Genomic DNA, 144,179 nt, shown 5'->3' with positions numbered 1-144,179 from the left:
CTCTGGGTCCACTTGAGCTGCATGCTTATCAGGAGGGGGGGGTGCCACGCTTAGACAAAACCTTCATGCCCGACAACATTTCAGCGTCAGGCATTCAATCCTCGTCCCACGGGGGGGGGAGACGGAGAAGAGGAGATCCATCATTTGCCGTCTTTGTGTTGACATGCATTGACGTGTTATTGCAAAAACTGCGAGCTTCAACACACGCCGCAGAGTGTTTTGTCTGTCGTGTGCAGAGGGTAAACCCCGACGGACTCAGCCACTCCCGTGCGATGGCATACGACGATTGTGTATGTCGGAAGGGGAGGGACGCCGCCTTTATTGCATCGTGCTCAGTCTCGCCAAGTGGAGCGTGGGTCACGGTCAAAGCCTTCATCATTCAACAGCTTTTTCTCTCTCTTTCTCCGTCAAAGAAGATGATGTGTTGAGTGGTGATTCATTCAAAAACCGGCTGTGTTCTCTTTTTGGAGTCTTCTCAGGGTTCATTGTTAGTGCTTAGAAAGAAAAAAAAAGACATGTGAACCAGACACAAACGCGAATAGACCTGAGTGCATACCCAACCCTCACCGTGACCTCACACACGCAAACACACGTCTGCAGAATCCTTTTCCGGCTGTTCTACCCGTCCAGTCACATTCTCAGGGCTTTGTGTCTTCCTGTTGAGGACTTAAATGGGGAGGGCAAGGCACTGATTATAGTGTTACAGTGCTAATGTGTCCGTGTCCTACTGTCAGGAGGAACTGACTGTCAGAGAAGACTTAATTATTTTCTTTTGGCTTCGGGGCATGAACAGCTTAGACGGCGTGTATCATAATAAGGCAACATCAAGAAAAAACTTTTAAATGACGAAAGCAGCTACTGAATATTAAAAACATGCACAGGACAGGGGAGGAGGACACTTTAACCACTTCCCCTTCATCTGTTCATCTGCAAGGATGAAGCCTCTGAGATGTATTTGAGTAGATTTAAAGAAAATGTGGGTCGTGTATTACAGGCCAAACCAAAAAAAAAATTAAAAATAATCCAGCGCTCTATCTTGGGTCCTGCTCTCTCTGCCCTCGCTCTTTCCCCTCATCTGCTCTCTTTCTAATTAGCTTCTGCAGCGAGCGCAGACTGGACATGGGCCTATAATGGAGCCAGATGTTCGAGGAGATTTCACCCCGCAGGGGGATGTTTTGTTTACTACAAGATGAAAACAACTCTCTTGCCCTCGCTTTCCTTTTGGGGTTGTATATGTGCAAATCAACATCAGCCCCCTCCTGCTCCGGCTGAGTTTCAGATGCCGAGTTAGAATAGACATTTTTATTCAGTTTATGACTTGGTTGTTATTTAGTTTGTTCAGAGACCTGTCCAACTAAAGTGGCATTTTTTAGTTTGATCTGAAATTTGCTGGCCGTATTCTTTTGCCCAATCCATACTGTTGAGATCCATATTGGTTGCATCAGCAGAAAAGTCGTCCCCGCACCTTCTCTGTTTTCCCCTCGTTCAACATTGCGTGACAACCGTTATCCAGCTCAACACTTATCGCCACCGAAAATTGACACGTAACCTATTTCTGGGATGATTCATTCAGCTTTGGTGTGGCCAGGCCCGAGGATCCGTCTTAATCAGCAGAGGGAGAGAGGGGGAGTCCGGGTCTGTGCATCAGCCACTGCAGGAAAAAAAAAAAGCAAAACAAATGAAGACACTTGGAATCAACTTCATCCACATCGCCGACTGATTCTTGGAGCAGGATTAGGAGGCCGGGTCGATGGGTTCGATGTGGAGTGTCAGTGCCGGTATGTGATTGGACAATAATACCCCTCACACTCGTCAGCATCTTGAGATCCACTGGGGTTGTAATTGGGTAGTGCTCAAGACTCCCAACAACTGATAAGGTTGATTAGTCCAATGACATCGGAGGGCAGTGGAGGGCTTGACGGGAATCGGGTGGAGATGAGATGAACTTCGTGAGGGGATCCGAAGTTGATCAGGTCGTGACACCGAGTAACTCAGTACGAGAGTCACTTTGAGTCAGCGAGCAAGGACAAGGAGATCCAATTAATTCAGCTTGTTTGTTAAACAACGTTCATATAATGGAATTATAATTTAAACAGCATATAGGCTTTTTAAGATGAAGAAAGAGAAAGTTGGTCTGTAGTTTATGATGCAACACTTTTTTTTTGAAAAGGGTTTTAAAGACACCCATGATGAAAACCGTGGAACATGAAAGGCCGGCCAGTTCTTTGAAAAGTAAGTTGAGCACATCTGTCCTCTCTCTCTCTCGAGAAAGAAAAAAAAATCACTCCTTTAAACTCTTCTCAACACAAACCACATGCTCGCTCTCTTTCAATTATCACCCACCTCATTCTGGTCTCTGAGCGTCAAGAGAGAAAAAAGCACAATCACATTAGCTTGAAGTCAAATCTGCCTTTTGTGAAATGCCAATCCAATTAGCTCGTTCTCGTTTAGCTCCCTCTTCCTCAATGGAGGTGTTTGCATCTTTTACAAAGAGGATGTGCAGTAAAAGGCGCGTTTAGTAAACAATGCGGCCCTCGGGCTTCCCTCTGGGACTATTCAAGCTAGGTGGCTAATGTAACCGGTCCATAAAAAACAGCAGGGTGCCGAGAGGGAGGCCATGTGGAACACAAGCAGTGGGATCTCCTGGGAGGGGGAGGATGATCCTTGTCAGTGGGGAGAGGTGGTGATATTGATCGTGGATAATTTCCCATATGATCAGTCTTGACTTGGAAAAACCCCAGATCAACAAACGCTTCTTACTAAAAAGTAAAACACTTTTTGGAACTTGTCTCAAGGTGGATCTGTATGGACTTTGCATGTTCCCCCTCATGTCTGGGTTTACTTCAGGTTCTCTGGCTTCCTCCCATAATCCAAAAAACATGCATGTTGGAGTTCGGTTAATCTGAGACTAAATTGACACCCCTGTGATATGTTGGTGACCTGTGGGTGCCTATCGCCCAATGTACGCTGGGATTAGCTCCAGCACCCCCTGCAATCCTTTAAGGAAAGGCAGTTTAGATAATGGGTTGTTGGAATCGTTACCATTTGTACCTGGTGTTATTTAAAACCTGTTTTGATCATATGACCATTCTTGTTTCTCGTCAGCTTGGTCCAAAATCAAATCATTTGGGGAGCTGCCCCAAATTATTGCATTGCCTTCTGCAGCGGATAAGGTTGAAGTCTGCTAAATTTCTTGGCCCTCGAATGGGTCAAGCTCTGAAAAACCTTGGACATCTTCCACAATCTGAACCTAATAGCAATTTTTCAGCAACTTCCTTTCCAGGCGGTTAAAAGTCCAAGTTTTTAAACTCCTTCAGCTTCAGACCCGGGCTTTTCGTTAATAATGTTTACTTACCAAGGCCGAGCAGGAGAGAGCCCGGACATCACTGGGACATCACCAAGGTTACGTTTTCAGACTTGATGAATCTCTTTCCCCGATTACCCAACTGTCATACCTCTGAGAAGTACTCCACGTAACAAGTACCTTGACCTGCATGGGTGTAATTAGATGAAGTGCCCCTTTAACTTGGCGAGCACGGTCTAATTATTGCTAAAAATGATGATGAGCAACTTGTGATAAACCAGAATTATCTTTTGATGAATGGGAGTTGAATCAAATAACCGGTAATAGTATTAAACTCTAACACATTTTTAATCTGACGGGAGTTTACGTGGTTTTGTTTGGTGCAAACCCCCCCTCCCACTAATGAGAAGCTTTACCATGTCCGACTAAAAGCTCCTGGTCATTCATGCTGAACTTTAAGATTTTCTTTTTTTTGCCATTAAGTTTCTGGAGTGTATATGACTGGGAGGAAACCCAGCAGACCTCAAATTATTCTCCTCCTTTTTCTGGGTCTTTTCATCATTTCAGCTCGCTTGCAAGACCGCTCCTTTACTCTCGGACATTTTACCCACAGTTATATCTGTTCTCGCTCGCACATTATTTTCTTGCTTTCTTCTTCCCCTCCTCTCTCTCCGCTCCCTGCTTTCTGCCAATTTCATGCCAGGCCAGTCCTTGGAGAATCACCAAGGGCACTGGAAACAATCAGACGGCTCTTCCCTCCTCCCCCCCAAAAAAACAGACTCGAGTTCTTCATAATCAACCATTTACATTTTTTTGGTCCCTGTCGCAATTAAAACACTAGATACAAATTATTTTTAGACATGGCACTCGTTTCCTATTTCGCATTTCACAGTTTAAGATTATTTATCTAAACACAGCGCTGTGCGAGTGTGCGTTCTGTGGCCCGGAGCTATTTTCCACATGGGCAACCGTGAAGTCATATTGACACTAAACATATGGTCGGGCCTGTTTTGAGATACACTCGCAGACTCCCAACGTTTCACTTGTCTTAATGAATAATACCATGGTGGATTCCAGCGTCTGGAATCAGTGGAATTTCTCTACAGCACCAACAATGCCTTCATGCATGAATTAACACTCTGCATTTCCATTTTTACATGGTGCCGGGGAACACAAGGGTTTGTAATTTCATTTGCAATATTGTGAGGGCGGGCCCTAAAAAGAGAACCCCATCCTGCTTGTAATAAGTGGCCCATTTTATGTTGATTTCCATTCCAGTTCAGCCAAGTACATCCCAGCACAGTGAAGAAATTGAAGCGTTTGAGCAAAATCAATGATATTTTACGGTACTAAACCGCCAATCCTTAGTGATACATCCCTTTGTTATTGAAATGCCTCCCTTTCAGAGAACCCTGGCTTTGTATCAAGAGCTATTTCTGTGCGCACGGAATGGAAGAAACCTAATACTAAGTGACAGGATAGGAAACGAAAATAATGAGATCTCATAAATATAGTTTGGAAGACAAACTGTCTACCGCTGCTCCGGCAAAAGGAGATATTTCTGTCCGCAGGCCTAATTTCCGTGACCTCTGAGATGCAGGGGTAGCGAGGGAACGAAGGGCGAGACGATTTGTGTATTCGTGCACGAGCATGAAAGGCAAAACTGTGTCTGCTTTCTTGCTTATGTTTGTGAAGGTCATGTTCAGGAGCAGAGTGACGCGGTTACATCCACCTCAAGCTGTGGGGGGTTTTCAAACACCCCAAACAGCCGAATGGGAGATTTGTTTAAAAGATGAGATGAGCTCAGGAATCGAGAGTTGTTTTGTTTTTAATGAGGAACCATCCACAACATTGGACCGAGCAGGCAAACAAGACTAATGGCACCAATACACTCTGTTGGAGCTGTTTGTTTGCAGAGTTGAACATCTGGGGAACCACCGAAGATGAACTTAAGTGGTGGACTGAGTGACGTCACGTGAACTAGTGTTTCTGTGTGTAATACTGCTCGTTGTCGAGTCGATTTAACACTGAACAGGTTTGTTGTGTTGATCATTTCACCTGATTTAATACAAAATAAATGTTTGCAATCTAGTGAGAGGTATATTGACATTTTTTGTGTTGGTTTTGAATCTACTTCATCCTTTTTCCTTGTTTAGACACCCAAAGAAAACATGATTGCTTCAAAAAATATTTTCAACTTAACAACTAATTTAGTGCTGGCAGTCCAGGGTAATATTCTGCTCATATTCAGCTTTATAATTTAATTTGGGTTATTCCTTGATAATGTTTACATGCTTTAATGTTCAGAAAACATCTCTTTCCTCATTCTATCCATTGCTACAGCTCCTCTTTTCAGCCTCTGTCTGAAACTCTTGGTCAAGCCCAGTCTCCCAGTCCTCTAATTGACCAGCCTGGCCCACTGTGTTGTGATTGGTCAAAGCAACCTCTGCTTTTATTGTACCTGGCCCTCTTAGGGGGCGTGTCAGACTAGCCGCTTGACGTCCATTATCCAAATGTGGGGTATTGATGTGTTTATTGTGGGGGAGAGGAGCTTTTTAACTTTGCAGATGGTTTAAATACATAAAAAATGTCTCCTCCTATGTTTTTTCACCATATTTCTAATTGTCAGCTTAAATGATTCAATGGCAGTTTTGAAGAAGTTCCGTGTTTAATGTTCTCAAAGTTTCTCTTCGCCAGCTCAGCCAGTGAAACTTGATGATGTCAGTGGACTGTTTTTTCCCTTGATCTTGACGACTCATAACTCCGAAACCGTATTAAGGTTGATTAGCAGTTTGTTGAGCTCATGCTTCTGTGTGCATTTCTGTCATGCATAAATCTTGACAAATGGCCTCCTGGCTCGCCGCAGTGTGCACGATGTTGTACACACACATTTCACAGCTCTGCGGCCACGGAGCCTGCTGGGTTTAACTTTGATAAACTTCACTGATTAGATCACAAGACTGTAGAAAACTAAAAAACCGAAGGCACAACTTGTAGCACCTGCCGATTAACTGTAAAAGCAAGTGCGATTACATTACTTATACGAGCTGTTTGACAAAATCCACACACATCCATCCGTATTGCTTCTGTGTTTGCAGAATCCAATCACAAAAACCAATCGGTTATGAATACCTCACAACCCCAACTCCCACAACACGACAACTGCAAACATTGCAAAAGTCAAGGCATGCAGCTGACATTTCCAGTTTAATATCACCCCACAAGTTAAATTTTCAGTGGGAGGGAAATTGTTATGCGGACAGGTTTTGAAATTAAAATGAGATTTACTGTATACAATGGTTGTGATCGTAGACGTAGTGCCCGCCCCGGCAATCCTGCCACAACTGAGGAAATAAAACATTTGCAGTTCGCATAATCAAGTTGAAATTCATGTTCATTTGTTAAGCCCCCCCCCCGAGATCCAATCATCGCTAAAGCGTGTCTCATGCGAGCCCATAAAAACAAGTGGAATGGTTGAGGTTGACATTTAAGATGCATTGATTCGAGTCAAATCATCAACTGGTGCAACACAAGGAAACATTCAACCTTAAAACTGATGGTAGCTCCTTGTTATTATTAACTCGTAAAGATCATAGACTGGACATAAAGGTGGACGTAATTTCTCCCCAAAAGTGATGCCGTCTATTGGCTGGCTGCAGTATAGGTCATTAATCCTGCCTCCTCCATGTTGTAGGATGGGACATAGGCCAAACTAAAAACTGTGACTGATGATTTCTGTAGTTTGAGGTTGTTCTTATCACACTGATGTTTGTTTAAGGCTGTAATTAGTAATTTTCACATTTTCGCAGCCCAGCAGATGTTATAAGTTTGACGTCTGCCTGCACTGCAACTTATCCTCTGATTGGATGTTTACAATTAGCATAAAAATAAAACAATTAAACCACAAAATACTACTGTGGTCAATTACAATCCATTAATCTATATAAACTTGCCACAGTGAGGAACAGATGTTCAGATAACAAGCCACAACCTGGTCCTGTGCATTAATGCATTCATGCACGTGCATCAAGGCTGCACCACATAAATATAAATACCACAACACCTCAGGATATAACACAATGTGTACATTAATATACAATTGGTTTGACACAGGCAAACAATAACACATGTTTCGATGCATTTATTAATGGAAGAAATTTCCCATTTGACTCGAGACTCTGAAACGAGAATCAGCTCAGCTCGCCCTCTGTGAGTCGACATCCCAGAGACTTTAGATCGGTGTCAGCCCTGCTCACCATATGCTTCTCGAAAACTTCCCAGTCAGTCGCAGCTGACTCGATAACCCCAGTGCCGACCGTACCTCCATCCAGAGATTCTTCCTCTGCTAATTAAGAAAGGGCGACAGAGCTGGTACAGTAACGGTTTGAGGGACAAGGAGCGAACATGAGGGTGCAGGTTACGTGACGGGCCAGATGGCCTGAGGTTTCCACCAAAGTCACTTTACCTGGTTGCACTCTCTTCACCTTCCTCTGGCCATACTGTACTCCAGGTGCTGTGTAGGCAAATACCCCAAGTGGTGAGGAGCAAAAACTGGATTATACAAGTTTTATGTTCACTTTTAGTTTGAAATGGTGTGAAAACAATATTGTAGGGATTGTGAATGCTTCATTTTATATTATAACATGATAGTCAGAGCATTGTGTCTTTATTAGGGTATAGGCCACATTAGTAGAGATGCAGGCTGGATTGTTTACTTGAGTAAAAGTACCAGTCTTAAATAAAAAAATACAAACGTTTTTCATTTAAAACCTACATCATTTAAAGTACGAACGAATAATCAACATAATCTACTTGGAATATCAAAGTAAAAGATACTCTTACTGTGGGAAATGTCTTCTGTTACTGATATATTACTATATATGATATTTCTACATATTGTGAGCAGTATCTCCTGCTGGTCAAGCTGTATATATTTTACTTCTTAAATTTTAAGTTTAGTCAAGTCGTTCCCAACCTAGAGGTCGATCCACTCCGCAGGCTCCCAAGATAAATCCGAGCGGCTGTGAGATGATGAATGGGGTCGGAAAGCAGGAAAAACAAAGATATACAAATATGTGCTTTTCTGTAATCTTTTTGTTTTTCCTGAAACATACACGTCTTTTTTTCTTTGGGGCCCAAAACAGTAACTTAAGTAAAAGCATTAAAGCGAAATCCCCCTTTGGTGGAACCGCTGATAACCCCCACACATTTGAAAAGTACTATAACAAAGGGGCCCCAACAAAATACTTTAAAGTTATTTTTGCATTATCAGAAAAATAATTGTTCAAATTCAATGCATCTGGGACATTTGCAAGACATTGGATTCATTTTTTCCACAATATTAAAAGTTAATTTCCTCTGAGCTGTTGTGAAGTAGAAGAAATTGTCCTCATTAGAAACAACTGACCCTCACAACCTGCCTCATTATCGCAGCGCCTCATATGACGAGACTTTAAATGAGTGTCTGCACAATCTGCCAGTTTAACGTGATTCCGATACCATTTTTCTAGCATATCCATTCAATTTGTTAACATTTATCTGATTTCCTGAGTTTCAGACACAAACATTAAGCTAATGACCGGAGCCGAAACCCCCCCCCGCAGCTTTCGCCACTGAATCCGAGCTCCGAGCATCATAACACCGTCCTGGGATATTTTCCGATTTACTCACGTTGCTTTCTCTCCTCTGATATGTTTTGATTGATGGCTTGGAATACTTTTCTTACCAGACAAAAATAATCAAATGCATTCCACCAAATCTAAACTTGCTAAAGTTACTGGAAGTTTCAGGCTTTTTATAGTGCGGCATATTGTTTTTTTTTACTGCTGAGAAATTAAATGGCTGGAAGACAGAGCTGTCTGGCTGCAGGGGAAATAATACACACACCCACAGGTTCCGACGGTCTAGACGAGTTGCGAGAACACACAATCACGTCGGCAAGGTCCGTGGGATGCAGCAAACGGGAGGGCAGTGTCTCTAAAGCAAGCGGTCACGGCAGGAAGCTCCCGGTGCATATCAGCGCCGAACACTCTCACCCTCTCGCACTCTCCCGCGGGCAAAGGGCGCTTTATTGGCCGAGTTTGCTTTAAAGATGAAAGCATTGGGTTGTTTCTGTGCAGAGCAAAGCACTTCACTATCTCTGCCTGGTCAGAGTGATGCATTCGACAAATTCACACGCACGCACACACACACATAAACACTCTTCTGCATATAGGCCCGAGGACAGATGGATATTGATGACAGTGCAATACCAATTGGTGTAATTAATGCCCAGGTTATATTGGAAGGACATGGACAGTGATGTGGGCCATTTATCACCGGTGGGCTTGCTCATTCTCGCCCCATTGAGCCATTGGACTAGGCCGGCTGAGCAGAATCTTAATTGCGGGCTCAACCCCTCAACCCCTTACTCCCCCCCCCCCCAATGCACGAAGACAGGGGGACAAGACAGGAAAGCCAAATAGATAGCCAACCCTCCCTCCTCCTCCTTCTCCTCCTCCTCTCTTTCAGTCCTCATCACTTCTGCACAGCATGCAACGGGGGAGAGGAGGAGAAATACATGTGTGACGGTGAGAAAGGCAACATACGCACACACACACCAACCTTCTGGATAAGTGAGTGAGACGGGTGGGGGGTCCGTCACACACACGGCAGGACTTCGGAGTAGATTACGGAGCTCCTGAGGAAATATTTCTTCGGCCCCCAAACCGACAGTGGAAGAGGATTGACCTCTGCCATGCCCCCCCGAAATAAACATTGACACTTCCACAATACACAACACGGTGTAAAGAGATGGAAACGCAGAGCAAATCAAACCAAAACCGCCAAAGAGAAGAAAAAAATATCACATTCTGCCAAATGGAAAATCGACAGGGAGCTCGCGGTCTGCGTTTACCCCAATTGGTGCGAATGTCAAAGTCATTTTGAGGAAGATGTGCCATTTAAAATGTGTTTCTGCAGGAGAAATCCACACGGGTGCCGCTGCCAATATCACCTGGCTGTCTCTCACAACATTTTGGGGAAATTCCCCCGGGGGGTTTTCGAGTTAATGCATTTTTTTCTTCTGCTTCATTTTCTTTCATTTTTTTTTTCTTATGTAGAGGTTTAGTCGGAGAGGTTGCGAGAGCAAAACAAAACATGTAGGCGAGGTAGAGGAGCAGGCACACTGGGAATTCTGAGGATCATCCAACAACGTGTTTTCAAAGGGCGAAGGCGCGAGGACCTGTGAGGGAGGCAAGGAGGCAAGGAGGCAGAGGAAAGAGTCGACAGGCAGAAGGGAGAGACTGAAGGGAATGAAAATATTATGATTGCAGGGAGGGAGCGTCTGGGAAATGGCAAGAGGCGATACGCAGTTGACAGGTGGGCGCTGAGGGACGTGTGGAGACAGACACCGTGTTTGCACAAACGGCCGCGGCTTGTTTCCAGAACGTCGTCCGCTAATGTGCACGGGGAGATTTTAGCCAAATGCATTTGGAGCCACAGAGACAAACACGCTCCTCTCTTCATTGTTCCTGCACGTCGTCACATCTCCGTCGTGTTGTTTCCTCATCGCTCCGCACCCCCAGTGACTAACTGTCCGAGTGAAAAATGCAAATATTTCAACTGCACTCCATTACGAGATGCATCGCAAACAAGGCGCCGTGCCTCCCCCCCTCCTCCCCGGCCCTCCCTCGCCAAACCACTTGTGTCAATACAGGCGAAGGGGGAGAGATATAATATTATAAGATAGACTGCTGACCTTTCTCCCTGATCAGAGGCGTCGGTGGGGGGGATGACAAATAACCCGTTAAGTCAGGCACAGGATGCTGACGGTGAGCAATACTGACGCCCCACACTTTCCACTCTTGCCTCAATCACTCTTAAACACTGAGAGAAGTTCAGTCTGTACTTCTATGCACAAACAGAGAGAGAGAGAGGAGGAGGAGAAGCAGCCAGCTCAGACAAACTCCCTGGCTTTGTCTGAAAGCTTATTTCCAACTAAAATACTTCATATATTTAAACACAATTTCTGCAAACTCTGCGAGAAAATAATATGGGAATGAACCTTTTTTCCCAGTTTGACACAAGAATACTCGTTTCTGCTTCATTTGTCTTCTTCAGGACCTCATGCAATTTAAAATAATGACTGATACTATGTTGATATCAGTAGATAAACTGCTTTCTGTAAGTATGCATCAAAGATTTGGAACTAACTATTTAGAAATGCATCTTCAAACCGGAAAGAATTGGCCTCTGTCTTTTTTTAAGTGCAGTGCAAAACGTGTCAATGATGCACAAATAACTTATAGAGTGTTAATACATATTAAGTTCATGTTTCTTTATTTCAGAATGTTCTGGATCAACATGTTTTTGTATTTTTGTAAAAAATTTAAATTCCTGACAGGGTGTGTACAAAAAAAAACCCCAAAACCGATACCAAGCTCGACTTCTCTCACACCACAGCAGATGGAGAGAGGAGACATCTGCAGTGTGAGTAACGAGTGCACGATCCATCTCTAACTTTCTCCCGCTCAACTCCCCCCCTCCCAGTGCGTCTGTCCCTTCAACCCCGCGGCTAAACACACTCCATTGTATTCCTCGTGTTGACTCTCAAGAAAAACTGTCACCAGCGCTCCCGTCCTGTGCCATCGTCTGGCTCCTCGGGTGGGGGGGGAGTGGTGGCTCCGTGGGCCAGCGTGTTGTTTATACATGTGTGTTTGTGGGTGGGCTGCCCCCCTGTCTCTGTTGAGGTGATTGGCGTGGCAGCAGCGATGGCTGACGCTAATCTCATGTGCAGGCTGCTATCACTTCAACAGAAGTAATGCTGCTGCAGTAAGTCAGGTAACCCGATAAATGACACAGGTGCTGAGGGGCTGCCACTTTTACGCAGGGGCCCTACGCCGAGGAGGCAGCTGTCTGTTAGACCAGAGGGTCACAAGTTCAACTCCAGCTTTTTGTCTGAAAGTTAGGATCTCATCCCTGGAAACTATCCACGGATCTGACAGGTGAAGTTAATGTCTTTGTTGGTTCCTGTTTATTCTCATCTCAAATTTGACTTTTACTAATCTTTGCTGAAAACAGCTAAAATCAACCTTTTTGTAGGGATTCCACTTCTACGCTTTAACTAGAACAAGGAGACAACGTTAGTGAAGAGCAGGGGATCATAGACATTCCCTGTCGGAGTTGGTAGAGACCAAAATCAGAGCTAAAAGAGGAGGAACATTGACTTAAATTCAGCTGTTAGGCCGGAAACACAACTTAAAATGAAGGCATCTGTCACCCAATGAACTTAAAATGTAATGATATGACAAAATTGTGTTGGCAACTTGTTTCCACTGCCTCCTGCTGGCCAAAAAACCCACCAGTACTCGCAGCTTAAACGAAAAACCATAAAACTGTTCCGATATCGTGACAGGAAAATCACATGCATTCAACATCAACATTTTGAGACTTTTGCAGACGCACGGAAACGTTTCCTCATTATGCAAATCTGTAATCTCGACAAGGCAGCGTGACATTTCTTTGTATTTGCTGCTGCAGATTAGTGATGAATATAATCTCACAGCTGGTGTTCACCGGCTCAGCCACCTCACTCTCAGCACATTTTAATAGCACAAAGGTAATACATATTAATACAGTAATTCAAGACTGTTTTTTTACTGCTCTGAAAGACACAAAGTGTGATTATGCATCGTGTATTTATAACATATTTGTGATGCACAGAAATTTAAGTAGATTCTTTATTTCGTATGTCTGTTTGGATTCAAATGTCTTTTTCCCTAAAGGCATAATTCTTGGTGGCATCAACCTGTAGTTTCCTTGTGCAGATAATTTAGAACTAAAACATAAAAAAATAAACCTATAACTCCACCAAGGCCCCAAAATCCCCCAATGAAACCACATTAGAATCCATTGGGTCTTGATTTTTATTTGGATTATATTTCTCATCAAGATCACGGCGTTATTATCCACTAGGAAATTGATGAAAACATCAAAATGTTGAAAATATGTTGCAATTTTAATAAAAAGCAATAAAGAATTTCCTCGATCTTCTCCTTCTTGAGCAGATCTGTACCTAAATCTAATGACTTCCGTCCTGGCCTATGTCCAATACTTTCACCAAGTGTCATGGCAATTTGTTCAAGAGTTTTGCTGAAAACAGACAGACAGACGTTATAAACCTTTAAACCTTTAAACATGTTACTGAAAAGATTCAACTCATCTGGCAGCTGCCTTTGGTTTTTTTTTTTTTTACATTTCCTGCTAATAAGGCAGTAACTCTCCACATACTAGAAGGCGCCCGGTGATTTTCTAGGTTGCAGATGTAGAAATCGACACATGAATAAAATATCTTTTTCTCAGATACTTCCCGTGCTAGTGCAGCACTTTGCTGTTAACAGCCACAGCTTTTAAAGTCAATGCCGACTCGCTCACCTCAGTCTCATACCACCCATCCCTCCTGTGAGACAATTGATATTCATGGAGGAAAGCTTTACCCAGTTATACAGTATATTATTTTTCCCCCCTTGCTATCCCCCTAATGCACTGAGCTCCATGCAGTCACTCAGACTCGAGCGCAGTCTTATATACTCGCAGCAGAGGGGGTGAAAGGTCTCGCTCAAGGGCACGCTGGCAGCGGTTGTCAGCGGTGCAGCAGATCCCCCCCCCCCTCCCGCCTGCTTTATGAACAAGGCGTGTGTAATATACGTTTTGAAAACCCGCCGACGTAAATCCTGCACATTCCAGCGGAGGCACAGGTGGTTTTATCGTGCGTTTTTTTTATCACACGTGCTCCGACAGCGGCCGAGATAGAAACATTAAATCAAAAAACAGGAACCGAGGATCCTCGCGCCAGGAGCATGTGATTAATAAAAAGAGGGCAGGAGCGCGGCTGCTGACATTAGGGTGACATTGTGCACATAAACATCTGTTTTGTTTAGTCAAGACAGGATGCTCCCTGGGGTTCCTGCTGCTTAGCATCATCAAATCCATGTGGATTTAATGTGTGCGTGTGTGTGTGTGTGTGTGTGTGTGTGCCTGAGCTTGTGTCTATATGTGTGTGTTGCATTGCGATACATGCAAGAGTGAATTTGTATGCGCGGCATGGGCACTTGTGCTTATGTGCAATGGGCTAATTAACTGTAGCTCCTGCACTACACACACACACACACACGTTTTCTCCTTGAGGGATGAAAGCCGCCGGCAGAGGTTTTACCAAAGGGTCCAGACTCGCGGCCCCTCGTGGGACTCACTGTGTGGCTCCCAGTCGCCCTCTGCTCTCTTCATCTCACGGTGCGCAGCGAGAGTGGGAGAGGCAGGACGTAAACAAGGCGGCCACGGGGACCTCACGCTTCACACTTGGCCTGTGCGAGTGTGGCTGAGGAAGAAGAGGAAGAAAGAGAAAGGGACGCAAATGGCAGATCTGATGGGATGTTGTTGTTTTTTTATTTCAACCCCACAACCTACCCTAAAATCACCTATCCTGCCATTACAGTGAATTTGAGGTCGCACGCGGGGGAATGTGCAAAGCAGGGCATCATGGGAATGACACCTGGAATGACAATGCGCGGCGGTCCTGCAACCCCAAAGCATCAATCAGAAACAACCAGCGTGATCATGGCGCGTTAGCATCCTTTTGATGTAGCACATGCAAATGGCCGCACATTCCTCTCGTGCGTTTCTTCCCCGGCTTCTAACCTAAATACTTCAACAAACAAGCCAACCCTTTTCCACAGCGCAATCATATCTATGCAAATCAGCAAATAAAACATGCACGCGAACATGCTTGACTGATTACATTTTGTTTTGTTTGTTTTTTTTCTCCCTCCACAACTTTGCGGCGTCTCACCACGATCAGATATGTGGGATGATTATGCAAAAACATGCGTGTGAAATGTAAATACAAGGGAGCCCCATGCACCGTGAAACATCAAAGACAAAGTGCCATCCTTGTCAGAATAATGCATGTGTGAACAGATTTTATATACATCACAGGAGTGTTTTGTTCGCCGGTGACTGTACAGTGGAGATTCACCACACAAAATCCGAGCGGACCAGAGGCCACTCTCCGAGGAGAATTAGCCTCCAGATCTCAGCTTCTTCTCCCGACCCCTCATTCGATGGATTGTATTGGCGTGCACGGATATCCAAAATCCATTGATCTTGGCAGAGGCTGACATTGATTAATTAATTAGTGCGGGGGGGGGGGGACGAGCAGGAGACGGACGGCTTGATGCACGACTCAGCCGCGAAAAACAAAGAGCCGTCCCGAAAGTGGCTCCCCCGTTCCCCGCGGAGCCTTCAGGTCGAGGCTGTGCTCGGTACCTTATGTAAATACACCTCCGATGAATTATTCATGGGCCGAGTGTCTTGGACAGCGTTACTTTGGTATGCAGATGAGATATGTAAATGGGCGGCAGCGTGTCGGGGCCGGTGGCGGCTTGAAGAGATCACTGAGGGATCAATGGTTGAACGGTGTGGAGGGAATGTCATTGTTTATGTATGTACACATGTTGGTGTCAGACTTCATACATGTGAGCAGGAATCTGGTGACGTGGATTGAAGTGGAATCTTAAATCAGTCAAGAACGACGCTGTGACCAAATGTGTTTTTAAAGAACAATTTGACTCTGAGCCATTATTGAATATTTTCTATTTGAAATCAAATTTTACAGTTTGTATTTCAAAGCTTTCTTTTCTTTTTTTAAATTGATTTTTTTTCCTGCTCCTTTCTGAACAGAGATGAAGAAGCACAAAGTTTCCAGTTCGTCTTTTAAGCTGCTAACAACCACCCACACGTTATTTCACTTGCTGCCTTGTCAGACCCCTCCACGGATAATGTGGACCTTTAGAAACTGGATTTGATGGACATCTCCCTGTGTCTCCTCTGGGTGTTGTTACACATGTTTTATCACACCGTATATATTCTACATGTATTTTAAACAGACATGGCGGCATTACATTTCTTCTCAATTAAATGTATCACCATTCAGCCTCGAAAAAAAGGATGTGAGGTCACATTCCTGATAAAGCCAGTCACAAAAATTGATCGGAGGGATAACGGGCTGCAGCAGAACTGTTAAAGACAGTAAAAACCAAAGCTATAAAAATATCTGGACCATAAACTCTATATAGAGACAACACAATGAAGCCAAAGCGTCTTGATCACCACCAGTATAGGTCATAAACCCCGCCTCCTCCATGTTAGGGAATGGGATATGGCCCACACCAGCTTCCTCAGGAGATGAAGCTTGTTCAGTTGCACTTTATTTTGTTGATATTTTAAACTTTCTGTACTTTTTAGGACTGAGAAACTAATTTAAACGCAATTTGTGGTGTTTATTCTGACCAGAAGATCTCCCGGCGTTTGTGTGATGTTTGTCATGAAGCGAACTAATGATAATTTATTACATACCCAGTGTCGCGCTCTTTTATTTCCGTTTCCCTAATCATCCTGCCGTCTTGCTGGTGTCCTTTGGTCTGGCGGTAATGAGAAGTGCAGCAGAGTGGCGGCGCCGACCCGGCACAGTGGGATGGAAATGGCTCGGTGTCTATCAAAGTGTCAAAATGGAATATAGCCGGGCTGAACTCTGTCCTCGAGCCACAGGGCGAGTCAGGGATCCCGCGCACACACTGACACGCACCTTCGCTGTGAGGTCAAGACAATCACCGCCGAGTCGACCCCTGTATCCGCCACACGACCACTGGAGTGTGAGCGGAGAGAAGAAGCTAAGAGACACAGACAGCAACAGCTTGAGAAGGGGTTGTTTCTGTTAGTTCTGGAGCTGGAGGGCTCTCGAGACGCACATGGAGAGTGCACTCACGTGTGTGTGCGTGCGTGCGTGTGTGTGTGTGTTCTGGCCTTTGCACACAGCTGGCCCGTATGTTTTACATTTATCCACATGGGAAAATAATGAGATCACTAAGATCATTCTCTCAGATAAAAAGGAATTCATTGGGTTGTTTTATGGCCGGTGCCCCCCCCTGCACATTAACCGCTCTTTCTCTCTTTCTCTCTTTCTCTCTTTTTCTCTCTTTCTCTCCACAAGGTTCTCTCACTTTCTTTTTCTCTCCTCTTCTCTCTCGCTCTTGCCATCACCTCCTGTTTGGCTCAATTCAAAAATTAGAGCATATGTAGTGAACGCAGGAAAACCTCACAGATAATAAAGATGGGAATGGAGGGAAGATAGAATAAAGACGGGTTAGAGAAAAAGAACAGATGCAAAAGATGATCGGATTGAGCTGGAACATTTCACTGAACAACAGGAGAGACAGATTTAATCAACCTGTAAAACCTGTTGACGTTGAGGATGAGATAGTTTTATTTTACCATAATATAAAATAACGTGTTCAGGACTAAACAACTTCTATAAAACCATCTGTTGGTTTTGCAAAGTGATCGCATCTGTAATTTCTATCTTAATATTAGTTCTCAATACAAACATTCATCATTTGTGCTGTAACAAACTTTCGCTCCACTGCTGCCTCCTAAAAAGCTAATGAGCAGCCCTGGTGTTGTTGCAGCTCCATACTGATTTTAAAATGATTTACACAAAGATTTTAGGCTTTTTAAAAAACACTAAAGACGTCCAAGGACACAAGGTAGGACACATCTCTCAATATCAAATGTTGAATATGATCTTTAATATTGATTTATTGAATCAGCACCAATTTAACGCAGTCCCAACACAAACATTGTATGTGTTGTTAACTAAGGAGGTTTGGTTTACGTTGCAAGATCTGAAATATCACATTATATCATTTATTATTCTAATATGTGTTATTTTATCTATGGTAATAAAAAGTAAAGGGAAAACACAACATGGATGTTAACAATGGGGGAATCAAAATATGTATTAAAACCTTTTATGAAGAAGCAAACGCATTCATCCTGGTTTAAGTGTCCAGGGATGCGGAGAATACAGTTTGGTGAGAAAAATAAAACCCTTAGTTAAAAAGAAAACTCCACAGGGTGTGTGCGACTCCTTCAATGGAATTTCACATGTTGAAGGTTAATCCAGGTATAAATTACTCTGAACGTTTAAAACTCTATTACACTGCGCACATTAGGAAATAAAAGCAGAGACTGTGATTGGCTTGAATGGGGGGAAAGAAGCTTTGCATCTGTGCAACAAGCCCTTGTAATTACACACAAGATGCCTATTCAAAGAGCCTCTCAGTCGGAGCGTCGCATCCCAAAAAGCTGAAAGGATGAAATAAACAAAAGAAAGGCCTTCACCGAGAGCGTCCAGTCTGCAGGACGGTCAATTCCTTTCATATTTCTTATTTTGTAACTATTTTAAAAAGCACTTACTGAGCGTTGGCACCTGCGTGATTGTTTGTGTGTTTTTTTATTTTTTAAAGCAGTCAATCATTTAATTACGAAAGTCGCTATTCTCTCCCCAGCATTACTCTGCTCGGGTCACACCCTTGAGATTGGACGCTCTTCTTAATTAAGTAACTGTGAATTAAATTTGAAAATTCTCATTCATCACCCCCCAAAAAAATAACAAGAGCTTTTCAGAAGCAACCAGCTGCATGAAAAGCTTTTGGTCACTCGCCATTTTTCCATTTTGAATATTTTTTCCCTATTGATTTCAGCATACCTGTTTGTTCGGAGCAGATTCCGTCGGCCTTGAAGTTACGATGTTGTGCGACAGGTCAAAGGTGAAGGTCTCGCATATTGTTCAGTTTCTTTAAAACAGTTTCTTTCAAACTTGTCTCTCTCTGATGCATCCTCATCATAGTCATCACGCCATGGGAACTATATTCACGAGTGAACACGGTAAATAATATATTAATACAGATAAACACTCAAGGATGCTTTGCGCCAACATTGGTCCGATGCCTGAATTTCAACGTGAAACCAAAACTTGGCAGAACAAATGTAAAGGATGTAACAAAGACTTTTAGGTGTGAACCAATGAAACACTTTCAACATTCATTTATATCACGATTTGAATATGTCAATGTTACACTTACATCAAATAATGAATTTATCTACTTATTGCTTGAATTTCTTGTCGATAATGAATTTATGCGGCAGTTACGTTATATCTTCTCCTTTTGAGTCTCACTTTGCCAATCCGTCGTTTTGTCTTTGGGTTCCAGAAGTAAGCAAATTGTGAAAGTGGGAGTTTTGGCTGCCGTAAATAAATGTGTTTGTCAAGGCTTATTTTTTTTTGGAACATGAAGTCTGGGTGTGAGGCGTGAGGGGAGGCGTGAGGGTGTCGCATAGTCCATCAAGCAGTCACCTTTTTTTTTTTCTTCAATCCCTTTCGCCCACAGTCTACTGCCATCTATTTGTCATTTCTCCGCCTCCTCCAGCTCTGTCTCCCCCCTTTTCTTCTCACCCGCTCACTTTCTCTTAAGTAAGTAGTTCTCATTAATCACGGCCCCGGCTGCGACTACTAAGACTTGTATGGATTTTTTTCAAATTGCTTCTGCCACATAAATCTCGCACATATAAATTTGTGTGCATTCAACTCGCAACTGATGTGTGATTAATGGGCGCGGGGTGCATTTGCCTGTTCCACCGCAGGTTTCTACGGGGGCCTGGCGGCGAGGAGCGTTCGTGCCTCGGCCGGGGGTGGGAGGGATCCCGCGAGCGGCACGGCCGTGACTGCGGGTCGCCGTGGGAGATCTATCATGTGACATCCGGGGTCACGGTCAGTGTTGTGGGTAATAACGAAGTGACCTGTACACACTTTACAGATATCACTCACACCTCCTCTCTGCCAGTCCACTTCCCTTCATCTCTGGGCCCTATTGCAGGTGGAAACTCTTATTTTGGAGGGAATGAGTGCAAGCAGTATGAATGATGGAGGGATTTCACGTTGCGTGCCAGAGTCACGTGTGGCTCAAAAGTTGAAAACGTATTGATTTGTATTGTTTTCAAAAGTTGTCAAGGCAGCGGATTGTGTTTCTACCGCAGCCAACACACCGTCGACGCATAGCAACGGCAACAAATCCACTCGAATTAATGAATTTCCATCAGAAAACACTGACTTCAGCAGTTTGAGTGCGATCGCAGGGGGAAAGCGGCGACTCCACTCTCCACACACGTGTCCATCTCTGCTTTCAGAGCAATGGAATTAACTGTATTGACTTCACCCTCCCGGGAATCATCGGCGGCAAAGAAAAAAATAAGCCTTGATAGAATTTATGTGATGACAATTAAATCAAAGTTATTGCAGTAGTTTCCTTATGACTTCTCTTTCCCTTCTTTTCCATCCACTGCACATAAAAAAAAGTTGGCCCCTCAATCCCTCAGCGCATCGGTAAAATAAATATGAAATAGAAATCAATTTAACGAAGCCCTAACTGCTATTCCTCAGATGCCGTTTCCTGTGGTTGCGCAAGAAAAATAAAATTTAAAGACAATAAAAAGGTCATAAATTGCGGATATCAAACGGCGTCCTCCAGGTTTTTACGGTCGAGTTCCTCTGGCTGATTTGATTCCGAGTCGTTATTTCGCACCGCTGAGCATAAATTGGAATGGAATTTATATTAAAGTGGTATATTTCATGTTCGATGTAGGAGAAGTGATCAATGATTCCATTAATTAGCTTTACATATGGAATAGCACCTTTTGATTTTCTCTCTGGTGCCTCCTTTGCCCTATCGCGTGCTGCTGCGCCTGCACTTTTATCAGCCCGTCCGTCCCCCGCTATCTTCCCTCATAGGCTGGTTGAACACGACGCCACTGCAGAGCGGACCTTTGATTCAGGTGAATGCCTGATGATTATCGAGGCTTCACCTACGCCTCTGTCTTCCCCTGTTCTCGCAGAGGAACCTGCGTGGGAGGTCGGTGCAAGGCCAGACCTTTTTAGTTTTTTTTTGTGCACACGGGGGCCTGTTTGCAACTTTGCACGGAGCCCGACGATAACAGGGCAATGTCAGATCCAATCGCTGGCGACGGCTGCCAAAGGGCGTTCGTGGCTGCCAATGAAAACAGTACCAAGGTGCCGGTGAACCTGTTGTACGGCACTTTGTTGCGATGCAGTCGGAGAAGCGCTCCCGCCCACACTGTGAGAGCGGCCTGACCTGAAAAGACCCGATTCACAGTTTTGTGGGAAGAGATGAATATTCTTTTCAGGAAAAAGTGCCAAAATTATTATAGGTACCATTTAAAAAAATTAATCTTTTATGCAAAACACTTTTATTGCCTGTTGCTCCCGCCATCCAGCGATATTAAATCAGTCGTTAATTCCGCACAACTTCCTCTTATTTATGGCGTTCGTCGCTTGCAGTCACTGTTTTATTCATTAGAGAAACCCTCACAACAATTCATTGGTATGTATTGCCTAAACATCACATTAATTACATTCAAATCCATCCTAATTTGACTTAATTTCCCCCTCTCTCAACGATGATTATTCCGCGGCAGGCGACTCAAAATGCTTCAGAGAGGACAAGAAAACGAGCGACACCATTTGCATATCAACATGATTCAAACCTAGCGTTTCTCAGAAGTGGCGTCTTTTGAAGTTAAACATGCAGATCGGGGGAGAAGAAGAAAAAAAACCCGTAATTGTCACACTTTGGAATTTCCAATTGAGGTGCAGACAAAACTTCTCGGCCTTGTGTAAAAAACAAACAATGCTTTTCAGGTTTTAATGTGCAGGGCGACGTGACGCGACACCCCAGCGTCTCGAGACAGCCGAGGTGGAGAACTCTCTCTCCAAACTATCGAACAGCGGTGATGTAATTCTACAGTGCATTGTAGTTCCCTATTAAGACGCCATTAGCGGTTTGAGGATGCAGGGGGCTGCTGGTCGCTGTTAATCAGAGCGCAGGGAGCGGAGCAGATCTCTAATCAGCCTGACTGTAATCGCCTCATACATCAACGCAGACATACAGGCAGGACGAGACACGCTCGAATAACTAAGAGCACATGCACACAGGTCAACAAGTGAACATACATGGACATGACTGCTCCAGATCAATGTAATTTACTTACTTGATCTAATAAATGCTGCATAGTTATCAAACTGTACAAACTCCTATTGAGTTTATATTGTTCTGCTGCACTAAAGCTGCACTAGTTAATAAATCTATATTTATAAACGTATTACTTTCAGTTCCAATGACCTTATGTTATGCGCAAAACTCATTTTCTATCTGCAACTTAAATATCTATATGTGCAATCCGGTGTTAAACATTTTATACAGTATTGATATTTTTCATATTTAATGTTTATTACTTTATTTTTCAACTTGATGTTTTTATTTTGCACTTTCCCCTAAGCTGCTGTAGCTTTGCACATTTTCAGCAGAGTGGGACTGTGTCCGTCTTAAATTCGAAAGTATTGACGAACCCAAACTGAACCAAACTCCACTTCCTCTCAGCTCGAATGAAACTTTTAGGTTGTTTCAGCCGATTTGATTTAATCCCCCTGAAATTCCACTGATTCTGATTGACAGTCTTTTCAAGCCACAGTGCATAGATAAGAAAAAAAAAACCTCAGAGTTAGATGAAAAGAGTTGGAGGAGACCAACACAAAGATAAAAGAGGACGTAACAAAAATCGATCATCTATTAGAGCTTTGAATAATAGTTATATAGATGTATAAGTGGATAGGATATGGATTTGTATATATTATTTGCATACACAGCAGTTTGTGTACTTAATGCTGTTTATTTTCATTTGGAAGTCAAATTGAACATTTAAACAGTTTGTTAAACACACTCAGATGTCGCTTGGCTGGAAAACAGTGTTTACATATGTGCAACAATTTAATTTGCTCTCTTATTTAGCTTACCCCAACCATCCAGCTACTGCTGCAGTTCAAAGCGATTAGAGAGAAATTAGCCACAGTGACCTCAAATAATTACAGTTGTTTACGTTGCTGTTTTAATGGGAGCATAATTGCATCCGCTGCTTCTTCTGAAAGTTTTTAAATGACTTGTTTTTTTATCTGAAAACAAACACACACACACACACGTGTAAAAACCAGTGACAACAAACACGCTTGTCCTTTGTTTTAACATGTTATATTTTAATTTCTGCAGAGACAAAAATGACAAGCAATTTATTTACACAAAACCTGTACAAAAGCAAATTAAATTATGTAAAATATCTCATAAATAGAAGTGGACTTGCGTTCAATACACTTTGCCATGTTCAGCTAAGCTGCGTGCATAGTGACTCATATTAAACGATGATAAATTTGTTCCTCAATTTCTATATCAACATCCAAGTCGCAGGACAAATAGTAATGGTTAATATTACAAATCTCATTACACACTGTGAATGCTATATGAATAGAGGTGAGCACAGACTGAACACACACCCCGGGCAGCAACAGGATACAGACATTTTGATGGCAAGTGTTGCGTATATATAAAAAAAAAAAGAAAGATCCTACATAATGCCGTCTGCTATCGTGTCCAGATTTCCGCGGCGTTTACTGGTGTTCGGCCCGAAAAGCACCGACGTGTGGCATGTTTTTTTCTTCCATCGCCTCTTTTTTTTGTCTGAGTCTTTATTTTTCACTTCATCTGATCTCGAAAAAAATTCAAAGCATCACTTCGCAGTATCGTAGCAAACATCATACCCCGCTCATGTGTTGGACGGGGTTTCATCATCTACCGATATGCATGTGCTGTAAATCTGAGTGTGTGTGAGTGTGTTGTTGTGTTGCTTGGCACATCCTGAGGTGTGTGCTCTGTCAGCTACTCTCCTTTGCAGCCCCCTCCCCTCCCCCTACTTCCACTCTTCCCTAGTAAACTGTCACATTAGCATTTTTATCTCTAGGCTCCCTCAACTCTGAGCAGTCAAATGTCTCCAAGCAGGTATTTCACACCCGCCCTCCCTCCTCCGATCGGTCTATGCTTCTATATTCAGTCCTAGAGCTTGTTTCATGCACAAAGTAGGTTACTTGACCTCTGATGTCATACATGTACATGAGTGGAACGCGACAAAAACAAAAAAAAAGACAAAATTCCTTTATATCATTATTATTTCTACCAACAAGCAACTTTTGAATGCGCCTGTACTCAGTCAGTAATGCACTAAGCTAGGAATGGATATTTCAACAAGATCATTTGAACCCCCCCCCCAGTGAAATATTGGACCTATAGGCTCACCGACATTTGACTGGTCGTCCTGCGAGAAGCCTCTGACATCGCGGGGTTTCACCGGAGATAATGCAAATGTGTTTTCAGTCCGCTCACCACAAGCCACCCCGTCTGCTTTTTGTCAGCGTGTCATTGTTTATGCACCGTTCCAAACCAACATTTCATCATACCCATTGGTATAAAAAGGCACAATTGCATATTTGCATTCACTCTAGTATGTTGTTGTTTTTTTTATGTTTTTTTTTTTTCAGAAGCACTCTAAATATACAAAGTGGCACCAGATAAAGAAAAGTCAAACACATAGTACACTGTTGTGATCGTTTCCATGGTTTTCTGACTGTTATCGTGTAACAAATCAATGTGTGGGATTAGAAAAGAAAGAATACAAGGTAAAAAATTGCAGTTTTCATGGTAGAAAGTTGATAGAAATGAGACATATGAAAGATTTGAGATTGTGTAGTGATACGAGAGACAACGGTGAAATTAACTATTAAAAGAAAATGTAAAGAAAATCCTGTATGTGGAGTCTTAACTGTACTAAGTTGTCTGATCAATGGCTAATGTCTCTTCAGGTATAACAAAAGCAAGCAACAAGGTGGATCTCCATGTTCACAGCGATAACATTTTTTTTGTACATTTTGTTTTACAGTTTTTTTTTCTTCTTCCTTCTCAGTAAGTGAAGTAAGTTCCCATTAAACGTGCAGTAAAAAGTAAATATTCATGTATACAGTTGATAAGTATAGGAGCACTTTCTTTCCAACGACGAGTACTACTTACAGACTATAGACGGCCCGGAGCGCTGGAAAAGGGCAGCTCCGTTTAAACCAAAGGGGTTTTTGCTAGCATACAAAAAAGTTCCATTGCATCTGATATTCTTTTGCTTTAATACAGTCGAGAGAGTTTACGCCTCTGCAGCTGCGAGAACAGAAAAAAAACCCCACCGTGGACAAGGAGGCACAACAATCTCAACATTTTGAGTGTATGTGTGTGAGTGGTCATCAAGCGTGCATGTAAATGGATGTTTTGCTGAGACGCCACATTTCTTATCATTTCTGACTCAAGCCTTCAATCAAAGAAAAAAATCCCTCGTGTAATGTGTACTTAAAGCAAACTTCTCCCGGAAAGCTATTTTTGTGTGTAAATGGAGGGAGGGGGGGGGGGATGCTTCATCCTGCAAGAGAAGCTTTGGTTTTACTTTGACACCATATTTTTTTTTTCCCCAGCCTCCAGTCTGTAACGCAATAAAACTTCCCAGTACGGTATCTGCACGTTCAGTCGTTGCTTCTTTTTTTTTTATTGTTCTTCCATTGAGCTGATTCTTACATTCGTGCTCAAAGATGCCTTCACCACCTTCCATGGAAAGCAGCATCTATACGAGTGCTAGAAAAAAAGGGGGGGGCTCTGGTGTCGGCCGAATGTGGGTTGACTCGCGGAGAAGTGGTGGAAAAAGAAGTTGATGCTGGTTGGTCACGTGTACATTATGATATTTATTGCTCAGTCTATCACACAACAAAAAAAGTAAAAAATAAAGGAATGACAGTAAAAGGCCGTCCTTGCAGCTGTTGTAGGACCAGCTTGGCCGTGACTACGCCCTCCTAAGCCTATTAACGGTCTACAGTATACACAAGCTATGGCCTATACACACACATACTAAACAGTATACTGCATATCTGGCCCAAACACACAAACACTTTCAATTGCGCCTCCATAATTTGAATCTCGGCATGCCACACACTGTGCTTACCAGGGATTTTCAGTCAGTGCCACTGGCCTCAGTTGAATGAATTTGCTTCTCTGTGTGTTTGAGGAAAAAACAGAGTAGGTGTATTGACAACCAGGTGCATACACACACACACATGCTTTTTTTTTCCAGCCAGTGCTATGACAAGTCATGGCTCTATAGATCTTGCATCTCTTAAGAGAGGGTTTTGGTTGCCAATCAAAAGACAAAGAACGAGAAGACTGAGGGAAGGTATCGAGACGGAAAAAAGGGGGGGGAATGAGAGCAGTTAGCATCGTTGCCGTGGTCCTATGTTTATGTACAATGCGTGACTTGTCACCTGTGAGGAGTGTTCACACCGGTAAATTAGAAAGAGTCGTCACGTGTTCATCATCGTACCAGTGGGGGTTGTCGTTCTGAGACGAAGGGTTGTTGCAGCAGATTCCAATGTGTCCGATTTCCATCCATTTCAAGGAGGGACTGAAATAAATGTCATTTTCTGGGCTGAGTAATTAAAGCTTAGTCTTTTCTGTCCTTGTCAGATTTTGAATTGTCTGCATATTTATCAACTTTTCAGTCACGTTGACTGATGACCATCATGTCCGATGTATTGTTGCAGCCACAGAAGCCGGAGCATTGCCCAGTATGGAAATAAAAAAAGGCATAACCAGACACGTTGAAGTCAAAATAGTCCACATGTACAGCTTTGTTTCTATAAAAGATCAAGAACAGAAAAAAAAGAAATTGTCTCTTTTTATATAGTGTCATCTTCAGGGAACAGGGCCAGGGACCAGGGGGTAATGCATGCATGTACTGAATATGTAAAATGAGTTGAGTATTGTACAGATTGACTGTCAGGCAGCAGATTGTGTCCCAAGAGCCCGACTCACCAGTAGAACAGCCTCGTCCCAAGTCTAAACAGTGCCTGCAAACACTTCTTCCTCCTCCTCCTCCTCTTTTATTCCAGGCCATAGCTGGAATTAGCACTTTAAATGGTACTTTGTTTGTCTATCCACTTAGATTTGTCATTAAGGAGCTGTTGTAAAAGTCTTTGGAGAAAGTTAAGTCCTACCCTGCGCAGAACAAGGGAGGCTAAAAGCTTCAAGAGCTGTAATGGTGGTGGGTAAGCAGCTATGCTTAGTGTTGTGTTTTAATGCCATACGTGGTGGCACAGCAGGTGTGTTTAGCCCTCCCAGCTCACAGGTACACCTCCCGCCGCGTCAGAGTGCCACAGGATGTGGGCTTGTACTCCCCGGTAGGTGCCAAGGGGATCTCCTCGGTGGGGTGGCCCAGCACCTCCTCTCCGCCTCCCGGTGAGCCGTAAGGAGGCGAGCCAAAGGCCTCGTAGGAAGAGGAGGAGGAGGCCATCTTCTTGTTGAGCAGGTTGCGATTACGGTCGCCCATCATGTGAGCGGCGGTGGGGTCTCCGTTGGCCATGGCGGCCATGGCGAGGGTCTCTTGGCTGCCGGGCTGCTCGGCGCTGCTGCTGCTGCCGCTGCCAGTGCCGCTCATGAAAGTGGAAAGCTTTGGTTGTTGGGGGGTGGTGGTTGACTTGGATGGCCGTCGTTCGGGCGACGTGCGCACAGGCATCCAGCAGGAGTCCGAGTGGCCGTACTCGTCGCATTCCCGAGTGCACTTGCCAGTCATGGCTACGTCAGGCAAGGGCCGGGAGTCTAGAAGAAGCAGAAACGAGAAAAACAAAGTAAATGATAGTGTTTGTTTCTCTAAATTGGGATATTTAATGAAAAACTAACACTTTTGACTGAAAGAAAGAATCCTAACGCTTAGTGTTTCTTGTGATATGTGCTATGTTTTATGAATTCCTTCATTAGATGCGTGAATCTGCAGTTTCTCCCTAATGAGGTCATCACCGCATCTGAATGTTAATGGAGAAGGTTCAAAATAATAAAATAAAAACTGGTCACAATGGTTACCAGGCACCTGTTGTTCAGTTCAGAATTTTATCACTAGTGAGCGGCGTTAAGAGTTTGCAGATAAAATTTCTTTTCATGCAGAACCCAAACCACATGACAGCACCGGTAACAGAAAAAACAGCGATGAAAAGGAGACTCCACTGGCTACGGCAACAGCCTCAAACTAAAAGACAGTGGCGTGAATCAGAGTTGAAATAATGTCATGCTTCAAAACGTGTTTGTGCTGAGCGGGGAGAGGAGCGGAGGGCCAGCGATGGAGAGACTAGGGAGGAGGTCAGCTTGTGTTTTTTATTTTACCCTCATCTAAAATTGAAGTCGCACAATTGGGCCATAATGTGTGTGTGTGTGTGTGTGTGTGCTTGTGAGATGATTGCAGCAAAAACACCCTATTTTCTTATCTGGTGACTGACAGACGGCAATCATATTCTGATCTAAGTAGCTTAATAGCTTTGTGTGGCTCAAGTGCCCTGATATCCTCTTAAATCCACTAATAGGGGTCTTAACCAATTACCTCGCTGGGCGCTGGCCTTAGATTAAACTACGTCTCCTGTATTATTGTGGAAAGAAAATGACATGCTTACACTGCTACGCCAGGACAACAGGTTTGATAGTTTCCCTATACTGTCAATGCAATGTTGGGAAAGATCATTAATCCAAATCCAGCAAACCAGAGCTGAGGAACTGAGACATAAGCGGGAGGGAAAGGTGGAGTCTACTCCACTCAGTGCCAGATTTATAAGAACGAGTGCCAATGTCATAGAGATGCTATGTTAGATGTAATTTATTCATGACCTGATGCGAGGTATGGAAAAACCAAAAAATCAAGCAGAAGCGAGGGTGAGTGCAAACCAAGCCAAGCATGCCTTTGCCCATACTTAAAAAAATAAAATAAAAACAAGAGTTTGGACCATGGCTTACTTTTAATGCTCTTTTTCTCCTGTAAAAGAAAAAAATAGAAATAGAAATCACTCTTTTATGTCTTGCACTTATGCAATAATATGTATATATATATTTATACTGTATGAGGAACCTTGAGCAGCATTGAAACTATGACTAAAAGAGCACCAAAAATGCACAGCAGACACATGACTGAGGACACGATGCAGCCGAGACGAGGACAGCAAAGAAAGAGGAGACGAAACAAAACAGAATGAGGTTTTTTTTTCGACAGCCCCTAACAGGTTTGTGTTTTTAATCAACAAATGAATCACTTGTTTCACTCCCAATGCCTCTCAGCAAAACATTCAATAGTACTTCAAGAAGTGCCATTCATACGCTGCTACACTTCCTGTTTCTGCTAAATACCTCGTGGAATCCATTGTTTTTTCGCCGGTGTCACAAATTACCTTTGTACAGCATCCGCTAATGATTGTCAGTCAATGTATAGCCAGTGCCTCAGGGAGCAACTTCCGCTCGATGGGAAAAAAAAATCAAATAACTTTTTTGTCATTAGCGAACCCAAACAACTGCATAGTTCTGTTTAATGAAATGTAAATAGCCGAATGAATGAGAAAGAAAGGCAAGAAAAAGGAATGAGAATCGAGGGGTGTAATGGCAAACGGTTAACATGCCAGCTGATGTGGTGAATATGATACCGGCGAGAAAAGGACAAGCACCTCCCTCCCTGTCTCTCCATCGCAGCATCACAAACCGTCAAGGAGACGAGCGGATACCAGGTACTGATTGTCTTGTCTTTACACCTACGATTGAGCCATCGGGCGGATCCCTCTGGAGGCCGCGCCGGCCCCCCCGCTCCTGGGTGCTCATCCAATTGCCGCCACATTCAGACTAACTAGTACAAAATCAGCGGGGAAGGACCTCTTGCTTCCACCGGCTCTCGCGGGGTATAGGCAGCCAACGTTCAGCGCCGCAGCTCCGCCGTGTTGTTGCGCTGAAAGGAGGCTGATTATTTCCAAGCCACGGTCCACTGACTCTGCAGGCTCGCTGGAAATGAAGACGTTTCCCACTGAGCTAATGAATTGAAGACTTTTTGTGTTTCGTTTTTTGAAAGTGTCACCTCCCCCTGAGGTTGGCTGATCAATATGGGGACTTTAAAACCACTTAAACCCATATGGCCTTTAGCCGGGATTGGGGGTTTATGGTCGTGGTAAATTAATTTCAATCAAAAATATTATTTTAGAAAGAGTTGTTAAAAAAAAATCATGACTCATCCTGTGACCTTCAAAGTTTACCCAGAGTTAAAGCAGACACAATTACAATACGGCAGGAAACAATCAACTTTAATTGTTTCAAACATTTCTATGGAGACGACACGCACCGCTGCTTCCTTACATACCCATAAGCCCTTTCAAGACTCCCATCTTCAAAGAGAAGCCCTCGGAGCACACACGGCACTGTAGCAGGCTTTTGTTACTTATTCACAAACAACCCGCGAGCCCAAACTATTAACCACAACATAACACAATACAAGTGGGTCACTCCGCTGTGTTAGAAAGCCTCCCTGCAACACTGAGAGTTGAACAAGGAGGCCTCTCCATCCCCTGGGGGGGGAGGGAGCTCAGGCTTTTGTTACTTGGGGATCCGGAGCCAGAGAACGGTGACACAGTCTGGGTGCCACGAGCAGGTGCCCGCTATCTTTGTGCCGTGGCTAGTCTGCTTATAATGTAAGCCATTAGCCCTCTTTCCTATTAAGTCGAAAGCGGCTTCCGGAGGAGCAAACAAAGGGATATGGCGTTGGTGGATCAGATTGATTGGCAGTTGAGTTAGAGGCTTGACGTACAAGTGGAAGGTTTTTACCGACATGTAATTCCTCATGCAGAAGAGTCATGCGCTGCTGAGGTGGTGATTACGCCACCGTGAGGCAGAGCTCCGAGTGCGTTTGCTGGTTTTTTCTTTAAAGACTCGGTATAGCGAAGATTTCTTTCTTCATTTGTGCGAGGAAACGGGCTGAAAGTGGGACAGTAGCTGCAACTGCATGAGCTGCGGCTTTTCTTAGCTGGCTTTAGTCAGCCACGCTATCAGCTGACTCGCTTACACTGTGGGATTTTTTCAAAGAGCCTCCACTGCCGGGGTACAGTAGCGATTGGATGCGGTGTCTTTATCCCTCGCTAAGAAGTTGCAGCAGTAGGGGGAAAAAATGAAGGGGTTAGACTATCAACGCTTCTGGGCATATGCACACTAAGGTCTGTTGCGTGGGCCTCTCTGAGCAATATAGTTTAGTGTATTTGTTTGTGTCGTCGTACTGCACACAGCGGTTCCACTGTAGCGTGTCAGCGAGTCCACTTGCCAGCCCCGCGTACGTCTATGCGACCGACTCTTTCACTTCTGATCTGTCTCGTCCTCCGCACCATCGCTCTGTCCTTCTCTATTTCTCTCTATAATTCGCTACGAACCAGCGCAACACAGACTGAAGCTCCGTAACCTTTTGGCCCTCTCTTTGCCGGCCGTCGGATTCAACCCAAACAGCTGAGGTGTCGGGAGGAAGGGATGGAGGGAGAGGCAGAGAGAGGGGGAAAAAAAACTATTGAAAGACAAAGAGAGAAGGGGGAACATGAGGGAAAGATGAAGACAGGGATGATGAAGAGAGGGATGGAGAGAGGGAGAGGAGGGAGAATGTGTGAGCTGAGTATAGCAGGGTCAGGGCCTGGGAGAAGGGAAACAGCAGATTGAGTGGAGAAGACAGCATGGCTGCCTCTGGGCCGTCACAGGCCAAACACACTGCCAAAGAGAGCAGTGGAGAGGAGAGTCGGGAAGACAGGACGGGCGGAGGAAGAATTGAGGACATTCACAAAGACAGGGGAAGGAGAGAGAAGAGTACGAGAGGAGAAAGAGCGATGATATAAGGAACTTTGATAACAGAGGATGTACTGTACTGTAAATAACTCCCGCCAACATGTGCTCCCAGGTCAGAGCGACTCCTGTCCCACTTGCTCACATTAACCTATCAATCCAAAGACCTCGATTTAGCCTCGTTAAGGTCTCAGTTTATTTTCTTTAACAGTATATCCTGTGTCCTGGAAAAGGCCAGATGCCACTCACCTCTCCATTAGCTCAATCTAATCTACTTCGATCACATTCTGCACATTAAGAAAACCAAAAAAGAAACACTTTAACCTCCAAATGTCATTTACACCCAGTCGCATGGTTCCAATTTGGAGTCCGAGTGGAACATCTTATTCTCGATCAGGATGGAGAAAGTTTTCAAGGCTCGGATGACGAGAACAGCGAGCGAAGCTTTGAAATGAGCCTGTGATTGCTTTGAGCCCCCACGTCAATGACACCGCTGTAGGGACGGATCTATTTAGCATGGCGGAGCAATCAGTGCGGAGATGACGGAGTGCATCGCTGGGTGTCATACAGATTACTCCACGCGGCTGAGGGGGAGAAAATGAAACATTTATCCCCAGGAAAAAAAAAACCAGGAGGAAGAAAAGGAGTCAAATGCGAAGAGACAGAAACAAGAGGAGAACGAGATGGGGATGAAACCTGAACCGAAAAACAAAACCAAAGAGAGTTGTTCTCTCTGCAGTCGTGTTTCTTGTTTCCCCCCTTGTACTCATTCGCACCTATAATAGGGTCCCATTTAATTAGGGGAAAACTTGCCGGCAAATTAAGGCGCGAGAGCGATTCTCCCCGTGTTCGTCTGTCTCGTGTTTCATGGCCCCTGCGGCAACGCCTCGCAGCCGAGATGTCCTCAGCATCACAGACAGACACTGAATACACGCGCACAACTGAACGTGGCCGTAGGGAAAGCGAGGAACGACACTTAAAAATAAAAAAAGAAGAAGAAGCAAAAGGGAAAACGGCCCGAGAGGAGAAAAAAGAGGAAGAGTTCCTAAGAGAAAGGCGCGGCGGGAGAAAAAGAATAGGTGCTAAATTATTGAGGCCGTGACGGCGAGTTCAGACGGAACAATATCCACAGGAAAAAAGCGATATTTGTCCTTCGCTTGCTGAGATGTTTGCCAGACAATTAAGGAGGGACGGATAAAATTTAGAACAAAAAGGGAGTCCTGGGGAGTGGTGACCTTTTGAAAAAAAATTGTAAGTCATGGCGTGCACCGCTAGGGACGCCATTAATTGATGGCATTAATGTCAGCACTGGAGATTTTCCTCTGTGGTACAGTAAATTCAATCCAAACCTCAGCTCTGTCCCTCCTACTGATTGTTGTATATATAAGAAATGACTCTTCATCTGCGATGCTTCAACACAAACCACAACCCCTTCTCCAGTCTACTTGACCCACATTTGCCCTTTCTCACAACCCGACATCTTTTCCACGTAGCGACAACCTTTTTTCGCTCCAGCAGCGGGAGGAGTGCTGTTGAAAGTGGCAGCGGATGATCTATCCTCTGCCTCCTGAGCTTCTTGAAGTATTTACTGCCTGGCAAGGGCAAGTAAGAGAATAATCTGGAACCCCCCGCCATGCCTGGTGAAGGGTGGGGGGGCGGCCACAAAAGAAGAAGCGGAGCAAAAGATAGGAGGCTCTGATCGAGTTTTGTAATGAGCTGTCACCCCGGTTTTCCTCACTGTCCAACATCTGCTTGGAACAAAGACTAGAAGAAAAAAAAAGACACATGATGCCACCGAGTTCTTCCAGGACAATATTTCTAAGTAGATGATGACATCATCTCCTCGTGCATCTGCCCAAACGCTGCCATTCGGCATTGTGGCTACGATAACGGCTCTGTTCTCTTTCAGCAGGGTCAATACTCCTTCTGGAATAATGAATATACTGCGGCCTGCTCCTGAGGTAATTAATTGAAGAGAGATTAACTGGCATAATTTCATTCTGGTGACGATCTCTCAGCCAATTATCAAATGCGGCTTCCTCTCTCCCTCCCCTCTGCACATGTCCTCTCTCTGTGGGTCCCTGCCTCTCTCGGCCCATTTGGGACCCCATAAATAAAGCGTCCCCTGCGTGTCACGCTCCCTCATTCATCTTCCCCGCTCACGCATGTCGCAGGACGTACAGCAGGTGGTCGCCATGCTCCCCTGGAAGCATATTGTCTCTGTATCCGGCGTACACGAATGCAGACAGTGTCGTCGGAGCACTTCTGACCACTGGCCCTCATCTATAAGTGGAACAACAGCAGCATGATGTGGAGCGGAGAGGAGCAGTGACTCATCCACTCTGCTAATAAGAACAACGGCACTGGCTTCCTGCCGCACACACAAGTCGACGGACACTTAACTTAAAAAAATACCCAAAGCAATGTTGTGAGAGCCACAAAATCTTAAAACAAAGGGATTTTCTCATCAGGCTTTCACATTATCCCTGAAGCACAACACTTATATAGTCACCTTTACAAGCCACAACTCACATCTTTTTCTGTATGCATAAAATAAACACACACTCACACACAGAGTCACTGAGCTTACACAGAATACTCAGAAGCCCCTTAAGGATTTGCTTCAGCTGCCCTGCCATGGTGCACACATGCAACACTGCTAGCAACCGATAAAACAACATGGCAGTTTCCGCTCGTTTTCACACCACACAGACGCCGCCACTCTGGCCACTTCTTAAATTAACCATGCAGCGTGTGTGTGTGCGTGTGTGTGTGTGTGTGTGTGTGGGTGGGTGTGGGTGTGTGTGTGTGGCGACGCTCGGCATTGCCCCGCCACAGACAAGCAGACAAGCACACAGCATTATTTGATAAGACAAACACAGAATTGCAGATGAAGGGGCGGTGGGTGTGCAGAAAATGGTAGGGCTTACTGAGCTACTGTGAGTGTGTGAGCGAGGAGTTAAAACTGCTTTAAAAAATAGTGTTTTTATTTATTGTTTATTATTCCTCTAAATGCTTCCTCTCTTGCACACATGCACGCCATCCCTCAGCCTCTCTCTCTCTCTCTCTCTCTCTCTCTCTCTCTCTCTCTCTGTGTCATTGCTTCTCCTCTGTTACTCTTATCGCACACTCCCAGGCACACTCGCACAATGGCCTGTTTTACACCATTAAATGGTTATTTGTCAAAATACAATTTCAATTAAATCCTCCCTAAAATAAAAAAGTGAAGAAGGGAAAAAAAAAAAAAAGTGCGCCTGTGATTTCGGCATTTTACCGATCGTACTAAAAAGAGGGGAAATGTCTAAATCGTGCGTTTGTTTGAGGGAAACGATTGTTTGAGGGGGAACAATAATTCGGCGGAGTTCTTATCTGATGCGGTTAAAATGAACGGTGGCTGCACAGAACATACTTAATGTTCAGTTCGTGTTCTGCCCTGAGCAGCACATGAACTATGCAGCCGTAATAAAAAGTATTATACTACTTAGCGCAGGGACTCGTAACACCAGGAGCTCATTTGCATCAGAATTTCATTGTGTCCTGCTTACCAGAAAGATTTAGTGTGACCTACTTCCTGCAAACTGTGTTCACGCATTACATAATTTTTTATTCCAAAATAAAAAAAGAAACCACCCAACGATTTACGCCCTCATTTCACATTTGAGATAAAAGAATGCACGACAAAATAAAACAACCCGACGGCCTGCGCTTCCAAGTGTTCTCTCTCAGCACCTGACGTCTAAAACAAATGCTCCACTTGTGAGAAGTAGGTAGCGGCGGCGGCATGCTAGCTTGTTAGCTTGTGAGTCAGCCAAATAACACCTACTATCTACCATGCTTGTCACACTGAGTGTAGCAATTAGCGCTCAGCTGCTAGCACATCCTACGTCAGGGTGAGCTGGGCATGGTGAGTCACGACCTTAATGGAATTTGGTGCTGGAAATGCGGTGGTGGTGGGGGGGGTAATTATGTTGACCTCCAGGGACAGGCTTTCAGTTTTTTCGGCTCGTCGGCTCATAAACAGACACACTGAGCTCCACTCCGGGGCAGAGGAAGGCAAATTATCTGGGTCTATGCCTTCCAGGAGGATTAGTTTTGTGTGTTTCAGCAGGTTTCGAGGGGGCTTGATGGACTTTTGCGTTGTACCACAAAACAGAGTTGATCACGTTATGTATCAAGGTCACTTTTAGAGTTGTGAACATTTATAACCAATTATTCAAATTCGGCCATTTGGATTCAGGATGAGACACCTGTTGCAGTAGCCTTGCAGTTTTAAACCCTTAGCGTGGGTCTGTTGTGGTCGCTTGTCGCTTCTGAAGTACGGCTTTTCAACACACACGTGTATTTATTAAGACATTGGGATGTGCCAACACTCACTGTCAAGGGAAACCAAACAAGTGAGCTGACAGGTTTTTAGAGAATCATCCCTTCAGGACAGAGAGAACCCCTGTTGGGAAGGTTACAAAACAAACTGCATCAAATGGCTCTGCACAGTCCAGGCCCTCATCAAAGTGCTAAAAGGATGTGCCAGTCTGCAAATAGGTTCTCCAGCACCTCTTTAATGTATCTTTGAGTCTAACCAGGGTGCCTCCGCTGTGTCAAGCCTCCCACAGTGTTTTTCCGTGTTCGAGAACGGAAACAAAGCCGTCGCTGACAGCGTGAAGGCCCCATCCTACACAATGACTCTTGATCAGTTCAATCTGCAAATGACTCACATGTACAAAACATGTCTCTTTATCCCACGTTATGACAAAATGTCACCAGCTCCACAAGTGGAGGCTCGGTGAGAATCGGGATTTCTTTGATTTCTTCAGTGCCTTAAACACCGTCCAGCCACTCGTGCTCAGGAAGAGGCTCAGAGTGATACGGCCTGATAACACCAAGGTGTCCTGGATTACAGACTATCTCGCAGATAGGCCGCAGTTTGTTCCCTCCTGGAGGAGAATATTGGATTTGCCGCTGCAGAGAGGGAACTGTTCTGTCACCTTCCTTATTCCCTCTCAATCTCTGACTTAAGGCTCAACTGTGGGTCACGCCACCTCCAGATTTCTTTCATTATATTCTTATTCATTACGGTGTACATCCGTGAGAGAGAGGACGAGGTGCATATGGTGGGTAGATGTGCTGCGTTGAGCAACTGATCATTACTAAGATAAAGAAGAGGATTTCGATCAATTAGTCTTGATACTGCACATTGTTTTCTTTTCAACTTTATTCACACTTTTCGATTTGAAATGTGTGCATGCATGTGTCAACACAAGCACATTCCAGCTGTGAGTGCACCACTCACGGCCGCTCCCTATCCCTGAGAGGTTTTGCAGGTTTGGGTCAGAGCGACGCTGCAGAAGGTCCATCTGAACATTCCCACGATTCCTCTCCTCCTCAATTTGTTTCACCAGCTAAGGGTTTTTTCTGCAACAGCTGCACACCACATCTTAAAGATTCATCAGTGCGTGATTGTGTTTCCAGCAACAAACGCCACAGGGAGACAACAAGGCTCTTTTCAGACATCACTCAGAAGTCGCTTCCCATCCTCCGAGCACCAAATCTCGATATGAATGCGAGTGGACACTTGAAAGCAAGTTTCCCATTAACATTCACATGGATCACACGGATGAACAAGAAAGGGAGATGATTGGAAGTGAAATAGCTCTGGATTTGAGTCACTAACCGCTAACCTCTTTCAACCCACAAACACACGCCCTCCTTAACAGGCCAGTTTAGCAATATAGAACTACAGCGCCACGGCTGGAGCCATACATAGTGCATTATTTAAAGCACCGGGGGCCCAATTTGTCACTCTGGCGGGCTCATCACAGGCGAACATCCTTTATGAAATGCACTTTTCACGCTGCCTGTCGGAGGGATCAAAGCAGCAGCAGCAGCAGCAGCCTTGCCCGTTTCTCCCTCTTCAGTTCCCCTGCTCAGTTTCCCACTGACAAAATGAGTCAATTTAAACCAAATGGATCCCCTATCAAAATAACGAGAGCGAGCGAGGGAGGTGGACGGGGAGAGATTCATATCGTGGGTGGGTGAGGCTGGGACAGGTGGGCACTAACTTGAAAATATGGACACTCAAAGACTCTTATGTTGACTGGAAATTGACGGCCACAGGACAGAAATGCCATCAGTGTAGAGGAGATGTAGTCGGTTTTCAGCTAAATGAGGTAAATGGTCAGATTTAGCGGGGAGAAAAATATGTGCGGTAGAAATAGTTTCTCAGCTTTTTCTATATGATATCTATTTTCGAAGAAAGTATATTTCTACAGACAAATCACTTAACATAACTTAAATGGTATTTTTAGGAAAGTGGGACCCTTTAGGAACGTCTAGTGGAAGCGGTAGGAAACCACAACATTAAAATCCTCACACATTACCATATTTAAGCTAGCACTCAAAGCCTGTACCATTTTTTGTATAAATGTTTGCATCAACAACGGGCGTTGGGGGCGAGTTCCAGCACATACACCGAGCCAATTAATCCTGCACGCTCCAAATGATTTAATTTCCCATTAGCTAAAAAGCTAACCTGGCATTTATCAGCAATACTTCAGAACCCCTGCTGATATTTTGAGGGGAAATTTTACTGATCGTGCTTGAAAGAGTCAACCTGATCTCTACATCTCCTCTACATTCTTGATTCTAATGCTTCTGAGTTGTGGGAAATATTTATTCACATTGATCGACGACAGGGTTTGACGGGTCTTTCATGAGCGTCAGAGCTCAAGCTGTTTTTGTCCCGCCGACGTCTCCAAATATCAATCACCAGCGGGAGAGGAGCAGGCTCGACTGCAGATTAGGCCAATGAGGGCCCAAAGGCCAGACTCATTTTCCTACAATAGAGAACACACAAATATACACCAGACACGGATAGTCTGACCCGGGATGGGGTGTTTGTGTATTCGGTGATGCTTCGCAGGAGCTGCTGTGCTCAGAGATGGTGTTTTAAGAGACAAATAGATCCTCTCTACGAATGATTTGAAATACCTGAAGCAGATCCAGACAAGTTCGGCCTGGAGGTGCGAAGACATTTGAGTTTTGTGCATGAGGACACGCTGAGGGCTAGGGAGCGATCCGGTTATAATTCCTCCATATTCCTCTGTGTGGTCCCTATTAAAAATGCAGCGCCAAGAGGATATTTTCCGCATCAAATTTTCATAGCATCAAGCAGACTTGACAGCCCAGTCTTGTGCACACGCTGACACGAAACAGTGATGAAGTTCTTAAAGCCTATGTACTGTATCTGTCCTCCTCCCCTGACTGGATGCAGAATGACTTATGCATGAGGGACGCAGACAGGGTATTGTGCCATGGTTCATAGAGAGTGGTATTCCTCAAGGGCCTTTGCTCGCAAATGCGTGCTATCCCCCAGATGCGCACCTTCAGCACTGAGTCACGTCACTGTTCACTATCTCTCCTGTGTGTCTACATACAAGAAAAAAGTGTGCCCCTGTGAGGCTGAATTATCATTTTCCCAATATTGACAGAAAAAGATCTCACAGTCGTCTTGGTTTCTAGTGACTGTGTGAGTCGCACAGAGAGAACAACACGTGTGCTGCAGCCTCCGTAACATGAGTGACACACGTGTACATTTAAAGCGTCAGCAGCCCCCACGTACTGTACGGTCCGTGGATGTAACGTACAGTACAGCCGGCATCCAAACTAGTAAACACATTATGTCTAATCCTCATGAATATCACAACCCGCACTGACTCAACTGCTCTTTTCATATTTTCATATTCATATTCTGCTGTCACATCCAAGCTAAAAGCACATCATTCCAGCAAAAATAAAACTCTGCGTATCTCCGTTCCACCAATTGCTGCATGCAAGGTCATATGTAAATAGGCTTCCCTTGCAGCGGGGGGGGGGAGACAGAGGCATCACCGTCCGTGTTAGCGTTGTAAAAAAAAAAAATGGCAAAAGCCACGTTTGATAAATACGCCCGGTGCACTGTCGCACGCAATCCCTCGGCCTGAGCAAACAGCAGATCAGCGAATGGAGAGATGTGGAAATTTCATCGGCAATGAAGAGATAAATCTTCATTATCAGCCTTCCAATACGTGCTCCTAGGATCTATTGTCATGTTGATCAGTTACAGGCCTTTGACTCATTTTAGGCCCCATTCATGCTCTTAAGCTGCTTTCTGACATGTACTGAACTCCGGATATTCTCCTGAAAGTATCTGGAAGGGCCATGTGTGAGAGCCAGTTGCTCCTGACATTCTCCAGAGAGTTCCTATTAAACGTGCAAGTGAGCGTGTTGAGGACATTTCTAATGAGCCACAGACGCAACACTGGGAATAAACAGAAAGAATACAAATCTGCCAGGATGAAAAAGACATGTCGAGCACGTGGAAGATGCCGAAGAAGATGTAAAATTGGTATTAAAACAAGATTCCAGGCCGACGCTAGTGTCAATGTGCTGTAAACAAAAGTCATTTCCAAACCACCCCCACCTGAACTAAAGATTTCCCTGTGGTTGTGAACGCGTCTGACCTCAACAATCTCCTGCTGCATTTCTCATATGCGAAAGGCAAAGTTTGAAAAATGTCCAGATTGCATCCGGAGTCCAAGCCTGGAAATATTGTGTTTTAAGAAAGAGGTTGTAGTCAAAGGATACTTTCTATGCACAGAGCAAAAAACTGAAAAAAATCCTTTTGATGACTCCCAACTTAATCCCAGCAAAGCTGACAGAGAATTAGCTTTCTCTCCAGTTCACTGGTTGAAAGATTAGCATTGTCTCTGTCCTTTGATGAAAAGAAATCACCAAGAATAGGACAGGCCGGATGAGGCTTCACATATGCAGCAAAGTAAAGTGAGTGAGTCATTCGAGGGGATGGAGCTGTGGAAGAACACGCTATGTCAGAACGTGATGAGTGTGATTCTGGTGGGAAAAAAGCAATAATATGTATTTACTTGCTTTGTTTCCTCTTGAGAGAGGGATGGGGGGGGGCTCGCTGAGCTACAGTGGAGTGTGCCACCAAATTAAGAGAGAAAGAGAAGTATAATCAGTGAGTGGTATAAGTGCAAGTGTGTATGAGAGAGAGCGAGGGAGCGGGTGAGGAGGAGAGAGAGTGACTGGTAATATGCTTGGGAATTTAATAAGGCTCAGCGCTCCTCAATAATATCACCCGCTTCACAGAGTCCTCTGGGAAACATGAAATGTGCCGATAAAGGATGATGCCTCCCTCTGACAAACGGGGTGTGCTAAAAGCACTGTAGGAAGGAGAAAGAAAAAAAAAACAGCCACGCAGTTTGCCCCAGGCTACACTTTAAAGAATTATTCACTTTCTTCTCCTTATGCTGCGATTCTCCAAACCTCCCCTCTTTAAGGTCACACACGCTGCATACTTATTCTGACTCCAGCCGAACAGTGTCGGCTTTATTCACAGGACTGTAACTTGGACATGGGGGCGTGGGTTGAAGAGACTTCCTGTTTACAAGTGTTTTTGTTTTTGTGTGTGTGTGTGAGAGAGAGAGCAGTTGAGGCTGTCCGGCCATGTTGGATATACAGAAAACTGCAGGAGGATTTGTCACGGCACCGCAGCTTTGCCCCTGGGAACGATAAACTTGACTTTCACAGAAAGAGGCCGTGGTTATTCAAACTACAGGGTTGGTACGCTAAATGTCCAAAAGTTTCTCACAGTATTAGGAACATAGAGCATTCCTGTGTGTCCCAGTTCATCACAAATGATGTTTGTTGATGTTAAAGTCAGAGCTCTGTAAAGTCGTCAACACAAAACTCAGAAAACACATTTCTTTATTGACCTTGTTTTGTGCACAGGGTCATTGAAACAACAAAAGGCCCCAATTTTTTTGTGTTTGGTAGCATTTATATTTTTTTAAGCTTGAATCAGAGATTGAGGATGAAATTCTAATCCATTGCACTTGAAATTCTGTGAAGGAGAAGAGGAGAGATTGGGGGAAAAGAGGGCAGTGGTAGAAAGAGAAGGAAAATCTCGCACTTGCTAAAGGATCGTGCCAATTTAAGGATTACCAGGGAAAGGACAAGGAGCACCGTCTCCGTCCGACTGCTCGGAGTTCTGAGTGATTGAGACGAGAGAGCAGCAGATATGTGAAGGCGAGTGCACTAAAGGGTCATCTACTGACGACGGCGTGCAGCTGCTTATACTCCAGAATATAATCACAATCCCATTGTCAGGATATAGAGATGGCCAAGAAACCGCCAGTGAGGTGAAGGTCAGAAGGACAGAAGTTCAGGCAAGGGCTGATTTAACATTAGCAAGGCTTTTCCAACCACGGAGACTGCACAGTTGGAATGGGAAAGAAATTAAGGCCCTGTACTTATCTACTGAGACCAGCCCACGCCCCAAATGATAGGCACAAAGAGAGGGCCAGTAAAAAGACTGACGAGCCTGTAAAAACTTTATGGATATTGTTGCAGTGGCCCACCGGGATTTGTCCCGATCGTCTGGATGGCCACTCCGAGGGTTGAAAGGCTTGAAGAGATGACGTGTGGGTTACAGAGCCAATAGGTCAGGGTCGTTTTATCCCGTTTGCTCATGTCTGTGATAGTTAATCCCAACTGCTTCATTTGCAAGCAGCCGTATCCGATAGCCTTAAATCACATGCCCACAAACATTCGTCTCATTTTCTAGTTCGATGTTAGATGTAGGAGCAAGGGAATTGTGGGTATCTTTGTCTGCAGCTGGTGTGCTGGCACTGCTAAATGATTTCATCCACAGCAGTAGTTTGCTGCATCACTATTTGCTCTGTATTCTGGTATTTGTTTGTATGACGTGTAAAGGTTCTTATGGCCATGAAGAAGTTTAATTGCTGGTCATGGGTGAGACTTAGTGCTCGTGCACAGCAGCATCTCGTCAGGCTGAACTTTTCTTTTGCTGATCAACCACAAACAGCAAAAATTTGAACAAGATCGTTTTTGACAAACATGAGCCGGCTGCTCTCGGGGCTTCCACTTGAGCTACAGTATGCAGTGATGCTGATTTGTTTAGTCATTCCTGTCTTTATTCATATGCACATGCAGATGTTCGGGAGTTTCCATAGCCTGCTGGACAAAGAAGCCATTTCCCAGTCCGAAAAAAAACCAGCCCCCTGACCAGATACTTTTGGCCACACACTGTAGCTCTCAACACAAACACTATATTTGTGATTTTTCCGGTGTTTTGCGAAAGTTGCATTGAAATGCAACCCTCCTCACGTATGTCAAACCCAAAGTGTTCATGTTGACACCAACACAACCAAAGAAACGCACCCCATGGCCTGTCATGTCCTGTCAGACGAACAGAGAGAGACAGCCTCTCGCTCTGCTGAGTCCTATGACATTTACATACCACACTGCCTGGTAGTGCAGGAATCGCCCTGAGGCTGTACCAGGCCCTGAATTTAGGACAGGCACCTTTTTTTTTATTTCTTTTTTTTCGACCGCCACTTCTGTTGTCACTAACTCACCGGGACCTGCTCACGCTTGACAAAAAAAGCACCTCAAACATGTACCTCGCTCCACTGCCGCCAAAACGGGCTGCTGGCTCACGGATGGGAGACACAAAGCGTGAAAGGGAAGAAAAAATAAACACATTCTATCTCCTCTCTCTCTCTCTCTCTCTCTCTCAAACCGAGCAGACATTGATGTTCACATTCTTTCTTTCAAGGCATCTCTATCTATCACCTGCTCTTTTGTTTTCACTAATCTGCCCTTTTTGGACTTTTGAATATTTCCTCCCTGATGTCCCTGTAGTCGCACTCCCCCCCACCTCCCCCTTCCCCTCACCCTCCCTCCTCCCTCCTCCCTCCCTCCCTCCCTCTCTCCCGTTATCTGCCTATGTCTCAGCTGATCGGCCAATGACTCCCTATCGGCAAATTCATGAGATTGATCCTTTTTTACACGGGTGGGTGGATTTGCTAAAAGGGCCTTTTCCCCGATACACAGCTCCTACATGCACAGCACGCTATGTGGCACCCACGGCCCTGCCCTGTAAGACTCCGAAGCCCCTATCACTTAACATGCACTGGGCTCAACTCCCAGGAGGAGGGAGGGAGAGAGAGAGGGAAGCTATGGGAGAGCAGTGGGAGAAGGAGAAGAAAGCAGAGTAGCATCTGAGTGGAATACTAATAAAGATCAGCACTCGAGAAAAAAAGGGAGCGGGGGGGAAAAGACGGTGGCAGCATTCCGGTGCCACAAAATTACCACTTAATTTGATTCAATACGGTAGCATCTCCGTTTTCTACTCTCCGCGTGTTTGCGTGCGCGAACGTGTGCGTCACGTTTATGTGAATATGTGTACGACTGTGTGTAAAGTGTGCCCACAGGCATGAGAAAGATACAGAGTTATAGAACTCTCCACTTAAGATATTCATATGCCTTCGGGGGCTTCGGGCCCTCCATTCTTTCTCCCTTCTTTTCTTTAATGTCTGCGTGCATGGGAATGTGCGTTCACACCAATATGTGTGTGTGTGTGTGTGAGAGAGAGAGCGAGAGCGAGTGAGAGGCTACTGTGTGCAGAAAGAGGGAGCGAGAGAGACGTTGCATTAGCATGATTAAAAGGACAGTAACAAATGACTGCTGTCTCCGAGAAGCCATGTGACTATCACAACAGGATATAGGCCAAGTATATCAAGACACAAACACACTCTCAAACACACACACACACACACACACACACACACACACACACACACACACACACACACACACACACACACACACACACTCCCTGATGACTTGACGTTCCTTCTTTAAAAGAGATGGAGAAGCAGGGAATTGGCAATGAGGAATAACACTGAGCAACACACACACACACACACACACAACTATAAAACATCGTATATATGGCAACTTTGAGATTTCCCTTATATGCATATGCTGTGTATAGTATTTTAAGAGGCTGGGTGTGACTGCACGAGTTGTGTGTGTTCAGATGCATCAAATATTAATGGGCACATGGTCACTGGTTGAAGCCTCATTATCACAATTTCTTCTGGGGAAAGAATACAGAATAGAGAGTTTCTTTCATTGCTACAACTGCTGAGTTGCAGGCAAAGGCGGCTTCTAAAAATAGCCTCAAGGTTTTTTCGTGTGCCGTAAACCCGTTTGCATCTCCTCACGCTGGAAGGGAGGAAGTGGAAGAAGTGTATTTTTACACAGGTTTGGCTTATTATTATTCAGCCACTATATGGACTATTTCTCTTCATTACGGCTTTTAATCATTTAGCCCAAAATTGCTTGCCTGGTGCTGGAGAGTTCATTGGCTCGGCTTGCAGTAATACCCATCTTGAATGGATAAAGTCATTAATTCCTGCCTATCACTATTATTGGCTAATGCTTACACATGGCTCTGCAATAAACCTTACGCCGGCCAAGTGTACTCTTTTCCAATTCCACTCAGAGAAAAGGAAGAAGCAATAACCTTGTTCATGTTAGCATAGTGGAAAGAGCATGTTTCTATCTTTGCCCATGGCAGCCTTCAACTGGCATTCATTAATATTAGAGGCAGAGGAAGAGAGAGCGAGTGCGAAAAAAAGATTCCGTGGTACATTAGCGGCTAGATTTATTGACGTCTTTGCGCCGCGAATGTGGCAGGTGCTCTTAGGCTACTTGTGAACAGCGCAGCTCCCCTCGACTCCTGCCTCGAGAGGGAAGTTTGGAGATTCAGCACGCACGCACATGCACAAACGCTGCGTTCTGTCAAGGTTGCTGAGTTGTTGCAGGAACTTTATGAATGTTCTCTGTCTTGTCAGGGCACAGTTTGCAGCCTCTCGCTGACAGCAGGCACGAAATGATGGAGGGCTCGAGCTGCGCGGCGTTGCCAACGGCTGAAAATCACCTGCTAGACCTGTGGCCAGACCTTGAGAAAAGACTTCGAAACACTTTTGCAGTCCCGAAGTCATATATTAAATCTTTCCAATCATAATGGTCATCCGTGAACAGCTGCTGTGAGACTGAGGTTTAAACACAAGGACAAAGAGGAATCAACAAACCACCTGAGCAACACAACCTTAAAAGAAACACTGCACCATTAATATGATATGAATCATGAAGCCTCCCTTTGGCTGCCTGTCTCTCGTAATCCTACTCTTCATCACGTCTACAGGCCCATAAACAGACTGTGCACCTCATGTTTTAGACCCAACTACATACAACAAAAACAATGTTACATCTCTGTTGTGTGCAGCACGCTTTATGACACACTTGTGGTTTTGTATGGTGTCACTATATGAATCCGTCCTGCTCAAATTACAAGAGCAGGCATTAAATATGAGATTGTTGCCAGCAGATGAATGTAATGTACTGTATACAGTGCAAGTTCCATAATAGTCTCGGGTTTCTTACACCGCAATATTCATTTCTTGGCCCTTCCCAGAGCCACAATCAAACCTTTTCACCCCAGCTCATATGTCTCTCGCAGGCCTGTGGCAAACAGCGGGCTCCATCACTCACTGGACGGGGGAAATGATGTATGGAACGACGCATCGGTTCGATACCATTTAATTGTATTAGGCCTAAAGTATGAGATTAGTCTTAGAATCTGTCCAGAAGAAACGGGGATGCTATGTGAGCGCCGGCGGTAGCGTATTAAATTGATGTGAATCCGACACAGTCGGGAGGGGGAAAAGCCGACTCTGGTCTCAGGAGATAATGACAGCCTGGTTTGTTTCTGCAGGTCAGCCTGACCATTGCAGGGCTCGGAAAAGGTGTAGACATTGATGTGTCCAAACAATTTACCCCCACCCACCCGTCACTAAATATTCCATGCAACTTGATTTCCATCCCCATACCTCGCTTAAAGCTGACCAAGCTCTGAGACAACTTGTCTGGTATGATGGTTCTGAAATAAATTAGAAAAGGGAAGGGGAGAATAAATCACATTTTCATTGGATTTGGTTGTGAGGGATCCTAGGCGAGAATCAAAGGAATGAGCTTAGGCTATGAAACACCATCTATTCCTGGATTGTGTTTGTCCTATATTTTGGGGAGTTGCTCTGTCGCTGCATAGCATAAACAAACATGCTACAGTAAAAATAAAAAAAAGTGCTATATGAAAGAAAAAAGGAAAGGAGGACGAGCCTTTCTTCCCAGTAAGCTCCACAGAGCCAAAGTACAATACTTAAGGATCCATACAGTGCTGCCTCATTTATCTGTTGCTTTATTTCTCCTCAATGCTTTATACAGAGCACATTGTGTCATCCTTTAAATTGCCTCAAACAAAGCTTTTCCCCGTTTGTGTGCTGTGCACGAGTGGGAGTGCGATGACATATGAACGTGCCAACCGGTCTTCAACGCCACGCACAGATTATGTAATTCAAACACAGAAGCATTCCGGGGCCCTTAATCTCCACCAATCGATTGGCGCTGTGGATATCATAGCGAGACAGGGAAGCCCACCAAATATTTAATGCATAACAAACATATCAGCCGCTAACAGCTGAGTATGGATTAGGCCATCTTCCTGAAAAGTGAGCGCGTATTTACTGACACAAACAAGCTAGGGAGCGTATTACCGAGGTACACATTTCTCAGTGCCAGCACATGAATTTTAAATTGGACTCTATGGAGGAGCCAAATGGCTGCGGCGGTGACATTTGTTGGAAAAGAGGGAAAGTAAACAATACTGGGTCATTTGAGGCTTCTGAGGTAAAGATTACCAGATTTAGAGGTTAATCCCAACCCTTAATAATGCTAATCTTGACTATTAGGGCTTGAAAGGCTAAAAGAATGTGTTCCTTAATACTAATATTTATTTTACCAACATGCAGTAAATCTTTTGCCATCTGTGCGACGGCATTTCTCCCCTTGTCGGCGTTTGTTTTCTTCTTTTTCTTGTACTTTTTCCTCCTTTACTATTTGAGGACATTTTGATAGAAGAGCACCCGCCACTGGTAAACAAAGGAAAAACAAATGGGCTCTGAGCTCATGGATGTTGATGGGTATTGTTTTTTATTGATTTCCATTGGCTGAGGAGCCGGTGACAGGGAGTCTCCACTCATCAGGACAGGTTATCGATTGGCTGAGGAGGAGCAGCAGCAGCAGGGGGTGCGCGAGGGGTCGACCGTGCAGGGGGGGGGGTGGAGGAGAGTTGGAATGTGGACGGTTGGAAAGTGCAACGCACAGCCGTGATCTCTGACTACGGTAATTAACGTGTGAAATGTGGTCGGTTTCTCCTCAGAATGGAATAGAGCTGCTGCAAAGTCAACACTGTGCTTGTATGAAGAAATGGTCCCACATCCATGAGCACTTGCAGGACGCATGTATCCTGCAGAAGTCCATCTACCGCACCGACTGCTACGTCAGGTGGACGGTCACGCTTTCTGCTCCGGTGCCCGTCATCACTCATGAATAATATACAGCCTTTGATGCAGTACCTATACTCGCTCATGAGCAGTGCGTATAATAGCTTTAGTTTTTATAGAACTCCATAAATAAATCCATATACCGGTGTCCCTCGAAAATAACCATGACTATGTTGTAGACGTCCGCACATAGAGGACACTGGGACACTCAGAGGTAGGTGAGACAGATGACATTTTGAACCCCCGCAAGGACTGAATCATTCCAAGCACCTCCCCACTTGAAGTGTGGCGGGATCAGCAATATTTCACACTGACAGAAGGACCTGACAGCAGGCGTCCACACACAAGCCTGACTCCTCTTCTCCCTCTATCTCGCCACCCCCCCACCCCACCCTTATATTTTGGGAGTTGCCAGATTGGATCAAAAGAACAGGGAATTCAAAGGTACTCTTTGACACTATCACAAACTTTTCCACTTCACACACACACACGCACTCACACACACAAAGAGGACGCGAGTGTGTGATTAGAAACTCCACAGATTGTCCCGACATTCGTCTTCATGTTTCTAATCAGCGGCAGAATGTAAATGTGTCTTTGGCTCCAGCTGGAGTGATAGGACCAGAATCAGTATGTGTCTGCTCAACACCAGCGTGTTTAGAATGCCCGCTGAGTGCCCCTCTATCTATCTCCCTCTCTACTCTTCTTTCTTCTCCCCTGACTTGGTTGCTGATGTATGGGTAGAAGGCGCAACATTAGGGCTCCGGTTCAGCTGATTGAACCCATTAGCTGAAGACTCTTGCTTTCATCCCCGGCACCCATTTGATAATGCCTTATCGCCCCAACAGCTCGCTTGTACAGCCCCTCGCATCCCACAAAGAAGATGAGCTCATTTGCCCTGAACACTCAGCTCTTAATGCATTTCATTCCGTGCTGTATTTATTTTTATTTGGGCCAAAGCCTTTCTTCTACTTCAGGACCCTTGAATAGTGCGTCGTTCTTTGCTGCGAGCGCTTTTTACGAGAAACACAAGGAGCCTCAGAAGTTTAACGCTTGACTCCGGGGCAAGTCTCCCACCACCCGCCCGACACCCTGCAACCCCCCCCCCCATGACTCTCGCTGCTTTCTTGCACCACATTAAATGAGTTGGAAATAACATCTCTGTCTTTGGCAGCGTGTCTGTACATTGTAATTCTCCAAACTATCGAGGCGTATTAGCTTTGAAAGCCACTGACATGGAAGGATGTTTGCTGACAGAGATCACACTAAATCACTTAGGAGGAGACCCTTTTTTGTCTCCCATGCCAAGAAGAGGACACCTTCACTTGGGTGGCCTAGATCGCCCCTTGTATTAGGCTTTGCGTCCTGTCTTCCCAGGCTGGATGGTATAAAACGTTTGACAGATTAATTTGCGGTTGTGTCTCACTGAGCTGATCATGTCATAACAACTGGCAAGAACTGGCAAGGCTCCTAAAGAATAACATATTTCTTTCATTTCTATTGGTGTTAAAATGTCATTTAAAAAATTAGCCAATACTTCAAATCAACCTTATTCTTCAGACCTACTTGAAATTAAGCCTTTGAATCATTCTACACTCTCCACCAACATGATTCCACTATCAGCAACCATGAGCGGTGACTAATACCATTTGCTGGGATCAATTAGGCTGATTGGCTTAGGCTCTGTCTTGGCCGGCCCAGGGGGTTGGCAGTTGCAGACAAGTTGTCCAATTAAGTGAGCACAAGCATTTGCCAATAATGGCTGAATAATGGGCCTTGAGGGGAGCGTGATTCATCTCGAATGTTAGGCACCGGGGAAGCATCCATTGAGTGTGTAAAAACCATAGATTTCTCTTTTCAGATCACAATCAATATCACCCCCATGGATTTGACAATGGCCTTGATGAAGGATTAGACTGTAAAGATGTTGGTATCCTGGGCTGAAGCCAATAGTTATTTTCAGACCTGCTACCCCGCGTGCACAAGTCGACAAATGTCAACATCTGCTCTTCAGAGAAGGGAGACGTATTTAGACTCCGGTTAGCGTTTTTTACTTTGAGTGACAGATGCTTGGCATATTTAGCCGTCACATGCTAAATTTGACTACTTGCAAATGTAATGCATTGTTACTGAATTAGTGATTTGTGTGATTTGTGTGATTTACATGTATAGAGCAAGAGCTGGTCCCTGTTTCAAAAATGGGAAAAGAGGATTGTTCCAATTGTTTCAAGCTTGATAGGCAAGCTGTCTGCCAGTGACCCAAAACTGCCTCAACGTTATGCATGTATATACTTCAAACTTGCTCAAAAGGAAAATTACTTTCTTTTCTATTTCTCCCTCAAACTTCCATTTCTGACTCCAGAACAATAGTCAATAAGTAGTTGAAAGGCTCTAATTTCTCCTGACATCACATCCAGTGCCTCATTCCCCACCCCTTCCCTTTCACTCTCTGTATCTCTTTTGTTGACGTGCCTAATACTGTCTAATCGCATGTGAGTAGCTGTAATTTAATGCTTCGGGTGTGGCGTGTGACATTCGCGTGATTAATCTCTCCCTGTCGAACGCCGGTTAGTGCCGCCACCAGATCGTGGGCCCCCGGAGTGGGAGATGCCACAGCATGGACAAAAAGAAAGTTAAGGGAGAGATAGACAGAGATGAGCTGGATGCATTTTCTTTTCCCTCCTCTATTTTGGCACTTGGCTGAAGTAGTACCACACATTCACTTCACTCAAACACCTGCCTCTCTCTATACATGTAAATTGCTACTTGGTACCACCGCACTTGGTTACCTCTGATTCATCCGTCTATCTCTATTCAAATCTCAGTCTGCTTCGAGTCCCTCTGTGTGCATTGGCAAAGGGGAAGCAACATTTCTGTTGGTTGGGGTCAGCAACAAAGCGGACAGCGTTAACACGGGAATGCACACCTGCACATTTGTGTGAGCTTGCCCGTTCCCCTGCGCACACGTTCCCTCGTCGATACTAAAGCTGTCAATCACGATGGCCTGGGAAATGTGAGCTTTCAGTACAGCAACAGGCTGGAAATAACACAAATCCTCTGTGCAGCTGAAGACACCACCCCCCCTCCCTCTCTCTCTCTCTCTCCACTATCTCCTTCTCCCCTCCATCCATCGCTCGCCATCCTCTCTACCTTCGCCTCGACCAGACAGTCTGTCCGGTCTCCTTGTTTATCCTCCTTTGGAACATTCTATAATCCCTCTTTCACAAGAGGGTACTTGTTTCTTTATGTACCTACTATATTGGTTGCCAGCAGATAATTGTTTAGAAGACACATTGTCGTTTTAGTGAAGATTTAAAACTCAAGGCACAGCGGCGAGAGAGGCGAGCCGGTGACATATGCAGCCTGAATCTCATTAAATATATTTGAACGTCGGGGCTGCATGAGATTTTGCTGACCATAATGCCATGCAGTTACCAGCGGGTCATGATGGGAGAAAAAGCAATTTGCTGCGGCAGGGCTCAATGGCCTCGTGAATCAAGCCAATATGGACAAGGCGAGAGCAGTTAAGAGACTGGCACACGATGCCTGGAGATTTCACTTATTGCTGTTCTGCTGTTGTCTGTGTCGTCGACAAACGTCGTACTCAACAGGTTTTGGTGGTTTGCAAGGAAACTTTATTGATAGAGATAATCTGTAAATGTTAACAGAGGAAATATGACACAGCAGGAGGATGCACTGGCTTGTTTGCCTCCAAACAACAACCTGTTGGCTACGGGCTGTCAACAAGACCTGAGTTAAAACACCTGTCATACCCCCACTGCCAATCCCTTCCTGGTAGGTAGCAGTGCTGCTCAAGCTGCTAATGATAATGATGGCAATCAAAACATTGGCACTAATGCTGTTAATAGTGATGATGGCGCTAATGAGGACACTACCTGGGAGGCTGTTTGCTTAAGCTGTTTTCCTGGCTTCCCCTGTGGGACCAGAGAAAGAGGGCCTGATATCCAGTTGCACCAGTCCCCCGGTGGTCTCCTGGACGTCCTGAAAGGCCCTCAACTACGCCGGCTAACCGCTAATACGCGCCGCTAATTACAAACAGGGGAAATGAGGTAACACCAGGAGTGTCACACAGGGCTGGGATATGCACCCCTGACTATGTTCCCTCCCCTGAACTGCTTCCTCCCCGGAGGTTCACAGCAACTTTCTAAACAGCAATTTTTCAAGTTTTCTTCCTGTTGTTAGGTTTTTTTTATTTGAAAACACACAAAAGCTGAGGAAGTAGGAAGGAAATAGGCATTTTGTTATTCTCTCTAGTGCTCAGGTTCTCTGTGTGGCAATTAAAACCGGAATTATTAGTTTGCAAAATGTCTGCTTAAATCATCGATGTGCCAGTGGAGAGGCGAAAAGCAAAAAAGAGATAGAAAAGAGCTCTGAGGCTTGTCTATGTTGATAAAAGCTATTTATACTCTGTATTTCCTATCTCCTAACAAAAGTGTGAGGGAGGAAAGGGGGTGGGAGATTACATTGTAGTGGGACCACCTTTGTAATGCTAAATCCCATTGCTAATCTGCCAGTATTGATTGGCCATCACAAGCATCCATTTACAAAACAGAGGATTGTGTGGGAATCCGGGATATGGGGGAGTGAGAGAGAGAGAGAGGAGGGAGGGTGTACAAGGCAATACAAGGCACTCCCAAATGGCTAACACTGGATCAAACCAAAGCCAGCTTCACTGAGCCTGTGCAGAAAGAAAATAGAAAACTGAGGATAATGCCGCTCTCCTACTCTCATGTACTGTTTCCACCGCCACAAGCATAAGGGAGAGCATAATCACCAGAGCAAGACAGACCTAAAAAAAAAGAGAGAAAAGGGTAGAAATGAGCCCTCCTGCCTCCATTTTGGCGCGAATATCTGGCAGTTGCCCTTTAAGAGTGAGTGTCTGCAGGGTCCAATTGGAGACAGGAGCCCAAAATCCCCTGTTTGGTCATTAAAAGCGGTTTCTAGAATGGCATCCATCTGCTGCTCCCTCATTACTGCTGTGAGTGATGGTGGTAATGCTCCTAAATACGGCGCTGGCAAATTGTCACCGTGACCCTTGACTCAGGAAGTGGACACAAGCCGGCTAATGATGCCAGAGTGTGGACAGAAGTGAGCTGTGGGTTCCCGACTTGGACTCGATGCAGTTGGTGCGCGCGGTCGCATCATTAAGCCCGAGCGACTCGTCCTCGCCGCGGCGCACCTTTGGCCACGGTGTTTGCGCTCCCGGGTCGATTGTGCCGACACCTGCATCAACATGAAAGGGGGCCGCTAACGTGCAGGCGCGGGATTTGCTCATCGCAGTCGAAACGTCAATCAATGCTGTCTGGTTCTCTTCCCACCCCCCAACAACCCCCCCCCAACCCCATCCCCAGGACCTGATTCTTTTCTCCACTGCCTCTGACAGATGGAAAACTCTCAATGTGTGAAATGAGTAATAAAGCGTTGCTAAAGAGCTAAGCTGTGACTCAGCAAACGGCACATTCACAGCACAAAAGCCTTTTTTCCACGGCAGCCATTTTGATTTCACATCCGCGATGTGAAGTTGAGGCCGGCGTATCTGCTCCCCCGACAGAATCAAAATCTCTCCACTGCTCCGAGTTTTTTTTTTTCTTTTTTTTTTTCTCAGCTCTCCTCTAAATCAGCCCCCCCCCCCTCCTGCCTCCGCTCTCCACCCAGAGCTGCAGTGTTCACTCCCATTAATTACCTGCTTACAGAGGCTCTACATCAGTCCTGCCAAGACACCAGCAGAAATAGAGCGCCAGAGAGAGTCACCCATGTTTTTTGGGGCTTGTGCAGAATAACTTACCACCACAGGAACGCACACACACACACATTTTCAACCGCTCCTCGTTGTTTGCTTCGCACTCACAAGCGGCGCTGACAACAAACAACTTCATATGCATGCAGCTATGAATCTGAATATGCAAATAGATACAGTAGAATCTAAAACAACACAAACAGACTTGTGCATGTGCACACACACACACACACACACACAAGGATAATACTCCTAAGGTGTGAGGTACCCTGACTGTTTACCTGGAAGAGAAAGAAGAAATATACAGTACACTAAGGACTAATGAGCTCATCATCTGCAGCCCAATCCCCCAAGCATATAACTCACAAACACATTCACACAAACACCACACAAACATCCAAACCCCTCCTCCTCCTCCGCCGTCTCTGTTGCTTCCCTTCTTCCGCCGCCTGTTTCGTCACTTTTGCAATTCCTCCTTGTGCGTCTTACTTCTCCTCCTTCTCTCCTCTCCTTCCTGTTTTTGTGTACCATTTTTTTATCGGTGTCTCTCTCTCTCCCGGAGGCATATCCCAGGGAGCCTGACTGACCCAGCGGCTGTTTGTTTGGAGTGCAGTTGATAGGGCACACGGGTACCTCGGGGCCAGCGCGATGGAGGACGAGACAGAGGCGCGCAAGGTGACGGGGGGGAAGAAAAGCGGGGTTGTGCGCACGCTTGGTGGTGGACGTCAGAGGGCGAAGTGGAGTGTGTTGTGACTCTTTAACTGAAGCTTGGGTGTCGCCGGTGCAGGTGAAACCCTTGATCCTCAGTTGTTGCCATATTCTACCCTGGAGCTAAAGTTTCTCAACCCCTCAGCCAAGGTCACCTACAGTTCACCTCTATAAGAAATGTACCGGCAGATAGAATGTGGGAAGTGAGTTCAGTGCTACAGGCTGAAATGTGGTTTAAATCCTCCATCAGGATCCACACATTTCATAACAATATGTGAAATATTGATAGAAATGGGATATGGAACAATTTCAGGAAAATCTAATTGAAATCAGTTTATTGGGTAAAATAACTGAACATATTGTCAGTGGTGGACACATTTACATCATATCAGTATATATACATACAGCCCAACCTTAATGCAGGTCGGGGGTCACAAGACACTGATAGAGGGCTGTCGCAAAGTGATTTCCATAAATGTAATAAAATGGAAATAGCTTATTTTAGCCATAACGTTTAAAAATGGTGTTTCATTGTAGATTTTCCTTGTCCCCACATGACCCCATGACAAATTAGCAATAGTCTCAGCAGGACAATTTGCAGCACCACAGGAAACACTACATCATGTGCATGGGTGTTTGTTTTTCTTTTGCAAACTTAAGCTCAAATAAATAACCTACGTTCGCTTCAACCAACTCTGAAGATAACAGGAGGTGCGAGTCTCTTTATTATGAAGGTCAGAGGCTTAACATTTCGGGATCCCCTGATTTAGGAAGTTGTTTGTTAACTTTAAAATGGCTGAATATCCTTGGAAATTCTCCCCCATGTGAGAGACGAGTAAACAAATCAAGTCTTAGCAAGAAGCGAGCGACGTGCACACGCACGGCTCCGTGTCTGACAGGCGAGCATCAACCAGCAGGCTGCGTTTTAAAAGCTTTTATTTATTCCCAAAGTTGCACACAACCGCCCGAGCAGTGATTGACAAACAGCAAAACTCTGTTGGACACTGCGATTTGTCATGTTGCTACGGAAACACACACACAAACACACACACACACACACACACACACACACACACACACAAATGCACACTTGTTCCACATGACGGCTACACAATAAAAGGGACACTCTAATCCCATAAAAGGTGTCTTTGTGGTATATGAGGCTGCTGCACTGCGGTCCGCTTCACTTTGCTGGTAATTATCGGCGCCTGCCGGGGAGACAGAGACGGAGACACTGATGCTCCATTACAAAGTGCGGGAGAAAGAGTGAGGACACGGAGGAGAGGAGAACAGACCGGGACCAAAGTCGGAAATGAAGGGATATCATTATGAGCAAAAGAGGGAGAGGAGTTTTGAGGAAGAGAAGGTGCACTCGATGGCTATTTGTATGAGAAAGAGACCCTTCAGAAACTAATCCAGCTCCATCCCGCGAGGCCACTGCCTGTCAGCGACGACCAATTGGCGACCGCGGAATGAACCAAACCCAGTTCTGAGGAAAAAAATGTAGTAGACTCTCCAATTCAATTTCATTATTCCACCTTTAATTACTTGCCCAATTTGGGGGCTATAGCATGCCTTGATTAAAATGGACACTATTTAATAACCCCGGCCCCCTCAAAGAGGAACACACCTTGAAGATGGAATAATTAAAGCGGCGGTGAGATAAGATTCATATCGTCCCCCTCTCTTACTCACTCCCCGCAAATTGGATGTGCTTTAACAGGAGAGGGGAGCGAGGGGGGGGGGAGTAAACGGTACTGGGTGAGGAAAAAAATGGATTTGAGGGTAATAAGTGTGCAGTGTAAGGATTTGATGGAGCCAGGTTCAGAGAGGGGGAACATACGGTGTGAAGGAATGTGATTTGTGGAAATGTGGAGAATGCACCGATTTGAGGTGTAAAAGTTGTAATGATTAACGCCGCCACACGGAGAAGTGCTCCCTGTGTTGTGAAGGGTAAACAGGCAGAAGGAGAATGTGGGTGGGTGAGCCGGGTTGACTTTGCATGTGTCCAGTGGTGCACCCCCGGGGAGGGCTATTTAAAGAAAGGGACGGACGGCGCTCTCCCTCTTTACTCTCCTACCAAGAAATGAGGGGAGAGAAGTGGGGCAGGACGTTTTCAGTGTCCTCCACGAAAACACACACACACACACACACACACACACACACATATATGAGCTCATGAGGAATGTGCATCTGCAGTTCTCATTGGCCTTTTAAGGGCGCTTTGCGTTGGGAGGGAACCAACCGGACATGTTCGCACCTCTGCTTGATCATACCCAGCGGGCCCAAGGTTATGAGCCGAAGCGCTAACAAATGTGCCAGTTGTACTTTCTGTCCCTGCTTTTTAGGGCTGTGTTTTTAACAAGGGTACTGAATTCATACGTAGCACAAACCAGACGAATAGATTCACAGAATTTCTGCGCGGGGGCAAAAGTGTTGTGCTACGTGTGTGCATGAGATAGAGGCTGTATCCCATGTCTCTGTGTGTGTGTGTGTGTGTGTGTGTGTGTGTGTGTGTGTGTGTGTGTGTGTGTGTGTGTGTGTGTGTGTGTGTGTGTGTGTGTGTGTGTGTGTGTGTGTGTGTATGTGTGCGTGTGCGTGCCACTGTAACAGCCACTAACCTGCGCGCCCTCGTGGCCTCACCTAGTGTGAGCGCCATGGCTCGTTAAGCTGGCAGGGATGATAGGGCCTGACATGTATTTACCGTACCCACGCAAACGCACCCAAATGGCCCACTTTGGCCAACAGCATCCCCTCCAGCCATTTTACGACTCTCACTCTTTGACTCCTTTCACTTCCATTACACCACACCCCCGCCGACTCCCCTCGTGTCTACTTTTCATCCTCGGTGCTTCCTTCCTGGTCTGAAACGATTAGTGTCATACCTGGCTGTGAGGTTGAATACGTGGGGGAGGTGCATGTTTGACGACCCTGAAAACAGCCTTGATCTTATCTTATCATCTTCACACATCGCACGTGTGTAATGTTAAGGATCCAAGGAAGAGCAGTGTCGAAATTTGGTGCAATTTGAGTAAACAGGCAGCCAGCGCTCTGGGACTCATCAACGTAAGCGATGTCGTAAATCATGACAACAGCACGTCCACAACAACTGATTCTCCAGTTCTGGTTTCGAGTCGATCTTCCCTGAACTTTGAATAAACAGGCGAACAGCTGTTTGTGCAGAGGTCGCTCTGTACTTCACTCGCGGCTCAATTGCTGCAGGTCACTTTTTTCAGTTTCAGGAAGCAAAGCTGCAGCCACAGGTCAAACAAAGAGCCCATTCCAAACGGGCAGGTGCAGAACAAGGGAACTGCATTAGAAAGATATTAAATGTCCAAGTTTGTTAAGTAATTACCGTGACGTGGCAGTCCTCAGCAATTAAATGAACACACTCCACTGCTGCTGTATCCAGTGCAGCTTCACAACATCTCATCACATCACTCGTCGAGTCGCGAGGCTCACATTTGCAGATGTGTCTGCGTGTCAAAGGCTTGTGTTCAACACTTCAGTCTGTGCAAAAAAAATAAAAGTGGTTTTAACATTTGCTGAGACCTTGCGGATGTGCATCGAGCTGCTATAACGACTGTCGAGAGCGAGCAGAATGCAGCCTTCAGTTGAGAATCCGGAGTCAAGGGTCCTTGAAAGCGGCGAGCAGCCTGTGTCCATATTTTAAAATTACATACTTGTTCTGTTTTTGATTTACAGACAAATTATAGAATCAGGGAACCAAATTATCCACCTTCAGCTGCGTGTTCCTGCTGGAGTACAATTGCATTTTAACCTAACATTCATCTGTGGGTTTGTGTGCAGTATAAAGGAAGATTAATTCAAATTTCATACGTGGTATTTAGCCTGCTTAGACATTTTTTAAAAGGCCTGTCAGAGTTCTTTTAGAAGATGATCAAAATGAATGAAGCAGGGGGAGAGACTAATGTGGAGAGAGGGCTGGAGCGAGCGGGGGGGGGAAACACAGCAGGCAACCCTGGGCTCAAGCAGATCAGCGCTGTCTAGGTCAGCACATCTGAAGTTAAAGTCAGTCCTAAATGGGTCTTCAAACGCCCTCAAATAAAGCCGACAGACAGCGCTGACCTTTACAAACTACTGTCTGCGATGAGGAGAAGTGGGAAAAGAGACGGAGCGCCGAAAACCGCCGCGGCTCCAGCTCCCTCTAATTTACTAACTTTTCAACTCTTTTTCGGAGTTTAGCAAAACTCTAGGGAGGCAAAATGAAAAGAGGAGTAGGTTCTGTTTTGACTCCCCCCAACCCATCACACTTCCAATGTTTGCAATGTGTTTCAAATCTAGGTTGCTGCGAGTGTGGGAGTGGGAGAGCGGGGTGTTATTTGGAGCTCACAGGTTTTTTTTTGGTGTTTCGTTTTTTTTTTCTTCCCCCTGCTCTGCGCAATTAAATTTAATGACACGAGCGCTTGTCTAAATTGTTTGAAGTGATTTAGATTCGCACTGGCGAAGTAAAAGCGAGCGAGGGCCGAGGTCGGAGGCCCGAGATGTCATATTTCTCCTCACGTTACATAATTTAATGACCCAGAGCGTCCGTTCATCCCAAAGAGTCTCTGAATCATTTGAGATTTGAGGCAGGAGGAAGGAGAGAGAGACGAGGAATGGCGATGATTGCGCGAAAGAAAGAAATGCTTTGGAATGTTTTTCATCTGTGCTCCGCTGCGAGAGTCCATCATTCGTGCCTCTAATTGGATGGTGAGGAAGATATTTTTGGCCGCTCTGACCAATGGTTTGGCTTAAAATACGCCAGAATCATTTCTTGCGTGTCAAAAATACTCCCTCCTCATTGGGATGAGAAGTAAGTCGTTGCTTTGCTATAACCTCATCTTATCTCTCGGGTTTAACGAGGATGTTACGAGGAGTGTTTTCTCGAGACGGAGACGGACGCTCGGCCGCTCTTCATAAATCTCGCCCGAGCGGGCGGTGCATGAGTTATTTGTTTATGCGTGACATGTCTTGGCTGAGGAAATGCGTGTCAAGCGAGCAGGTGGGGCGGTCATCAATGGAGACAATTAAACACCTCGGAGGCACTCAGCCAAATCTTCCCTCTGTCCCTTGTTCCTGTGTGTGTACCCTTCCTCACTCCCCCCACCCCCGCTCTTCCTCTCCGCCCGTCTCTGACAGATGATAATTCAGTGGGAGCACGGGGTCACGGCCTGACAGGGAAGGGCATCATCAGCTGTGATAACCATCGCCGGACACAGACGGTCAACAACAAGTTGGCAGCTGAAAACAACAACAGACGTGGAAAGAACTTTTCAAAGGCACGCACACACACAGGCTCCCCCGGGGGGGTTTCAGTCCCAACCTCAAACACCACAGAGATCTTTGGAGTGCGTGCGTGTGCATTAACGCTGAATCGGCGCTTTGCAGATGAAGGGTGGCACGGGTACACTCTGTGATCCGGCCGAGGGACACTGCTTACTCATCCTAACTCGACTCCCTCGTGCACAGCGAGACCCAGAGACACACAATGCGCGGCGAGAGACAACAAAAGCGTATCCCTGCCCGGTCGCCGTCGAGGTCAAAGGGGTTCTCAGTTTCCCCGGCATCGTCTCAAATGCTCGCTAATTACAGGGAGTTGATGGGTATTATTGTAGCCTCTCTAATTGCTGGAAGATTCTAGAAGGACAAAAAAAAAATTGCTTGTGTCACTTGCACAACCTCAAAGGAGGGATTACAGTCCCAAACTGGAGTGGGGGTGTCACGAATGGGGATCGACTGTCAGCGCAGCTAATTATCCCTGTTGAAAAGAGCAAAGCTTCATTTCCCGGACTTACGTCGAGGGGAATCATTTGTGGCAACCTCATCCCTGACTTCACGAAAAGAAACATTACATTCACAATATAACAACCCCCCACCCCACCAACCCTTCCACGCTCTTCTGCAACCCCCCCACCCCACCCCCTCCATTCTTTCCAACTGTCTCCAGCCTGCCTCTCGTTTTTGACGCCTAATTCCAGTGTTTTCATTTCAGAGGCACGAGCTTAATTCTAATGCATAATAGCGCATTACAAGGGGTATCGGCGGCAGCGGCCCACACGCGTCACACTGACACGTGGGATAAACCGTGTAAGCTCCAGCAACCCCACCGGTTCCAGTCGAGTGCGAGCGAGCGATAGCTTCCACGACGGTTTTCACGTATTAGCACATCTTTAATGACACTGACACTCGCGTCTTTCCTGCAGCGTGTACCAAGTTTGGAGTGAATGCAACACACCAAGGTCAAAGCCGGGGCACTCGCATGATCGATACTAACGCGATTAGTGACACACTAGCGCTCAACCAGAGGCTACGCAGGCGCTCGTGGAGGTGCTGGTTACGGGCTCCCTTTCCCGTCACACAGAGCTGCATGTGAACCCGGGAGCAGACGTGTGTGCAGGTTAATGTGGAGCTGCCCATGGACCATAATCCATTTAAGACTGTAAACACGGAGGAGGGGGAAAACATTTACTGTCATGCAGCACTTGCCACAGCCGCTATATCATCTCCCTGTCAGCAGCGCGCACACACACACACACACACACTGCAGGCCTCCATGAAACCACTGCAGCTCCAGTCGTAGCCTTCCTCATATCACCCTCAGGCTGCTACCTTCTAATCAACCACAATTACGAGACTCTCACTCTCTAATAAACAAGCTCATAAGATTTTTTTTTTCCCACATATTTCCACGACCCACATTTTGTGAAGGTGCACATCAATTTAAACGCGTCACCTGGATTTTATGTCCCTGCAAATGTTATGCTTCGAGCGCCGACTGATTACAGCAGCTTACAGTAAATGTCTTTCGACGCACACGGCTCTGAAAACTCTTCTGGCCACAGAACGAATGAGGGAGACGAGTGGAAAGTGTATGAGCTGCTGATTATGGGAGTAAAAAAAAAAAAAGATGGAGGATGGGGATTCAAATTGTTTTTTGCTTCGTAAATTGAGTTTGGAAAGAATCCAACCAGAACGGAAAATCTATTAATACAAAAAAACAATGATAATGTAGCATCGTGATATAGTGTTTCTGCATCACGTCCACAGCTCCGACAGTTGTGTGTTAATCTGCCGGCGCCGTGCGAGGTAAATAAGGGCAACGGCTTGGCAGAGAGCGGCGGCCAAGGTTAGAGACTTGTTTAAAAAAAAAAAAGTTGACATTGACACACTCAGGTTCCCGAAGCCTTTGGACTCGCTGCAGTGATTCAGTGGCTTTGTGTCCTGCTGCTCCTGTCGTGGCGTCCGGGTGACACTGTAAGTCAATGTGATGCACAGTGCGTGGGTGGGAAGGGTTTAGATGTGACACCGGGAGAGAGAGAGAGAAATAGAGTGGGACGAAGTTTCCGTTGCACTCACACACTCTCTCTCTCCCCTTCCCCATTATGCAAACCTCCTCTTGTCACACTCCAGCGCTCTCAGACCTTAACTTCTATTATTAGAGGAGGGCTCTCCAGCTACCCGCTACTCCTTCTGATTTTCATCTGCGGCGGCGGCGGCGGCGGCGGCCACGGGCACTTGCCGCCAAAATCCGCCATCCTCCTCTCGAACAGGGAAGCACAATCAAACATTTGAGTTCCCTCTCTACTCCTGAAGGAGAAAACACATCACAAATGCATGGTTTTTTTTTTTGTCTATTCAGGCAGACGGAGACGACTTGAGGTCAATACAGCACAAATATCAGCCCCTCCGACAGGCGAGTTTGTCGAAAAATGTCCAGATCGATATTTTTCCTAGTAGGAGTTGCTGGAGCAGGGGGGTGGGGGGGTGCTACATTCATTCTACCTATATTTCCACAAGGAAAAGAAGGAGAAGTGAATAATCAAGGATGAGGGGAAAAATCTAAACTATTTGCAGCTTGTTTTTCTGCAGGTTTTATCTCATCTTGTGAGTCATGTGATGCTCCTGGACGACGTCACTGGCAAAAAGCTTGATAAATACATATAATAGATAGTTGTGATAATAATGGGTTGTGGTTATGGCAGAAGGACCAAACCACAACAAGCTTGTAAAAGGAACCATAGTGTTATTTGATCAATGCATATTGTATCATATATTATACAATTTATTCAGCTGTCGTATGCAACTTTGATCAAACACAGACACACACATGCAAATCTCAGCCAGACGCACAAGAAATAATAACCCCCGAAACTTTCCTCCATAGCTGAACATCTCACGGCAGCATAACACTGCTACAAGACATCGTCAGAGTTATTAGTCTATTATTAGGTGCAGAGGCAGCCGCCCTCCCTCCCTCCCTCCCTCCCTCTCCCGTTCCTGCCGACACAGCGCTGTCATCATAGATGACTGGCTTCTAATTGGAGAGAGATGAGGCCATATCCGTGTTTCACACGCTGCGAACGGCCATCGAGTCGCGAGAATCAAATTTTCAATTAAATAAGCCCCAAAATGCCAGCAATAACATTTCTCAGGGAGGTGGCAGGCTGATTACTCTGTGAGTCATACTGAGGCTTCTGCATAAACAGATGATTACGCCGAGACATCTGGGGGGAGGGAGAACAAAGACGGATCCTCTCTTCTCCGTCTCTCCGCGCCTTAAACAGTTGGCACCTACTTTTTTTTTTGTTTTTTAATTTCTGCTCACACTGGTTAAAGAAAGAGGGGGAAAAATAATATGCAAGCGCACACACACACACACACATACTCAGACACACACTCAGAGGCTCTCACACACAAAAGCCTCACGCACACACTGGGAAAGTGGAGAAAAGGGAAAGTGAGGCAGCTGTGAAAACATTGCTGCTCGGTATCAGAAGAGTCTTGAGAGGAAATATGGTGCAATTTTTCCAACAGCTCTCGGCCTGTCAGGGTGAGTAAGGAGAGAACTGTCCGGTGGACCTTTACACTCCGCACACACAAACACACACACACCCACACACACATTGCACATGCACTCCCACATTCAAAACCCCGGTGTCACAGAGAGGGTGGTGGTCGTTGCTTTTTGCCTAGTTTGAAGCAACTGGTTGTGGATTCTTCCTGCTGCCTATTTTTTCAGGGGGAACCCATTAGTCTGTGGCCTCATTTTCACTACAACATAAGCAAGTGATTTCATGCTAGAACTAGTGGGGGGAACTTTGTATTTTTTGGCCTATTTCGGCCGCAGACATTCCACAATTAACTCGTCATGTTCAAACATGTCCAGTGTGTTCTGGTCCTGCTTTCTATGAGAATCACAGTTTTAGCAATGTTAAAGAAAGTGAAAACTAATTCACAAATCTGCCACCTAATCCAAAATTAAATGGGTTCTTCCCTGACCCATAACACGTCCCTGCACCAAGTTTCGTGGAAATCCGACACGTAGTTTTTGCGTAATCTTTCTAACAATCAAACAAATGCAGATAACCTCCTTGGTTGAGGTAAAAAAACGGATTTTATCTGTAGTATCTCCAGAGAGTGTGTGTGTGTGTGTGTGTGTGTGTGTGTGTGTGTGTGTGTGTGTGTGTGTGTGTGTGTGTGTGTGTGTGTGTGTGTGTGTGTGTGTGTGTGTGGGGGGCATGAAAATCAGACAGTGCATTTCATTAGGGGAAGTGCTCTCTGGATCTTAACTGTGCATTCTTTGTTCCTCGTTCTTTTTTTGCCCCATTCCCATCATCAGCACTTCAGATTAAACAGACACAATCTCCTGCCTGAGTACAAGGATACGTACACACACACACACACACACACACACGTACACAATTAATCAAAAGGAAAAGGGAAGAGTCTGCTCTGGTTGCGTAAACCTCGAGCAGAATACAATCGCGTCTGCACACTCCCACATTCGCTCCGTCTGCGTCGCTCCATCCTCTCCTCCACCGTCACCTCTGCCAGAGGATAAACTCTGAGGCTCGCAGGCTTTCTGTCAAAGCCCGAAACCACAAAAAGGAGCTCGCTGTCTTTATTCTTCCCGTCTCCCGGCGAAAAAAATCAGTTTATTCCCAGAGACACTGTATACACTTTCACCTCTCTGCAGCCGGCTCTGACTCCCCCCCCCCTCTCCTCGCTCGTTCCTCCTCAGACCTTTTATAAACAAATTGCTTTGTCCTCGCGCAGAGTTCAGCCAAAGAACGCGGGTGTTGACAGCGCCGCTCTTTTTCAAGAAGAGATGAGGATTATGCTGCATGTATGCACTGAGGTGGATTAAGACTTTGACGCTAATGAAAGGTCCTGACAGAGGAGCATTTTGGGGAATTGGTCAGCGAGTCCTAAGCCCGGATAATGCGTTTAAGACCGAAATGAAATCACCAAACGCCGGGGTTAGAAATAATAATAATCATAATGATAAGGCCGAGGAGGGAGGGAGAAAAGCGCAAACAATCAAGAAATGTCTGGAAAGTGCAATTTTCACCCAGAAACCATCTGTTCTTGTGTGTTTATAATCTGAGGTTGCTTCTGATTGAGATTAAACGTGGCTCAAGTCCCAAGAGTATTAAATTAATGAAGCCTCTATTGTTTTTTTAAAAAGAAAGATGATTTGAATGGTGATTTAGTGGACAAGGTGAAGTAAGTGTGTGTGTGTGTGTGTGTGTGTGTGTGTGTGTGTTTATGCATAAACTACATATGTAAGTGCATATGTGTGTCTCAGTCTGCAATCACTCAGGGATTAAGACGATTTATGCTGCACTGGTGTAAATTGACATTTACGTTGGAGGTGATTGAACCATCGTTCATCTCTTTCTTTCTTTGTCAGTAAAACTCAAACCTGTCACCTTGATTCTTTAATAAAATGTTTGTTCTTTATTTGAATTCTTGCCAAATCATATGTTTAGCTAATTGTATTCAGCTGAACCCACAACACATTATATTGTCTTGTCACCTACATTACCCACAATGCATTTCAACCACTGACATTTCATATGGAGAATCCGTTATGCTCCGCTAGTTGCAGCTGATGAAGCCTAACATTTTTCAAACTTGTAGTTTTCAGCCCCAATTATCGACGACTCAGGTGACACCACTTGAGGCAGATTTGTCAGATTCAGGCTTATGTCGCATTTTTCTGTCTGAACCCATCTGGGCCTAAGAGAAAACCAACCGAACCCTGATAAAGTTTTTATAATGTGTAGTTATTTACCTTCCAAGACCCATAGACAGACTTTGTTGAGTTAAATCGCTGGAGTTTCCCTTTAATTGGTTCAAGACAGACAACCGTGTAAGAGCAAATGGCATTTAAGCGAGTGGCAGTCTTGACAAGAGACAACTACCCAAGGAGTAGTTTGGGAGCAAGTTCATCACAACCACCATAACTGGATAATGACTGTAACTTGTTTCCCAGCGCAGTGGGTGAACCCAATCTGTCACTTCCAGGAGATTTTCAAATCCGTGCCGTACATTGTGTGTGGGCGGCCGGCTAAACAGTGCTGCTCCTACAGCTGCCGCGTACACACACACACCGAAACAATACAGTAGCCGGGTGCAACCAAAAGAAGCCCTCCTGGTCTCTTTCTGATGCAAGATCCAAACGTGCAGCATAAAGGACTCCTTCGTCCATGTACACACACTGGTGGTTTGCCAGAGGTAAGCCTCTTCCCAATGGCGCCCCCTCCGACAATCGCACAAGCCCATTCACTCACGGTGAGTTAGAGGCGACACAATGTTCGCTGAGGCTGCCAAGAGGCTGATCCCGGGGCATTCACTTAAAGAGATGCAGAGATTTTCACGTGTTTAAATCCTGTCCAGCACATATGTATCTATAAATGTGTGTGTGTGTGTGGGGGCATCGAGAGATGATGTGCAGAGTGGATTTGCACATCATCTGGATTAAGATGCTCTGTTTTGTCAGCCCATCGGTGGCGGGGGCGCATGTGGCCCGGGGTGGGTGGGTGGGTGGGGGGGGGATGCATCTTTTGTCATTATTTTAGCCTCTTTCTCTTTAAGCCTGATGTAAGTTGAAGTGTTGATGCGTGACGCTGTCGACTGTACATAAAGAAGGACAATGCGTCCCCGCTTCCTCCTCTCGTACATAAATGAACCTAAATCATCCAAGACACGGGTGGCGCCATATTTCGCTTTTTGGTCGTCCTTTGTAGCCAGAGTCTGATCGCGCTGTGTGGCCTAGATAGCAAAGTCGTGCTCAATGTCAATCAGCACATTTCACCGCATTCCTGTAAACCCAAATTTACAAAGCTTGGACATACATCCGTGTGATAAGAACTTCCTAAAATAGATGACGTGGCTTCACTTTTGGGGAGCTAGCATGTCCTCCATCTTCATATGGGCCCACAGATCTTTACTTGATGGAAACACAATGTGCACAAAAAAAAACACAAAAAACCTGAGCTGGAAAAGAAAAGATAAGAAGCAATAAGAAGAGAGATTTGTGACTCCTGAAGAATTTCCTTTCAAACGACTCTTCCATTCTCTGTTGATCAGGTGCTCATTAGTTAAACTCAATCCTTTGTGCCCTGAGGAGACACTTCTGTGACTTCCGCTCCACAACCTCCTCTGAAGTGATTGCCTGAGAGTGAGCCGCAGACAAGATAAATGCTATTGTTTTAGCCTGGGAGGTAGCCATTAGTCTGCGGGCGGGACTGCAAACAAAAACGCCAGGAAGCAAACACACTCTGCTACAAATTCACAGAAACAGGTGTGCCTCCTCCCACCCCACCCGCAATGCATTTGTTCAAGGGGTTAATCTCTCTGTAAACCCCCCGGGGACAGGAAAACAACTCACCTGGCTTTTCCCTCCATCAAATCCCCCCACAACGTTTACCTCCATTGTTTGGGTCCGGTGTCAAGTTACTTCCCTGCGATTATGTCCGCTGATGTGTTTTGGCTCTCGGGTGCTTTTCTGTTGTGGTTTGAGCGGAAGCTTTTTTGACTGCCACTTTGTGCGCTCCTCATCCCTCACAGGAAGTCGTGCTTATAGGTCCGCAGTCACCGGAGCAGGGCGAAGCTGAGCCGCAGCTTTGTGAGGTGATTGCAGCGTTTCATAGGCTTTCAAAAGGCAGGTGAATGGCGCACAAAGGATTGTTGTGTTTTTTTTCTGTCTCCTTGTTTTGAGGCCTTGAGGTGGAGGAAACAAAAAAAAAAATCCACACCTGGAGGCAGGGTGGGCCTCGGCCTGCTGCGTGCTGCGTTTGGATGAACGCCTCCTCGCCTTCACGACCAGGTGCACCGAAAAATTACAAACAAGGCGGAGGGAGGGAGGCGCCCGCGCGATGATGGAGGGAAACGCGGGTGGAATTTGTCAAGTCAAGGGCTCAGGTTGACGTGGCACTTCAATTACTGGCTGCCAATGCATATTCATCCCAGCGTGAGCAGGGAAATGGCGCGTGGTGGCACCTCACCCCCCCACCACCCCCCAATCCCCAAATAATTCCCAAGCTGTCAGCGGGTTGTTTTATTTCTCGATGGATTCCCTGCTCTGGCGTATAGATGCTTACGGCATTTTCATTTTCACATTTAAATTCTTAAGATGGGAGAGAAAGGATGACAGAGAAGGAAAAGAGGGAAAGGGAGTGATGATGCATTTATAAGGACGTTTTCTTGTAAGAAATAAAAAAAGCATCTAAATACGTTTGGCCTTTGCTTTGTGTTGCTCTATGCTACGTATATGAGAATAAACCATTGGCAGTGTGAGCTAAGCGAGGCGGCACAATAGCGAGACACACGCTACAGCCCTTAAATGGGTCAACAATGCATAAGAAAGCAGCTTCACGCTCACAAGAGAGAAGCAGGGAGAGTGCAAATATTAGCACCACACACACACACTCACACACACATATAGAGATATTCCTCCTCTTAATGCACACACGAGTGGTGTGGGAAAGGTTCAGCAAGAGGTTGTCTTGAAGGGTGAGCTCTCGGCCTTCATAAAACATGGATGGTGCTAATGCTGACCATTATGTGAATTTCTTGCCTCACAGTCACCAGGGAAACCAGTTCGATGGACTAAATGGACAGGAGAAAAAAAAAAGTAGTCTCTCAGAAAATGCATTTAGTCACTCGCAACACTCAGACCAAATCTTCTTTTTTTTTTTACATCTGAGTGAAGAACAGAAAGATTGTCCAGGGTAAGTAAAAAATAATGAGCGTCCTTTTTTTCCCCACCTGAAATGGGGACAAAATATAAATATATATATCGCACATCTGCTTTTGGAAGCTTTTTTTCATTAATGCATATATGACCCTGAGTAATTGTGTCCATGAGCGGGGGGGTCCTTTGAAAATCTCTGAGCCGAAAGGAAATAAGAAGAAGAGAAAATAATGAAATTCCTTAGCTCGGGGGAACTTAGGAGGATATTGTCCCTCCAGGTGAATGGAGGCTGCACATGTTGTGCAGGCAGGCGTACAGCTGGGTTTTGTGAGTGCTCCTGTGTGCGTCAAAGCCTCCTCTGTGGGTCTTTTTTGTTAGGAGGTGTGTGTGTGTGTGTGTGTGTGTGTGTGTGTGTGTGTGTGTGTGTGTGTGTGTGTGTGTGTGTGTGTGTGTGTGTGTGTGTGTGTGTGTGTGTGTGTGTGTGTGTGTGAGTGTGAGAGATGAAACCTTCCGGCGTCACGGTGTCAAAGGTCACATTACGTGCCACTCTGAGACCTTTTAACACAGCTCCTGCCACAGGGGCCGGCCAGAGATGGCCCCCTTTTCTATAAAGCGTGTTAGCTTTTCATTTCAATCCCTCCATCTCTTTATCCTTACCCCCCCCCCGCTCTCCTCACTTCCTCCCTGCCCACCCTCCCTCCCTCCATATGAGACACATTAACTGTGTCCTCAAAGAAAAAAAGAGGCGAGTGAGGGAGGGAGCGGGAGGATAATCCCCCCCCTTCTTCCATTGTTACATGCTTTCATCTATTTTTATAAGGCAAAGAGCGAGGGAGCGGAGGGGCAAGAGGGACGGGGGGTTGGGGGAGGGAAGTGAAAGTAAGTTCTGGTGGGTTCTTGTTGCACCACCGAGCCGGGACGCGTCTCAAACCTATAGTGTACACACACGCTTGAATATAAACACACTCACTTCCTGCCAGCTGTTACTATTCACACACACCGCCTCCTGTGTATAAAGTATTCTAAATAAACTATAATGTTTAGGATGCAACAAAGTACATTAACTGTGATAATGTTTAGATTTATTTTCAAGTACTTTAAACTTTTACTCCACTACATATATCAGCAAATATCGGTACTTCCTACTACGCTACATTTTTACGAAAGCACTGTGTTCCACGCTCATATTCTTTTTATGTACATTTTTATAAGTAATCAATAATGAGCGGGAGAACTGGTCCATTAATCCACTCAGAGTGGGCAGGTAACAGGCTACACTCGGCAAGTAATTTTTTACTTTTAATATATTAAAACAAGTACTTACTTAGTTTTAATCAAGTAGAAAAGTAAGTTGATACTTTTACTTCTACTTACTCCCTCCACCAGCGAATCTTAATAAGCAGATTTTCAAGTGATGCATCTGCAAACAACTCTATCTCCTCTAATGAAGCGTCTGTAACTGGTGCAGCTCTCACTTATTGCTTTTTTTCAGTATCATTATTTATTATATATGAAATACAGCCAGTGTGAGGACGGTGACTTGTTGTATTACTGTGTGTTTTGCAGAATAAGCTGAAGCTACTGTGCCCCCCCCCCCTGCATCTCCCACGCAACACACCGATTATCATTAGCTTTTCTACATAATGCCTGCAGCAAGCAAGCAATTGTTTGCCTGTGTTTTGACAGTTTTACAGCATTTAGCTGCGCGTCTGAGTCATCAAACCGCCCTGATTAAAGACGAACATGATGTCAAATTCCTAAATAATACGACCTAATTGGTATCAATTAGTGGCAGGCAGACGCTGCTGCTGCCGCTGCTGGCAGGATCCCTTCCCAGAAGAAATGCCAGCGCACAGCCATGCCTGCTGGAGATGTGGCACAGCAAGCTGTTCTGTAAATAGGCACATGTGGGTGAAAGGGTGGCAAAGTAAATGTACAAAAACGAGATTTTTGTTTAGTTTTTTGTTATTGTCTTTCACCAGTTGGAATCAGTGTCGGGGACAAAGTTGTGGGCAGAAAAAAGGGTCAGAGGTCACAGGCCACATTCGTGCTTATTCGTCCATCCTTCCATCACCTTGTCCTTTGGAAGGTGAATTTCGGCACCATCAGGTCTGGAGTTAGCCTTTCACAATCTCTAGAGTGTTCAGCCAAGAGGTGGCGTCTGGTTGGATCGTACAGGAAGCAGGAAGTGATGTATAAATTCGACACTGGCATCTGCCCTTATTGCTCTTTAATCTCCTCTTTTGGAGTTGAGATCTTCATCAGTGTCTTCTACATATAAGAGACACCTCTCTCCCATCATGACATATTTGTATTCTTTTTGTATTTGTCGGTTTTGCATCATCAACGTGTCCAGTCACTCTCAGTGCATCCTCCGTGGGAAAAAGCACCCGAAGCAACCCCTGGCTAACCACCGAACCAGGGCCTGTCAAATAAGAGTGTCCCTGAAACACTCACAGTCACACACTCAGAAACACAAACATATCTCTGACCAACTTTGGCAAACCCTCACTATAATGAAGTCTCATTCACATTATGTATTTTGGCTTCAAGCAGGTTACATCTGGACCCAGTTGTTTGATTTGGGGCGAAGCGTGTCTGCTTTCCTCCGAGACTCCTTCAATCGTGTGAATGTGTTTTATAATCAGCGCAGCATTCCTCGTGTGCAACATTACATTGACGGCAAGTTTAGATTTTTTTTTTTATCCAGACGTGTGGAAAGAACGTGTTGCTCCTGCAGAGTTGCTATGCATGGATTTGCGTATGTGCTGTGAGATAGGAGGGGGGGGCGGTGGTGAGAGGCGGCGTTTGCACATAAAGAATAGTGTGTTTGGCGAACGCATGAATGAATGCATGAGCGTGGCTCGGCATCGGCCTACAGAAGGTGTGAACACCTGAATGTGTTTTTCTGAATTCGGTTTGTTTGTGTTTTCGCAAAAAAACAAATTCCCTGAAGTGAGAAAAAAAACGGTAAAAAGACGAGAGAATGCCTTCATTCTCTGGCGTTCTCAGTGTTCCTCTCAGATATGCTCCTGGTGTGAAGTTGGCATGCTGCAACATATGCACACACACACACACACACACACACACACACACACACCTGGCCCTTGTGGTGGTCTTTCTCACGATGCTCGGCCGACTTCCCGCGATCACAAAACGCACAAGTAAATAAATAAACACTTGCAATGAGCGAGTGTGATTATTGGCATCGCTCGCAGTTTGCCCCTCCCGAGCTTTTTGGCCCCACACTGGGAAAGACATGGCACCCACTGCGTCCCAGTGCTGTACACCTGATGTCGAGCATGCACCGGCAAATGTAATCCCTCGCTCTGCACAACCTGTTCGCCTCTTCCTCTTCGCGATCATGCGCGGAATCCTAACGGGGAGAGGAAAAAGTTTGCGAGGGGAGGGAAGCGCGGGAGTCGTCGTCGTCGTCGGGGGAACAAGCAGAAGACAGAGTGCCTGGGAGGAGAGGAGGGACAGAGGAGGAGGGAGAGGAGGGCGGCAGGCTTTGGCTCTGTGCCTCGGAGGTGTTAATTGTCTTCATCGCAGACCGCCCTACCAGTCCCCCGCCTCTATATGCTACACCTGACACAGATACCCCAGCCAGGGAGTGATTATATCATGAGGGAGGTGGAGGAAAAAAACCAAAACGGATGATATGAAAAAAAAGAGGATAGGAGTCATTCCAAATTAACTGCTGTCGGAGAAAGTGATTTTATTCCAAAACATAACAAATGCCGTTTGGAGACGAGCCAAATTGCCAGTCGCCGCTTCGCTGCACCTAAAAAGGCTCAGAATGCACATGGCGGAGCGTATGACTGTAGGCCCTCATTGAAAATACAGTCATGTCGCTGCAGTGCCATGAAACTCTGCTTTCCCTCTCTTTCTCTCTCTCTCTCTCTCTCTCTCTCTCTCTCTCCTACTAGTGCCGGCTTACGCATTTTAAGCCGTGCATCCGAACTGCAGAAAACATAAAGAAACACAATAGACGACCATCTTTGAAGTAAGGTCATTTTAACATCTTTAAAATATCCTCCTGTCAACGCTCCTCTCCTGGATTTATTGCTGAAGTGGATTTAAAGGGTCATTTCACCGAAATAGCACCAAAACAAAGCCCCTAAAGTCGCCCCCCGAATCCTTGTTTCCTTAAAATAACATTGTGTGATGTTGCTCTTTGCCACAGCTTGAATATGTCAAACTTTATGGGTTTGAGAAAGTGATTCTTCCCTCGGATCAATTTTGAGTTTATTTTTAGAAGACCAAAGGGATGAAATTTAATAATAATGAAAACAAATTATATAGAGAGACACATTTATGTTGTAGAAATACTATCCTGCTGATGTTGCCCCCCAGGCCCTATCTCTAGCTCCGCCCCTGGATAGAAGAAAGTAGTTCCAACATAAACTGACCACAGTGAAATCTGCAGATCATCTAGAATAATTGGTTCACGAGAGAAAAATTTGCTGCTACATGTTTTGATGTGTATATTTGCATTGAAGTGGCTGCAGAGATAAAACCAGAACTGTCTGTTCAGGGGTTTAGGGTTAGATATCAAATATGTGTGATTGAGAAATAAGCTTCTTTTGCCATTTGGGTGAACTGATCCCTTAAAAGTCAGTTTCAAATCACCGATCTCAAGACATGTTCTTCAAGTCTATTATCTGTCGAGAGCGGAGCTACTTTTCAAGAGTAATTCTCTCCATGTGCCGTGTGGTGAGAGTTAGGGCTGCACTGGGTGGGCTTTATAGTTCATGTGTGCCCATGTGGAGAGACAGACGGGGAGGAAGACGGGACTTGTGGATGTGACACTGGGGTACGATTTAAATACCTGCTTGCTCCGGCTGAGCAGTGATCAATCATCTCTCTGTCAACTGCCACTCCCTGCTGGCAACTTCCCCTGCACCCCAACCCCCCCCCTCCCATCCTTCCACTTTTTCCTTCTGCTTCTCATTCCATGTCTCGCTTCACTTCTGTTTTCTCTTATTATTAATTTTCTCTCTCTCTCTCTCTCTCTCTCTCTCTCTCTCTCTCTCTCTCTCTCTCTCTCTCTCTATCTCCTGGTCCCTCTCCAACCTCCCATCCTTCGATCCTGTTCTGGGCTCCCTTTCAGCGTGCTTCTCATTTACTCTGCCCAGCCATGCTTCCCTCTCTTCACCTTCCCCCTCAGTGCTTTTTCTCACCGGGTCTTCTTGTTCTTTTCCGTCTCCTGTTGCCTTGCCCGAGGATATCACGTAAAGGAAATAAGGGGGCGAGGGGGTACGGGACAGATGGAAATGAATGAGGGAGAGAGAGACGCGGCAGAGGACTGCAGGCACACACAAGAATACAAAACCTGCCGCAAAGTGTACGAGCATCCGACGGTTCTAAGCATTTTTTTTAGATTCTCGTCCTTATTTGACTTTTCCCGTGGAAACGGTGGCGTTTTTAACTCATGTTCACGTTGACTGTGACCTTGTGGAAGGCGAAGGTGAGCGGGGAGCATGTGTAACATACTGATTGATAGTGCAAGTGCCTTCCACGGGGCGATTTTTCACTGAACTGCTCTCTGCCGGGTAGTGATAGACACACACACACACACACACACACACACACACACACACACACACACACACACACACACACTCTCCCATCTCTGCACCGAGTTGGGGGAAATCAGACCTAAGACCAGCGCTGCTGCCGCTCCGCTCTTGAAATATGAATGGTTTTAATTAAACAAACTCGCTTTGCCATCTGGCCCTACAATTGGGCTTGCCTAATGAACGGAGTTACACACAAACACACACACACACACACACACACACATGCACATTATTAACCAGGCTAAGCAGCATTCCAACGGGTAAAGCTCGGAAATAGAGAGAAACAACAACAGCGATCTAGTGAGGTGCTTCACGAAGCTGGAACATGATGCAGTGCCTCATTGTGCTGAATTAAGTGCTGTTTGTGTGTGTGAGTGAGAGAAAGAAGCCGAGAGCCACTTCGGTTTTTATGTGACTTAGCGTGTGTCCACTGTCCGTCTGTACTGCCTGAGAGCTGCTTTGATGTGCCACTTGTCTGTCCCACTCTATTGAGCCGACTGCTGCCAACACTAAATCACGATGTTTGTAACCCAGTGGTGGAACCCTGAGAATTCTCAGCAGGAGGGACAGGAGGGAGATAGAGTCTGGAGTGTGTGTGTGTCTGCATGTGTGTGTGTGTGTGTTTTTGTTTGTGTGCAGTAGGGGCGGTGGTGGTTGTCTGGCAGCCAAAGCACAGGGACGTGGGAGGCATGCTAACGTTAGCAGCCAGTGGGACGTGCTATTACTCTCTCAGAGGCTACAATAAATTTGCACAATTCAGCCGTCCCGGCAGCCAGCATAAACTAAAGCGGGCAGCGGCCTCCGCGAGATGCACTCGGTGATGTAGTGGTAGATAAAAAGTTGAGAAAACTAATGTATATCCTCCTGTCTGGTGGTGGAGCATCACAAGACACAAACAGACCCTGTAAAGAAAAAGTCCCTCTTCCTTTCCAGTTAAAACTTATTTCAAATGTGGATTTTCATGCATCCAGGATCCTAATTAAAAGAGATGTGTTCTAACAAACTTTTTTTGCGGGGGGGGACACTGTTACTTGTCATATCTCCTTTGCTATAGTTCACAGAGAAATGGTTCTCATATCATATAGAAGCTCTTTCCCACTTCCATATCTACCTAAACATTATGCTAACCCCAATGTGAAGAAATACAACATGATTTTTGAGCTAAATGCTAATTTAAGATCAAAGTCACAGAGTCCCCCCCCCAACATTGTTTAAATTCCGATCGCACACATCTCCCTAAATTGGGATCTGATGACATTTTGGTTTCGTAAGACTCTCATGTGACCAAATCAGCACACCAGGATCTGTCATGGTAGGATATGGAATCACGCATTTGCACAGATTCGCCCCTGGCAGCCCGGAATAAACTGCTGTATCAACTCGGGGTTGAAAACAAGACGCTGTAGTAAAATGTTATAGTTTACATTTTTCAGTGGGGAGAAGAAAACACACTATATTATGGTTTATGCTATAGATCAAACCGTGACCTACAGCAGCACTGATGTACTGATATTACGTCTCCAGCGCCGGGGGCCACGGGGGTTTTTACATGAAAACACTTCAGACACCTTACTCGCGATTAAAGGGCAAACGTGGAAGGGTGATATTTTGAGGTGTACTCGTACTAACATGGGGGAAAAAATTAAAAAAATTAAAATCCACCCCCCACCCACCCCCTGCAGGCGATGTGGAAATCAATAATGGAGCGCAAGTCTTTTGACCCTCGGATAACACTGCACATCTGGAAGGGCTCCTTTCCATCCGTAACGGCCCTAATTGTGTGTTTGACTCCAAACGCTCAGTGTTTATGAATATCTGATGAGCGCTGGGGTAAGCTTATGAATAAGTGAGGGGCCAGCTGTGCATCAAAAAGATCAAGCCTTCATGAAAAGCGTATCAAGTGCCGCGTCGGAGCGATGTGCTGTCGAAGAATTGTGGTTTGAATCGATCCATTTCTCGTCTGAGCAATGGGCTGCAATTTAAATTTGTCCTACAATTTTAAACTGGACAAATGCAGGAAAATTTGTAACGTGTGTAAAATATGCATCTTTTGACTGTTTTAAACCAGATCTAAGATGGAACTGCAGAGGCATCTCGTATGGTGCAGCACAGAACGGGTCAAGAATGTGTTGTGACCCCAACACTCCCTGTTTTGAGTTGGTTCTGGAACAATCTGTCTTGGATAGAGAGGTTGGTCTTCCTTTTTCTTTCTCTTTTTTTTGGACGCTCCCCGTGGAAAGAAGTCAACCAATAGAAAATAATAAAGTTTGAAACCTGACCTTGATGAAGGAGATGAGAAAAATAGAAAACACGGTCCCTCGCCACATCTGTGCAGGGCGAAGGGGAAGGAAGGAAGGATGAGGAGAGCAGAGGCAGAGGGTGGAAAACACAGTCTGTTGCCTGTTGTTGCATTCACGTGTGTTTGTCTGGGTCGATTGTTCGTACGGGCGCTTGCATATGTGTCTTGCGTGCGTGCGTGCATTCATGTGTGCAAGACAGAAGCCGAGCCGCAGCGGAGGACGATTGTCCCTGCACGAACATCGATTGACAACAAGCAGAGTTAGGGCTGGAAAAAGCACGGAATCCCAAAACAATAAGGGTGACGTTAGCCTTTGTTTGGTTGTTTCACCCAGACACGAAGCACAAGGCAATCAGACATGATGAATCAGAAAATCAAATACTTTGATTCAAAGTTTTCAAACTTGCAATCGCACCTCAGGGAGCAAGGTTAAGATTGCCATCGTCACACCTCCTCTGCTACTTCCTCCTGGTCCTCCACAACACAAGAGTGGCCCGAAAGCGACTCTCACCACGGATCATTGTCACATAACGCACGTAACTGTCTGCAATTACCTGTTGCTAATGATGCCCACGGCAGCGCCGAGCACCACGCCATCTGCCAACTTTTGTTCTCCCTCTCTCCTCGTAACTCCCCGATTTTTTGTTAAAAGAGCCACCGCTTCGTATAGAGCGAATGCAAGAACCAGAGGAGTCTGTGTAGTGTGTGCTCTGCCTATAACACAAGAGGGAGTGCTAATGACTGTAGTTAGCTGCCCCCTCTAGAGGCTCGGAGCACTTTGCCAATATTTGCCCCAACCTTAGGTGATTGCATTAACTTTACACTTAGGTATTTAGATGCTGCCCTTATTCACCGAGTGACCGAGTGAGGAAGGAGGCGCACAGCGGCTATAAAAGTAAAATATGCAGCTTTTTTTCTATTTTTCATTTTTTTTCCTATGGGATTGAATCAGAGGGTCGATTACAGTGTCTCAGACCACAAGGCCACCCTGCCGCCCACCTAAATCCAGTTTACAGCACCTCGTGGCCTCAGTGAACGAACTGTGCGAACTCGGAAATGTTTAAATGTGCTGCGAAGAAATGTGAGATTGAAGTAAAAAACGATTCTGGCCCACATTCATATGCACTCACTCACTTCAAGTCTCAGCTGCCTTCGCTCGCACACACACACACACACACACACACACACACACACACTAGTTCAGCTGATCTCACAAAAGATAGCGAGCAGCAGCAGAGACTCTTGTTTCTCTTGGATGGAGACTGATTCATGAATTGACCTTGACTCCGTTCCCTCCAACAAATCTCCTCCAAAGCTCCGGCGCTCTCTGAAATCTGGAACCGTGGAAAAAGAGGAATTAACAACAGATGCACACGGAGCTGAAACCCAAATTGACCGGGGGTTTTATTAGCATCGATTTTTTTTCTGGGGGGGGTTAACGTTCTGTTCGTAAAAACATTTTGAATTTGATGTTAAGGAACATGAGCTCCTTTGTTATTCAGAATATTCTATGTTTGGATTAATTTGCTTCGGTTCCCGAGGTATTTGCTTGATGGACTTTTGATCTCGCTGGGTCGGGCGCTGTCGTCTGCCCAATTACTTTCAACAGGAACCAAATTGAAATGAGCCTTTTAACTGCGTCTCATTTGATACCTTTTTTTCAAACAGATCCACTGTCCGGTCACACCAAAGTGCTTCAAATCCCTTTTAATCTGCATTGAGGCCAAACATTTGAGAAAAGGTCACTGCGGACACCTGTGTGACGATCTGCTTCATCAAATGGACGTTTAACCCACTCAGATATTCCCTCGTTAACATTTTATTTCACCTTTAAGATTATATTGACTCCACTAATCTGACATAAATTACGTTATCATCTCCAAAACAAGTCTGTCTAAAATAAGAGGATGTGAATCTTTAAGCCATTTGAATGTCCTCATCCTAAACTGCAATGCCGGGAGAGCCTCTGCACTTAGGCTTAGCACTCTCAAGACAGCTCCTCCTTGTTAAGCATCGCCTCAGCCTCCGAGACTATGAATGGGACCATTACCCCCATCTCTCACTGCACATCCACACACACACTCTCACACCCAGATACACACACACATACAGATGAATATATTTTGGCCTCGGTGTTGGAAACAAGCTCAGGCTCGCTGCAGAGGGTTCTGCAAGGGAAGATGCGGTACTGTACCGATGGGATTGCTTTTACAATAGACTCTGTTTGCATTGCTCCCACTCACTCCCTCTAGGCTGCAGCCTTTCCACATTACAACCTACAGAACATCAGTTCTATCTCACGGTTGGAGCAAAATTAGCAACTCCTGAGTCAAGCACACACTGCAAATCAGCACAGCAGCTGTCCATATGGATTCTAAACTAGCCGCTCTGAAGGTTAAACCCCCGACGTATCTCAAAAACAGAAGACCAGATATTGAGATCTTACTCAGAATCTATCCTCAGTCAACGCAGAACCTGAACACCAAATGAAATTCAATGGGAACTTGAAAGAAGTCCGAAACGGCAGTAACACAATGGTCTGATCTAAAAGGATGGTGCATGTTGCACCTTTGATCAAAACGAGCCTTCACGCTGTTTCTGAAACAGAGACTTAGGTCTTCACATGATGTACTTTGGTGGAAGGGTGTTATCTTTAATAAAAGTTGCAACAGCTACTGTAACACAGCATCATGCCTGATCGCCTACGCTGCAGAAATAACTAATCAATATCAGAAATCATCAAACACGAAGAGGCGTCTACGTGATAACAGCAATCCTAACAAGAGAGGAGAGATAAGCTCATGTTCCTGCATGTTTGTGCGGCTGTCTACCATCGGACGAGCTTCCTGAATGCTCTGGCCAGTACGTGTGTGTGTGTTTCCTATGTCTTCTAACGTTTTCTTAACCTCCTTTCAGTGTTTGCCCCTACCATTTTCCAAGTGCTCTGCCTCACCGACACTGCCATCCGGCGTTGTCCTCTCGTAGCTGTCCTCGGGGAGGGGTAGGGCGCCCAGCCGGGGGCCCGATGAACTCTTGCTGCTGGGCGTCTCCGACTCGTCCAGGCCGCTGTCGTAGCAGCTCTGCAGCGATCCCTGCTGGTGAGGGTCCTGGGGCTGGCTCACCACCGAGAAGGTCACTCGGCGAAACGGCTACAAGAGAAACCAAACGGCCGGGGGTCACTATTAAAGGGACTATTATTGTTAGACGTCGAGGAGGGAGTTGGGTCCTCTGGGTTTCAGAAAGGGGATTCGGGTCAGGGTGGTAGAAAAATAGGTGAGAAAAAAGGGGGGTTAGGGTAAAGAGGCGCAGAAGTGTGCTCGCTAGACTCTACTCGCAAACACTACCATTAGAGAACCCTTCAATCTACAAGCTAGCTGTGATGTCCCTCTCCTGATCCAAATAAACAACACAGACAACTCCATCACAACACAGACCTTTAATCATCACTCGTTTGTTTGACCACTAAAAAGAGGACGGGGCTCTGCACGAGTTCTGCAGAGCTCAAGCGCAAAGACAAATATACGTGTGCTCACAGGCACTCCCCTGCCTGTGAGCACACGCACGCACACACACACCAAAGGTTTTTCTACACGAGCCATGGGTTCACACTGTCAATATGTGTAGCCCCACACATTATCGAACAGCGTCTTGCGTTAAGCAGTAACAGAGCATGTCATTAAAGCCGAGGCCTCTTTCTCACCGTCTCAGTGCGGTTCCTTTCCTCTCTCTACAATCTCTCAATCCCTGTCTGAGCGCCGTTCAAAGGTAACAGCAGAGAAAGGGGGGATGAAAGAGGGAGAATGAGCATGAGACGCGGAATGAAAGACCTGACTTGGTCATTACCGGAATAAATGGCATAACAAATGGCTAATGCCATTCATTAATTAGACACAAACACAGTGAGAGCTCGCCTGTGCTGCTGCTGCATCCTCGCTTCCTGCCCCTTCCTGGACCTCATCACTTCCTCACAGTCGCCTTCCCTCCCTCTGCCCTTGTTCCGTTCTTTCCATCACCAGAATAATAAACGAGGGTAGAGGCCCATTACTCAAAAAATGTTTTCTTTCTATCTCCCTATCTTTCCATTTGTTCCCCCCCAGTTGTCTCACCTGATGAAGTAAGAATCACTTATCAGCGTCTGTGATTAGTAACTGCGTCCTCAATTTGTACATTTATCCATAGCCCACCGAACCCTGTCATCTGCTCTGACATGCAGGCGTCAACACGTCAAGCTCCTGTCATTTCCGCAGGTATTTCGTGTGTGTGAGTGCATCTTTAGCAAACGAGCGACAAATGAAGCGTAAACACACAACTACGTTACACACAGACATATCGGAGCGTTGAGAGGTGAGGCTCTTATTTCGCCGTCCCATGACCCTTACTGTAACCAACTCTGCGTCTCTGCCAGGAGCACACTGTGGAAAATTATATTTCTGATAATGAAATTTCCCACAAGCCATCGGGAAAGTGGGCTTCCTTTCACTATGTGTGTGTGTCTGTGTGCAAATTTGCATTTATTAAAATATTTCTTCGAGGTCTCTCTCTCTCTCTCTCTCTCTCTCTCTCTGGCTGGCTGGCTAACACAGCAATCTTGGCAATAAATCATGTTTCCATGTAATTACAGTCAACACTCAACAAATGAATTGTTATAAATATTCATGCAAATTTCACTTGGATAGTCAAACATTTGTTGCATAATTAAAATCGGGACCCAGAAGGAGAACTGCTCCCTATAAGTGTAATAACACTTGAAGAGATGTGACGATATTAAACTGCGTTTTTTCTTTTTTGTTTTGTTTGTTTGTTTTTTGTTCGCTTGTTGTGTTGTGAGATGTTCCACGGTTTGTGTGTGTGTGTGTCTGTGTGTGTGTGTGTGTGTGTGTGTGTGTGTGTGTGTGTGTGTGGGGTCGGGTAAAAAAAAAATACTCTGTCTGGATCAGATTTAGCCGAGCTCCATGCTCCTTGGGACACATGGTGTTGTAATGATACAGATTAAACAACTGTTGCCTAATGAATTGCTGGCGAGGCCGCTGCAAGGAAAAGAAACGCCCGAGCAAGTGCGCACACGGAGGGAAAATTGAGTTCGGGAGAGAGAAAAATAAGCTGACGGGGAAAAGTTAAATGAACAAATAGATTTTATTCACCTGAATTTCCCCTTAGTTTCACTGGAGGGAGAGCGAGATAGAAAAAGGGGAGAGGAGAGAAAAAAAGCTAATTTGTTTGCAGACCAGAAATGGAGTTCATGCAGAGATCGCCAGAGGCTTTGGATTAGAATCTGCAGCAACCGCCGCCTGCACAGCGACCTTCGCTCCCTTCATTCTGTGTCTTTAAATAAATGAATAAAATAAAAGGCAATTCTTTTTTTAGTCATGTCTGTGTGCGCGTCCAGGTGTGTGTTGCCGGTTGTGGTAGCCGGGGAATACGAAAAGGAACTGTCCAACACGCTAACACGTACAATTACATGTGGTTTTCCTTCTGTATCAGTCTCAAGTATTCGTAGGAAAACATATTTGGGGAGATTGTCACATGGCCAAACCACAGGGAAAAATTAACACAATGATCACACACACACACAACCAGGGCTGACGACTGCCCCAAAGATATTTTAATGCTTGAGCGAAGGAGCTTTTACACCTTGAGAAATAAAAGCCCCCGTCTTCGGCACAGAATGACCCCCTCCTCTCTCCCTCTCACCAGATACTGGTCATTTCCAGGCCCGGGGAGTTGTTCGAGCCTGACTGAGTACATGCCCTTTGATTGTGGCCCCTCTGCCTCCCAACCACGACCTCCCGACCTCACGGCCCGCGCAGCTGCCAATCACCTCGGCGGTGACCAGGTCAGAAACACTGGCGCACGCAAACACAAAAGCAAAGAGATGTCGTGACCCCAGTTCCATTAACGTTTTTGAGAGGAGAGCCGCATGATGGCGGTAAAATGACTTTCAGTTCAGCTGAGTGACCGGCTGTAAAGTGATGGATAGTTTTTTATAGCCTTGGCTTTAGATATACAAAAAATCTAAACAAGAGTCTCCCACTTAAACATGCATGAGTAGAAAACTCCATATCGTACCCTCTAGTAATTCTTTAGCTCTGCCAAATATGTGTTCTTGTTTGCATTTGTTTGTTTGCTGGCAGGATTAGCATGAAAGTTGAGGGAAGGATTTTCTATGGGTCAGAGAAGAAATCGTAACATTTTGGTGCAGATCCAAGAGTTTTCCTTCACTTTCTTTCATTTTGACATTTTCACCAATTCAATGATTTAAAAAAATTCTATAAGGACCTGTTATCTATGAGTGTGTGTAATATAGTGCAGCTTGAATGAATTGAAAGGGGACTGTTGGGTCCAGGTTTGCACTCTGCAGACTTCTAGCTTTAATTTATGTATTTCATTACAGGTTAGCACTAGTTTGCTTTATATCCACCAGATGCTGGGACTCCTCCTGGGGTCCCGACAGCAAAAAGCGGGCCTCTTCGGGGCGCGCCTGTGATTCAAAGCCAGCTGGTGACAGTCACGGGTGACTGAGCGAGTCCGTCACCCCAAAAAATGAACAGCGCAAACAAGCCACAGGTTTATTGGGAGCACTCCGGCCGAAAGCCTGGCCAGATCTTTCCCCCGGATGCTAAAGGGAAAACATATGGGCCGACCGACTCTAGTGGAGCTGGAGCCAATGAAAACAGGACGGTGCCACTCATGTCAATAATGTGTGACCCCTTGCATTTGATTTTCATTTCCTCCTCCCTCCAACTTAACATGGAGCTGCTGTCAGTCGCACTCTGTCTCAACCTTCTTTGTTTTTTTTTTCCCCAGTAAATCTTGAACTGGTAACACATTGTTTAGTGGGGCGCTCTGCTTGTGCATGGAACCTCGGAGTCAGGACGTATTACTTAAGGCTATGCAGTAATTTCAGTGTCACTCATGAATGCTCACATGTAGCGGTGCATACACAGTGGCGACTGTGTTAAGGCTCCTCACCCTTTTAAACCAGTGCTTCTCGTCTGGATTTGTAATTAAGCCCACCTTCCCCCGATGCCTCAAGGAAAAAGAGTGCAGGATAATGGGCGGGTGGAGGTGAGTCTGGAAAAGTCAGTGTGTGTAATTTCAGCTGTAAGTACCTTTGGCGGGTGGCAGTGACCCACCGCCATGAACCACAGGAAGTAATTGTGGCTGGGCCGGACTCGGGGAAAGGGGAGCAAACATGAACTGCAGGGCCCAGTGTCTTATTGCAGTCAACCGAGAAAGATGGAGGGAGCCAGAGCAGGAGGTATGAGATGCAAAAGGAAGTTAAGAAGGGCAGTCGAACGAGGGGGGGGCAAAGAGCCTCTGAGAGGTTAAGAGGAGGAGGTCAACACAAGAGTACGGCCTTGATTGCCAAAAGCGCCAGTCGGTAATTAAGAAGGCATGTTTCATTTTTAATGGGCAACCAGACAGAGACCTGTGATACGCCACCCGAGACGAGCGGAAAAGTGCCAAGTGGCCACGGTACACCAAACAACATCCGTAGCCGGGATCGAATCAGGGCTGCTTGCGTTTGCAAAGCGGGTGAAGCTCGCTGTAACTCCAGTCCCGCGAATTAAAGAGATCACGAGATACGCTGATGTTGAAGCGATAAATGAGACAAATGCCCTCGAGGTGAATGTCTGTCTGGAAATCAATTGGAAACTGATCCGGGTGGATTCAGGTTCTATTTGGGTGCTGCTCAGTTGCACTTAATTGCGACGTTACGGGGTCACCTAGGATTCTGATGCTGTCTGGCCTCAGTCGTCACAAACAAGGGGGCCTCTCAGGTGTATTCCCCCCCCCCCCTTGAGTGACCAGGGGAATTTCAAAAAAGGGGGTTTTTGGATAGGGCCGAGTAAGTTGTGCGAATGCTGGCTGCAGCTTTGTTAGTGCAACCGCCTGCACAGGCTCAGGTATCATGTTCTGGCCTGGATGATAGGTTTGGCCCTGTCAAGCTCCGGCGCTCCTCTTCGCTTCTTCAGACTTCACTCCTCCGCGCACATTCCTCCCAGGTCACCCTCTCCCAGAGAACAAAAAGACAGGAAAAACTACAGGATGAAGAGGAGAAAAGTGGGGTAACGGCTCCACAAGAACACCCAAGCCTCCAAGAGAGAAAAGAAAGACAAACAAAACTGATATATAATAGCGGCTCTTGCGGGTTCATTCTCTGACTTTTTTTTTTTCCAACGGTATCTTCACAGGCAACATAGATGCAGAGCGTGAGGGGGGTTTTTTTTCTTCCTCTCTTCATGTTCTCGTCTGCTGAGTTTGAAAGAAAAGTTGTTTTTTCACATCCTTTTAGACAGCCGGGGTGTACAAGCCTATTCAGCTGCCAGTTCCTCACCTGAACTGTGCACGAAGCAATTGATCTGAGCGTAAACAAGAGACAGAGGTAGACTGATTCGATTGATTCGTTCTGAATGCCTCTCTCTCATTTGAAATTATGAGAGCTGCGAGGTCTTAGAACGGGCACCAGGCTTGTTAATAACATTCTTTAAACACCTTTTAAAAGCAGTTTTATTACAGGAGGTGCAGACATTTTGGGCAACACAGTCTCGTTAAGAGCCGATGATGGTTATTAGCGCTCTTTTTCAGATCTTTGAAATCGTGAAGGTTTTTCAACCATGTGGCCATTTTACGATCTGACAGCGCACCAATCACTTGAATGTCCTCCGGCGCTTGTCCACTGGCGTTCTCTCGAGTCTTTACTGACCCTTTATTGCGCTGTTTGGCAGAAGAAAGAGCTAGTATAAATATATGTGCCCCAGAAAGACGGGACCGTTTAAGACATCCAAGAAAAGACAGCAGGAAGCCCAAAACACGAACTCCCTGATGCCGCCGACGGTTGTACGGTTGAGGCTGCGCCATAAAAAGTTGTTGCACAAGGGGTCCGCCGAAGGAACTCTGTGGCGATAAGTTCTCAGTCTCAGCGCTCTGTGCCATGGGAACCACTTTGGAACGAGCAAAAAAGGGGAAGTGGGAATCGAAGAGGGAGAATAAAAGATGCAAAAGTTGGAGAGAGAGCTTAAGGGAGCAGAGGAAGGGAGGGAGGACAGAAATTAAAAGGACGGGGAAACGGATGATAAGAAAACCAAAGAGTGGGTGATCCTTCCATCCCCAGTTCAATTCTCTTCCTTCATCCAACACCCCCCTCTACAATCTTTTTCTTTTCCCAGTGTGTTTGGAAGAGTGCCACGGTTAGCACTTTCCTATTAGCATGCACCCCATGTCCGAGAGAGACAGACATGCAAGAAGAAGAAGAAAAACAGGGAGAGGAAAAAAAAAAAAGATCACACATGGTTACTTTCTTAAAGTCTGGGCTAAACTTTTAATTGCTCTTCAAGTGGCGGATTAGGCCACTGGTGAAACAGAGATACTATTCTTGGGGGATGCGTTTGAACATCTTCAGAAGCTTAGTCCAACCCCTGACCTGCTCTGAATAGCAAAGGAGAAGTGCCTTTTTTTTTTTTTTGGTTGATGGGATGGAGGGGCTGAGATGTGTCGGGGGGGGGTTCATGTTGAGTGGCAGTGGATTAGCTTCCAGCCGACAAATAACAGCCTTTGTGCTTTTTTCCTCAGGACTGCAGGAACGCCATCGTGCCGGGCGCGGTGTCATGTAGCTGAGGCTGAAAAGAACAAACTAAAAGCTTCCTGATTCATAGAGCGAGCCTTGTCACTGTCGACCAAATATCTGATGTCTTTTCTGATTATGCTGCGGTAAGAATTTATGCTGGATTTCCACGGCAACGTCCCGACGATGTGAATTATGTTACATCCTCTCATTATGAATGGATGGGGCCTTCTCCTGTGTCGCCATGTTAGAGCCGCCGCTGCTGCTGCTGCTGACACGGGCGTTGGCAGACACCGCGGACGAGCGTCAACCAAAACCCAGACTCCGGTGTTCCTTACATAGAGTCTGCTTGAAAATCTTTAGATCGCATTTCCTACTTCTTTCCTTTTTTTCCCCCCTTCAGCTTCAGCCCTCGTTAGCAAACTGACAGCAGAACGGCGTAGCGTTCACCGGGCGTGTGCACGTGAGCACATGCACTGGTGAAATCACTCCATGCGCGCTCAAGCATTCAAGTGCCTCTTGCCTATCTGCGAGTGTGTGTGTGTCTGGTGTGTGTCATGTCTTTGGCATTGTCATGTCATTTCGCATGTCACAACGCCATCGGCTTCAGGTTCCCAGATCTGGCGTTTGGTGTGTGTGTGTGTGTGAGGGGGGTCTAGGTGTTGTGTGTGTGTGTGGGGGATCCATCACAGCCCTGGCAGCACTGTGTCTGACCAACGACCTACTCCTGTCAGTTTGTGACGAGCCCCGGGCTGGCACTGTAACGTTAGCTTGTTGTGACACGGGTCCGGGTGTCAGCAGAAAGCATGACATGGCATCAGCGACGCCCGGGAGTCGGCAACCACAGCAGCCAAATGCTATGCTATTGTTTTGATTTGCTATACCTGTCCCACACAGAGGCACAGATTTCCTTCAAACGCTGCATCTATGGAAAACGAATGTCACCGAGAGAGAGAGAGAGAGAGAGAGCGAGAAGAAAGGATCTGATCTACAGGGATAGACAGATGGAGGGGGAGAGGGATAAAGAAAGACAATGACGGAGATAAGGGAGGGGAGAGGGAGAGCAGTGTACAGGCTTTAATAAGGCTGATAAATGATTCTTTATTTACCATCCTGAGCCACTGATGACAGATAACTTGCATTTAGGGGATCAGGGCCGCCATCCAAACAGGCAAAGGAGAGGAGAGAGATGGATTGAGGGAGGTTAGAGAGCATATCCAGCTTATCCGCTAATGAGGCGTTCTATTTGAGTATGAGCATGCGGGCATGTATCATTCATGTGGGATAAGTAGTGTGTGTCTCCTCGTGTGTAGCGCCCGGCCTTGTGTGTGTGTGTGTGTGTGTGTGTGTGTGTGTGTGTGTGTGTGTGTGTGTGTGTGTGTGTGTGTGTGTGTGTGTGTGTGTGTGTGTGTGTGTGTGTGTGTGTGTGTGTGTTTGTCCTTGTGTCGTCTTTAGGAACGTCCACACTTCCCTCATTTCGTCAGGACAGCACCACCAGGTGGCGCGTCTTTGCCTGAATGCCAACTGTATGTCCTGATCATATCGCTTACACACACACATCACACACACACACACACACACACACACACACACACTTCCCTTACAGGTCCCATCCGCCACCTGTTCCTGACAACAGCAGCATAGGACAATTATGATCCGAACAATTACGAAAACAATTATTACAAATGAGTAATTAAGCCCCAATGTCAGGATAAATAAAGTGACAGAGAGCGGAGGAAGTGAACAGGCCCGAGGCAAGTGAGGAATGAATGAGTGAAGAGAAACGGATAGTGTGTGTCTGTGTCTGTGTGTGTGTGTGTGTGTGTGTCTCTGTGTGTGCGGTCTCTACACTTTACTGGTGCAACACGAGGATCACGAGAGGCTTCACGCACACATTCAGCAGACCTCGCAACTTTGGCACGTGGAGATATTTCACCTCCCACATTTCCCCACCGTCATGTTCGCCCCGTCCCTCCGTCCTCGTTCATCATCTCAACTCGGCCCCTTATCTCCACCAAACTTCCCTCCATCCCCCGTATCTTCATCTCTGTCACTCTCGGCCCGCGCTCCCTCCCTCGCACCCCTCGCTATCTTCGTCGAGATCCCGCAAGGTCAAACCTCCCCGACGTTTGATGGATGAAAATGGAATTAAGATGAAAGCACACTTTCAGATAATGAAGATATGCGGCGGGAGATTAGGAAGCTGGGGAGGCTCGCCGAGGTGCCGACCAAATTAATATTGAAATTTATGTGTGTTTGGCTCAAGCCCAGACAATCCCCATGTGTTACTTTCACCGGGGGGCCAAAGTGGAAAACATAACAACAATTTTAATAGTGTTTGGGGGGGGGGTAGCGGAAAGGCAGTGCTTTTTTCTTATTCGCCATCAGTGTTCATTTTGTGTGACAATGCAAAATGAAGTGGCAGCAAAAAAAACCATTCAGGAGCAGATGAGGTGCTGAAAACATGCACAGCTGTGGGGGGGGCTTAACTTAGATGTAGGTGCAATGTTTGGAGGTAGACTCGCTTAGGTGTGTGTGTGTGTGTGTATGAGAAAAGTGTGCAGGCGTATTGACATGTGCCTCTTCAGATATTTGCATTTCACTTTCAACAAAAGCACAAAATCTGCTTTTTACAAAAAGCAACACATGCGTCGCACAATCCAGTCTCTCCCCCCCCACCCCCTCCCATCTCTGCGGCTCTACAGGGCCCGGATCAGTGTACGTGTGTTTGAGGAGAGCGATGCAGAAGATTGGCGAGAGGGATAAGGCCCCCGCGCCTCAGAAGGCATCAAAAGACAGACAGTCTATCAAGGCCCCATATCACAGTCTGATGGCAGCGATACGCACACTAATCCGCATGTAAAATAGTCCTCTCCTCCGAGGCGTTTCTTCGAGTGCACTTAGCTACTCGCTCCACTCTGAGCATCCGTTCCTCATTCTCGTCTTCTCCTTGACACTATTCCCAGTGAAGGGGAAGGAAGGAAAAAAAAAAAAATAGCCGGTCAGATCCGCAACGCGCTCTTAAGGTCTCATTTTCAGCTCCGGCTCTATTAGATCTCATTACTCAGTTTGTTGACGAGGCAGCCATTTTGGGGCCGCTAATGGGAAATTTGATAATGGCAGGTTGTTGTTGGTCCCCGCTGTCACGCACTGTGATCTCACAGAGGCACTTTGGGAGAGAGGGCACAGGAATGTCAGTAAAAAACACAATTAACAATCACGGCTTGTTTGCTCCCTGTGGTGTTTCTGCCCAATAAGTCAGAATAAAGAAGAAAAACTGAGAATAATGGAGGAGGAGCACAAAAGGAATTCATGCATAGTGCAACTGGGCCGTGGTTCTGTTCCCTCTAAGCTGCTCCCCATTATTGAATGAAAAAGTGTGGTCGGGTTACATAGGAGATCGACAACAATGAAGTTCTTTGTTAAGACATTAAAGACTTGTCGACACTACTGTGGGTATATTTTCTTCTTTGCTTTTTTTTTTTTTTAAGCATCTACTTCCAGACGAGAGAACAAACACGACCACAAACGCTCAAACAAACACGCCGGGCCAGTCGGCGGCGATTCGGCAAATACCAGAAAAGAACACTGTGGTTCAGGTAACATCGGATAAGGTGATTCAACGATGCTAAATTTTGTTGCCAACCCGTAATCAGACCCCGCAGTGCTAGCCAAATGTGGATAAAACGGTATATAGACACCATTTGTGTTTGTTTTTGCACTTCGAAAGGTGTTCTGAAAAATGCCCATATTTAAAATATTGCTTGCGTCCAAACAACAGGCACAAACACAGAGGAAAAAGTTTGTTTTGCAAAATATCCGCATTAGTGCAGACAGACGGAAAATGTTATCTCTTTTTTTTTGTGTGTCTTTAACCTCAGGTTCCAGCGAGGTCAAACAGGAAATAATTACCGGACACCTGTGCCTGCTTGGTACCAGTGTACAAATGCTCCCTGTGCCATCAATCCCCGCCTACATGTGTGTGTTTTCTCTGTGTGTGTGTGTGTGTGTGAGCGAGCGAGCGAGCGAGTTTCACCTATCACCTTACCGGCAGCTGCTATCCCAGGAATAAAAGAATCGGCGAGATGGCCAGCGGAGGCAGAGGATGAAGGAGGACAGTGGGTGGGAGAGCGGCAGCGGTGCGGCAGGGGTAGCAGATGGAAACGGATCCTGTGTCATGCTGAAAATACCAACCCCCACCCCTCCTCCCCCCAGCCTCCTCCTCTCAACACGTTGCAGGTGAAAGCACCTGACTGTATGTATGACCCCCACCAGCCCCCTTCCCCTACCGTCCTCCCTTTGTGGGGCAACAGCGAGAGAATGGCCGCTATTGAGGTAACCTAAGCTACCGGAGAGAGACAGCCGCAGTGTTGACATGGCCGCACGAACATACACACAGTGTCTGCATTGACAGTGGCCCGTTCTGCTCTCTGACTCCATGAGGGAGCTGGTGGCGAGTGTGTGTGTGTGTGTGTGTGTGTGTGTGTGTGATGTGTGTGAGTGGCGGAGGAAGTCAATGACACCGAGATGGTTATTGATTTGAAGTGACATCAGCTTGGCAGATAGCAGCGACGAGCGCTCAGAGCGGCGCCGCGCATCACGTGCGGCATCATCAAGGCTGTATGATGCCGGATCGATACTCGGGCACGAAGTCGGGTTAGGGGATACGTTCGCAGAGGCTGTGAATCGGCGTCCCTGCTTCCCTACGAATTTAAGGTGGCGAGAACAGAAAAAGGAACGTAGCTCTCTGACTCCCCCACCCCCCCCACACTTTTTTTTTCCACTTTCCCCATTTTCCCCCCTGCGTCACCTCGCCACAACACAACCGCCGGGTAGAAAAAAAAAACACAAAAAGAACAACCTGACATCAAAACTCAAGGCCAGAATTGAGGCTGTCACATAAAAAGACAAAACATCCATTTAATTTGAGCTCGTATTACATTGCCACTTTCTTTCGCTTTGATCTGAGAACAATGGCCCAGGATTTGCCTCAGACACGGGCTGTTTCCAGAAGCGTCGTCTGTACACCTTCTTTCTGCTGAACAGGTTTTTCTCCTCCTCTATTCACTGCCTCGTGAAAGCGAGCGCCGACCGCGAGCAGCCCTGCACAGCACCCCACTGCACTAATGATGGCCCTCATCACTTCGGCTAATTTAACCCCTGGTGTAAAGTGAGAGGTAGGGGTCGTGGTGGTGGTGGTGGGGGGTTTGTACAGGGGGGTTGCAATTAATCTAAAGCCGAAGCAGCTTAAGCTTAAAATAATAATCAGCTCTCTAAAAGTAAGAAAAGAAAAACAGCCGCCTGGCCCACATTTCTATGCTTACAAGAAAATTGGGTGTGTTTTATTTATCTGCAGTGCAGACCACATTATTATGAATTTGGGGCATTGGGAGCGCTTCTATTTAGACGGCTACAGTTTCTGTTATTCCCCATATATTTATTTTACCCTCCCTCCCTCCCCTGTCGCTGCGCCTCTGGTCCCCTTCTCCGGCCAGACTGAAAAAGCAGGTCAGGCACAAATGACAAGGCGATGCTCTGTGTATAATATGCAACATATGTATTGTTAGGATGCAACACGACGCCACGACGACGGGGCAGAATATGCAAATCCGAATATAATTCAAGGTGCTTGGAAATCTGCGTAACGGCGCCTTTGTAGAAATTCTAACTGCTGAAATGCTCTCTCCGGGGATCAGGGGTTTTGAAGATCGTCGGGTGGAAGGTGACTGTCCCTGTTCTTTTTTCTTTTTTTTTCCAGGATGCATCTGGGGGAGTCTTTGTGGTACATCTGTGGTATTCTAATTGTGCTGTAACATCCGACAACAGTTGTCACAGCTGTAAAAACACACATGTACGGCAAATGTCCTGGTTCTACATTACAATGTTGATGTCGGGTTTTTCCGGAGGTTGTCGAGCTCCTGTCAAGGGGTCTGTGTGTGTGTGTGTGTGTGTGTGTGTGTCTGTGTGTGTCTGTGTGTCTGTGTGTGTGCCAGTGCCAGTGCCAGTGCCAGGTATCGACCCATGCAGATGTGATCGTCGCCATTAGCGAGTTTTTGTTTCCTCCAAAAACTTTTGTTCATTCCTCACCCATCTGTCAGGGACATCAAGACGCCGACTCATCCATCACACTCAATCCACTCCCTAATTCCTCGTGATGTCTCCCCGCTCCGCTTATCTCAACACTTTGGAGTCGAGGCGCTACACTAACAAGGTGGAGAAAGACGAATGGCTTGTTGGGTCGTAAATCCGCAGATAAGGTGAACGGTATGTTTTTTTTTATGCCATGTTAGACCTTGGAGGAACTTTCTGGAGCCTTCACCAACACACACACACACACACACACACAGCGCACACACACACACACACACACACACACACAGACACACACACACACAGACATGAGTAAAGGTCCCTGTCACCCTTCCCTCTCTCTCTACTAATGAGTTCCATTCCATTCCCACATTCCTCTACACGACCCCATCAACCTCAGCCGTGTTCAGTTGCGATGCCACCCTCTCCTCCTCCCTCCCTCCCTCCCTCCCTCCACGCATGGCTCTCCAGTGCAGCCGATCTCCGTCAAGCCCCACGATCTAGTTAATATTTCATCAAGTGGGGAATTTCACATCTGTAGGTCACATTCTGGGCCCCGGCAATTAGAAACTCAAACAGCGACCTCGCTTGCTTCTTTAATTCTCCTTCTTCTCCTTCTGCTCCTCGGCCCTTTCTGCAGCGCTACCGTTTTTTTTTGTGTCTTCTTCTTCTTTTGCTTTTCATTTCAAAGGGAATTAACAAGTTGATATTAATTTGAGCCCTCGCTGAGGTCCTCGTAGCGCAATCACCGAGGGTGTCCGAGAGCGGGAGGAGGAGGAGGGAGGAGGAAGAGGAGGAGGGATGGGGTGGTGGTTGATGAGCAAAAGAGAGAGAGAGAGAGAGAGAGAGTCAGAGATGGCGAGGAGACCACCCAATTCCACATGAATAAAATAACATTCCTGTTTTGTTTTTTAAATGAGAAGCGACCTGGCACAGATTCCCTTGGTCTCGGACAAATCCCTCGTTTAGGAAAAAAAACATATCTCCATGGTTACCGGAGACACAATGAGCTGGAAGTCGCGGATGCGTTTACACCAGCGTGTACTTAAATATTTTATCGCGCAGACATAAATGTGTGTTTGTTCGTTTGAATAATGAATTTGGGTGTGTGTGTGCGTCTTGTCCGCTCCGTTGTGTGTGAGGACATCTGCGTGGGCACATTAACGGTGCGTTGTGTGGGTCTTACAACATCTGGATTCTGTGGGTTTACCCTAGATACAGTGTCTGAACTGGATTAACTGGGCCTCACTCATCACAAGATCTTTGATTAACCCCGACTGTGGTTGTTACGAGGCTTCGCAATTAGACGCCTGGTCCTGGTCGCATCTACGGTGACGCTGGAACAAGACGGTGAATAAATGCGAAGGGGATCCTCGTCCCTTCTGCGTCGTTGTGTCGAGTTGATCAATGAGCCATTTTGTTGTTATTTCCACTGGGACATCACCAACAGCGGCTCTGGGCTGGATTTAAAAAGATCACTGAGCTCTTATCTGCTTAAGATGCTGAGTAGAGTTTAAATAAACACGGAGAAGGGCTCATCGTGGTTTTACAGACCACAGGACAGTAAACAAAATGTTTCTGTTTAATGTGATTGTCGAGCACCGACATGGGTCATGAGCTCCGGTGATTATCAGCAAAGACCATTCGGAGCCTGACCTTGCGTTGCACTCTAATACGTGACCTCGCGACCTCTCTGTCTGGGAGCCTGCTTAGAGCTAATGCGTATTGATCGCTTGTTGGGGAAGGGAGAGACTGAGGAGGAGATATGGATGGAATTCATGTTGGAATTGGACCGAAAGAAAATAAAAAATAAACTCGCTCTGGCAAACACAGGTCCCTGCTGGGCTAATTTAAGCGGGCAAACAAGAGAGGCAGGGCCGGCAATCTGGCAAAAATAAAAACCAATACTCCCCGCTGCAGCCAGCTAACCAAGGCCGTCGCATGGTGGAAAAAAAAACACCCACAGAATCTTCCTCATCCAAAACACAGCACGGTGTTCAAATGAGAGCGTGCACCTTTCCTGAGTGCCGCAGCTCAATCAGCGCCAAAGAGAGAGAGAGATGGGGACACACCCATCCCACACACACACACACACCCACACACACACAACCCAGATCTGTCCGTCAGCACCGTGTTTAGCCAACCTGCAAAACTGCCCCAATCAACACAGACGCCGAGGCTTGTCAGTCACACATTAGCAGCCAAGTCACCACAAGGCAGAGGAGGAGATGAGGCTGAATGCTTATTAGTGGCTGTGAAATCTTTGCCCCAAAGCTCCTCTTGCATTCACAGGCACCACCGCGTTTTTCTTTAGGATGATTTCTTTTGCAGCGTTTTTTTTTATGTTTTGCACAGAATGATACCGGAGTGACAGCGGCAGAGAATCATCGTTATGGCCAAAATTTTGATATCTTCCACTGTGAGAGTTGGTTTGATTGGAGGAAGCTCGCAGAGATCAGGAGTATTTCACCTCCCACAAAGTGATCAGGAGGTGGTAACACTGATTTCCTGTGTTTTCTGATCGTGCGTCCCCACAAAGGCCCGTTCACCCGCTACCACCCCTCACATTTTTGCTTGGACACCCTTAAAAAACAATGAGCCACTTTTCAAAGACAAACATGCATAAAACCTTCATGCATTTATAAAACCCACACTCCCACACACACGCGGAAGCAACGGGGCGAGCTCCCAATCCGCGCTCCTGCAGCCGACGGACGTGGCGTTTAAATGGATGTGACATTAAAACAGGCAGACCGCGTTCTGATCTTGCGGCTGGTGCACAATCCCCCCCGTCCCTCTCGCACATCAATGTTTGAAATAACGACGTCTTAACATATTTGTCAAACAGATGCAGCTGCTTTTGCACTTGCTGGAGGAAGATGCAATATGCAGAGCTTGATGCGATGCTGCTTTTCATCAGCGATGCACAGCAGCTGTCAGTCAGAGCTTGACCAAATTTTTTAAAAACACACTCCCACTCGCGGGTCCACTCCATATTTGTTATGAGTCACCGCTTGAGGCAGTTACTGTAGTATTGGGGTGGGGGGGGAAGCACCTTTAAATCTCCAAACTGTTGCAGTGTGCTGATGTGCACACGGATCAGGTTCCTGCAGCAAACTGGGCAGTGTGATCACGATAGCTCGCCAACAGAAGAACAAAACATATTTTTATATTTGCTTCACAGCGCAAGCATACGTGCCTTGGATTAGATTCAGCAAGAAGCGGCGAGGCACGTACCCCCGCCGGCGTGTTTTACTACTTCCTCCTGCCTCTCGGCGTGTATCAACCCGAGGATTGACCATCAATCGCGCACCGTCCCCGTTCAATCTGCTCGTTGTTTGATGTCGGCGAGGCAGAGCCAAAGAATAAACAACTCTATCACAGAAGGATTTTGCATACAAGAGAGAGGCAAAGAGATACAAAAGCAAACAAATAAATGTGCCAGGCCGTATGAAGAATTCTGGGCTGCGTAATTGGGCAGCATTCATAATACATGACCGGAGGGAGAAAGGGAAGGGGAGGAGAGGAAAGGGAGAGAAGAAAGGTAGAGGAGAGCATTCGAGCGTGGAGGCAGGAGTGGTGATGCTTGATCCACTGTCATTGATCAGATGTGTGTGTGTGCGTGTGTGTGCGTTTATTCCTGGTTCTTTCCGTCATGTGGCTGCTCATGTGACTCCTGCACCTGTGTGACTTGGTGTGTGTGTGTGTGTTGTTTCCCCCCGTTCTGTGTGTGTTTGTGTGCATAGCGTGATGGAGGCAGCGGGCCTGTGGCAGGTAGAAAATGGCCCGGCCTTTTTATTTGACACCGCCGCGCCTTCAAACAAACTACCTAGGGCCCCTGCGCACACCCATAATCCATTCAAGGCAGCAAGCAATTTTCATTATTGACTGGTGAGAAGCAGGCAGAGAAATGGAGAGTAAGAGAAACGCGATGGAAAACAAAAAGAGAATAGCGTAGCTGAGCGGGGGGGGGGGAGATTTAAAGTAGTGGAAGAGATAGAGATAGAGGTTGAGTAGAGGAGAGAAAATAGATTACAAAAAAAAAGCAGGGGCTCAAAAGAAGAGAAGGAGGGAAGATGGGAGGAAAGAAGAGATGTGTGTGATTGAGAGTGATGCTCGCGGAGTGGGAGGGAGGGTGAAGGGAGAGCGATGGAGAGACCAGATGAGGGGGGGGGATGCAATCATGGAAGGTGCTAATGTACTGTACGGGCGCGCATATAGGAAGTTGGTGTTTACCGATGCCCGGAGGCGGCGAATATGTAGGCGCCGGGCCCGTCACGTTTTATTCATATATGAACACGCGTGGGGAGATACTTTTTTCCCCGCTGAGGTTTCGGTCGTCTCTAAAGTGAGAGGGGTGCAGAGGCATTTGACGGTATGCTAATCCGGGCCTTGTAAAGGGGGCCAGGGCTGGTTGCGGCAGACGTGGTCACGACCATGAGGCTGATGGATGGCAGAAGCAAATGTTCGACACACACACACATAAACACACACTCTCCCTCTCCCGCTTTCCCTCTTTTCTCTAAATCAAAAACCCTAATACAGATTTAAACTCAGGTGAACCTCCACCACTTGTCATTTCCCCTGCAGTTTTACAGTATCAGGCTTTAGAGATCTGTCAGGAATATTGACAGGGCGTTTTGGGACGGACTCATTGACATGCAGCTCGGGGAAGACGGAGCCGCCGGAGAGAGAGAGCGAGAGAGAGTGAGAGAGAGACAGAGGGAGATAGATAGAGAAAGGGAGCGTGATGGGGGAGTTGCGAGCGCTTGAGAAGAAATCCCTCTACACGTTCTTTGAAATCACACCGATTTGTTCTGTTTAACCCAAACTCCAACCACCAATAAAACTTTTCCCCGAGCACTCTCCAGAAAAACATTTTGAAATATGTTTTATGATGAGGACTCTACATTATCACCGCAGGCCTGGGCGGTCGGAGCATCCTCTGCTTTTATATATATAAAGAGAAGGGGGGTAGATATTGAGAGAAATGATTGATATTCCCTCTTGTTCCAGTCAAGAGTCAAATTCACGATAACAACCTCACATCAGCAGCCAGGAAATGAACCCTTTTTATATATATTTCTTTACTTTGTTGCCATATCAAAAGTTACACCTGATTTGACGTCTTCTCCAGTTTTATTTGCACGTGCAACTTTGTGTATTTGTTTTGTCGCGCATCCATCACACCTCGACAAATCAGGACCACCCCCGCCGATCGCGTCTCCCTCGCTTCGCATTCATGCCCACACAGCTCCCCCGTCGCCACTTCCTGCGTCCAAAATCCCTTATGCTACCATCCCAGTTCCCTCTGGCCTTATCTCTTCTCCTTTTCAGCCTCTCTCCTCTCTCTCTCTCTTTCTCCCATGCACACACACACATTACTTAAAATTATGAGTCTTTTTCTTCTCTCTCTCTCTTTACGGCTGAGGCCAGGGCCTGAAGTTGCCTCTGTCAGCACAATAAGGCCCCATAATGGATGGTAATCATTCAGAGAGCGTGGCGGCTATGGCTAGCCCGAAAAAAAAAGAAAGAAATGAAGTGAGCGAGAGAGAGAAAGAGAGAAAGATGCTTGGTTCTTACGCTTGCTAATCTCAGCTAATGGCTTCTGCAGAGCCAGGAGAGAGCTATACGCACTAATAATGCAGTGGGGGGAAGAAAGTGAGGGATTGAGGGGGTGGGGTGCGGGGGTCAACCGAGTGTTCAAGATGTGTGTGTGTGTTGGGAGAGGGCAAGGGAATGTAGAGAGATGGAGGAAGGTGGGGAAGGGGGGGATGAAGGAGGAGGGAGAAGGAAAGCAAAGTCAGCTTAAGCGCTGGGTTTAATAGCATCATTATTATGGGGAGGCACCCACTATGGGATTTAGAGTCAAACACACACACACACACACACAGACTTGCATGCACAAGTCAATTTAAAGTCTCGCTCGCCCAATGTGACGTATTACAGAGCCATTTTAGCAAATAACAGGTATATTGTGTTAGAAACAAACGCTTCTTTCTTTTCGTCATTTTTAACCCGGAGAAAAATAAATAAATCCTTGTTCCTTTTAAATCAATATAGAAATGTCATTAAACTTGTCCACTATATAAGGGGATTGGCAGAAAACCACTGTCGTGGATTTATGGAATCAGAGTTATTAGCTTAGCAAAAAACCTCGGCTTTGCTCGTAGATTGTAAAAATGGGATTATTTGTGCCGTTTCCAAAGATTTTTAGGATCCGCGGTGGATTGGCTGTAGGTCCGTGAATGTTTTCCACCACCCGTCACACATAACATCTGACATTTTCTATTTAAAAATAAAAAATCCAGAGCCAAAACCCCCTGTGGCTATAAAAGAAGGGGGAATTTAAAAAGATGCTTAAAGAAATGGATTTATCAGAAGGGAAAAAAAAAAAAAATCAAATATTTAAATGTAAGGCTGTAAACAATCATCATTTGACAAAGCAGAGCATTGGCTAGTGTTGCAATGAGCTAGTGTTGTAATGCTTTGAGGGATTGGACGTTCGTCTAAAGGGATTAGCTCAGGGGATAAGCACAATGTTTCCTGTATCTCTTCAGCCGAACTGAGCAGACAGACAGCAAAACAGCATTTGTTTGTGCCTGGCTCATTTCACATTCCCAAATTTATATTTATCCTTTTATCCAGTTTTTCATCATCTGCAAGGTTACGCAAGCGTGAGCAGAGCTGGGGCTACGGGGGTTGAACGCATCGGAGGCTGATACCAAATTACTGTTGCCCAGAGCTCGTGCACATGCACAAGGGCCGAGGCCGTGGATTGGAGGAGAGGCCAGCGGGCGTTTGTCTCTCATTACAACGCCAACAGGCACAGATGGCTGTGGCCAGAGCAGGGGGGGGGGATCAAATCCGCTGGACGGCACCCAATGGGTGAGCCCGTGAGCCTTCCCGCGGTCCCAGACCACAGTAATTGGGGGGAAGAAGAAGCTTGAGAGAAACGGCGAGATCAAAGTGTGGCGAGTTCACGTTCTATGGCAACAAATGACGGAGAACTTAAAGTCTTATGTTTGTTTTGAGACGCGGCGGTCTGTGCTGTCAGTGTCCCTGCAAATCGGGGGGGCCGAGCAGCGGGCTTCAGTGGTGACGGGAACATTTATCCATATCAACTTGGCCAGTCATCTCAAATAACTCTCACAGAGGGATTCACAAACGATGATGTGCAGAGGTTTTTTTTAAACAATTTGCTTTGCTGGAATGGTCTGAGTTGAAAGAGTGAAAAAATCTGCCACCGAGTCTTTCAGCAAAAAGAAATAGGTCAAATTTTCAGGATCCGGCACAGGGACAAAACAGATGTCTTCTGTAAAGTGTGAATAAAAAGCCACACAGAGAAAGAGGAGGAGAAGATAAAGGACTTATGCGAGTGTGTGTGTGTGTGTGTGTGTGTGCGTGTGTGTGTGTGGTGACTTAAAGAACTGAGAGGAAATGAAAGTAGGTGAAAAGAATGAGATAAAGAGATAAAACGATTTGGAAAAAAGATTTAAAAAAAAGATGAGAAGGAGGAGGGGATGTGGAGGGAGAGGAGAATGAAGGATCTTACAGAGATTATGTCGGAATGTGAGCGGTCACACACACTTTCTTTTAGCTACGCTCTGGGTGGCAGTCATAGTTTGGTGGTCGGTTGGCCCACCATTACCTCAGCTGTATTTCCCAGTTTAAATGTTTGCATGATTTACAAGGGCTGTGTCTGAAATCCCTCATCCACTCTTCCCTACTCATCAACACATCGGAAAAAGAAAACACGACCCTGTCATTGTTGTCGCACAATTCAAACGTGTCAATGTCGGTCGGAGCGTATTATTTCCTAATGAGCGTCTTTTCCCGACATGAATAGTAAAATCTATGAAGTATCTGCTACAGCTTTCATTTCTTTTCAATCAAGGCATTTCTGTTTGCTGCTGCCTCCTACTAAGATAGTTTATAAGTTTCTTTCTATTTAGTTTTTACTTTTCACAATGCATTGTGGGATACAACGAGTCCACTATATAGGTTAGCGTTGGAAGGACACATCTAGTTGCGTCGCTGTGATGTAATTAGTCTACGAATGCGCCTTTCCAAGGATGCGGCCCCCGAGTTCAGACGCAGCAGCAGCGTTCGGCAGACGGCAGCGAGGGCAACATAACTGATGGAACATGTTAGCACATTTGCCCAAAAGGCATTTCACTAAATGCTTTAGTCTCGTTTCCCCCGTTCCCTTCTTCCTTCATCAGCGCTGTTCTCGTTCTCCTCTCTCTCTTTCTTCATCACCCTTGTCATCATTTTATTCCAACTTTCTTTTTCCCATCTCTGTCTGTCTCCCGTTCTCGTTTCCTCCCACTCGAGTTTTGCCGCGATGTGAAGACGGATGTGTGTCTGCTTAAGCGTCGCGGAAAAGAACATTCATCAACAAAGAGTTGCCTCGTCACTTCACTTGAAGTGTGTGTGTGTGTGTGTGTGTGTGTGTGTGTGTGTGTGTGTGTGTGTGTGTGTGTGTGTGTGTGTGTGTGTGTGTGTGTGTGTGTGTGTGTGTGTGTGTGTGTGTGTGTGTGGGGGTATCAACACACCTCCTTGAACCTGCTTCCACCTGCCGTGACTGACTGGAGGCAATGTGTTGAACGCGCTCGGTTTCTTTCTTGTTGTTGACATTCAAACAGTGTAGTAGGTTTTGTTGCAAGTGAAGTGCCAGAGGTGGAATCCATCTGGCATTATAAAGAGATGTGTTGACAAAAGAGTGCATTTCTCAAATGCAAGAACGTTCGAGAGCGTGTGTGAACATTCATGTGTATGTGTGTGGCCACAAAGGAACCATGAATCATGTTTACATCCTTGGTGAAAGACCGTTCATCCATCATCGCTGTGTGTTTGTGTGCGTGCGCCCGTTTGCTCCACTCCTAATTTGACCAGAGAATGAGCGAATGATATCATTTTCCTGCCCTTGACCTGTTCCCTGCACCAGCAGACAGAACCACCAGATTGAGAAAAGATTGAATGAGGGGGAATCGGAGGGAAAAACGAAATAAACAGGTGCAAGGAAAAGGTACAAGGGGAGACAGAAATATGCTTCAGGCATCAGGAGCATTTTGAAAAACTGTTTTATTGTCTTCTGAGGCGTTTTCTATCCACAATGGAAAAAATCGCAATTTCAATATCACAGCATGTTGCAGATATTAGACATTTTCCGAACCCAGGATGTCAGCGTACTCATCACAAAGTGTCATAAAAAAAGACTTATCCTTGGCGGATGGATTAGCCTCAGTCTTCCTCATGCAGACTTTGACCTTTAGGTTGTAAATTGCAGATGGTTATCAGGAGACAAGCGGAAAAAAAGAATGACAACCGACGGGAATTTGATGCTTCCGGCTAAAACTTTGTGTCTGTCAGAAAAGTTTGAACCGTGAAAAGTTTTTTAAAAATGTGTCCATGTCAAGGGTTTTCATCTCCCTTTCCCCGTCAGTTTTTGACATTATCTGGTTTTCTAATAGGATTCCGGCTGATACACACAGACGCGTGCGCGTGCGCGCGGCGCGAGCTTGCACTTCACACGGCGTTTGATCTGGCTCGCACTGAGGTGACATCCTGCTGCCAGTAACGAGGCATGCTCTCGAGGAAGGAGAACCCGAGGTCAAAGAGGCAACTACAATTCCACAGGCTTTCATTTAGTGCTCAGCTCAACCACCCCACCTGTCTTTGAGGCCAGATTAAAGATCTTCAAAAAAACATACAGAGAGAAGAGAAAAAGAGGGGTGAGATAGATGGAAGGAAGGAGAGACAAGTTCAATGACAACAAAAAGAAAAGAGAGAACCCTTCAGCTGTCAAAACTCAATGTCATCGCACCTCAAAAGGGAATTGGTAATTGGCTGGGAGAGTAGGGGGGAAAAGGGGGACCGGAGCAAAGAAGGGACCAGGGCGAAGGTTCTTCTTCTGCTGAGGTATGCTACACGCGTCGTCTCTAGCCCCGGGCGCTGAGAGGACAGGTCGGCTGTAGAGGAGCCGCGCCTCAACAACATAGTTCTGAAAGAGTATTGATGTCAAAAGGGGTATAGAACTCGGCACTTCCTATTGTTGTTGGGTGCATAAAAGACAAAATGGTCGCTCCCCCATGGGGACGGAAGAAAAAGATGCTGGCATGAGTCATGAAGAAAAAAAACCACTAGCTGCACAATGGTTCACCTAATCACTCGGAACACAGGGGGGGGGAGTCCCTGTGAATGGAGACAGAAATATTCCAACATAACTCTGCGGTCAAAAGCAAAATGTGAGCACTTACTCTCGGCGTCACAATGCCCCTCTCTTCAATTTGCATGAGCACCTGTCTAGAAAAATGCATCTATACCTCAGTAGGAGGTTTTTGAGCAGGAGACTGACCACCTCAGAAATGCTCCGTCGGCCCTTGGAGTAATAATGATAGGGTGATGGCCTCTATTTATCCCTGTCCATTCAGCCTGCTCTTTAATTCCCGTGTCATGTGTGGTGTTGCAGGGGAGGAATGCATTGAGTTGAGAGTTCAAGGGAGGCCAAGGCGAAGCGGATCAAAGGGCAGCGCGAGACTAAGCATCACTTCAGCAGGGACACTTGTGTGGGGCCATGTCAGACAATAGCCCAGCAAAGGGGGGGGGGGGCACTTAACTGGGTTTGCAGGAGCCCTCTTTGCAGATGATAACTGGAAGTTTCAGTTAAAAGCTAGATTGCATTGCAACACATTTTTGATTGATAAGACACAATTTGGAACACGAGGATCCTCCCAGTGCAGTCGAGGACACGTTTCTCTCCGGCAAACAAGCTGCACTCCGGGCCGCAGTAAAACCGCTTCTTATTTAGCGATCATCGACATCGCCTTGACAAGTCCAGTCCAAACAAAGCAGTCCGCTCCCTCCGAGACAGGGCCCCTGATTAACTATTTAAACCTCCGTGTAAAAAAAACGGTGTAGACATAAAAAATCTGTCGTCGACTTGCCAAGGCCCGAGCTCTAAATCCACCGAAACAAAGCAGCTTGTGATGAAAAAACATTCCGTGATTAATATTTTAGCATCAAATGCCGGCAGGTTGAAAGTCAGTGTCTTTACTCCACCGACGCCAGATTGTTTGGGTTAAGCCAGTCACTCGTCTGACCCCGGCCCCCCGTCCAATACTTCACTGGTAGATTTACTTTTTGGATACATTACTAAATCCTGCTAGGTTTATCCAGATGGTCAGTATCCAGTGTGTCACAGTGGAAAAAATGCAGTAGCCGGTCGAGGAGAGGATTCACCCAGATATTTATACAGAGCTCTGCCTTTAATATTTCAAGGTTGCGAGCATAATACTTGCATGCTCTGGGACGGAGAAATCCACTTCAAAGGAAGGGTGTGTTTAACCTAGAAAATACATCAATTCAGTAAAAATGGCCAGTTTCAAAGAGTCGGCATCTGATTCCTTTGTGCACGGAACCCAGATTTAGCTCCTGAGTGTCGGACCAGGCGAGGTGGGCACACAACGGTACAACTGTCAGGAAACGGCAAAGTGTTGATTATGCTCTGTATGTGGGATACGGCAGCTTCTTGGCTCATGTGAATGTGCACATGTGTGTGTGTGTGGAAGTAAAGGCACCGGCGCATAAGCTGCGCTGCCGCTTTTCAGCAGAGATGTAAAAAATGATGCGGTCTGTGTGTGTTCCCTTTCTCTCCGGCCCTGCATCCGCTGCCTCGTCTTTTGTGCCTTTGACATGCTTGTACGTTCTGGGTTCTTTTTTCCACGGTGCCGTGTCATGATCAATTTACCGCTCGGTACATGACGGCCCCTAGCGCCTCCGAGGATTTGAAGGACTTTGTGTGCAATCCCGGGTCTGCTTCGCTTTTTCTCTCCCACACACAGAAACGGGCATTTGTATTCTTATCCCGCTTTGGCCGCCGATCGAGATTGTGTCCCGGCTTTTCGCCTCTCTCCGATTCCAGGTTATTGTTTGGAAAGGGAAATCGCAGCAAATCTCGCCGAGCAGACGCCAACCGGCAGCTGCTACTTTCAGGCGAATCTCGCTAATTTTTAGCTTTTTTACCAACTGTTTGAGGTCGGGGTCAGTGGGGTAATCTCACAGAGCGGCTGTGTGTGGTGTGAGTACCTGTTTGTGTGTGTGACAGCGAGAGAGAAAAGGAGCATTATGAAAACATCGGGCTCAATCAGTGCTCACTTGTTCAGGGACCCTGAGAAACTGAGCTCATTGCTTCACATAGTGACGGAGAACGTTTAATGGGTTTAATGTGCTTCTGTCGGCAAGGATACAACTCCGCACATATTAACACCTATACAATCTCTCCAGTGTTTCCATGATTTTCTGCATGATTCAAGCTCAAAAAGCAGCTAAAGAGTGTCTCAAACTTTCTGTGAGAATCATATCAAACCCAGCAAAATGTTCCCTCTTACCTTAGAAATAGAGAAAAATGCTAAGTAGCATGAACTTGCCCGTTGAGGACATTTGCAATTCAACGACTGTCATCAGTGCTAATGCTCGCTACGCCAATCCAGTCAAAATATTACACTACCTTTCTGCTTTCATATGCAGGTTGGCGCCACTGGCAAGGCTATGGTAGTGTGTGAGTGTGTGTGTGTAGGTGTGTTCACATTATTAACATGGCCAGGGATCAATCTAGTCACGCAGCCTGCATCATGTATTGCGTTGCTCATTCGCTTTCTCTCCCTCGCACCCTCTCCATCCTTCTTTCCCTCCCTTCGTCATCCTTTCTTTCTTCCACCTCTCCGTGCTCGTGCAGCCACCTGGCGCGTGGCCCACGGTGAGGACACTTAAAGCAGACCTTTCTTTACTCTTCCTCCTAATTGAATAATGCAGTGTACTATAAAATCCCCCCCTCATTAAAAGCTTCTTCTGTGGATTAAAATGCTGAGGCGAACACATTTTCCGCATGCAAAGGTAACTTAATGTATTCAGTTACCTCCAGTAATGAAGTGAAAATGAGAGTCGGACTCCAATTTATTTATTTGCTCGGGCCGGTGGTGCACGTGGGTCCTAAAGGCACACGAGCAGATTCCAGGACACGTAAACTGCGTCGCTGAACGATGCGGTTTAATGTGTTTTTGTGCAGGTTTTCTCATGAACCTAATGTAAATACTGCATTCACAGCCGTGCGGCTCCTGACCTTTCAGACACACCTCTGTGTACAATCTATATTAATGTTTAAGGAATATTAATGTGATCGATGCATGACGTGGGCTCCACAGTGCTCTTGGTATCATCCCCTATGTGATGTATGGAATTAGCTTCTCAGACATCAATACTACTGCACATTATGTCCTAGTCGTGTTAAAGCAATAACTAATAGTTTAAGTGTTATTATTATTTCTTATGAACAGAGACATGTGTAACTCCGATTCAGCTTCATGAATTTTGGGTTATTACTTGAAAAGGCGTTTCATGCTTTTTATTCCAAAACAAGAAACTTTCCTTCAACTGTCTACTGCTGCAGCTCCTCCATCCAGAATTCAGACGGAGACTGGGGCCTCGATCTTTCTCTTTCAGCAAGTGTAGTATCACTTGTTATAAAAAACCTATGTAAACCATCTAATGACTGTTCACTGACTTCTTCATCTCTTCCTCCCTCTCTCTCTCTGCCGTCCCACTTGGGAAGAGAGAGGCCGCAAACCCCACGGTGGAATTTCAAATTAAACCAACTTCGCTTCGTATGAGATTTCTTCGGCTAATGTTGACATGCAGAAATTTTCTCATTATCCCAGGCGAATGAAAACCGCTACAAACAACACTCAGGCAAGCGTGTCTCATGTGAGGCGTGGCGGAAAAAAGAAAAGACGGGGAAAAAAAGAAAGGGAGAAAAGTTAATGTTTAATTTGTGAAAACAACACCCTGACTAATGAATTTCCCTAAGTTTGTTGCCGCCTCGCTTGCAGCTCCATGTTTGGCTTTGTTTTCATAGAGCATGCTGATTTAGAAAAATGAGGGGCAGCAAGAGCAGGAGGGGGAGACAGGAGACATACAAAACAAAAACTAAATAGATGTTTGTGGAGAAAACACCTTATTTGGACTTTTCAGAGGGGATCCGACCGCGCTGAGCCCAAAATGAAAGGTTGGAGCTAAGTGTTAGACAAGAAACAGCTTACGTGAGGAGTGCGTTGCCAGAGGCATTTTAATGATCCAGGAGTCTCGAGAACGTGAGCAGCAGACGGCGCTCCCCCGAGCCGCAGACATGAACTGAATTATTACTGTGTACAGAAGCCAACGTCTCCTCGTAGAATCGCATAAATCTGGGAGAAAAGAGGCAGGTGTAGCCGGAGTGTCACGGTGGCCTTGGAGATGCGAGGATACGAGCCGAAAAAACGAGTTCAGCTCGAGTTCATTTCATGTGGAGTCAGTGGGAAGATACTATTTGCAATTTGAATAAAGAATATGTAATAAAAGACCTCTCCTAGAATCTGTACATCAGAGATAAAGTGGTTTTTTAATTATTCCATAGTAGAAATCACGTCCCCCTGATATCTTATATATCTCTTTATTTCACACGGTGTGCTTTTCACCAAAATGCAAAAGTGTCTCACCCTTCTTTTTTAAAGCACTAAGGACATATCTGGAAGTTTAAAAAGACCCACTGCGATATGAGCACCATCGCTCTCCAGCTCTTGACTCCTCGCTGATTCCGGTTGCTAGAAATACTGTACCTCTGAAGTGGAATAACTGCGCCGAGTGCTGTGACCTTGTTGCGTTCATGAAAGGAAACGCTCTTAGAATCCGCAGCTACAGATGCAAGGCACACACACGCACACACACACACACACACACACACACACACACACACACACACACACACGCACACACGCACACACACACGTACTGTAGTTTTGCAGAGGGAGTTCGAGGTGACGGGAAGGGAACGGCGTTTGAACTGCTGCTGCGCTAACCGCGTGCATACCTTTTCAGCCCGAGTGACAGGAAAGCCTGCGTTGAATTCCATTTTGACAGCACATCATTAACACTCACACAAACAGGATGGACACTCTGTCAAAAGCAAACCACGCGGAAACATCATCAGCATCAGCAGCAGCAGAACCAGTAGCCGGGGTTGTGCCACGTGCCAACTTGGCAGCGAGCTCATCCCAGTTAAGGCGCCGTGGCCTTCATCAGAAGCGTCTGTCAAAATGAAAATCATACTGGTTGATTCCCATCACATTTTAACAGCTCGTTGTTCCCAGGGCGTCGTTACACGTTTGAGTTTGTAAAAATCACAGCAAACTCCCAGCGATGCTCCCAACTTTGACATAACTCAGGACTTATTGCTTATAACTCGTGTAAAAGTGTTTGTTTAATGACAGAAAAGAGAATCCTTTCCATGCACACACACCTAAAAACACACACACACAAAAGTCCCTTGAGGGTGAGAGGAATGTGTTTGTTCCAACTTAGAACAATAACAATTACACTGGGTATTCAATGTGTGTGTTTTTTTTTCTTTTGTACTTTTTTTTAAGGAGAGCCGTGTCAGTCTGTAATTAGTGATCACTGAGAGGAATCAAAAAAAACAAGAAAGACTTGTTTTCGTTGAGCTCCTCGTTTCTCTCTCTCTCTCTCTCTCTCTCTCTCTCTGTCTTCCCTTTCTCCCCCGAGGGGGTAAGACGCCTCACACGCAATTTGATTCAGCGGCGAGCGCCAAAATACACACTCACTTGACTTCAGACAATGTTAACTCTTGTAGACTCGTGCCTGCATTTCCACAAACCTGTGAGATTTGTTATTAATAAAAGTCGACGTGGCCGTTCGAAGGGATGAAACGCTGAATCCTGGGGGGTGCTGTTGATGTCTTCCTATTTTTTTTAAATCCGAAACAGGCAACTTCCAAAGGCCTTTATACTATATATATATATATATATATATACTGCTGTCTGTAGAGGTGACACCAGCTGAGGGCTGAAGTCTTGAAAAAAGCATCAACGCTTCAATTTTTAGTTGTTGGAGTTTGTTGTGCAGCAGCATTGTACAAAAACAACTTCACGGATTAACATTAAACTTAACTGAAGGATTCAGTATGAGTCAGAAAAGAACCCATCATATTTTGGTGCAGATACAAATCAGGGGGCAGGTGCACTATTTATTTTTCTCTTCCTTTAAGGTGGCGTGATTTGGCATTTTTTGACATTTTTGCATATTTCTCTGTTAATAATTCCTGGATCTTGATTTTAAAAATCACAATTTTTAAATATATGAATATTTTCCATCTTGCTCTTCACTGTGTATAATATCAATACCCCACTACAGCGCCATCTATTGCCATGTATCTTGGCTCCAACCTTCCCATCTCGCAACAGTTGCACTAAACCACTGTGACCCAGACATCTGCTTCTCTCCCAGAGACGCTTCTGGCTCCAGTTATTGTTTATTAAATCCAGATCCCTGCAGAAACAACACTTGAGAAAAAAAAGCCTTTTCTTGGACTGTCATTACACAGTGACGGGTCAGGAATGTTTGACTGCAAACAAAATAAGGCAGAGACGCACAGTCAGGGCTTTTGGATTTTGGTTTTTTTTTTACAAAAAAGGAATAATTCAGCCGTAGACGTCTACAGCAGCCATAACATTGTGTGGAAGGGAGGGAGGGGGGGGGGAAGCACAGGGAGCGGCAAAACTAGTGTTTTATGAATTTGTGTTGAAGTGCTGTTGACACATCTGGCAGACATGGGGGAATGTTGGAGAAAGTAATAACAGCTGGGCCGCGGAGCGAGGAGAAGATGCGGTTTTATCAAACTCGGAGTGGACGCTATAAGGAAAATGTTTAGTTTTTTCTTAAGTAAAAATGCAACAGGTTTCTTCCCGACAGGAAGTTAGAACGTCTAGACAGGGTGTGTGGGCGGGGGGGGGACGCTTATAGAGCCAGGTGGTCTTTACCAACACACCCATTAAAGATTGGCACTTGTTTGAGTGGCATTCAAATAGCAGAGGCCTGGTGTTTATCCACCATTGATCCCCCCTCCCTGTGCCTTATACCTCACTGGGGAGGACTGATTGTTGTCAGTAACCACCATTACAGGAAATCCATACCTAATACCCATCTTATTATGAATCCTCATTTTGAAATTTCAATAACAGGGGGAGCAGCAGCGTGGTCACTTATCGCTTTTCCTTCCAGGGGGTGGGGGGGGGAGCTGGAGGTGAGTTTCTGTGTTTTACTCTGCTGTTAATAATATTCTTATCCTCCATCTTTCATCCCCCAGTAAGAGTCTTGCAGATGTTGTGTAATATGCGAGCAAAACATATATGCACTGCTCGTACTTCTGTAAATTTCTGCCTCATTGATATGCTAGTGCAACAAAAAAAAGAAACACAAAAGGAGAACACAACACGTCTCCTGGTAGCTGCAGGGGTTCCAAGATCATCAGGAGGAAAACAACATCACCGAAGGAGCGGCGTTTTTTAAATTGAAACGCACATTATAGACGTGTAGATAGGCAGGCTTATAGAGTCGCGGCGAGCCCTGCAGCCGTTCTGGGCCGTGAGGAAACAATGACCCAGGAGCTGCCAAATTTAGCGACGAGCCGGGTCTCCCAGGAAGCATCTCCATTTGGGCTGCGATGGCAAGTGTGACCCTCATCTCTCTGCTCCTCACCTCCCACTAATTGAATCAGGCGGCCGCCCAGGATAATTCTGCGAGTGTGTGTTACTGTGTCTGTGTGTGTGAGGCTGTTAAACCAGTTCTAAAATCCTTTAAAAATGCGACTCTAGCTTCAGATACCATCTGCAATATCGGGAATATTCCGTGCGCACACACACACGAGCCTCATGCCACTTCCTATCAAAACCCTGAGGGCAAATATGTACCAACACTAAAGAAGAAGAAAAAAAAAGTCATGAGAATCTCTTTCCGAAAATGTCTATTAAAATCCCTCGTGGACATTCCCTGGGAAATTATGCATGATAACATTTCAAACCCACTTCTGATTCTCGCCTTTTCACTATATTCTGATGCATGGATTTAATTAAGAAACAGCGGAATAAACATTAAAAATGTATGATTGGAAATTGCCGCGAGTTATAAATTCCATTTTTTTCCTCCACCCTCTCTTTCTGCTTCCGTTGAATACACAAAAACAATGTTTAAGCAGCGAGCGGAGGGTTCCCGGTTCATTAATTAAAGTTTGTTTTTTTTCCTCGTGTGAAAGACCAATGCATCAGCAGACTTGGCATCATCAAGGCCAGACATGGACACAAAGAGGGGCTTGCTTCAGGGGTGGAGGGGGGGGTGGTGGACTTGTTAGGTTGCTGGTTTAATTTCTGATTCTCCCTCAGCAGCCAGGACGCCATCCCTCGCTCTCTCTCTCTCATCAGCGTGAGATTGAACCGGGGCTTTGAGGAGCTTGTGCTTAATAATTAGTCAGAAGTCTGCTTTAAGAATGTTGAGGTAAACAGGGTTTAATTAGGAAGCGCGGAGCAATCTGGGACAGATGTTTGTGTGGGAAAGGATCACGCTGTGACTGTTTTCCATTTGTGTGTCGTGTCCTCGCGGCTCCCGGAAAAGACAAAAAGAAGAATAGTTTGAAACAATGCAACACGCGCACACGCGACGAGTCTGGTCTGCAGGAGGGATCTTGTTGTGTTCTCACAGCCCATGTTGTGCAACAAACGCAGTCATGAAAACGCAGCAAAAGAAAGGAATTTCTCATCTGCTTCTCCAGAGTGAAAGAGATTAGAGCAGCCTGTGTCCACAGCCCTGCAGGGAGGGTCACTGGCTGTTTTCCCTCAGGGGGAAGGGACGGTTGGGACGAGGATCCTGAGAACGTCTTCCGGACTTCAACTCTAAGTGGCGGCTACACTACTTAAAACCTGCTGACGGCGATGGTGGGGGGGGGCTCCACCTCGGCTTAAGTCGCCGCTACAGCCGCACGAAGACGGCCAGTGGCTGAACGTGGATCGACAGCTAACAATGTGGCAGTCAGTGCACCATTTTGGGAAAGTAACAAAAGCAAACACACCTAAGGCGGGTTTTATGGATCCTAAGCCTTAAATAACCACGTCCGCTAAGCTGGAAGAACAGAGGAGAGGGGGGGCGGGGTGGTGATGGGAGTGTGAGAATATGAGGGGGAGAAAACACAGAGGGAGAGATGGAGGAGGGTATGTTGGTGAGAGGATGGACTGTTAAAAGAGAGATGATGAGAAGAGAGAGAGAGAGGAAACGCAAGCTTTCTTTTGAGGGGCAGATGATGAGGATGACAGCGAGCGGTGGGAGGGAGAAGAAGAAGAAGAAGAAGAAGAAGGAGAAGAAGGAGAAGAAAATCACGCTTTCTTGACAGAAGCAACATGCCAGGATCACACAGCTATTTTTCATTCACACTCCTCTGCATTCGCACATGATTCCAAAGGAACCCAGCCCCAAGGAAGCCTTCCAGCAAAGCGCTGTTTGCCAATTTTTCAAACCTGTCACTCCTTTTCGGTGTATCAGCTTGTGCTGTACAAAGAAGAGGGGGGGCCCTCCTCCTCCTCCTCCTCCTCCTCCTCCTACTCCTCCTCCCCGGTGCTGTCGCCGCTGTTGTTGTCATTGTGCCGATGCGAGGTAAAACACGTGAGGCGGTGTTGTCCATTTCCCCCCCACAATGCATCACTCTCCCGCGTTTACCGTGGGTGGGGACGGCGAGCGTTTTTCTTTTTTCTTTTCCTTTATTTCGCACTTTGACAGCACGCAATATCTGTGTACCGCGTCACAGTGGGTGTTGAGAAATCACACGAGCGATGCGTGAGCAGGGGAGGTGGCAGTTACGGCGGTTGTTTGGCAATCCACGTCATTTTGTTCCTTTCCCACCCTCCTGGATGTTAATAATAAAAACAGCTGATCGTCAGACAGCTTCTCGCCTGCAGTGAGGAACGTGCAGAAAAGAAAACAAACAAGCACGGGCAGTCAGGCAGGTGAAGTGTAGTCAATGTGGGAGACGCCTGAGGAACATGTCTCCCACATGAAAAAGACACACACTGTTCACTGCCCACAGTGTTCATTATGAGCTTTGACACAAAGTCCACAGAGACGCCGAGGCTGGTAATCAACCAGGTGCTGCTGTGTGTCTCTGCTGTTCGCCAAGATAGCTGAAGATTGGATTTAAAGAATATTCTTGCAAAATTCTTCATAAAATATGCATCAGTTGAATTTGTCCCTGAGTGAGACACCGAAAAACAAAAAAAAACGTGCTCATACTGGATGAAGGGTGTGACATAATTGCCTTCTTGGAAAGTCAGGGGTTAAAAAGAGGTGAGTGTTTTTTGTCAAGGTGGATGTATAAACTGTAAGTGGAGCGAACGCGCTCAAAAGCCCCGCAGGCGTCCTCTGAAGAATTTCTACGGGAATCTACAATCATCACAGACATTGGTGTTGTCACACAAGCGAAGTCTTACTTCATTAGGTCGCACGCACGCCGAGAGTCGTTACAGTGACGAGACGCTCTCCGGTTTGGATCCACGCACAGAGAAACGCACACTTCTCTGAATCCTGTCATTACTGCCTCTGGTTTTAAGCTGATTTCCCCCCCCCCTACATACGATAGAGTGCTTTAAATTCCACACACACACACTCGGTCGTTCGCTCTGTTCCTTATGCATTTACTGTATTTATTCAACATTCCTCCTTTTTGATCCCTGACACCGGCTCCTTTAATCTGTCTGTATGAATTCATTGCTATTCAGCTGTCGCGCTCCTCAGATACGGGATGAAATAGGAGGACTTGTTTCATCTGTCCTTAAGATTCATGGCTACTTGATACTGTGAGATGTTTGAAAAACACCAGATTCCTATGTGACGCATCACATCTCTAACAGACTTGACCTTGCAGGGCCGTGTCTTCTCTTTTTTTTTGTTTATCCACATCAGGCTCATTCGTTCTTCTCCCTCCTCCACTTGAAACCTCTTTCCCAGGCAGGAATAGAAGTAGGAAATGGTTAACCAGCAACCGAACCCGGCCCCAAACTGCTGGCCTCGCGTGAAAGAGCAGCGGCCACTGATGTTCTCTCACTGTCTAATTTGATCTCGTGAATTCCAGAACTCAAAGTGAGGAGGGCAGTAAATTGCGGATCCCAGAGGAGCCGTGACACCGGGAGAGAGATGAGCCTATTGTAGCAAAGCAACTGCTTCCAATTTAGTGTTCGGGGACCTTCAACTTTGAAAACACTCCCCCGCTTGCCCAGGTGGCTTCATCAAAACGAGTATAGTGGTACATGACGTTCCCACGCCTCATCCGCCAATGCTGTTAGAATACCATGACTTTCTCCGGAGAGGACGTGACCCCCGAGCTCCGCTTTTTGGCAGTGATGTGTTAGAATTACCGAGTGCAAGCGAGATAAAAGAGCCGTTATAAAAGAAAAAAAACAGGCATATGGCCATGGGAGAAGTCGCAGCGGGTGGTGGGGCCGAGTGCTGCAGAGGTATATCGCCATAGTAACAATGGATAGCCCACCGAAGATTCCCGAGCAAACACAGTGCGTGCGTTTTTAAACAGCGGCGGAGGACCTGAGACCAGGGCGCCTCCTTGTTCAAACAAACTCACGCTGGCACAGATAACGCTGACATTTTCAACAGAAATTACAAAGGTCTTCAATTGTCATGTCATGTTCCCCCCCCAGTTCACCGAGAGGAGCGGCTGCCTCGGCACAAGAGAAGCTCAGTCTGAAAGAGATTCTGAAAGAGCCCGACACACAAACACACAACCCGGCCCCCGACGTGAATCTCTCAAAAGTGCAGAGGCTGGTGAGCGCTTTGCATGTTAAGCACATTTGCGTAGACATCAAATGATGGCGCCGCAATTGGCTTCACGGGGGGGGGGGAAGTAATCTGCGCTGCTCAAACATTCGCCGCGGCGCTCGGCAGAATCCTGATGGCGATTAAACAGAAAGTAACTGTCTCCCCTCCGAGTCCAGCTGGGGATCTCTGGGACGCACTTGTAAATGTCACCCGCGACGGCACTTTGCTGCCTGTCAGAGACGCCGTGAGCTCCCCTGGCGTCGCTCAGGTTCATAAGAACTCCTCGCGGTGCGGCTCGGCTTCCGTCGCTCCCGACATCTTGCCCCACACTGAAGTTTGTCATTAATATGTCATTATGGACAGATTACACGTGATGAATCTGACGTTAAGTGACGCGTACTGAGCAAAGTCTGGGTTTGAAATAGCGCTGAGGTGAGATATGAAAAACCTTGGCCGTCTTTAAGCGGCTTTGTTTACCATTATTCTAATAATTTTACCGCCTCCAGACATGTCAACGTGATGGATACCCTTGCCTTTCCCCCAATCCCAGACCTCATCAACCTCGAACCAAACAGCAACAAATGTAACAGCATTGCCTCGCCACCGCTACCACCGCCAACGCCACCGCCCCCCCTCCCCTCGCTCCTCTGTGGGCTAGCTCCCCCTCAAGGCAGTTTCTCACCACTGAATTTACTCTGGAATTTACAATTGGCTATTGTGTCCCAAGTGTTGCATCGGACCAGCTCAGGGCAAATGAACCGTGTCAAAGACCGCTCCTTCAGTCTTGATTACATCCCCCCCCCCAGTAATTGCAGCAAAAAAAAACGTCCGCAGCCGCCGTTATTCAAGCACCTGAGCTCACCCGCTCGCTTACCAGCTAAAATGGCCGACGCGTTCTCCACCACTGGCCAGTTTGATTGACTGTTTGTATTTGTTACTCAGAGGAAACACAGAGAGAGAGGGGGATGGAGGAGAAGGACTCCATCTCCTGAGATACTGTGAGGAAAAGAGTAAAAAAAAAAAAAGGTGAAACCAAAGCGAGATAATAAACAGGCTATAAGGCAAGGGGCCGCGAATCAATACCTGAAACCATATTAAATGTCTGGAGTCTCTCAATCCACAGTAGAATTTGTCTGCCATCTCCTGTTTTATATTGAAGTTTCCAACATGATGGGCCGGAGTGAATATACAGAGTTTTATATCATCTGATAAACAGCCCAGTTTACTCTGGCAGAGCGATGCAGGAGATGCTTCTGCTGAAGGACAATTTAGCATCTTAACAAATCAGGTTTTATCATCAAAGACAGAGTGTGTCAAAAACTCATTTTAAAACCTGAAACATTTTTGTTGTTTATTTTGTGCTCATTTGCTTTAAAAGTTGTGTTTTATCGAATTTCTTTCATGGAATTAACACATAAGCCCCCCCCCCCCAATAAGTTTTTTACTATTCCACCCTGGGAGAAACTGTCAGGCTGAAACCAGCAGTAATCATCCGCCTCAAGGTGATTTCAAACTCGACCAAGACTGTAACCTCATTCACATTTTAATTGAATCACTGGTAAAAAGAGCAAGTGCACGCCACCGAGGAGGCAAAATGAAAAATTAGCATTTCCCCCCTCCCAAAAAAACCTAAAAAAAAAACGCTGCATGGCCAGACTTCATATTTCAGTTGATTTGATAGCAGATACCTTGCGAGGCCGCTCGTAACTCCAGCTGCCCCGTGACCTTCATTCTTCAGCAGGCAGGAAGACTCTTCCAGCCCCTGACAAGATTTATCGGGCCCGGCTAATAGCCTGCTCTCTGCCAGGTAAAGCTCCGTCGATACGGGGCCTCCTCCTGCCCCTGCCAGCCCCGCGCGCTCGCTAATGAATATTTCTGCTCTTTTGCACACATCTGCGAAGGCTTCGGTACAGGTGGTGTGTTCATGTCAACACTGACTAGGGTTTAAGTACATGTCGTGGCCACAGCGGTGTCCGATAAACAGCCCGGGTTGGGGCAGAGGAGCTCGCAGTGCCTTGCTCGGGGGCGCTTGTAATTACTGGGAGTGAGGAGATCGCACCGCAGACCACTCGAGCTTGAACGGGCGGGTGAAGACGGAGCCTCGCTCTCTCGCCTCCGGGCTCCATCTACGCATGTGTGTAGAGAGTATATGTAATAACCAGACACACATACAAATATAATGAACTGCATTCCTTGGGTAAACACAGCAGCACCGGCGCACAAACACACCGGCACACACAGGATATTGAAACCCTCTCAGGCATGTCGCAGCGCGTGTGCCTGCCGTGCAGGATGATGGAGAGGCTGAACTGTGGAGGCCCCCGTTTGCTCTCCTCTGCAGCCCTCACAGGATACACACACGCACACACACACACACATGCGCACTGTGCACCCACATACTTTATCACACCCTAACACATGTACACACGCATCAACACAGTGAGCGTACCCGCTGAGTAGACTTGCACAAACTTTCACAAAGGTCCCCCCAGGCTTTGATGGATGGTCGGTGAGTGCTCTGCCTCCTGTTTCATACACATATAATCTCATTTGGGGGCCACACGGTGGGAGCCGCACCAAAACAGGGCTAATAGAAGCAGTCAAGCTGTCCTCTTCCTCCCCTTCCCAGAGTCATATCCATTATACTCCGCTGCTTAGCAAATATGTATGAGTGCTCCCTGTTAATAAAAAGGTATAGTCCGTGGATTAGAAAACACACAAAGCTTCCAGATGCATTATTTAACCTGGACGGTTCTTAATGTGTCTTATGCAGTCATGAGATCTCAGCGCGTCTTAATATTTCAGCAGTTTCTTCGTACAAAAGAGGGAGGTCGAAGTCAAACGGGGGGGAAGTATGTGCAAAGAGAGACAGAACAGGTGCATGTCTGTCTGAGAAAAAAAGAAGAAATCAATGTGAACCTGAACCCAGGGTGAAGGTTGTACCTATTAAATACGCTCCAATTACACTGCTGGACTTGTTAACTCTCCCCCTGTCAACGTCACGGTGTCGACAAACCATCGTCTGTGATGCTTAAAGGTTACTTCTGCGAGATTTTAAACATTAATTGGCAGCTAACAACTACTTCCAACGTGAAAATGTATAAACAAAATGTTTGTCCTGATGCCGAGAACAAAATCAAACTCCTTCTGTGTGTTGTAATCTTAGCGCCTCTGTTCTTTGTTTTCATAGCCGACCGGTCTGGGTGCGTGTTCATCTCAGTGCATGTGAATTCCTCCCTTTGAAACCTTTTGGAGGTGGACACGCTACCCTTCGCCTCTCGTCCTGTGACGTCTCTCAGCGCTCACGAATACTGTAAACACACCTGGCACCTGTCCGCCTCGGTGCTGCTCAACCAGAAACACCGTGGCTGCGTCTTATTCTTACGAGAGCAGGTGAAGTGTTGGATGTACTTTTATTTGCTTAACTGTTGTCAAGCAGCCAAAGTTTTATTTTGAAAAGCCACCGTCTTTAGAATGAGCTAAAATTAACAGAAAAAGTTGTGCGTGGTTAAACGGAGAACAAGCGGTAACATAATATGATAAATGAAGTCAAAGGGAGAGAACACATCGGGAGTTTAGTCTGTTTTGCTTTGATGCTAATTTTACGTATTGATTTGCCTTCTTTTGTTCTTCTTTTAGCTCTTACATCTGTTTGAAGCAGATAAAATGCTAAATATCCACATTAAACAGCGTCAGAACATCCATCCAGGCTTCTTCTATCAGACTGGGAGGCTACAGGAAGCGAGGGAGCAGTTGTGGCCGTCAGTGTGGCGTCGATTCTCGCGCAGCGGTATCGGATGTTGTATTTATAACCTTTAATAAACGAGTTCATTTTGCAATAAGGAGCTTGGCTGCCAGAGCAAAAGGTGGCACTCAGGGATAAATTATGGACCAATGTGTCTGGCTTTCATGACTCTTATTCTCATCTTCACGAAGGCCGCGGCGTGACACCACGGCGTGAATGCTGGATAAGGTTTAAATCGCCGCCCCCTTGACGGGGGGCCACGGACCCCGCTGGCAGTTCCCTTGACATCCTGCACCCGTGTGAGCAACGCTGACAGCGAGTGATTCATCTGATTCATCACAACGTTTCCGCCACAGTGAGGGAGTAAAAAGAGAGAGAGAGAGAGGGAGGCACGTACACGACACACACACACACACATACACACACACACACATAAACACAAACAGAGAAACCCTAAACAGAAACTTTGTTCATCAGAGAATCCGTTGGGAAAAAAGCAGGAAATGCAAAGAGCCCCTCCGCCACCTGTTTGAATTTGAATCCACATCAACAGAACAAATGGCTTGTGACCTTTTCTGCAAAAACAACAACAACAAAAAATCGCATTATTATGGACCTAACTGACATTTTTGCAATTTTGACGAGTTGCAGTGTCACAGTAAACAAAACACTATCGCCTATTAGTCCCACAAACAACACTTGGGTCTGATCCGTGTTGTGATCCCGCTCGTCGACGGGGAACTATTCCCCAGGGTGGTGCTGCACTACAGCAAAGTGATGTTCTCATTTAGCCGGCTCTAGTTTCTGGAGTCTACACGCGAGGACAGCTACGGAGAAAACAACAAGGCTGTAGCGTAGCACGCCGTAGACCTTGGGAGCCTTGTAAAAGTAAATTTACTGTCCAAACTCCTCCTAACAATCGCCATGAAACACAAGTCTGCAATGTGGCGAGGGTGCGATGATTGATAGTGCCACAGGAAAGGCGAATCTGCAAATATGAATCGGCTTTATCCCGGCGAGGCCTATCTAATGCGATCGCCGCCGCTATGAAATGAAATTCCATTTTCGATGACATCAAATTGAAAGAAGCGGCGAGAAGAAGGTGGCATCCTCGACACTGCCACTTACAATCAGCGGCGTGGAGAGCAATCAAGGTGGCATGCGGCTTACATTTCTTACTGGTTACCCCCCCCACCTCCCTTCATCTCCTTTTCTCTGTCTTTCGACATCTTATCGTGACAAATGTTGCAGATGAGTCCGTGGGTTCTTCAGCTTATTCAATCGTGAGCATTTATTTTCCACCGGCGCATTTATCGTACGTAGAGAAGAGATAAAGAAGCAGGGAAAAGAAGACAAACAGAAATAAAGTACATACATTCCACGGTTTTCCCCCCCATAGGTAGCGTCCTCTATATTAACATATTAAGCAGAATCCAGCTCCAGCAACATCCCTGACTTTCTCACTCAATCTCCTCCATTTCTGCCAGCGTATCAGGTAAATCTAATCCTGAGATTAGTAATAGCTTGAGAGCAAATGCATTCAAATCACCGAACCAAATTATACCAGAAAATGCTGCCCGCTGCAGAAAACGCTGTTAGTATTACTGTGCACTCTCGGTCCTTTCATTTTCCTTCCAGAGCATAAACAACAACGAAACAGAGCCTAAGCAGCCATATTGAATTAAGCCGTAATGGATCCCAAACAATTTCGATAAAATTAGCCACAGTTGGCGGTACGCAGCGCCACACAAAAGACGAGCGCTAATGACAATGTGGCGATAAACAAACCAGCTCATTGCACATAATCTCATTTCTTACTAAAACACAAGATTTCCAGATTGTGTTTATTTTTCCCCTTTGCCATCCGAAGCTGAATATCAGTAAAGCTCTATTCTATAGTTTGTTCTTTTCATGTGATCATCAGCTCGTCGCTTGTTTTACTTTCTCAAACACAGATGAGCAAATAAATAAAAACACTTTCTCTGCTTTCTGCAGAAGTGAGCTGACTGGTATCAGCAGCGGCGGTGGGAGGGTGGAGGGTGACCAAACATCTTTAAGCTCATGTGGCACCTCTTATCAAGTAATTATCGTATTGAGCTCAATGAGTGACTGACTGCCACAACAATTTCACAGATAAAGTCACACAAGCGGCATCAGGGGACTTTGGTGCCTGCAAATCGCAGGTTGCGATAAATGCTAAGGAAGAAAGGTGCAGACGGGGGAGGCACGGTTGCTTAAGCCGATGCACACAAACTGAAAGCACCTGAAGTGTGGGGGTCACTCCAGCTCTGCAAGTTTAAATTGGGTCAGTTGTGGCTTTTCATTGGGGTTTAGGCAGCTACAGTTTGTAAGTTGAAACAAATTAGGCTCCAGGCAAAGTATCCCATTTCCATATTGGTTTCCTGATCTGCCTCGAGCCTGCAGGACAATCAAGTCTTACGTTTTGGCTACAAACACCAACCAGGTGACTTCCATTTGCATGGTGATATCGTTGTTCCCTCGCCAGTGCAACGGGGGGTTTGCCCTATGCAAATCAGGTGTTTTGCGGCCGAGGTTGTAGCTACGAGGCGGCGCAGGAGGAACAGCTGGCCAGAGCACGGGAGGTGAACACTGAGGGCTAAGTTAAGGGCAATGTCCAGTTATGCTTGCTGCATCAACCCCCGAGGCAAAATAACCAGGTACAAGTTCACAGACTGGGGGGGGTGCTTTGCCTGCCCTGAGGGCCTGTGCTTCCCTGGGCACAGAACACAAGCTGCTGAGGCTCGCCGCTGATTAAAAGTGATCCACCTGGGCACGCGCGGCGCTTTGAAGTGCGATGATAAAACAAAAGCCTGATGGCTCGTGATAATACGACGGCTAAGTGATTCCGTGCCTCGCTACATCATGGTCGGACGGCGTTTATTTTTCTGGCACTGGATGGAACAGAAGCTCCTGCCAAAAGTAATAATGTTAAGTGTTCTGTTAAGTGCATACACTACTCATCAGCCTTCAGATGCAAACAGTGGACACAGGTATGTTAAAAGCAGATAAACCAAGATTAATATATCTAAAAAAAAAAGGTAAAAAATATGAATAACACAAGTTGCAATGAATTAAGCAAGAGACAGAGGTGATGTCAGGTCAGCAGACCCCCGTGTTCAAGCCCTTTTCAGCCGAATTTGATTTGGAGATGAATCATTAAGATAAAATGCCTGAGGTGTTGTGTGTACTAAGTAGTTGTGATGTTTTAAATAGTGGGTGATGGTGACAAAAACAACAACAACAGTGTAATAGTGCGATACTGTTTTTAAAGTCTGACTGCTGCCAGGACGCTGTAGCACTTCTTACACTGTGGGTGGAATAAAGTCTCCTTTAGGGGATGAGAGGAGTTGTCTAATAGCTGCTTTACACTGTGATGACCAACGGGGAAATAAACATGACAATACAGTTGGTCATGGCTCTACATCACTGGATCGTCAGCATCTGTCAGCATCTTCTAAATTCATCTCAATCACTGTTCAAATGTCTGAGGGGCTTAAAAGAAAAATCCTCCCTTCACCAATAAACAACCTCTGTTCCCTGGTTACCTGCCCGAGCAGGTTGCCTGAGCAGTTATTGGAAGATTAGATGGGTGAGGAGAGAAGAAGACAGAACCTGATACCTCAGAGATTACAGTCAGCCCTATTCTCTCTCTCCCTCTCTCCCTCCCTCCCTCCCTCTCTCCCCCTCCCCGTCTTTCTTTTTCCACCCGACCCCAAGTCCCTTGTGAAACAGTAGGGGCCATTCTCTGTACCGCTAACAGGGCCGTCTTTCTTGTGCCTGTCTCTATCTCTTCCCACAGAAGGATAAAAGGAGAGGGATTGTGAGTGAGGGTGCGGACATGTATGTTGTATGTGTGTGTGTGTGTGAGAAAAGAACACACACAGGGACAAATATCCCTTATCAGCACGTGTCGTAAATCTTAACATGGTTCAACCTCATTTGTGGCTAAATAAAAAAAAGGAAATCTAAAAATACACTGAATGATGCAACTAAATCTCAAAGAAGGAAAATGCTGTTACCTACTTTCAAAACATCAGAAATACAAAAAACATATTGATGCTATTCCTTCACATCGTCATTTTCTATCACTGATTTAATTCCCTTAACTGAGGCACACAAGTGTCCTTGAGTGTTTTATTTTGCCTTTAGCTGTAGTGGCACTTACCTGACGACATGAATATTTTAGATGCTGCATGACCGCTTCACTACTTAATCCACTACAGAGGTTGCTGTTTAATGCCATAATTGAAGCACGTGAACACACACCTTCTCTTCAATCAGCTCTCTTGTGCCGCCATTAAATCACGCTCTGTTCAGCCCAACTGAATCAACAGCGAGTATTTACCGAGCCCATGGGATATAAAAGGCAATTTAAATATCAGCTAGTTATTGTATATTAAAGACCTAACAGGCCACAACACGCAGCAACCACGGACGACAGTTCCCAGTCAGCCACTAAACACTTTCTTTACTATTTCATTAGAATTTAAGTATTCAAACAAAGTGCCCCCAAATCACAAGAAAATACTCTTTATGGTCAGTGTAGACTGGGTTTTGTCTGAGACGCTGGATTCTAACAAATGCACAGTCCATAAAAGTTACTGCAGCTTTAATGTGGAGAGTAAATAAATAATTATATAAGTGGAGCATAGTGACACACAATACATGCTGCTGCCGCAGCAGCAAATAGAGTGCCCTTTTAATTATGCACGAGACATCGGAAAGCAACAGCACTCCTCACACCCTGGGAAGCAGCTCAGTGAATACACCATATTAGAAGCTGTTAGGGAAGAGAGAGGAAGAAGGGTAGTGAAATGATTTGAGAGGAGACATAGGCAAGAGGGAGGCGAGAGGGATATATAGAGAGAGGAGATTAAAAAAGAAACCACTGCAGGAAAAAAACCAAAAGGCAGACAGCAGCATTGTGAGGGGCAAGATGTGGTGGAGACTGAAAAACACTGAGAGAAAAAGGAAGACAGAGGGACAGCAGACGGCGAGGAACTCAAGGATGTACTACACAGGGCCAGAGGAGAGTTTGAAGGTGGGGGCGACAGCAGGGACAGAATATAAAAAACACAAAGATATCGAGAGGAAAATAAAAAACCGAAAGTGAAAAGAAAGAAACAGTCCAGGATTATAAAGGAAGTAGCTGCTGACACCAAGTAAAAGAAGGAATCAATAATTCATTAGAGCGCCATAGAAATCACATAAAACAACAGTGTTCTGCTTCCGGGGAAACGCAAATCAGATGACTTCATGTTTATGCATGAACTTTTTTTAGTCGTTGTTGCACCTGAAAGTGCAAAAAACAAAAAAAACAGCAGCCGAATTTTTATAAAGACTGATCTGATGAAAGCGCACATTTCCTGGAATTTGAATGCCACATTGTGCCACCTACACAGAACAGGACTAGCAGATGAGAGAGAAAGAGGGGGAGGCAGGTGGAGGCAGGTGGAGGAGGGCAGAACACATTAATACGAAGAAAAAAGATAAGGGAGTAAAAGAAACCGAGGCTTAATATGGGAGGTGATATAAAAATGTCAGATTTCACTGCTAGGTCAATGAATTGATGCAGACCCTGAAGTGCAGAAGAATGTTAATATGACTTCCTGGCCAGATGTTCCCACTCAGGCAAAGACTGTAAAACTGACTCACCAACCTTACAAAGCCATGTTTGTGCTGCGTTCAACCTACGTCTACCTTTCTCTCCTTTCTGCTTTTGTTATTTCTCTCTCCCTCCCCCACCCCCCACCCCCCACCCTCTTACTTGAGAAGAAAAGGTAGCCTTGTCACAGACAGGGAGCAGGGCAGGGCCTGACATGGCTAAGGCGGAGAGTGTGGCCAGACCCCTGCCACACTCCCCCTCTGGGAAAGAATAGCTGTAAAACCAAACCCTTATGTGAGCTGTCGAGAACAGTCGGACACATATTTGCCAAGGCAGCCTCAACACACGCCGCGATGAAAGTGAAAAAAGTTGGACGTGTTTTGGTCGAGTGGTAACAAAACCCCTTCCGTGGCTAATCTAAACCTCACTCTTCCCTTTTCAATATTACATGTGAATGGCACTCCAAACCACAACAGATCAATACCGCTAACTTGACACACATTAGCACCATAAAGGCGACAAGACTACTGAGACTAGCCCTGTCAGAAAGCATTATGGTAGAGAGAACACTAAGAGGAAGAAACAGAAGACATTTAAGAGTAGTGGAGGGGGGGGAGAAAAAGACATTTCTTTCTTACCTGTTTGTTGTACTTGTTGATGGTTTGACTGCTGTATTCAGAGCAGTGGTCAGATCCAAGGGAAATGTTATCTCCGGTGCCAACAAAGGTGTTGGCAGGGGGCAGGTCCTGAACTGCCTGGTGCTTTTTTCCAGCTGTCGGCGACTGCGGGTGAAGCTGGACAGTGGGGAGCGGCGAACTGGACTTGTAGTGCCGGGCCAGATCTGGGCTCCCGGGCCCTCCGTTGACTGAACGGTAGCGGCCCATGCCTGGACTGTCTGACAGCTTCTCGTTGACGCCGTCGTAGCGCTGCCCGTTGGGTTTGGAGGCCTCAACGGTGACAATGCTGCTGTAGAGCGGCTGTTTAGATTTCTGTTTCTTCTTATCCTTCTTGGGCTTCTTGGATTTGTCGTGCTGCTGTGGCGTAAAAAAGTCCTCGTGATCCTTCTTGCCGGCCTCGTAGCCATTCTTATTCTTGGGACGGCAATAACGGGCCATGACAACAACGAGAATGATGAGGATGACTGTCATGATGCCTGAAACGACTCCGATTACAATGCTCAAACGCTGTTTGCTTAGATCATAGTTGGGGTCGCCAGCGATGTTTGTGTTGAGAGACGTGCTCAGGCTCTTTGCCACCTGGACCTCCACGACTGTAGAATTGGAAAGAGTCTCATTAACGTACACGTGAACCAGTGTGGTGGTGGTCTGTGAAGGCTGCCCCCTGTCGCTCACCTGCACCACCAGTCTGTGGAGGCCATAATGCTTCAGCTCCAGCTTCCCCACCAGTGAAATAACCCCAAAACTGCCATTAATCTCAAACAGCTTAAAGGGGTTTCCCCCTATAATGCCGTAGTTCAGGTCTGCATTGATGCCGGTGTCAGTGTCGGTGGCTATGACTGTTCTGACAACTGTTCCGATGTTACTGGAGGGGGGGAGAAGGGTGTAGGAGCTGTTTATTGGGAAAGTGACCATCGGTGCATTGTCGTTTTCATCCATGACAAAGAGTGAAACTGTGGCGGTGGCGGATCTGGGGGGATCACCGCCATCCACAGCTTTGACTCGGAAGGTGTACGTAGTCTTCTGCTCTCTGTCAAAAGACAGGGTGGAGAAAATAGTCCCAGTGTCATTTTCAATAGAAAAGATCTCTTCTTCCTCCTCAATGAAAAGACTCATCTCTGCATTTTGGCCTTTATCTGCATCAATGACTGTAACCATGCCAACGGGGCTGTTTGGCTCAAGGTTCTCTTTGACATAGAAGGTGAACACATCCTGCATGAACTTTGGCTCGTTGTCATTTTTATCGGCCACAAGGACAACCACTGTTGCAGAGCCCTGAAGGGTGTTTACGCCCTTATCTTTGGCTATCACTTTGAATTCGTAGCGCTCCGTTTGCTCTCTGTCCAGAATGGTGTTTACTCGGATGTCTCCGCTGTCTGCGTCGATGGAGAAAATCCCATTTACTGATGAGTCAAGGGAATAGGCAATTTCAGCATTCTTCCCACTATCTGCGTCAATGGCTGCCACTGTTGTCACCCTCTCCCCAGGGGCATTGTTTTCTAGGAATGACACCTCAACCACATTCTGGCTAAAGATAGGGGGGTTGTCATTAGTGTCCCCGACTTTGACGATAACAGAGTTATTACTTGCCAGACTGGGGCTTCCAGAGTCCACAGCCACTATAACCACATTGTATTCCTGTGTGGCCTCATAGTCCAGTGGTGCAGACGTGTGGAGGAAATACTTCTTTTTATTCTGCTCCCCCTCCATTTCACTGGCTGGTTTGAGCTGAAAGGGCACATCCCCTACCACGGTGCAGGTCACTATACCGTTTTCCCCCTGGTCACGGTCCGACACCTGTACTAAGGCAATGGGTGTGTCCACCACCACGTCCTCAGCCACATTGGCCACACCGTCTTTTAAGAAAATGCGTCCAATTTTCCGTATCTCTATGGCAGGGACGTTGTCGTTTTCGTCCCTAATGTTCAACACCACAGTAGCCTTGTCCATTTTGGGCGGCTGGCCTCGGTCACGGGCCATTACCGTGAACCTCAGTTGGCTCACTTCTTCACGGTCAATGCGGTGCAGCACACTCAGCCACCCCGTGCTCTCATCCAACCTCAGCAGCCTCCTCACCGACTCCGTGGCTGCCCCGAACACATACTCTATTTGACCGTTAACCCCCACGTCTGCATCCGCCGCCTTGAGCTGGAGGATGGGGGCCCCCGGGGAGCTGTTCTCCGGCAGGTCCGCCTCGTACACGCTCTTCTCGAACCGAGGGTTGTTGTCGTTCACATCAGTTATCATCACCCTGAGGATGGCCTGAGAGGAGCGAGGGGGGTCTCCTCCGTCCCTGACGCGCAGCGTGAGCTCGTAGGAGTCTCTCTGCTCCCGATCGAGGGCCCCTTTAATGATGAGCTGAGGCTGCTTCTCTCCATCGGTGGTGTCAGCAACTTGCAGTTCAAATACGCTGCTCCTGCTCGCTCCTTCGTCAAACCTCCTCTTCCCCCCCGAGTACGAATCCCCGTTGGAGCCCAGGCGCCTCGAGTTCTCGCCATTGTCCTGGATGAGCTCGTATCTCTCTATTCCGTTTCTGCCAAAATCCCTGTCTGTGGCGGTGGGCAGCAGATACAGGGTTCCAATGGGTCTGTTCTCCTCCACAGACAGTGTGAGGACAGGGGATGGGAAAGACGGGGTGTTGTCGTTGATGTCTAATATGATGACTTTCCCCTCAAACAGGTCGACCCAGCTCTGGGCTGGTCCGATGACTGACACCTCGAAATCTATAAAACACTCGTTCTCATCAAATATCATTTGGCACTGCTGCAGCTTCTCGCGGTCTATCCGCCGCTCGTTGGTGCTGAGCTCACCTGTGATGTTGTCTATTTTGAAGAAATCGGAGCCCGACTCCAGCGTGAATGTCACCTCTCCGGACCCGGCGACGATGCCCAGGTCGGCGGCGACGTTTCCCACCCTGACATCGGCGGGTCCCTCCTCGGCCAAGCGGTACCGGAGCACTTGCTTGGCGGCGGGCTGATTCACAAGCTGCAGGATGAGCAGGCAATAGTACAAATAGTCCACTGCACCAGTAGTCCTCATGGTTCCGCTTGAAGAAAAATGTCCCTTAAAAAAAGAAATGTAATCACTGATGGAAAGTCCGGAATATCGTTTTTCATTCAGAGCGAAGCCCTCGGTTTGCGCAAAGACTTCATCCTCTGGACGACTTCCGACATCGCTCCTGCTGCAGTGAAAAGCAGCAAGTGCACGGGCTTCCCTCTCTCCTCTGCCTCTTCCACCTCCGGCACTGGCTTGCTCTTTTCTTGTGTTAGTAAAAGAAAAACCGCAATGGTGTTGAAAAAGAAAAAAATACCACACACTCACGCACACACACTCACACACACACGCACACCAGGGAGGCTCCGTGCGCCCTGGACGGTGCCACGAACGGGCCTATGTGGATTTATGCGCGTAAAAGCCCAAATGTCACATCACCAGAAAGTGTCATCGGTCCACGTCGCGCCGTTTTACGCACAGCTTGTGGTTGTAATCTCCTTTTTCCTGTGCGGGTGAGGCTGCAAATATTCCTCCGTGCCGACGATATGTCCACATATGTCAGAGGATCATTTAAATGCCCGCGCGTGCAGTTTCCAAACTCATCAACTCTCCGATTCTCCGAGGACGTGGATGTGAAATCACCTGTCCGGCTTCCTTTACCGCTGCTCTCTCTCTCTCTGTCTCTCTCACACCTCCGAGTCACTTGCAACCAACAGGGCTTGTATAGTTCTCTCTCCTGTTTTTTCTTTTTGCGAGCCAACTCCACAATGCACGAAAAAAAAAAGATTCAGGGGTGCGTTGTTTTTTCGAAAAACAAAAATACACAAAAAAACTTGAGAAAAATGTAAATCCGTTGTAGTTCTTTTTTTAAACGTTGCTTGAATTCCTCAGTGCGTCCAGTGTATTCTGCCTGTTCCGTCACCTGCAGACGCGCCGCATGTGTTGGCAGCCCCTATCTGCAGCACTGTGAGAGGGATCCACAAATGATATTGCAGTCTCTCTCTCTCCCTCTTCCTCCCTCTCTCTCGCTCCCTCTCTCTCTCTCTCTCTCTCTCTCTCTCTCTCTCTCTCTCTCTCTCTCTCCACCCCCTCCGGTTCCTTCTCACCCAGCAGCAGCAGCGCACTTAAACAGGGTCCGACTTTAGTGTTGATCGCCGGGTCCTGAGGCCGGCAGACATTATTTTGACCAGAAATAAGAGTGGGGGTGTAAAGCTGCCTTATAATATGGGTCGTGTCCACCGGTAAAAAAAAGGGGACGTGGCTCGGGAATTTGCACAGCGCAGTTCGGCTGCTTCACATTTATGCCTCCTGGATGTGGCGAATTGCACAATAAAAAAAACAATTTCATGTATTTTCCCTTTATAAAAAGCCAACATGGTGTTATTACATTTTGCAGCCTGCGCTATGTGGAGCGATGCTGCTGCAAGAGATTCCGTGTGTGGCACATTCACAGTGCAACTTTTACGCGTACGATATGAGAGCTCTTCCAAATGTCTGTCCGGCAGCGCACAGCACGCAGCCTTTCTGCAGGACAGGGGAGTCGGGACGGGCACGGCTGTGTGCGCAGTGCTGTGGTTTCCCCGTGGTTAACACTAACATGTATGCGTGTGGTCGCCGGTGGCTGCGCTCTGTGGCGCAGCAGCAGCAGCAGCAGCGGGCTCGACGTCTCTCAGCCCGTGCGTCTTGCCGTGTCTACTCAACATCCAGGAATCTGTTTAGACTCTGGATCCATTTTTTATTATAAAGATGAATAAAAGGCAGAAATCCCCCCCCCTTTACGCACCCCCTCCATCCTTTATCCGAGCATTGGGTTTCCTTACGCGGCCACTGCGCAAACCCAGCACCCTGTGTGCGGTGTGTGTCCTAACACAGCTGCCCTCCAAATGCGTGTGTGTGCGTGTGTGATGGGTACAGTATTGAGCAAACATCCCTGTGATGCACGGCGGGCATTCTGCACACATTCTTCTAAGGAGTGCACACAGCAAAGAGGAGGCAACTGAGCACTTTTGCGGTGCTTGCGTGGATTCATCACGATCCTGCAACACGTATTTTGCACATGTTAACTGTCAAATTAAAATAGTGCTTTAAATGTGACTGCAGGAGCGTATTTCCTTCTCTGTAATCTGGGTCTGGGGATGCGGTTGTAACACTGGGACAGTGCGGCGCGTAATGTGTGTGTCTATGAAATTATACAGTAAACGAGTGTAATGAGTGAGTGAAGGAGTGGGAGAGGAGGAGGAGGAGGAGGAGGAGGAGAGGGAGCCAGTCTCAGCAGCTGCATCTCTCTCAGACGACTGTCTGAATTCCTGCAGAGGCCGTATCCTTGCTTACTAGCGCCCTCTATCGTCACATTAAAATCAGAACCCTCCCAAAAGGTTGGAGTGCAGCAGAGATGAAGTGAATCCAGTGATGCTGGGTTATCAAGGTTATTTTCCAGCTATAGTTGATTAGAGTCTCTTATATTTAACTTTAATGTAAAGTAGTTACATACATAATGATAGTTGAATATAGGAGGGGTATGTGTGTATTTACGTGTTACTTTAAATATGTATGATTGTAAAGAGACAGGTTTAATCATCACAAATCAAATTAGAATATTTTTTAGCGTCATAGCAGCATGATACACATGATTATGTTTTTTCCACTTAATGTTGTAGGCTTATTGAATTAATATATTTTATGTTAATGATAAGGGAAAAGGGTTAAAATATACATTTAAACTCATTGGGTTACAAATTGTAACCCAATGAGTGTGGGTCCCGTTACCTAGCAACCATCAGTGGTTTAGGCCCAGTGTTATGTATATTTTAAATTACTTTTGGGTTATTTATCCAGACTAGTTTAGCCTTAAAACTGTCACAGATGTATTTACAGTATAGTACCAACATATGACATTAAAAACTGCAAAGCATACATCAGAAACAAATACTGGCATGTAGTTTTAAAAGAGCTTCAGCAAATACAGATTTGTATCTAGATAGTTAACCCATGTTTCCCGTTATACGTGTGTATAACTAACAAAACCCCCCAAAAGACAGAGAAACATTTTCCTGAGTGACTGGATCAAACCAGAGTCCACCAGCATCACCAGTAATGACCCCATGTGTCCCAGGGCCTCTGCGATAACAAGACGCAGAGTGGAACTGAGCGTGAAGGCGATTCTGAGGTGGTGTGTTTACTATCAGAAGCATAAAGATCAAGGCTCAAAAATCATCACTGAAAATCATTATGGTAGTTGTGTGCAGCATCGATCTCACTCTGAAGTGGGTGAGTGGTTTAAAATGAGCCGCGGCTCTCGGTGCCTTTCACGAAGACCTCATCAGTGAAAACGAGGTGTTTTGAAAACGAGATGTTCCCAAAAAAAAAAAGAAAAAAGTGATTCATACTCCCACACAATGACTGATAGCAGAAAATTAAAAGAATTTCTGATAAGAGATGATACATCGCTCCCCCCCGCCCCCCGTCCCTCTGTCTGTGCCCAAAAAGTAATTTTCTGACTGAATCTTTTCCTTGTTAATAAATATCATGCAAATATTAGGTAATGGGCGGAAAGCAAAATGGCTCTGACTTCCGAATACACTTAAAACAATTTCTTCACATCATTTTGCTCATGCATAGACAATCGAGAAGGTGTTGATGAAATGTGGGGAGAGAAAATGAAAAAGGTGAGATGATTGCACAGTCTGCTGAATTAATGGTTTCCATTCTATAAACACAATAAGAGCAGGGAAGTCTGCCTGTCCCATTTATGTTAGTTACTGCTTATTATTGTGCTGTGACACTGAGTTGCAATTATGTCGGCTGTCAACAATGAAATGGCACGTCTGCTGTCCAGCGTTGGGGAGGACAGAGGTATTGAAATGACTGATTGCACTGTCGAGGCAAGAAACTCCCTCATTGTTACGACAGGTTGGCGCCATTGATTTGATTTGACACATTCCACCAGTATCCAAGTCTTCGTCTTCCTCATCGTCAATCACACAATTATATAACGTAACAAATCGATAACAACGTATGATAATAAATCGATCAGCTACCTTACATTCAGGTGTCACTGTAGCTCGTGAGCAGAGGTGTTGCAACCGCCAAACTAACACCAGGCTTCATGTGCAGCGTGCAGTGTTGCCAGATGGGGAAAGTTGCGTCTCCAGCAACATTTAATAGTCCAAATATGTGGAGATGTTATCATTTAATAAGATTTATTTGTAATCATGCCAAGTTTCTGCACAACCTGCTAGTATCCAGCTTAATATCACAACTGTGGAGTGCAAAAATTGCCAATAAGCTGCCACAGTGTGAACATATATAGGCCTGGTTTGGCTACAGCTCAACCAAGAACCGTGTGAGACCCATCACGGAACAGCCAAGAAAATGACCCAGCCAAATTTTAGCCTAAATGTTCACACACTGGTCTGCTGCAGGTTTTTTTTATTTGACGTGTGCTTTGACCTTTTTTTGTGTGGTCCACGTCCCATCCACTAACATGGAGGAGGCAACGTTTATTGCCTTTACTGCAGCCAGCCACCAGGTGGCGATCAAGACACTTTTGGGAGCTGTCACTTCGGATATTTACAATGTTTTGCTGCTGATCGAGTTTTTAAAGCAGAGTTTAAAACCACAACCTTTCAATTAGCTCTTTAATCCTTAAACGGCATAATATTGAGACATTTAACAATATAACTATGGATCTGGATATATATCAACACTTCTATCTTCTATCTACATGTCTATAAATGACTCATAGAGTTCAGCTCCACCACAGCAGCAGATGACGTGGGCTGACGTCACATCCCTACGTCACTCTAACGAGCCCACCTGGCGCTGACAGCTCGCGCTGTGTTTTTTCTGCTACACGCTTCAAATGAGGTCATTCGTTTAAAGTTAGTTAGAAGTTTGCACATATTCAATCCGGGTCTCTTTGTATCCGCCATGTTTGAACAGCTGGAAGGAGACAGAGTCCTCCGCGTCTCCAGGAGTTTGTTCCGGAGCGCGCACCTGTTCCAGCTCCAGACGCACCGCGCACGCACGCACGCACGCATGGTTTCTACCCGGCAGTGGAGAGACTGGTTTATGTAAAGAAAAAGCTAGAGGGGTCCGAACACGTGTCCTTCCAGGTACAAGACACATCTGCAGCCAGGTGAGTTTGGATTTATTTAAATATCAGGCTCGCTCTGTGTGGGTGCGTGCGCGAGGAAGGAGACAGGCGACGTGTGTGTGTGTGTGTGTGTCGCTTGAATGTAAAGAGTGAAACTAAAGCAGCATAATGAATTTGTTCGAATGAGTTGTAGTTTGTTGTAGTTTGTTGCATGGTACCCCCCCCATCGTATTTATAGTGTGTGTTTATAATGCACTATCATAACATCACAAATCCTTTATTGTACAATATACACTAATAGAGCATAACACTTGTAATGAAGGGAGACTATTAATTTAACTGTTGCACGTTTAACAAGAAACACAAGTTAACTTGCACAACCACCATGTAAACCCTGGGGCCTTCATCCCCGGCAAGATGTTGCTCCGGGCGATCATATCTAAATCCACTGTACTGGCTGTAGTTGTTTCAGTTGTCTGTGTTTTGTTGTAGTTGTTAGTGTTGTGTTGTGTTGGGTTGGAAATTTAATGGCTTGAGCCAAATCACCATCACAGATCTTCATGAAAGTTTTGCATGTTGATTTGGTCATATGAGAAACCTCTGGAAAAGTTAATTTATCTCGGATCGCAACATAAGGGACATATGTTCTAACGAATGAGCCTGATGTTTTACCGTATGTGTTTTGGCTAATTAAAGCCAGATGCAATATGTAGCAGTGTTTCAGTCACACTTTTATGGATCATCAAAATCCATATGGCAACAACACACAGCTCTCAAGGTCAATACTACAGGCTCTGTAAGAATAAAACGTACCGATGACAAATGTTGCAGTTCAGAAGTATCATCCTGGATAGTTGTATTTTAATTCCGAGCACGCAGTCTGACTCTGCTGTAGATGGGATGGTACAATGCACAGAAGCACAGACCAGGAGGAGCCGAGGAAAGAGCTGGAAAGTGTTTGACTATATTTACCTGTTTGACATCTAAACTGGTGCTTAGTCATACACACTTTGGTCACACACACACACAAGCGTAAGACTGGAATTAGCTTTAAACTAAAAGGACAGAGGTAAATTGAAGTAGACAAGGTGTGGCTTGGAGTTTTCTTCATGACTGAACTTACACCTAATTCCATTTGTCTGCGATGTCTGTGCGACACGACCACAATTTCCCTTCCCTCTCTGTTGCTGCCGTTTCTTGACACCTCTAAGATAATTTGCAGGTTTTTTTTCATTTGAATGCAGGTGATTTGGCCGCCATTGACCTCTTTCACATGTCTCGCTCGGCTGTGAGAACCCGCATTCAAACGGTGTGATTGCGAGTCGCTCCTTTTGTCGCTGGAAAAAAAATATATAAATAAGAAAAAGCCCTGCTAATTGGCATCGGGAGGTGTTGCAGTTACCATGATGTTAGCAGTTTGCCAGCCAGCCATCAGATATTTCTGTCTGTTTTCTAAAGGGATCATTTGAAGTGACACACACATTGACAGATTAACTTTGAGATGCTTCACGTTTTTTTTTCATATTGTACGGAGATGAAAATCAGAAATGGAGAGATACTGTTGCATTAAAGCAGATATTTAACAAATAAATTGCGCCACCTTATGATAGAACGTTTGTTACAATTGGCATATCAGGAGATGACACTGATTTCCATAGAGATGTCACCTGAAAATACAGGAGGGGAACATTTTCCAAATGAAGTTGGACCATGTATCAAAAGGAGTCTATTTTGTTGGCTCAGATAATTTTGAAAAGTGAGAAAAACACGAGTATAAAGCTGTTTTCAGACATGCAAAAGGCAAACTCTGGAAAGTACGTGGACCCAATATTCCAGGAAGTTTCTGGAGTGTTCCAGAGCAGGAGAACATTCAAGCGAGGGGTGGTGCCTGAGTAGAGCTGCAGGAGATGAAACATGAATTTGTCTGTCTACTTTTCTTTACAGCCCATTGACACCAGCGTCCTCCATAAGCCCTTGATTCTCGTCTTGTCTTTCCAAGTTGAATCTATGTTGGCGTCTTCTACGTGTATGACACCTCTTTATCATCCTGAGATATTTGTATTTTCCAGTCTCGTGCTCTATTCTCACATTTTCTGGAGGAAAATATAACCTCTGTGCGCGTTTTTGTCCGTATCTTTCTACCTGCTTGTAACAATATGAATCTTTGCATATGCAGGAGCGGTAATTGATTCACACCTCCGATGCCTACGTGTAGGTTTCCCCTCATATGACACCTCTGTCCCCAGTTGAGCCCGTCCCTGTGTGCTCTCTGGCTGCACGGCCTCGGGAGAGAAATACAACCATTCATCAAGAATGTGTAAAAAGTCGGGGCCGATGGCGGTCGGGCAGCCAGCCAGGCCACTCTTCTCCTCGGCAGCTCTTTGTAGTGCTGCCCGAGAGGTAATATGTCACCCATCCTCCACTTTGAACGGCAGGGAGAAACATCAACAAGGAGTGACTCAACAGCACAGAGAAGAAGCGTCCAGCACCGTGGTGGTGTAGCTCAGCGAGCCCTTTTTCTCTCCAACTCCCTCTGGCGAGTTGCTATTTTGAGACTCCCGAAGCCTTGTTCTGCCTTCTCCCTCTGGGATTTGTGCGAACTGCTGAAGAGATCACAATGCACAATAGAATTGCTTTAGAAAGTTTCAATATGCCCGGATCATTCAAGTAGTCACAGGGGGTAAAATGGATGGCGCCACGCTTTAAATATGAAAAGGGAAACCGGTGTGTCTTGTTCTCATTCACGAAATACGAATATAAAACCCAGTGAGAGCATTTCAGTCATATTTGCCGTTGATTTGATACCAAGCTGGTTTGGTTTTGCAATATTAATAAGCATGTCCACGGGTATGCTCTCGATCTGGAGGGTGTCTCTGGCTCTAAATGTGTCAAAAATCTCACTCCTGAAAGAACACAGGCTGAGGCCAGTGTCGTAATATTGAGAATTCACACACGTGAGTCATGCCAACGATGTAAAGGACCAAGAAACAAGGATTTCAGAGATGATGGAAAGAAGAATTGAATTGACGGCAGTTGGCCTGATGTTGCAGGGGCCTGTCAGTCACATTCAGTGATCTACATGGGTAATAATGAATTTGACTTTGGTTGTAGTAGATATCAATGTCTTTAGATGTGACATTGTTGGGCGTCACTTGTAATCAATTACTTGTGATATATCACCATTTGCAAATGTCATTACTTTTCATATTGTTTGTGAGCAAAAGTAATTAGTTACAATACTTTTTGCCCAAATTATCTTAGTAATAGAGTGTCTGTAGTAGCTGTACTATAATACCTAAAAGTTCAATTGTAATCCCTTACACGATATTGAATTACTGCTCAATACAACCCAACTGAATGAAAGCACATAGCTATAAAACATCTTTATAAAGGTTGAACTGGGCTAACTGTTGTTTTTTTTAAACATCTTTGATTTAAATTAATCAATTATATATTAGATATTTGATCATATCTTTTCTTTATTATTTCATTGACCTGGTGTTTCACTCTGTAATCAGGAGCTCTCAGAGGAACTGAGCGTTTACAAGTGCCGGCCCTCTATCATGCCCCATCAGTACAAGGGGCATATACATTGTGGGCATTAGTCACCCCCGCACAGTCACAACTTAATCACTGACACCAGTGACACGAGGGACACGAGGGACACCCTCCTCTCAAAAGACCCTCAGACTTCAAAAGCTGCCCCTCTCAAAGCGGCCATTCACAGGCCCCCTTCAATGGGACGAGGGCGGCCGCGGCAGCTAATGAATGGATTGATTTTGGAGCGAATGTGTTCCGAGGCTACTTGTATTGTGATAATACCAGTGTCAACACTCCATGCTCCTCCCTCCACCCCCGCTGGTCCCCGACGAGCTCGGCAATCGGCCGCAGAGAAAGAGCCTTGAAAATCGGACACTTGAAAGCGGAGTCGGGCACAAAGACCCACGCTAATTCCTCACCCCCGACCGACCCGCCCCATAAGGACGGGGGAAAAATACCCCAGCTGGAGCGTGCAACACTGGCCACATTATTAGGAAATGTTGAGGGGGAATAATAAGGAGGAATTACCCCTCCCTTTTCTAGTGACCTAAAAATCGCAGAGCATACTAAATCTTAGCCCTGTGTCAATGGCTGCTGTTTGCATGCATTAGAGGGAATACAGCGATTCTGTTTTGTGACACTCGGTTTGTGTCACAGATTGCTCCTCATCCTCATCCTCAGCTGCCTTGCCAAGGGTAGTCATTTCCAATGCACAGTTACTACTTGAGTGCAACCTCTATGTTTATATGTATGCGCTTGTGTGTGTGTGTGTGTGTGTGTGTGTGTGTGTGTGTTTGTGTATGTGTGTGTTTGCCCGTCTGTCTGGTCTGCGGGTGTGTTTATCTGTTTATGAACAGCGTCGGAGTGTTTGTGTGCACTGTCCCACTGTTTCGGCGGAAAATAAGAAGACACCTGCTCGGCGATTCGGAGCTGGCTGTCAAAAACAGGAAAGAAAAGTGTGGTGGGAGGAGGCAAAAAAAACAAAAACACCCAGGCAGCCCGAGATATATCTATTCTGGCTCCCCGCTTCCCTCAAGCTGCCGGTAGGAGACTTCAAAATGGCTCCACTCCCTGCCACAGAGTGGGCTCTACCCTGTCAAAATGTCTTTGAATGGAAAATACAGACTGAAAAGTTTCCTCCTTTCTCTCTCTCTTCGTCAGTGTTTTTTTTTCTCTCCTGCTCTCTCATTCTCCCCCCCACCCCACCCCTCATGTCCATCCTTCATCGCACACAGAAAGGGCATCTCATCCTCTCCGGTGAAGCTCTCATTGAATCCTACCTTTGCTCTGAGAAAAACACTCTCTTCCTCTCTCTCTTCCTCGCTGGAGCGCCGCCAGAGCTCTCTGTCTCGGCGAGGTATCTGCCAGTCACTCAGAAGTCCATTCTTCACTAAAACATGATGTCTATCTCCTGGGTCCTGTCTGTAGAACAGTGAAGGTCTCGGTAGCTTTTGTCAGGAGCGATTATCATCTGTGAAGCCGACAGAATTGCAAACAAAACCAAAGTGAATAGAATTAATACGCCGAGGTCAATTAACCGGGGGGGCATCGGAATGTTTGAGGGCGACATTGTGTTTGTGAACAACTGAAACATTTTAACTCTAATGTGATAGTTCAGCATCTCACGGTCGTCAATATGCTTCTTTAAGGGGAAGGCTTTACTGTAGAGGTGGGAAATAACCCCACGACCCTCCAGGGGATAAGGGGGATGGATGGATGGATGAAATGTTAGGCATTGATCCACTCCTCCTAGTAATCCCTGTACAAAGATGGACGTTGTGTCTGTACTTCCTCTGTCTATCCATAAATTAAGCCAAAAATATCCTGAATGTGAACGCTGCCAACTTGGCTGCCGATGATGTCATTTGGAGCCGGTAGTGATCGGGGGATGGAGTTGTCAGTGTCAGCTGTCAATCATGACGTTTCTGATTTAATTAAACTCATTAAGACCAAACTTAATATGAAAAACCACATCAGTCTTGTAAGAACTACTTACAATGACATGGAAGGAGTAATGACCTATACTGCAGCCAGCCACCAGGGGGCGATCAAAAGGCCTTGGTGTCTTTTCTGGGGAGCAGTCATGTCGTCCCTCTTTAAATACAGTCCATGCTTGTCAGTGTTGGATGGGGTTGAGGTAAAGTCTCTGGGGGCTCTGACCCCCCCAGTGAACCACTGTCATTTACATTGACGTTTTCCACATGCCACATAGCATGAGGTCGCTAAAGGGTCAGTTTAATGTCAATGGCAAATAAGAAGAGAATAATGTTTAACTGACATTCAAAATATCATTACATGGGTGGCACATCCATCATTTAAGAGACCAATGAGCCTTCATTTCATGGTATGGATACTTGAGAAATCTATGGGGCCAAATCCTGTCCCTAAGGTGTCTTACATTTATGGCTAATCTAATACTTCTCTATGACAATGTCTAAAAAGCCATTCTGCCCGGGCTTCTCTCATTATTTCAGGTGGTTTCTCTGTGGCCAGAAGGAACTACCTAATGGCCATTTTTATTTGATAATTGGTTATCTTGACATTTCAAACTGGCTCCATAATTTGTTCGTCTCTTTTGTGAGTGGCTCGTTAATTAGAGAGTGTCTATGCTTAGCTCATCATTTCCGAAAAGGATTCGAGGTCATCGTGGAATTACACGGTTGGCATTCTTCAGAGACGTTCGTTAAAAATGGCAGTTTCGCCCGGCCCGCCTAAAGTGAGGACTTGAGAGAATCTGATAACCCCAGCCCCCCCGGAGGACTAGCCACCGAAAGGATATTAATGTCCGAAGTCCTGAGGAATTCAAGTGGCTCATTCATTCAAATGTGTGCATCTCTTCCTAGCTGCTGCTGCTGTGAGATATAGTCTTAAGGACGGAGGGTGATATGTGCCCTGACAGTGGTGAGAAAAAGGGAGAGCCGTGTTCGCTGAGTTAACTCCAAAGGGGGGAAGAAGTAAATGTCCTTGTGAAAGTCTGGAGATGAGTGATGCCTCGGACTAAGCCTTCAATCTCTCCACAATGCTCATCTCAGTAATAATTCATTCTGCATCCTCAGAAATGGAAAATATTGATTTTCAATGAATAACACCCCAAACCAGCATGGAGCCCTGCCTAAGAAAAAATAAATAAATAAAGCAAAGAAGCACGTCTCAGGCCTCTGCTCCGATAAAACAGACATATGCGAGTCGGCAGCCAAACTACAACTAATTAGTAGACAATTCCTTGTTGCGTTCAAGAGGATCAAACCAGCAGATAATAATTGCTGAAGTGTTCACATTGGCTGTTGTTATTGTTTGCTTGGTGGTATGTTTCACTAACCACACAGCTGTCAACAATCGAGTGTCAGGATCTGGTTCAAAAACCAGAATCTGGAAAGCTTGAACTATTTACTTGGCACTCGCATTGAGAGTCTGCAACATCCTGTTTGCGTCATTAGCTTCTCTCTCCTCACGAGCTCAAACGGGAGGACGGCCTTCTCAACGATGATTCATCTCCGAATATCCGTGATGATCTATATCTTGTGTTTTCTGCAATTCACAGTTATTGTTAAGTTGCCGCTGACTCACTTGTAGCCTTGTATAAAACCCCCTGCAGTACAGTAACATTTCAGGATGGCATATATTTCTCCTCCACTGGTATAGCGATCCGTTATGTGGTGGTATCGATGACAGTGATTTGCCAGGATTAATGCGATCATCAGGGTTGATCGATAGATTATCTAAGATTACGGTTTCAACTCAAAGTGGCCTGCTATATTTCCTATTTCTCTCTCTCTATATATATATATATATATATATATATATATATATATATATATATATATATATATATACTCTTACCTGCCTCTGAAAAAATTACAAAGATTATCAACTGTTCTTTTTTCTGACTCAAAATCATATTAATCTCAAACCTTGACACCAAACCACGAGTTTATCCACAACCCAACGACTAATACTTTGCGTGATATGAGGTTGAATTCTTTGAAAAATAGCAACAGGAATATTTTGGGGGGGGATAAAAGGCTCCGGCTTTATAGATGTGATTAGAATTAAAAGTATAATGCTTTAAATCCCCCTCCATAATCTCTTTTGTTTTCGAAGCACACAGCGATGACAGAAGGATTAAAGAACATTGCTAATTTTTGCAGATCTGCGTGCATCAATTACAGCCAGGGCTGCCGTTGCACTGTTTAGTATTAATGCATTCATAAGCACATCATGAAAAAAAAACAAATCTGCACTCTTCAGCTTTGGCAGACAGATCTTTAAAATCATCTCATCCTTTGTGCAGGATCGGATCCAAATTGGCATCAATGGACTTCACACTTAAAGCTGAGGAATGCGGTTGGATTGATTGAGCTGGATTTTAATCAATTAATGCAGTGTCGAAACATTTTTTAAAGTAAGTGGTGATGATTCGGTGGAAAAGTGTGTGTGTGTGTGTGTGGCTGCAGCCAAAGTAAGAGTTTAACATGGTCGGCCTTCGCTTGAGTCTCTCCGGAGCAATTTCTCTTTTCTGTTCTCTGATGTACATTTTAAAATGGGCTATTTACAGCGTGGGGAATGTGAGGCCTCCTCCACGTGTATGCAGAGGATATATAGAAAATGTTTGTCTCCAGTTTTTCTGTCTCTGCGGATCTAAATGTTTGCCACCCACACTGAAAAATGCTTTTTTCTGCTTCTCAGTCAAATATCCATCTCAGAAATCCATGTCCTACTGAAAACCATGTGCTAATCAAAAGCTCTGGAAACCTTGATAAATGGACCTATAGGTGAGATGAAGTTCCATTTAGTATGGATCCATATTATCTCCAGTGGATTTAAAAGGAGTATTACACCTTGGTGGATGTATGCACTCTATTTAGATAATTGATTAAATGTTTAGGTTATTTTTTAAGCATAACCCTCTGAAATACAGTCTTTTGAGATTTATTTTTATACAAAACTAAATGAGCCCCTTTAGTCAACAATTTGAAAACCAAAATAAAATTGTCAAAATAATAGGTGCATTACTCAAGAAGGAAAATTATCATTAGTTGCAGCCCTTATTTTCTTGCCATACATGAGCAATCGGAAAAATATAAGTCAGTGGCAACAATATTGTGTGATGATCCGGTTGTTTGAGGTCGATTTATCTCAACACGCATCTGCCAAGACCGATGTTTTCAGAAGGTTCAGTTTCTACCGGTCAGGAATTCCTAAACACCAGGCTGAATATCAGATTACACCGAAGGAAACGTGCATTTCAAGAGAACACACACCAGCTTGACTTCCTGTGTGTGTGTGTGTGTGTGTGTGTGTGTGTGTGTGTGTGTGTGTGTGTGTGTGTGTGTGTGTGTGTGTGTGTGTGTGTGTGTGTGTGTGTGTGTGTGTGTGTGTGTGTGTGTGTGTGTGTGTGTGTGTGTGTGTGTGGGGGGAGTATATGATCTTTCTCCCTCCATGGACCTGACAGTGTCTGACTTCATACCCGCTCAAATCACTCAACTTGTCTGTGGCTACGGCATCACCCCCTCAGCCCCTGCACTCTCTCTTATCAGTACCCTCTCCCCCGGCCTTTGATACACCCCTGTAGCCTCCACCAGTTCCCCTGGAGTGCAATCTGTAGTCCACTGGTATTGATCAGGCGCACACGGTTTTGATTAGCACACTTGGCTAGATAACGGGGGCTTCACTGCATGATTGTACTCGACCATTCCACTGTCTTGTTCCTCCGTTGGCCAGGGAGTACTTCACTTCATTGGAGTCAGTGATTGGATGCACCCTGGACCCCCACATCCACCCTCCCTAAGAGATCCCAGGGCCCGATGCTCTCTCTCTCTCCACTTGACTGAGTGTTTTGCTGTTGGTTTTGAAGGCAAGTTAAATGCAGGCGGCACGGTGCGACCGAGAAGGGTCTGCTGCGGAATGGATCTCAACTCGGGTGCTATACATAGATGAAAGAACTGATGGTGGTCACATTCGTCAAAAAAAAAAAAGGGGGAAGCTGCGTTTTTCCACGTCCAATAAAGAATCTCACAGTGAAGCAAAGCCCCCCAAACAAAAGAACGGGCGCGGGGCGGGGGTGAGATGTGAAGTCGATACGGGTGTTCAATCAAGAGGGACGTACAAACTTTTTCTCATTTGCCGGAGAAAGAAGGAGACAAGGGCAAGCTGTTGGCCGGTCAGGCATTCTGCCATCGCCGCCCGGGAGTCAGCCACCCATTGGCCTATTCACCAGTCAGCCAATTAGGTCTCGTCTGTTAAGGTTTAATACCTACAGTTAAGGCCGCCATTGTGTGCCAACTAATGCTCTTTCAGGCTTTCGCTCACTTTGGAAGCTTTCATTAAATCCAGAAGAATGCCGGGGCTATTCACAGAAGAGGATTGTGGTGAAAGCCTTGAATTTTGATATTTCTCTCACAACCACCCCCCCCCCCCCCTCTACGTTTCAACCCATCTCCATGCTCATCCAAAGACACAATCTTTCCCATAGTGGCACTTGTAAGAGCAGAGGAGGTTGATTCCCACATTTGGCTCTTGACTTTTATTCATTTGACTTCTTGTCAGCTGTTGTGCGGGGGTCAGGATGCTCTCACCGTTTTCAAAGTTTTCTCAACTGCCTTCTTTCTTTGGGAAAGTCTCTCACTTGGGATCGACACATGACTCATTGACTTTCTCCCTCTAAAGTCAGAGGAGCACATGGAGCGTGTCCCGGTTTCATCTGAAAGGTTTCCACAAACATTTCATGGTCATATGACTCGATATTTCCACTCCTTGTTCCGGGCTGAACCGTCGGAAACAGTGCCCCCATTGAGAGCGAAACTTATCTGACGAAAAAAAAAAGGCAGGGGACGGGTGCAGCCACATTCCTTCAGTCGTGTTCATTAGTTGCACACTCGCTGTGATGCATGCTGGGGGATGTTGGCTGGGCTTGGCCGACCACTCGAGCACTAAGCGCGCCAACAGATGTAGCGTAGCCTCTCCAAACAGAGGGGATCAGACTCACTCAAACTTGGCCAGGAGTCCGGGGAGTTGCCGGAGGAAGAGGAGGGGACGAAGAGGAGAGGAGAAATGGATAGTCAGTGAGAGGGAAAAAAAAAACAAGGAGATGGGTAGAGACGGAGAGAAAGAGAAGAAGAGGCTGGAGGATAAAGACAGACAAACAGAGAGGGGTGGGGGTGCGGGAGGTGGGAGACGAGTTGTTCCCCAGAGGCATCACTCTTGGTGTCTCACTCCACTGGTCCTTATAATGTGTGACGCTCAGGAGATTGACAGACTGTGTAAAACTCAGCCCACAGGAGAAAACAACAACACAAGTCAGACACATGAAAAACCACAACTCGACTGAGCTTGTGCCGAGAAGACGCTGCGGTGGGGGAGTTGGGGGAGTTGGATGGACAGCAGCACGGTTTGATGTAACCTTTACACATTGTGGGAAGGTTTGCTGAGCGCGTGAGCTCTTTTTTTCTTATTGGGGTCCCGTGGTACCCGAGCATATTTACATGGATTTGAACCTGTGAGCTGCTTTTTAAAGCTTTTCCATGAGGAAACACTCGAGTCAAAGGCTGACAACGAAATATTTGTTTACTCCTCCTTTGTAGTGCAGATAAAAAAAAAAAAGAACTGGTCCTTCATTTATGCCCCTGTTAGATAAACAAACCATTATTATAAATATATAATTTATTTAGGCAGATAAGTTTATATTGAGATCTCATTGCATTGGGAGGAGGCAGGCACTTTCACCCCTTAACCACTGGGGTACCCGAGAAATCCCTTAGTTTCATGGGAAGCTGTGTGACGCTGTTTAATCTGGGGACGTGAACCAAATGTGCATTTGGCAAAACAACCAGTTAGTTCTCATGCTTGAAATATTCTCTCTTCCTTAAGTAAATGTAAAAAAAATACTGACAAATCATGTATTTCTTCTATTTCTATATTTATCTCTATTTCTATAACTATTTATAGTGCAGTTTATTCTTATTCTGGTGCCAAGCTTAAAGGCCTCATTACTGCTCACCACCAACCACAAGGGGCAGCAATGAGCCCACTCCATAATAATAATCGTAAAAAAACGTCAGACGTCAGTGTGAACAGCTTTTACATTTGAACTACATTCTACTGAAGAAATAGTCCCTGTGTTGATGAACCCATTTTCCTTGGATTAGTTTTTATAGCCAGGACAATGTCTCCTCTTGTCTCAGTGTCATGTTTCAATGCTTTGATCAGATCAAATGAGATTCCATCCTCTTCAACTATCTGCAGGACGAGACACCACTTAAGGGTAAATGAATGAATATATTTATATTTTATTTAGTTGAACCAACCCTTTAGGATTTTATTCATCAGCCATTATGATTAGGTTTACGTCCTCAAACCCCAAAAATGTATGTCCAACAGATGAATAGGTTCCTCTTGTGTCTTATTATCTTGTCCCCACAAACTGCGAAGACGGACAGAAAGCAGGATAAGCCCGTTTTATGAGGCTGTACCTTCTCCTATCTCCCCACTAGCGCACCTCAGATGATGTAGCTCCATATCAGCCAGCACGATGCCTGCCCCCGCCACAGTCCGACGTTCTCACATCCTCTCGCTCATGTCCTTGACTTGTGAAGATATAATTGACTGCAGAAAGGGGAGCGTACAATTCACAAGTATCTCTCAGCTTGACCTTCAGCGATGATGTAGTGAAAGAAGCCGAATGAAGATGAATGACGGGCACAGTCGACACTTTGACCCACTGCGCCCCCCCGCCCGCCCGCCTGACGACTGGCTTTAACATGGCCATCATGGGCTAATCCTTATT

The 144,179-nt window shown here is 45.9% G+C and overlaps 1 protein-coding gene across 5 annotated transcripts; it reads right to left on the bottom strand.

Moving 5' to 3' along the window:
- Positions 1-24,475: 24,475 nt before the first annotated feature.
- On the bottom strand, positions 24,476-127,752 carry pcdh7b (protocadherin 7b). Of its 5 annotated transcripts, none has more exons than XM_035149304.2 (4): positions 123,730-127,752; positions 79,296-79,515; positions 28,936-28,954; positions 27,616-27,756 (listed from the first exon to the last, which is right to left on the bottom strand). In XM_035149304.2, exons 1-3 carry the CDS (start codon positions 126,805-126,807, stop codon positions 28,938-28,940), a joined length of 3,315 nt encoding a protein of 1,104 aa, XP_035005195.2. In that variant the 5' UTR covers positions 126,808-127,752; the 3' UTR covers positions 27,616-27,756; positions 28,936-28,937. The 5 variants fall into 5 exon arrangements, with proteins under 5 accessions (XP_035005192.2, XP_035005193.2, XP_035005198.2 ...); XM_035149305.2 differs by having other exon boundaries at positions 79,320-79,515; XM_035149301.2 differs by lacking the exon at positions 28,936-28,954 and having other exon boundaries at positions 24,476-27,756; positions 123,730-127,751.
- Positions 127,753-144,179: the final 16,427 nt, after the last annotated feature.

The sequence above is a fragment of the Hippoglossus stenolepis genome, chromosome 23 (genome assembly GCF_022539355.2).
Source record: "Hippoglossus stenolepis isolate QCI-W04-F060 chromosome 23, HSTE1.2, whole genome shotgun sequence".
NCBI classification, from domain to species: Eukaryota; Metazoa; Chordata; class Actinopteri; order Pleuronectiformes; family Pleuronectidae; genus Hippoglossus; species Hippoglossus stenolepis.
The sequence above is the reverse complement of the archived record's forward strand: the minus strand, read 5'-3'. Positions and strand labels throughout refer to the sequence as shown.

Excerpts from the sequence above, each read along its gene's own strand:
- pcdh7b (XM_035149301.2), bottom strand. The coding sequence starts at position 126,807 with ATGAGGACTACTGGTGCAGTGGACTATTTGTACTATTGCCTGCTCATC. Across the intron at positions 79,516-123,729 it reads TCAACAAGTACAACAAACAG|CCGTTTCGCCGAGTGACCTT; the intron begins GTAAGAAAGAAA and ends TTTCTCTTGTAG. Across the intron at positions 27,757-79,295 it reads GGCAGAGCACTTGGAAAATG|ACTCCCGGCCCTTGCCTGAC; the intron begins GTAGGGGCAAAC and ends TGCTTCTTCTAG.